Genomic DNA, 121896 nt, shown 5'->3' on the forward strand with positions numbered 1-121896 from the left:
CAATATTGTTGCGACAATTTAAGAGATTTGGGGGAAAGATCTTTGCCTGGGAATCTTATGGGATCCCTCTCTGCCATGCTTTTATGTGAACCAACATGCACCACTGTGCCTTACTCTGCCCTCAGCTCAGTCACAGATTCTCAAAGGCAGGTTCCAACTCCTAGAAACAAAACAACTTCTCTCTCATCAAGACCAGGTCACCCTTCAAGTGAAAACATTCAATCTAATTTGCTGAAGGTCATCGTAATATTTCCTGGGCAGGTGGGCTGGTGTTTCTGAGACTGACAGATTGATGCCAACTTACCTGGAGTGGATCTTCATTCAGGTTCGGTTGAGTTACAGCTTCACAGTGTAGTGTTTTCCTTATGTCATTGTTCATTTCTGCCACACAGGATTTTTAACATAGAAGTTGGATTTTCTATGATTCAGAAAGAAGAATCATATAGGAAAGAAACATTCATGTAATTTTCTTCCCTTAAAATAACTATTTCCCTTATTCAGTTAAGAATCATTTTGTTTTTAGAAATTAAAATTAAAAGCATACCAAATGCCTCCTCAGAGAAATCCCTCTTTCCTCTCTTCTCTGTTTCTCTTCAGGTAGAGATCTCAGGGAAAGTGAAAGGCAAGTGTAAAATGAAGTGCTAAAGTTAATTTCTAGCCATACTTCTCCTTAGGAACTTACAGGGATGTTTCCTTACTCACACCTGGGCCACACCCAGTGAATCAGAATCTTGAATGAGAGGCCAGGAAACCAGTGTGTTTTTATACCTCCCTAGGTGATTCTAATATGCATCCAAACTTGAGAAGACCTAGTGTTTCCAATCCTGAAGCAATATTGAATACCTCTCCTGTCCCCAGCTTGCACTTGCTACTACGTATTACCTATGTGACTTTTAATACTGTCTATCCTGTTTTCACATCTGTAAAGTGGATGCGGTGAGTGGTGATGGCTGCTCTATATTTCTTCATCATGAAAACCACAAGCAAACCATTTATCTTCCATATAGCAATTCATTCTGTTTGAGGATATTGTAAAATGCAGCAATGTGATTAGGATAATCAGTACATCATTTCCATCCCATTCACTCTGTTTAGAACTAAAGCTCCCAGAGTATTTAGTTAATGGCTATTATATTATTTTATTTTTAAATTTTTCATTCATTCATTTAACAAATATCTATTGGGTATACCTCATGATATACCCTTATGTAAAATGGCCCATCACAGAATCATGGATCCTAGGGCTGAAAGGGACCTAGTCCAATTTTTCCCAATTAGAAGATGGAAAAACTGAGATCTGGAGGGTATTGTATCTTATTCATGACTAGTTACATTAGACTAACACACCTACTTAGTGGCAGAGCTGGAACTAGACCCAAATACTCTTCCTCAATCTTTTTCCTGAGCCCTTAAGGCATATTTTATTACAGTTACCTGTTGTTGCATAAAATATTACCCCAACATTTAGTAGCTTAAAGCAATAATCATCATTTATTATCTCTGGCTGTTTCTGCATCAGGAATTTAGACAGAGCACGGGGAAACAATTTGACTTGTTCCTTGATGTCTGGGGCTTCAGCCTGAAGACTTATAGGTGGGGGACTATAATCATGTCAAGCCTCTTTCATCACATGCATGGCAGTTGATGCTTGGACTGTCAATCAGAACACCCGTACTTGGCCCTTCTATGTGTTATAAGCTGAACTTCCTTACAACATGGTGGCTGGGTTCCAAGGGCAAGTGTCTCAAGAAAAAGAGAGAGCCAAGGAGAAACCAATAGCCTTTTGTAGCTGAGCCTATGAAGTCATGAAGAATCATTTCTGCCATACTCTGAAGGTCAAGTCAATTACTAAGGTATCCCCAAATTGAAAAGGAATGAATGTAGACACAACCTCTTGAAGGAGGAGTGTCCACATCACATCATAAAATGATGCGGGATGAGATTTATATTGGAGCTGCCATTTGGGAGAATACAACCTTTCACAAGTCAGAGCTTATTTATGGGAGCCTGGTACAATTTAAAAACCACGTCCATCACTTTTTTTCTGTAAAAGGGCAAGACAACACAACTCCATCAAGAATACATCCCTGAAAAGCTGAAAGCCAATCATGCTTTAACAACATATCTCATACACACACACACACACACACACACACACACACGCACACACAGACACACACACACTATATTCGTATATCCCCTCCACATTTAATATTCTGAGTTTATACTACATCTTCATGCTTATTAATGCTACATGAATGTTAGTAGTAAGATCCTTGAAGAAATGAACAAGAACTCTTTATTATTTTCCACAGTGTTTGGAAAGTGGGAGGAACTTTAGTCCCATCATATGGACCCTCAAGAAATCAGAAAAAAATTATATCTGGAGATTTATTATATAAAGTCATATTAGAAAATCTCCCATTATTTTAGAATATATTTCTGAATGTTAAGAGACAGGAATCATTGACAAACTTTAAACCTAATAGGAATTATTTTCTGTTGTGATTAACACAAAATAACCAGAGTGGTTAAAACATTTAAAATCATTTAACTAATCTGGTTTCATGACAGAAAATCTTAGTTTTACTTTTTATTTTTAAAACTTACTACATTGACACCTTGTTTTGGAAAATATTTTGTTTTTGTCAGTTGAGCAAATATCAACATAATTTAGCAGATTTAAACTGCTTCAACTTGCAGTTACTAGTTCAGGGAGCCACTGTTATTATCTTATTTAGGGACCATCTATCATATTGCATGTAATAACTTAAGTGAATGCATAAAGATAGCATTAAAAGGTAAGATGAAAAAATCTCTCTAAGCCTTTCAATTTAATGTCAAAGTTAATTTGTTGTATACGTCCCAAAGGAAGGACATCCTTATTAATTCATCCTTTCTAACCACTGAACATGTAGATGGTCTAAGTCCTTGTTCTTCTAATTTTCAAAACTCTATCAATTTACTTGGGAATTATTTTCTAAATATTTTTAGAATTTTAAACATAGTCCTTGAATTAAAAATGTAGCTGGAACAGAGTCCTTGATTCAAGTATCATTAATTGAATAACCCTTCAGTCAAACCCCAACTGAAGAGTCCTTTAAAACTAACTTGAATTCTAAAATACATTCCTAAAGGAATACATGTATAAAATTTTCTTGATGTTATAGCACTACAAAGGCAATGTGGAAATATTTATACATTTCCCAATCATGACAATTATATATTATATCCTATAAAAATGAAAATCTTGGATCATGTTATATGTGTCTTACCACCAATTTTTCAGAGTGCTGTACTCCATAATTATGATGTACCTAAAGCTGAAAGACCTGTTTGGAAAAATATCTAGTATTGTTAGCCTACAAATGAAGGTCACAAGGCTTTTATAGATGGTTTATGAAAATTTTTCTTGTAGCATCAGTGTTTATGATCTGTTTGTCTATAATCACTGTCCACAATTTTATTCTTAGCATGAACTAATAACATTTTTTTCTGTCGAGTCCAAAACAGAATATGTATTTATTGAGTATACATTTGTGTACACATACATGCAGTAGAAGGCATAAATGGATGGGACAAGTGATTCTTGAATTCCTTTGCCACTCAAGTTACCCATTAACTGAAAGTGTGAGAACCACATATCTACACAATATCTAATTCCTTTTTGCCTGAAATTTTCACTTCATTAATTGATTCACTCTCTTCTGGCACCTGTTTTGGTATAATATAAGTGCAGTCTCTTTGAAATTATTTCCCAAAATATTCATGATTGCTGAGTGCATAGGTATGTTAGTCATTTTGTGAGTCATGAGAAGTAGGAAAGTCTTAGTTTTTTCTGTACTGAGTACTTAGTTTATTTAATTTTGAACAAGGGAGTAGGAAAGAGGAACCCAAATCCCCAATTTTTAAGCCAGCTCTATAGATATTAAAATCAGGAAGACATTACCGCATAGTCGCTAAGTACATGGACTACAAGACCTTCGAGATCTGATATTGAATCCCTGCTCTGCCACTTTCTCACCTGCAAACCTTCTCTCTTAGGATTGTTTTGAGAGAATTAATTTACGTGATGAGAATAAGGCCTCAAGCACCCACCATTCTAGGCACACAACTATTGTCATACAAATAGGTCTTCACGAAAGCAGTACTCTACCTGTGATGCCCTAAGACCTGGACTTTCATTTTAAACAGGGTTAAGTAAAAATATTTCAATGACCCAACTCAGTAGACCACTCAACTACTATTTACAGTCGTGGCTTTCGTTTTGTTTGACTTTCTAACTGTCACGTTAGAATACAGTGTCAACAGAAGCAGAATTTAGGTTTAAATTCAACTAAATTGTATTAAAAACAATTGCATTTATGCTTTAATTGGATTGTGTTGAAAAGCCCACCCTCCTTTCTGAGTCCACATGCCTTCTGACAGCCACACTTCTGAGATTGTAGTATATCCAACTGGAAAATATATTCCATTTTGCTTTAACTCATTACCCCCCCCCTTCTGCTGACTGAAAAAATTTCTTTGGGTATATTCCAAATGGCAATAGAAGTTTTCATTGTACTTATTAGCATCTATGCTTCCATAAGATTCTTTGAGGGTATCCAATGACATATTGTAGCTTTAATCCTGGAACTCTTAAGCTAATCAGAGATTCGAGGTTTTGTGAAATTTGGAGCATTGATTCTTACAGATAAAACTGGAGAAGAGGTAGTTGTCTTCATCTTGTCCATGCGAACAATTGCACGCGGGAATGCAAACGTCATCATCCTGATTCCAGTCCTGCACAAACAATGATGTAGGGGTGGTTTCTTGTGCTTGCTTTCTCGGTAATTCTTTCTTTCATTGGGACCTGATTCAACTTCCAGTCTGTCTCAAGAACCCCAACATTAAGAGCGTGTATAGGCCTGCCTTACCTGACCATTCACTCTGCCCCTTTCAATCCTAGCTCACTACCCTTCCTGCTTTTCATTGCTCTGCCAGCTGGTGGCCCTTCTGAAATGCTGCTGTTACACTAATGCTTTCTCAGTCAGGTGTTAACTGACATAACAGCTTCACGCATCCACTTTTTACCACTTCCTCACCCTATTGTATGTTAACTGTGTGTGTGCTCAACAAGGGAGTGTTCGGCTGCCTTCTAGTTACACTGCTTACTCTTCATTTTCACTAAACTAACCCTAATTTGGCTCTTTGGGACTTTATTCTTTTCTGATATTAGCCACTTTCTGGAGAAGTTCTTGCTTAGGAAAGTAAGTTAGAAAGCCAAGACCCTCCAGATCGTATACAGCCCTGAGTAAGAGATTAAACAAAGACTTAATACAGAAATCTTTAGTTGTGACCAAAATCTAATACCTGTCCCATAATGGTACACATTTCACCATTATTTGGTTCCCACACAGGCAGTACATCTGTAATAATTGTTAGTAGTTCATTCATGACCTCTGGCCATTTAACTTATTTCCATTGAAAATCTTATTATGTGTTTCTTTGTCTTAGGTTATGATTCAATTTTGTCTTATGCTTTTTCTTTTTGCCTTTCTATGATGATTTCAATACTCACCACACATGTGCTTACTACTGGGGCAAAATCACCATAGTGAAGCATTTTAATGACAGCACTCTGTTGTTGTTTTTTTTGCGGTACGCGGGCCTCTCACTGTTGTGGCCTCTCCCGTTGCGGAGCACAGGCTCCGGACGCGCAGGCTCAGCGGCCATGGCCCACGGGCCCAGCCACTCCGCGGCATGTGGGATCTTCCGGGACCGGGGCACGAACCCGTGTCCCCTGCAACGGCAGGCAGACTCTCAACCACTGCGCCTCCAGGGAAGCCCTAGGCACTCTGTTTTTGATGGTAGCGCAAGGCAGCTTGTTCTTGGTGCTCCTTCACAAGGAATTGTGCGATGTCCCAAGGAAAAGAGAAGAGCTATTAAATAGCTGATAGCCCTGATGCAATGTCTTCTATTTCTTGGCCACATTCTGGAGCTATCCAGGAATGGATGTCCTTAATGACTTCTTTCCAAGAAAATTCTCCAGAGAAATAAGGTATCTTCCCCTCTCTAAGCAGTATTATTAAATGGAGCTTTTGTCATTTGGCACACTGCCATTCAGAGGAGAGCTGTGATCTTGCCCCAGTGGGAGACGGAAGAGTACAAAATGTATCCTCTGGGTCCCAAGATCCTGACTACAGGTTAGAACACAGGAATGGTCTGTCAGCAGTTTTCTCCCACAGAAAAGTCCCTTCAGTTTCCTCCTTCTTTCATCCCTGAATACTGAGTGTTGCAGTGCCTAATACTCCATTCTGTTGTCACCATCCTCCGTCTTTATAGAATTGTAGAGTTACTGAAAGTTAGGGAGCTTATAGTAGTCTCTCATTTTCCACATCTCGCCAAATTTCCCACAAGTAGGTAATAACAGGGCTGGGACTTGAATCCGTATCTCCAGACTCCCGTTCAAGTTATTCCCCCTCAGACCCACCGCAGTCAGCTACTTTATCCTTTCCCACTGTGTCAGTGATGAGCTCTGAATGATGCCAGTCATTTAGAGCTTTTTTTGATGTCTTTATCATTTTTTATTTCTATTTTTAATTGTGGTAAGATACAAGGATCATAAAATTTTCCATCTTAACCATTTTTAAGTATATAATTCAGTGGCCTTAAGTACCTTCACATTGTTGCACAAGCATCTACCTCCAGAACATTTTTCATCTTGCAAAACTGAAAATCATACCCATTAAACAGTTAACACCCCTGGCCCCATGCCTTCCCACTGTGGTGGTATCTCATTGTGGTTTTTATTTATGTTTCCCTTATGATTAGTGATGTCGAGCATCTTTTCAAGTGCTTATTGGCCATTTGTGTATCTTCTTTGGAGACATTCTATTCAAGCTCTTTGCCCAAATTTTAATGTAGTTTTTTCTTGTTGAGGGTTTTGGTTTTTATTTATTTACTTATTTTTGGATAACTTATATAACACTTGTCTCTTCCTGAGAAATGTCATGCTAAAAAAAAGATATCATTTCAAGATATAACATGGGTGTAATTTACATAGAGTTGCCAATCTGGCATTTTTTTATCAAAGATAGATTACAAGCCTAGTCACTGAACAGTTTAAGCATTTATCTTTCTTACATCTTAAAATGTAAGGATTATGGTAGACATAGAGGCCTATCTTTTGTACAAGTACTATTTGAGTGTCTGCTCAAGATGGCAGATCACAGATTTCACATACAGTGGGAGAAAGAAAAAAAAATTACTGAACAGAGGAAATAATATGTGGTTAAAGAATTCTTTCTGGTGCTTCCCTGGTGGCGCAGTGGTTGAGAGTCCGCCTGCCGAGGCAGGGGACACGGACTCATGCCCCGGTCCGGGAAGATCCCACATGCAGCGGAGCGGCTGGGCCCGTGAGCCATGGCCGCTGAGCCTGCGCGTCCGGAGCCTGTGCTCCGCAACGGGAGAGGCCACAACAGTGAGAGGCCCGCGTACCAAAAAAAAAAAAAAAAAAAATTCTTTCTGACATTCTTTGCGTACCAGATATTGCTGAGGTTAAATATGGTAACTACCTTATAGTCTGTTATTTTGCCTTTATTTCAAACACAGATGTTGCAAAATTTAACTACTCAGCTACATTTAAATAATGTTACAATGATAGTGTATATTAGTAAAGGCAAATGTGAATGTAAGAATTTGTTGTTCTCTCCCCTGCTGGTGGGAATTTCCAAAAAGCAAAACGGTCATAAGAAGTAAAATGGAGAACTTGGGCCATATTCTATAACATCACTGAACCTGTTCTGCCTTTGTTTGTGTTTTGTTAGGAGTTGTTTTTATCAGTGTATTATGACTATTTTTTCACTAGTCATTGTGATTCATTTCCCTTTATAGTTTAGTAATTACATTTGTGAAATATATTTTTAACACCTAATCACCATCAGGGCACTCTTAAGAGATGAAATTAGAAAGACCATCAGACATTCTGTCTTAACTGTATTGCTAATTTAGTACTAACTCATTTTTTTTTATTGCAACTTGCTATTGGTATCATGAATGGAGCTTTAATTGTAGAGAATGGTCCTCGCTGAAATGGCACTCCCCTTGATTTAAGTGCCTTCTTTTAATTTATGGAGTATTCCTTTTGGGGGATTATTGTCAAACATTTTTTAATTATACTTCCAGTTACTGGAAGACAGATTGAAAGCAGGGCCAAACAATTAAGATGTGATGAGCATAACTTTCCCTCCTCTCTACAGCTTTCTTATTCTGTGCTCCAAAGCTCCACCCCAGGGAACGTTCCTATTAGCAAGACTAAATAAAACCCGGAACCTACATTCCTAAACCAAATCACATTCGTTAAGTTTACTTCTTTGGTGTTCCTAATTAAATTTATGATTAGATAAGTCTTGTTTTATGTACCATAACTTCTTTATATACTTAATTTTTTAAAAGTCATAGACTTTATGACTTGGCAAAGCAAGTCATAAACAAGTTCATCACAAAGACCAAACTTTCTTTAATAAAGCAGGTTGCAAAATGTTCTCTTCACCTGAAATATTAGATTGCCACATTGAAATTGACTTGGACACCATCTATTTAGATAAGTGTTCTTTAGATCAGAACCTTGAACATCAGCTGTTGGGGTCATGGTGGGAAACAACTGCTATGATGGAAACTATATCATCATGGCTGACAGTTAGGGATCCAGTTTGGCTGACCATCCCTGATGTCATTAATCCTGCTTAATCTCCCTGCTTTTTCAAGGGAATCCAGCTAATTTTACAGAACCTTTGGAACTGCTTACACAGTCATGCAAAAAGGATAATTTCCAAGGTGCTCAAATGTCAGGGAAATGGATCCTTAAATAATTGAATAAGAAAAGGAAAGCTTTGTAATGATTAAATTACATTTGGTGGCACTTTCCTCTATCAGTAAATATATGCTACTGGAATTGGAAATACAGGGGCAAGCTTGTCCCTTGTAAGGTGGTAGGTAAAATATCTTTGTATGGAATCTCAGGAATGTGGGTGCATAAGCTCTCACTCAGGCATTCTCTGTAGTGCATAATGGCTCATAAGAGCAAGAAATGCATCTGGCTTAGTAATATTTAATGAGTGAATTTATAAATACAAAAACTGCTCTCTTTACAACATGAGGAATATAGGCAATATTTTGTAATAACTATAAATGGAAAGTAACCTTTAAAATTGTATTAAAATTTTTAATTAAAAATAAATAACCGGGCTTCCCTGGTGGCACAGTGGTTGAGAGTCCGCCTGCCGATGCAGGGGACACGGGTTCGTGCCCCGGTCCGGGAAGATCCCACATGCCGCGGAGCGGCTGGGCCCGTGAGCCATGGCCGCTGGGCCTGCGCGTCCGGAGCCTGTGCTCCGCAAGGGGAGAGGCCACAACAGTGGGAGGCCCGCGTACCACAAAAAAAAAAATAAATAAATAAATAAATAAATAAATAAAAGAAAAATATTCTTAATCACTAGAATCAGAGAAATTAAAATTAAAAAAAAATTTTAATTAAAAAAATATAATGCTCTCTGCCTCATTCCACCCCACCTCCATTTTTGCAAACACAAATGTAGAGATACATGCACAATGAATAGCAAGGTTATGGAAGAGAGGAGGGACGTGGAGAACGCCAGGGCTGGTTTACAGCTGGTGAGCATCAGTATAACAGTGCCCGTGGTTAACAGCCAGCAATTGTTCTGACTGGTGGATGTTTAAGTAGCAACAGTTGTTAAATATGTTGAATAACAGCACAGGTTATTTCTTTATTTAACCCATTTTGTTCCAGGCTAAGCACCTTCTACCCTAAGATATCCTTGAGATCAGAACCAAACAGAATTCCTGAAGGTAATTAAGAGAAATTGAACTGGGCAGGAGAATGAACTGTGGTCATGGGTTACTTCTATCCCAACTAGACCAAGCCTCAGAGGCTTCACTGGCAGAAGGTTGAATCCAGCTAGGGAAAACCTTTGATAGGGGGCAGCGTAGTAAGTTAGAGTGTACACTAGTTTGGGAATCTATGGTTTAAGTTTAACCAGAGCTCTTTCACGAACTTTCTAACCAATTTAAGGGAAGTCATTTCAGTGGGTTTTCAGTGAAAAGTTTGGAAAATTTGAACTTTAGAATCCCTTGCAGTTCCATCATCTAATCAAATCAGGCATATCTTTTTCTAAAAGAGGATTTTTTTCAATAGTGTGTATAAGGACACAGTAATATGTATATAAGGACTAAAACCATAAACCTACCATTTTAAACTCCTGTTGGTATTTGTAGAATGGTTTGATATGTGTATGACATTGAATTCTACCTAAATATTTTAAAGTTTGACTTAAAGAGTTATTTGTGAAAGTGGACTTTCAAAACAAAGCACCAACTCAGTCATCTAATCGTCAGATTTTCAATAATCCAGACAAGTTATGGCAAAGTCCTGCAATTTCTATTCCAATATAACAAAGAAATGCTAATAAGTCTGCAACATTTGCCTATAACTACAGTCTTTTCTGCACATAAAGAGAAAGCAACACACCTTTCATTCCCTGAAATCAAAAGCCAACTATTAGCCAAGCTTGCCTGTTCATTCCTTGAGTATTGATTGCACATTATTATTGGTAGATATAATTAGTAACAACAGCTAATTTAAATGAATTTAAAGGACCCATTGTTGCAGGACTTCTCAGAACCTTTAATATCCTAACATAAACATAAAACTTTTCCAGAAAAGAGCACATGGTATTTCACATTTCTCAAACCTTTTCCCAGTGAACTATTCCTTCCTTTTATTTATGAGTTATTAAATAAGTGGTCACAGGGATCATATTTTAGAAAACACAATGTGGGAAATGCTGTTTCTATTAATTTTCTATTGAAGGGTCAAACAGACCCAATATTTATCTAATTGTTATGCTATCTCTGTCGGCAAAAAACATTTTTTATTTTATTGCAACTCAGAGCCAGTATTGGAGTAAGAAAAACTGTTAATTATGATCCAATTGTCTAATTTTATATTGATGTCCAGAAAGGTGCAGTAATGTGCTTAAGTGTCATGTAGTGAGTTTGAGGTGGGTCTAGGATTGGAGTATAGAGCCTTTATTCCTTAGCCCAGTATTTTTTTTCCATTACACTTCACTGACTCCTCTTCCCATATCTGTCGTCGCTGATCTCAACAGAAGTGCTTATAAAGAACATATGAAGACGCTAATAACAATCAGGTGCATTTTAGGGTCTCCAAATAGAAGACCCTGCTGACAATTCAAATTCCATTTGCCCAAAACTGAGTTTGCTTCTTTCTTGTTATACGGCAGTGTATATGTAAGGAATAAGAACGTGGAGTTTGGAAACAACTCACTTAGATCTTCTTCAATATATTCAGTGATTCCTGCATCCTCGTCTTTGTTCATACTGACCCTTTAGACTGAATTGTTTTTCTCCCAGCCTCTCACATATTGAAATTAAATATCTTGAGATGGCATTAAAGCACATGTAATAAGTTCATGATGTATTTTTAATTAAATTTAATTAAACCAAACAGTTTCTATCTCCCCTTTCCCTCTCACGGCTGCTACTGGAGATCCAGTACTAGAAAGTATCCACGAGATTCCGGTGCCCTTCCCTTAAATTAATTTTAATTGGCCTAATTTTATCTAATTATCCATTAATAATATCCATTTGAGTAGTGGCACACTTCCGAACTGCACAAGATTCGGAACCATTTCTCCAAGATCTCTCTATTTATTAATGTTGCCTAGCTGACTGCTTAGAGACTATTCTCTGTTTCAGTCAATAAATGTTTGTTGAGCACCTACTATGTCAGGTCATTGATGTGAGTGAAAGAAAAAGTCTTAATTTTTTTCAATATGGCATCATTTTTATTCTGCTTCACTTCTCATCTAGATTCTTCCTTTTACATTGTGTGCCAACCTATTTACCACAAAAAGCTTCCCTATTCAGAGGGAGCCAGTTTTTACCAGCTAGACTAGGAGCCTGGATTTAGATGGGGTTTTAAACTCATGATGAGCAGCAGGAAGGCACTCTGTTTTGCTTAATGGAGCCACATAAATTGGGTATGACCACATTATGCCTTGGCAAATTAGTTCCTGTACTAGTGAAGAATGATTTTCTAGTAGGTTATATAATCAAGGAGTTGTCCAAACAGAAGGCACTGGTGAGGCAGCAAACCATCATACCCTGTGGTTCCAGGGTTCCACAAAATTCACTTACCTACTCACTTGGATTGTATCTACAGGACCATATTAAATCGAGTTGTCTTCAAAAGAAATGCCAAATTTCAAATCTGAAACAGGCTCTAGGCCTTGGGGGACAGAATGCCACAGCTGTTTTTATTTTTTTTTATTTCCTTTTGTTTTTTGGTTTTTTTTGCGGTACGCGGGCCTCTCACTGTTGTGGCCTCTCCCGTTGTGGAGCACAGGCTCCGGACGCGCAGGCTCAGCGGCCATGGCTCACGGGACCCGCCGCTCCGCGGCATGTGGGATCTTCCCGGACCGGGGCACGAACCCGCGTCGCCTGCATCGGCAGGCGGACTCTCAACCACTGCGCAACCAGGGAAGCCCCCACAGCTGTTTTTAGATAAGCAATGCCTTCCTCCTCTTTTCTACTCTTTGCCCATACCCCTCCATCTAACTCCTTGTTCTCATAGCCAGAGAAGTAAAGCAGAGGCTCTTGACAAATAATGTTCCAGAGGAGCCATCGCCTCTGAGATGCCTTTTATAGCTTTGGGCTTTGTACCAAGGCTGGGGAATATTTAAGACCTCAGAAATTCCACTTTTGCTCCATGGAGAAGAAAAAAAGAAAATTTTAAGTAAAAGGGCAGTTCTTTCTCATGGCTTGCAGGCTTCATTCACTGTGGTGGGTTAGAAATTGCCATTGAGCCAAAAGAGCATTTTCCAAAGTATATTCTGTACATGGATCAATAATTGTTATTATTAAAAATGTTTTTCAGGGTCAAACAGGTTTGGAGAATGAAGAGTTAAAGTCAAACTAGTGTTTTCGGTACAGGAAAATTAGCTACTTTAAAGTGCTCATGTCTCTGGTACATCTCTAAGAGGAATATAGAAAACGCTTAGTTTCCTAAACTTCTTTGGCCATGGAAACTTTATTTTATGCTGCTTCTCATGGGATTCCCACTATTCTATGGAGTACACTTTTGGAAATGCTGATCTATGAGAATAGATACATTATTTTCGGACATTGACGTTCCATATTCTTCCCCCAAAATAAAAATAGTGTAACTTTACTTTCCAAGGAAACCTGTTCTCTTTAAATGAAGAGTAGTCTATTTAATCACCATCATTGTATTAGCGATTTAGATGCTATTTATTCACTGGAGGAGTGGTTTCCGCTAACCAGCACACCCCTGCAACACAGGGATACAATTTTCTAGAGATGAGATGAGTGATGGGTGCTCATTTGTGGATTCAGAGCAATGCATGTTCTGTTGTCCCACTCAGTGACTGAACCACTGTCCAAGGTTACCTTATTTCTGTATTCTAAACAAGGCTCCCCAATCAGGTGTTTAGATTCCACGTCCATCTGGCTTATATGTGGGCTTCCACAAGAGCTTTTGTTTAAAAAAAAAAAAATGGTTAAAAGACATTTTGGAAACCACTGCCCTAAGTAGCTAAACTACTGAGACAGATCCAGGGGGATCAATTTGCTTTACATATGGAAGTGTATTCTTCTCCTATTCAAGGAGGATATGGATACAGAATCGGTATGAAACTGGCATAGAAGTGAAGCTTTTTGCCCAAAACTAAAGAAATAATAAAAGCAGAAGCCAAAATAAGAATCTCTTGGCTCCATAATTAGGACTCTTTGGGTAAAGAATAATCCTCCCTGCCTTACCAAATTCTGACCCTAATTCATCCCTTAAACAAAGCAACCAATATTTACTGACCATTTACTATGTTCCAGACTCTTTTCTAGGTTCTAGGGTTACAAGACTAAACAATGTCCTTGTTGTAGAGAAGAAATAGGAGAAATAACAAGAAGCAAGTAAATAATCTGATGTCAAAGTTAAGCTCTGTTCTGGTTTTCTTGGAGTCATCTTCCAGGTGTACCGTATGACTGATCACAAGTTCTCTGTCTCACCTGTTCCCATTACAATTTGAAAGTTTCTAAGTTGCATTTTTATCTCCATTAGCTACTGTTTGCCTGATTTTGTCCTTTTCTACCTGGGTCCAGGTTCAACTTACTAAGCTTAGAAAGTTAGAAAATTTCTAGCTTCTAAAAAACTGAATTAGAAAATTCCTGCCTATCAAAAATTCCACATTAGTCTTTCTCTAGATTCCACCCTGAAACCTACCCATCCTTTAATCCTCTGTTCAGCTAATATTAGGGCTCATTTTGGGTTTTCCACAGCTGTTACTCTTATTAACTTTCTTCACTCTTTTTTCTCTTTTTTTGAAGAATCCTAGAGAAGGTGAATTACTTCATTCCTCATTCTGGTTCTACTCTTTTTTGCCTTGTTTATCTCCCTTAAATTCTTAAAGCCCTGTCTTTCTTCACAACTCTACCTATGCAGTCTTTCTCCTATCTTCACAAATCACCATGAAACACCACAACAAAAATCCCGTGTGCTGCAGCTAAGACCCAGCACAGCCAAAATAAATAAATAAATAATAAATAAATATTTTTTAAAAAAGATTTTTCTCAAAGAGAGGCATATCTGCAAGGTACTGTTTAACCCTGGACAATTACAGTTGAAATTTTCTGACTAGAGGCAGGTGCAGTACAGCCCAGATATACTATAAAGTTACACATGAGGACTTTGTTAAGAGTTCAAAATAATGCAAGACCATTTAAAATTACAGACCTCTTCAATTAGTAGGAAAAAAGAAAGGACTTTGTTTCTTGGCTAAACCTCTCTGTCATTTCCAAGTGTTCAGTCTCAGATCTATTTTCATTCACCTTAGTTGTTCATGGTACAAATGTAAACGCGGTATGTGGGGCTTTGAAAGCCTAGACCTCCCCTTTCCTAGGCCAAGATGACTACACAGCTCCACTCACCTTAAGGGTGACAAGTCTCCCCCCGTTTCTATTGCTCTGCATTGTAATGATACCGTTTAGTCAAAACCAAGCAACTGCTACTTTATAAAATATCAAGTGACATCACATATGTGACATAGATAGAATAAGCCAATTAACTGCCTAATCGCCCCATATTCACCGTCATAGAGAAGCTGGCTTCTCACTGTGCTTAGCTCTCACATTTGGAATTAATGAGCAGGACTTTCATGGGAAGAACAGATCTGGTTTTTAATTCTTAACACCTGTTAATGTTCCATACATCCTGCTTCTCTCAGGGACGAAATCCTAGGACTATCATACTCAACAGACCCTTAGAAATTCATTGTATGTCTATGATTTCCTTCTTAAAAAGTAGGGGGCTTCCCTGGTCGCGCACTGGTTGAGAGACCGCCTGCCGATGCAGGGGATGCAGGTTCGTGCCCCGGTCCGGGAAGATCCCACATGCTGCAGAGCGGCTGGGCCCGTGAGCCATGGCCGCTGAGCCTGCATGTCCAGAGCCTGTGCTCCGCAACGGGAGAGGCCACAACCCGCAAAAATAAATAAATAAATAAATAAAAAGTAGGATCTAACTAAGGAAAGCTGTACCAATTTCACAGGTATGTGAACACTTCAAAAGTCCTACCTTTCACATCAGGAAATAAGTCTCATCCAGTACGCAGGTAATAATATTCCCAGTTAAGGGAGAAGAGCTCCTCCTCTTCCCTACTTCCCCTTGCTGAATTCCTTCACTATCTGTCCTTGTACCGAAGCTAGCTATCTAGGAGACAACTTTAATTTCTCCCTTTTTATTCCCCTCCATGATCATATTGGTGCTTGTTGCTAAAGGGGGCCCTGTATTACTACATTCCTAGCCAAGGGTTTTATGCATTTACTTAAAGTTTGGAGGCAATCACTGAAGGAAGATACAATTACACTCATTTTGGTATAGGAAATGGGTTGGAGGGATGGCGACTTGAAGTAGGGAAACTGGTCATGAGGCTGTTGCTAGGGTCCTGATGAGAAAGATGGAGCTCTAAACTAAGGTGGTGGAGAAGGGTGAACACTTTAACAAGATGCCAAGGGCTGATAGAATGGGAGTCATAGAGACTAGATGTCAGGTATAAGGAAGTGGGTGGAATCAAGGACCATCCCTGGTTTCCTATTTGGACAGTTCATGGATAATTGTGGAAGTCACTGACATGGGAGTACAGGAATCAAAAAGGGAAAAATAATACATTCAAGAGAGTTCTGTGCTTCCTAGAATTCATCAGACCACAAACCACCATTATTATCAAAAATAACAATCACGTGTGAGTGATTGTGTGCCGCGCCAGAGATTTATAGATAGCTAAAACGTAATCCTTTTCTGAAAGAGGTTTCGCCTCAGGCCAGGTTGTTAAGTTGTGTACATACATAGATGAAAGTGTGCGGCAGGCACACAAAGTGCCAAAAGGTGGTTTGGGTAATAAATTTTCTAGGCACTCAAAACCTACTTTTCTACCCTTATTTTCACTTCCTGAGAAGCTCTCAGCTCCAGCTAAATTACAGTTTTGTATTCCTTATTCTTCGGCTACCCCTAAATTTTTCTATCTCCACATCTTGTTTTTAATCTGCTTTCTCTGCCTATGTAGGTCTTTGAACTGAACCCTATTCAGTTCTCAAATTTTAGGTCAAAATACAAATCCTTCTCTCGTTCCCCCAATCAGAAATGATCCTTTATGAAGCTCTGTATTTGTGCCATTTTATTGAACTTTTTACCCAGGCTGTATGATAGTTATTTTAGCACATGTCTTACATCATTCGTGTTGCTCCCTGCCCCCATCCCCCCCACCATGCTCAGTTTCTTGTACTGAAACCACATCTCATCTGTCTCACCCATATTTGCATCCCTTGTAATGCCTCGGCTGTCAATACATGTATGTGTTTTCAACTTACTAGTGGGCTTGAAGTGTCAGAAACAAGGGGTAATGATCAGCATATAAGATGACACTTGCAAGTTATACTTTCCCAATTTCCTGGCATGCTAATATGTGAATTGAATACAGTTTACTCTTGGGGACAAGTATATTAGGCACTGTATGGTCAGGCCACTCAAGATGGTTGTTTTCTTGCTCTGTACATCTCCTGATCCACCAAGTCCTGCTTCTCTCACATGAATATCCAATCCCCTTAATTATAGGGCCTAATTAGTAACTGCCTACGTGCTCACCCCCTGCCCCAGCTGCTGATTTCCCTGGTAACTGAGCCAACATGACGTCAGTTCCCCTATAAATGGTAGCCTCTTTCTGTGCCCGCCCCGCTTCGCCCCGCCCCACCCGGTAGTGAAGGACGCTACCATGGCTTGCCTGCCTGCTCGCCCTCTGCTGTAAACAGTGGGGTGTCGCTTCAGGACCTTTTGCTTAAGAGTCCCCGTCCAAAAAACCACTGAGTGTCTGTTGCTGTCTCCAGGCTCTTTGGTCCCAAGGCTGGGCAGCTATAAGGCTTGCAGGCCTGTGAAGTGCAGCCCAACCACTGGTGAGCCAACCAGGAGGCCGAAGAAACTCCCGTGAGTGCCGAGATGTCGGAAAATAAGGCTGGGGTATGGAAAGTTGCAGAGGTGATCCTGGGGAGGCCGTCCACTAGCATGTGGGGCTCTGTGGCAGCTGGCTACCATGGGAGATGTTTTTCTCTTCTGTCATACTGATGACATCCTGTTAACCTTAGAGCCTTCTTCCGGTGTGAAAGTAGCAGCCCCGTGCTCGTGGCTCATCTGACTGCATGGGGATGGCTGGTGAATACAAAGTGTAAGAACTTGGCTTATCTATCAAGTACTTGGATGTTAGCTGGTCGGGTAAGACGAGCGTACCCCCGACCCACCACCCCTAAACAACTACAGACACAGGCTTTAGGGGTGTTACCTCGGGACAGGCTTGTCAGTTGGAGGTGGCCAGTTCACCAGAGGGTTTGGCTGGGGCATGTGGCAACGGCAGAATGTCCTTGGCTTCTGGTTCAGCTGCGGAAGGGGGCAGAGCAACAGTATTGTTTCTTGGAACAGCTGTGTGCAGTCTACAGTGCGTTACAACAGGTGGAAGCCATTACTCGAGGTCTACAGAGTCATAGAGTAATGCAAAAAAACCCCACTTTAGGGGCTTCCCTGGTGACACAGTGGTTAAGAATTCACCTGCCAATGCAGGGGACACAGGTTCGAGCCCTGGTCCGGGAAGATCCCACATGCCGTGGAGCAACTAAGCCCGTGCGCCACAACTACTGAAGCCTGTGCACCTATAGCCGGTGCTCCGCAACAAGAGAAGGCACTGTGATGAGAAGCCTGCGCACCGCAATGAAGAGTAGCCCCCGCTCGCCACAACCAGAGAAAAGCCTGCATGCAGCAATGAAGGCCCAACGCGGCCAAAAAAACCCCTACTTTACTGGTCATGAAGTTCAGGAATGGGCCAATACAAATGCCGTACACTGACATTTCCCCCTGCCCTACAGCCCCTGTGCTGCTGGGCTAATTGAAAGGATGAAGGGACTATTCAGCAACTGACACAGAAAACTCTCTCTTCCAACATGAGGACATGTCCCAGGAGCAATCGTCCCAGTGCTGACGCCCTGTTAACCCAGAGGCAACTAGTCAACACAATCCAAGCTCAACTGTCGACCACTAACGACTGCTGCCAAATGGTCGATCAGGCCAATAACTTGCTTTTGCCCTTGACACAGGATCTACCCCCAGAGGAACACATCATAAATGACCCTAGGACTGGCAGGTAAGTCCCCAGTGGTTTGGGTTTGCTGCCTTGTGGGGAAGAGGATTAGAAAGGGATTTACAGATCTCACCTGTCTTCTACCCAGCCCCACCTAAAACTACTAAGGTAATTAATCCAGGCCCCCTACTGGAGAAAGGCACCATCATATTAACCCTGTGGTCCGTTGCTACAGGCCTCTCCAGTGTTGGGCACTGGCTGTGGGGACTGAGGATGGAGAGGTGGTGGGGTACTGCAGGCCAGGACGAAAACCACATGCAGGGGCAATGTGATCTCAGCGTGCTCTTACTGCTTGTATTTTGCTTAATAGTCATGATCTCCCCTGTGTTGTGCCTGTTAAACATCTTGCCTTCCCTCCTTAGTCTAAGTGGAGGGAATCTGTGGACTGGGTGACAGTGGTGGCCTCACTGTGAAATGAGTTTGATTGGGTCCCTGTCGCGAGAGGACATTTTCATCCTCATCTGGACTTCCATGAAAAATTGACCTGATAAGCGCCTGGCTCCAAAGTTTGCCCACCTCTTGGACTCGTGATACTCTTAAGCCTCTGGTGTCTGTATTGCATGTGTGGTATTTGGTTGGAGTGTGCCTCTGTGTTCCTGACCCCAGGGATATCACGGAAAAGGGGCGGATCAAGATTGTAAGGCTCCTGCAGGGTGTCTAGGAGTGGAGTGTATCGTCAGGCCATTCAAGATGGCTGCTCTCTTGCTCTCTGTACATCCCCTGCTCGAGCAGGCTCTGCTTCTCTCAGGTGACTCTCCAATCCTCTTAATTATAGAGCTTAAGTAGTACCTGCCTATGTGTTTGCTCCCTGCCCCAGCTGCTGGTTCCCCTGGTAACTGAGCCAACCTGATATCAATTCCCCTTATAAATGGTAGCCTCCTTCTCCTCCAAGTTGCAAAGCTTGCTGTCATGTCCTGCCTGCCATCTGCTGTAAAACATGGGATATTGCTCCAGGACCTTTTGCTTAAGATACCCTCTCCAGTAAACCATGGATGTTTCCACCGCTGTCTCCAGGCCATTCCTTTGGTCTCAAGGCTCGCAGGCCTGCAGGGTGCAGCCCAACAGGCATACAGTGTAGATACTAACTGAAACCTAGCAGAATATGTAAAACCTAAAAGTGGTGCAATGAGTAGAGTGTTAGATGCAATGATAACCATTCACCCCTAGTTGAAATCGTTTTCACACAAATCCCGCTGATGAAATGTATATATTTAAAATTTCACTCCTTTATTTTTCCTTGTGTAAAATTACCTGCAGAGTAACAAAGAACTCTTATTTGTGACAAAGCAGCCTGTTTCTGACTGTTGTGCTCTTGAGTAGGACTGGTGACCTCTTAGGGAACAAACAAGCCTTACTATGGAATAAATTTATTTTTAATAGCAACTTGACGCTTGAAGAATTTGTAGGAAAGAAAAATACTCAAGGCTGCAAGTAAGACTGATTAAATAAAAGTTGGCTTTTGATTACCTGGAAGGCATAGCTATTAATCCTTTACAAAGCACAGATTTTATTCATGTCCATTGAGGTGACTTTTGTGGATGTTTCCATTGAAAATTTTCAGCAGTTCTTCTGATGCCATGTGTTAACTAAAGTCCACACTGATTGCTCTTGATTTCTCAGAATCTTTTATGTCCTGATACGTAAAGGGGGCTCCAGAATTTCTTAATGGGAGAACTTTAGACAACAACCAGACAAGTCTTCCTGGCTGAGAGGAAGGGCAATGGAACATGCTGCTGCATTTGCCTCACAAGCTTACTGTACTTACATGGGTTGTATTTAGGGTGTCTTTGGGCATTGATCTTCTTCAAGTCAAATAGACAAGAAAAAAAGGCCACAGTCAATATTAGAGCTGTATTAATTTAAACGTCTTTGTTACTTTTATATTTTTCTAGGTCTTAGAAGACCGTCTTCAAAAGCCGAAGATGAGGTTCACACTTACACGCTGGTGCTTGACCCTCTTCTTCTTTCTGAATGTAAGTGAAACAAAGTTATTTTAAGCTATGTTAATCAAGAATGCTGAGGTAGTATGATTATGATTGGGCATTTGCAAGGGTAGACATTGTTCTCCAAAAACCAAACTATAATTTTCTTTAATGTTTTGTTAACAAATCTCCTCTTAATATTATTCAAGGAAAACTATTACTAACATTTCATACATGTTAACTTAATTTTAAGGGAATTTACATTTTGTAATGTTATACGTCAAGGTTTATGGGAATGATTGCTAATGTAGCCCTTCTGTACCTGTTTGAATGAGGATAGTTCATTTTATTATCTAAGACTGTCATGTTATTTTAATCTTCAGATAAAGTACAGTATAATTTGCTAAAAGTAATCCAGTACTTGGAAATGTAGGTACCTTCATGCTCTTTGAAATAAATTTTAAACAAGAATATTTAGAAACTACTGGAATATTTTATTTCATCTGTAAATGTCTAAGCCTTATGTCATATTCTATAGATGCAGAAATATTGGTATATTCTATTCATACTGATATTATTCATCTCAAATGAAATCCTATGTGATCAACTATGTAAATATTTTTAAATTTCATAAAGCATATAACTAGACATAGATAGAAGAAATCATAAAGTAACTACTAGATAATAAGAAAGTTTGAGTATTATCCAGTCACCGTTTTTTGTTTTTTGTTTCTTTTACAAAGAGTATATAACTTTTGGTATGTTTTAAAAAAAAAGTCACTTTTCTCAAAACTCTTACCTAATACATTTTAAAATTCAAAGACTGAAAGAATTTCATATAGTTGCATGAGCACGACAGGTGTCTTATGGTTTGTGGGCATTTTTTTTTTTACTAGCAAACATTGCATAGGGTACTTAAATGGCTTTGTGCTCTCTTCACTGTAACATAAATTTTGCTTCTGTGTGTTTGGATTACCTATTGGATTTGGAGGATTTGTCCATAAAAAATTTCATACATCAGTTTCCTTCTAAAACACTCGTTATGTTCCACATTGATGCTCTCTAGAGAAAAGGAAATTTTTAAACGACGTTGACCTTAATTATTCTAAAATGTCACTTCTTGGATACATTACTAACCACTACCAATATATTTTTGAATTCTACTGGCCTGATTTCCAAATGGCCTTTAAAAACTATCAGTTTGTGTCACCGCATTCCATTAGCCTCATCTACTTTTACCAAAACTACCCACTCACTTTCTCTTCTTACCTGCAGTAATACAATAGGCTTAGAACAATGCTTGGCACTTAGTGCTAAAAAGATGGTAGTGATGACAATGACAACAATGATGAAGACATAATGCTTCTCAGAAGAACCTACTTTATGTTGTTGTTGTTCACTTAGCTGTATTCCCCTATTTGTGTTGAGTTTATGATAATATATGGCAGTTTTGTTTATATAATGCTCAGGTAGAAAGTACATAGGACACCAACCAGGCATCTGATCCTACCTGGAAAAAGCAGGGCTAACACTTTACAAAGCTCTATTTTATCCTTTGTTATTTTGAAAGGTATGAGTAACTGAAAGCTACAAGTAATCTGAACGTAGACATTATCATTTTTAAGAATGGTGACATGGAAAGTTGTTTACATCAGCTTGTGGATTCTGGATTCATAGTCCTGTTAGAGCAGTTCTGTCTGTGGCAATCAATAGGAATGTCTCCCTTCAACCCGGTAGCATGGATCCCACATTCAGTAGGTTTGGACCATTCCTCAAAGTTCTACACAGAACAGCTCTCTACTTGTTCTGTCTCTGTACTTCTAGAAACCACCTGTAACACACAAGGAGGCTGATTGTCTTAATCAAAGTAGGAATTGCTTAAACACACGGCCATTCAAATAGATTGCTTTACCTCTGGACCCCATGATTAGTGTGGATGAAACTTTCTAGAATGTGAGCTCCATGAGGGCAGGGACCTTGCCAGTTTTGTTCATTGCTGAATCTTCAGAACCTAGAACAGTGCCTGGCATGTGGGAGGCACTCAAAATATTAACTGAAAGAACAGTGATGTTTCGGCTGCGGACTACAGCTGTCAGTGGCAGCTTGGTGGTCGTATGTGTGGCGCCATCTACTGGAACCTTTAGGAGTGACATCACATATACGGTGGCTAAACTGCTACGTAGGACAACAATTAAGAGGTGGTTTTTGTTTGATTTTGGAAGAATCATGCAAGATGGCTTGAATGCAAAACTTTGCATTTCAGTCTTTATTCAGAAAAGCAACATGCCCTTAATGTCTCATTTCTATCTTCATGGGAGCATAAAATTATATATTTACATTCCACAAATACATAGAATAAACATAACACTTAAGATAAGCTGAATATTGTTTTTCACATTGCTTGGTGGTTTAATCACTACTGCTTCTGTTTTACCCCTTTACTGCTGAAAATTATACCACCTCACTAGCTATTTTTAACTGTATGAAATAATTAGCATAAAGTTAATCAATGAACTTTATGAAATTTACATGTTAAGCAGTAGTAATTCCATGATCAGAATTATATAGATGTAATGGCTATATATTTATATCTACATATATCTGTATGTTATATGCATAACAGAATGCCTCAGTGTATATGTTATTTTCCGAAGAAAATCACTGAAACATTCAGCTACCACTGGAAAAATTGCATCGTCAATGCTCAGACATGAACCAGACCAGGAGTGGCCTCAGATTATTATGGTTCTTCTAAGGGCAGGAGTTCTGATTCCTCGTTCCCTCAGTGTTGAAACAATCTCTGCTGAACCAGGTTACAGGAAGTTCACTGGAGTTGTTTCAACATTGGAGGAACGATAAGATCGATGCTACTGTCGTCTACGTGAACTACACCTACTTTTTGAGATGGTCATATCTCCGCTATTACTGGTGTTAAAACTGCATTAAACCAAATAATGTTGTCATTGAAAATACAGGTATAGGGTTTCCAGTTGGCTATTCTTGCACATACTGCCTCCCCATGGCCTCCATGAATTTCCAACTAACAAAGGAACATTTAATTGGTTGCTTAGTCCGTTTAAAAGTAGAATTCAGAATGTTACTTCTGGAAAGAGTGTCAAGCAAAGTAGTTCCTAATGTCTAAAATATCTAATAAGTGACAGAAAAGATTTATATATAACATCATAATACATCTTCTAATTTGATTTGAAGATGGTGGGGAAATGAGCCAGAAATAATATCAAATGATGATTTTCATATCAACTCAAGATTCTAAGAATAGAGCCACAAAGAATCAAATAGATGCATAAGCTGAACCAATCATTTGTATCTTATTGTGAGGACACTGTAATCAATTAAAGATCATGGTTACATGATCTGTAGTCAAATTATTAAAACACACATTCATACAAATGTAGGCTAATAAAATCCAAAAAGAAGCCTTTACATGAAATGTCTTCAAAACACTTTTCCTTACTCCCAAACCATCTCTCAATTCCTAACGGAATATCTGAGCATTTAACGATTAATAATTCTTTACCTTTCACAGTTTCTGGTGTCTGGAAATATTTATAGTGTTGGTCTTTCTTGCTGGACTGTAAGTTCCACGAGGGCAGGATCTGTGCTTGTTTTACTCAGCACCGTATCCTCAGCCTCTAGCTCGATACTTGGCTCATCAAGTTCAATGACTATTTGCTGACTGACTGATCTTAAAACCAGTGGGAAAGGGGTCATATTACAACATAATGTTGTTCAGCTACATTGGTAAAGGATTTGTACACCTTTAATAACCTTTGTCCGTTCATTAATTTCTTGTCACAAATTCTAGAGGCATTAAAATTAGAAATAATCCTAACACTTAGTGTCAAATATATTCACAATAAGTATTCATCTACAGTTATAACAGTAATGTTATAACAATAAGTATTCACCCTCTTCTGTTTGCAAGTGATTTCTACTCAGATGACTTGCTGGCACCCCCAGATCTAGTCCAAAAGAGAACTTACCTTCTCCTCCGAGTAAGGTTTTCCTTTCTTAATGTCTTCTCTTTCTCAAGATGCTACCTTTTTTTTTTTTCTAGCTGTATAGGCTAAAATATCTGGGGTATTTGACTCTTACTGTTCTCCATTCCTTATATTCAAATATATCTCGGTGCTTTTATTACTTGAGAAAGTGCTGAGTTGCTCTCTCTTGTTCCATCTTAAGGTGATCTAGTCCATGCCTTCGGCTGCCTGGCTGGCCTCCCCAGCACTAATCTGTGGACATCTGATGCCTACCACATGAATTTTATTAACATTCTCCTTTCGCAACCTTCACTGATCAAAAAACTGCAAGACAGCTTTATTTCATCATGTTTTTAAAATATTTGCTAAAATATATTGAGCCTTTCATGTCCCAGACGTTTTGTATTCGTTCTCACAGGGCCCTGTATTATCTGATTTTCCTTGATTTCATATCTTACCCTCAGTATGGTTTCAGTACAGTGTTTCACACATACCATTTCCTTCCTCTGGACTTACCTGCATACCTTTCCTACCATCCACAAAGCCTTCCCTCTCCTCTCTGCCTATGTGATGGTACATATACTCAAGATCCAACTCAAATTCTACCTTGTATCTGTAGTCATTCCCAACTATTCTTCCCCCATGCTCTCTCTCTACTCTGAATTTTTATTGTTTAGTACTCTGTACAGTTTAGCCTTTAGTGATAGGCTGTCTCATAGGACAGGATGCTCTGTCTACACAATGAGATACACTGGAAAACAGTGAGGCTCTACCAGGAATATCCTGGGGTATACAGGTCAACTTAATAAAAGATGTTTATTTTAGAGACTGTGGAGAATAGAGAAAGGTACATAACACTATTTCTGCTATCAGTACATTGGGGAAACTTCAGTCTTAGAATAATTTAAACAGAATAAGGCCAATTAAAAGTGTTTCAACAGGTGTAATAGAAAGCAAGGAGAATTTCTAACTTCAGAAAAAGTCAATGCAGGCTGAAGCTTGCAAGTCTTCTCCAAAGAACTCTATACAGAACATGGATATAAAAAATCAGATTCAAGCACTACTAAAAACATCAGAGCCACAAAAGAAATTGAAATCTATCTAAACACAACTTAGGACAATTTGTCAGACATTCATCTTTTCAGATACATACACACACAACTTAGATTAATGGGACCTATGATGGTAGTGAAAACTAACAGACTGGCAAACCTAATGTCAGTCTGTACTGAAAATTCAAAAGCTCTAAGAGAAATATTTAAGATTTACATTGATTTTCAGCAGTGAAAATGATACCTTGTATAGGTCATCGGCTGATGAAACCAATTTAAAGAGATTAAGGCCAATTACCTACAGCAGGCTATTTCAGAAGAACAGATTTTATTTGTTCTATGGAATAAATGGGGTAAATTTTTGGCAGTGTGTGCAATCTAAGTACAAACAAATCAGCTGAAAGGATCCAATTAAAACGTATTTATTGCACTAATATAGCTACTTTAAATGACATGATTCGTGATTCTTAGGAGTTCCAAACAAAGCAAAGTTGATTTAATATATTTTGGAAATCAGGTTATTTGCTTTGTTTACTTCTAAACTTTGCACTGATAAAATTGAAACAATCTTGTAAAGAGGTGCATGAGTTTGGGTGCTATACATTTTCAAGAGTGAACAGAATGAAGGCAAATAGGAAAATTTTAGGTAGAATTTATAGATGAAATGTAAATACACTTTCTAATTATAAAGCAAAAATATTCCACATGGAGACCATGCATAATTGTTGCTTACAGAAGGAAAAATAAACGTTTTCATATTTTTTGATTGTTTCATTATGTATTCACCCATCTCTACTCCCCATAAGTAACTCAGTTTCCTTTCTAATACAGCGCCCAATTCCGGTTCTTCCTGCCACTTCAGAGGTGACCCACCCTCCAACAATAGAGCCGGAGCCATTTCTCTACCTTTTAGGAAAGCAGAGACTGTTGGAGGCACAGCACAGATGCTATGACCGAATGCAAAAGTTACCCCCATACCAAGGAGAAGGTAAAAAGAAAGATGTATGTGAATGTGCGTTTCAAACAGCAGGAAAGGCTTATTTTCTTCTGTGGGTAAATATGTGTTGACTAATTTTAATTTAATATGCCAATAGTTTTAACAGTGGCTTTCATACCGTGGTATGTTTGAGTATTTCATACAGCAGACATGCCTAGTTTCTTTGCTCAAGTTCACCTGACTGCTTTTTGGCGAATATCTGCATTTACGACAAAATTACTACACATAGCCCAGTATTCACCCATGGCGAGCAGGAACAATATAGGACTATGTGAGGGAAGGAAGTAGAGAATAACAGGAGAGTTGGAAAGTAGTGGGCAGAGAATTAGCCTGAGGCAGAGCCTATCAAAACTGTCTTGCTTGGGTTCATTAGGTAGTATCTTCCCTTACCTGTCAATTGGGTGGCAACTCATGCTAATCCTTCTCCTTTTCTACCCCCAGTTCCCAGAGGAATTAGAAAAAGATATCTCCTGGGCAGACGTTGTTTATCTATCACCTTCTCTAGAATGCTCTGTGTGACTGCCCAACTATTCTTAGTGCCAAGCATATTCTATTAGCTACAGAGGGCCCGGGGAAAACAAAAGAGAGGATGTGATGACCAAGCATTGCTACATTCATTTAAATTCTCTCCCCTGACCCCTAAAGCACTTGAAAAGACCCAACAAGATCTTTTACACCCTACTGTATTCTAAGACAACACACTGCTTCCTAGGGGGAAAATCAGTTGAATATTCTCTATTTACTACACATGGTTTGCCATCAGACAGTTAAGGTTTTAATTTGTAGTCCCTATTTTTAGCATTTTCCTTCAAACAAAAAAGTGAGTCAATTGAAAGACACATGTCATTCTTCTGTCTGCAGCGGCTTCAGTGTTTAAGAACCTGAAAAGGCATTATATGTAACTGCCCGAACAAACCCTTTCTCTGAAGCTAAGTGAAACAACAGAAACACAAAACTGATACTTTTAGAAACCGAGTGAATGCAGTCTCCTTTGCTTTGGTCTTAGTCATCTTGGGAGGATGAACTTTTGTGCTACGATCATTATTTAAAACTTTTTTTATTTTGAGAACTGCCTTCAAAGCCTGAAGCTCATTCTTTTGAATAGCTTTACGTTTTAGGGTAGATTTAATTTTTTTCAAAGAAAAAATATTCCTTTATTTGAAATTGAGAATTTACACCAGGCTTCTATGCAATGAAACACCTTAAATGCAGTTATTCTTTCACCTAATCCTCTCGGTCCATCTCCCATACATTTACTACACATTTCCACTTGGCCATTTTGCAGGTACAATATTTTCAAATCCCACCATTACCTTACTCATAAACTCATCCCTCCCGGATACTCACTTTGGTATGTGACACCGCCACTGAGCCATTTACTCAGGATTAATATTTATTTAATTTTTTTACATCTTTATTGGAGTATAACTGCTTTACAATAGTGTGCTAGTTTCTGCTTTATAACAAAGTGAATCAGTTATACATATACATATGTTCCCATCTCTCTTCCCTCTTGAGTCTCCCTCCCTCCCACCCTCCCTATCCCACCCCTCTAGGTGGTCACAGAACACCAAGCTGATCTCCCTGTGCTATGCAGCTGCTTCCCACTAGCTATCTATTTTACGTTTGGTAGTACATATAAGTCCATGCCACTCTCTCGCTTTGTCACAGCTTACCCTTCCCCCTCCCCATATCCGCAAGTCCATTCTCTAGTAGGTCTGTGTCTTTATTCCTGTCTTAGCCCTAGGTTCTTCATGACATATTTTTTTTCTTAAATTCCATATATATGTGTTAGCATACGGTATTTGTCTTTCTCTTTCTGACTTCACTCTGTATGACAGACTCTAGGTCTATCCACCTCATTACAAATAGCTCAATTTCATTTTTTTTAATGGCTGAGTAATATTCCATTGTATATATGTGCCACATCTTCTTTATCCATTCATCTGATGATGGGCACTTAGGTTGTTTCCATCTCAGGGCTATTGTAAATAGAGCTGCAATGAACATTTTGGTACATGACTCTTTTTGAATTATGGTTTTCTCAGGGTATATGCCCAGTAGTGGGATCTTTTTTCTTTTGCCCTACCCAGGTACGTGGGGGGTTTCTTGCCTTTTGGGAGGTGTGAGGTCTTCTGCCAGTGTTCAGTAGGTGTTCTGTAGGAGTTGTTCCACGTGTAGATGTATTTCTGGTGTATCTGCTAGTGTTGGAGGGTCTCCTGCAGATCTGGGGGGAGGCTGTGGCTCACCACGGGGACAGGGGCAGTGGAAGTTCTGCGAAGTACTCCTTGGCTTGAGCCCTCCTGGAGTCGGCCATTATCCCCACCCTCAGGATTAATATTTATGAGTCATCCTTGTATTTTCCTGTTTTACATCCACACCTCGCTAATTACATTTCATTAATATTCCTAAATACACTAATAGTGCCTTATTTTAGACATTTAATATCTCTTACCTGGACTGTTACAATAGTCACCTAGTTTGTCTCTCTTTTTAATCTTATCCTTAAAAGCCTTCTTATTCTCACTAAAATCTAGATTTGTTCATGTCATTCCCAATGGTTCCACCTTGCCTACAGGAAAAAAAAACCCAGACTCCTTAGGATGGCATTTAAGACACCTCATGATCTGACCCCAGCCTCACACTAGTATCAATAAGAAGGTGTATGAAAAAATAGATACTTTTACAATTGTACTAAAAGTTACCCCCTTCAAGAGTAGATTTAATTTTTGAAAGCAGTGAGAAACCACTTGGAGCCAATGTTGAAGAATACATAAAGTGATCAAACTAAGCATTATTTTAGTCAGTAATGGTGTGATTCTAAACTAATAAGACTGTTTTTATATGTAGCCCATTACCTGGCTGCAAATGCATCTCCTAAACAAGTGCATCACCCTTGGATTAACAATAGAACTACCTAAGGCAACCCCTTTGAAGGTTAATGGTTAGTAGGCTACAAATGTTCCAAAGCCTTTTATCCAGGGGTAATATTGCATATACTTTCACAGGACTTTTTTATAGCATTTCTGGAGATATTTTAAAGGAAAGATTTTGGAGGAAATATTCCATACAGATGACAAATATGCCTTTTGAGGAACAAATGGAGAATGTCCTACAAAAGAAAAAAAAGGAAATTCCTTAGTACTTGGAAAAGTTAATACCTTTATTTTGTTGCTGCTGCTGCTACTGTTGTTTTAATATTTCCATGTCCAAGTGGAGGGTCCCAGAATAACTGCCTATGCACTGTTAAATCCTGCTGAGGATTCTATAGTTTTTGACAAGTGTAATATTTCTTTCTAAATGGCCAGGTTTGTACTGCAACCGTACCTGGGATGGATGGTCCTGCTGGGATGACACACCGGCTGGAGTGCTCGCCGAACAGCACTGCCCAGATTATTTTCCGGACTTTGATGTAGCAGGTAGAGTATTTATTTTTATTGTATATTTTGCTATGAATCTTTTAGTGTTTTTCTAGTTCTGAAAAGAAAATCAGATACAAAATATACTACCAAGTCATATTCTATGCAGTTTAGCACATTCTGAAGAATTTCCATAAATGAAATATTACCCGGTTGTCTAAGATTGCAAGCTGCCCTTATTTTTTAAGTCACATTGCTGATCAGTTATGCCCCTTAGTCATAAATTATATTAAATGTTAGATAAAAATGAAAATTTTATATATTAAATATTTAATATTAAATTTTAATAAAATAATATTTCTAAAACTGACCAGTTTTATTTAAATGTGTAGTTTTTAAAATTTTTCAGTTGTCTCACATTTGATGACTTATGCAAATGCTTGATGTAGAGTTTGTGCGTACTGGGCTGGTAGAACAAGCATAATGGAAATTTGATGTAACCTTGAAAATTGTATAAAACTGTCATGTGTAGGGAAGATAAATTAGAAAGTGGTAACTCTAGACATTTACCAGATTTCTGCTCCAACAGTAGATTATTAAAATATGCTCAGTAAATAAGACCAGTTAAATTAAAATGGATTGTAGTAACCCAGCTGTGTGCCCAGCCCAACATGAACAGCCAACAGATGTGTGTTAAGTGAATTTGGTGTTACTTTTATAACTAAAGTTAATTAGTAACATGGGAATATTTTCATTGACTATCATTTTTTAACTTTCCAAAACATTTTCATATATAGTATCTCATTTTATACTCACATAATATTTGACATAAAACCACAAGTGAACCTAAGTCTCCTGAGCTCTTACCTATCCCTTTCTTTCTAAGTAAGGGCAACAGTCTTGGAAAAGCATTTGAGAAATAATATTTCTAAATCACCGTACAAACTTATGCAGGTTGAAGTACTTTCAGAACTTTCAAGGGGGAACATCGTTTTCCTTCAGGCCTCAGTCTAGCCTCACTGTTCTGGTTAGAAGTTTGGCGGCGATGCTTAGGCAGGGGTACCAGGTGCCAAGTGAAGTGAGAAGCTAGGGGCCGAAGTTATGCGTCTTAGTATTGTCATCTATCCAAATAGAATGGAAGTCTGGAATCCAAGATGCTCAGTGGTGAGTGGTCGGGAGCCAAGGCAAAGGGATGTGTGAAAAGTAGGTATGAGGTTGTTCAACAGCCTCAACCCAGAGATTAGGCACTTGGGGCTGGGAAATGGGATTGGATAGCTGCTAGTAGTAAGTGATTCTCAACTTGGCTGGGAAGCTGGGGAGCTTTAAAAAATAATCCTCATCCCTGGTGCCATCCCAGATATTCTGATTTAGTTAGTTTGGAGTGCAACCTGGACATCAAGATGTTTAAATGTTCTTGTGACTAAATTGTGCAGCCAAGATGAAACTGTGTTAAACAATAAAGTCCAGATAAGCAAGTGGCTGGTACCAGCAAAGCCCAGCCAGTGCACTCAATAGCTCTTCCAGTAAGAGGCAGAGCACATTATCCAATGAGACTGATACAGGCCATAGAGGAAAGAGGGTCCCCGAGGAATAAAAGGTAGTAGCTGCCCAGCTCCAGGAACTGTAGGTATCAGGGCCAGAAAAGTTCCGTTCTAGGAGACTGGATAGAAAATCTGTCCCATTGAAATAAACCTGGGATTAAGATACTTAAAAAGGAATACAATCTTCATTACAAAGGAGACCCTGATGCTGGAACTAAGTGGGTCCAGCTACAGACACACTGCATAAGTCCCTGTTAAGGGGTGAGATTTGTTCCTGAGAGTACAGCAAGCCTGAGCCTGTAGGAAGCGTTCAGGTGGCTCTAGATGTTGAAACTAGAGCCACTAGTTGACTGGTGTGGGGACTGAGCTCCCAGAACACAGGTCATTCCACTTCAAGCTCCGTATCTCTTCTAATAAGATGTGGAATAACAGAGCACAGTAACCCCGCCGCACCTCATGGTGCTCATCTTCTTCCTCCTTCCTTCAGTGACCTCTAGGGAATAGGGCCGAGGAGAGAGTTAGAACACCCAATTACAGGAAGGGGACGCCAGGGTCCTGACAAGAGAGGATCTTCTTTGAATTATCTGGTCTGGACTAGAGGTAGCATTTTGAAGAGAAGACTCAGTGTTTGTTTTTTGCTTAAGAGGTTATGGAAAAATCAACCTTCTCTTTCAGATTTTTCCAAGACTTGTTGGGTCAGACCTTCTACCACATTTCAGGGTTAACCAGCCCATCTGGTTACCCACACTTATTGTCTGTGAATGACGAGAGGTTATTTCCCGCAGACTGAAAGTGAGGACATAAGTTAAAATGGAAAACAGCAGTCATACAATAAAATTTATGCAAGAAAGTTTCTGGAATCCAGATTAGAGCAATGAGTCTATCCCTGAGACAATGTTTGGGAGATGCTTTTTGTGCTTCCTTCAAGAATGAGATACAAAGTGCGACCCCAGTGAGAAGAGATAATGGAAATGGGATTGCAGTGGGGCACTTTTAAAACCAGCTCAGGCCAGCCACTTCTAGGAATCCTCATTTTGTTGGAAGAGTTGGGATGTGAAGAGAGAAAGGGCTTAGTGCTATGCCCTGCTCAGCACTACCTTCCTGTAAACTCTAACTAAATACTGTTTGATAGTAGTCCCCCAGGTCTTTATCGACTGTTCCCAATAAATGATGCTTCATTAATCTTGATCTGACAGCCACATTAGAGGTAACATGAGTGGCACAAAGAGCTGTCTTGCAGTCAAGGCTGCAAGGCCCGTTCCAAAGCAGCAATGGGCCCTTGCCAAAGTAGCTGTAATTATTAACTAAAAGGCAAGTTTGGGGTCACAAAACAGAGATTTCCAGGCATAGATCCATCTTTTCAGCCTGATTTTTAGATTCCTCTCAGCTGGGGGACAAATCCACTTTAAAAGAAATGCAAACCTTAAAAATACCTATATTCAACAAATTTAAATTCTTTAGTATTTTACCATTGACCCAAGTTGTACCTTGATGATACATACAACAGTTGAATGAAATGACAGATTTCATTTTAAACAAAGGGCTTGGTAAAAGACAGGTAGGTAATGAAAGAGTGTATAACAGTATTGAAATTCCAAAGAGGCTGAGGGTCTGAAGGAATATGCTAGAGTATAAAAAGCAAATCCTTATTAGGAGGGATTTAAGGGCAGGAGTCAAACACTCAATCAGCAGTAATGGGACAGAGCCAAGGTGGCCAACATATGGCTGAGGACAGTGATTCTCAACTCTGATACCCTTTGGAATCAATGAGCTTCTTAAAGATACTGGTGTCTAGCACCTCTTCAGATTAATGGAACACAAATCTCTGGGGACTGGGTTTTGAGCATCTGGAAGAAGCTCCTCCGTGTGAATCTAGACCGAAGGAAGCATGCTGCCTCATCACCGGGCAGTTCAAACTTAGACTATTGTAGAGGGAAGTGCCAATCTCAGAGCACATGTAGAGAGGCTTCAGGCTGTGAGGGGACAGCATGTGTGGTGAGAGTGAATAGGGGTGTTTGGTTTAGAGAAGGAAGTCAGAGTAGACGTAGCCTTCCGTCAAATATTGAAAGATTTGCCAGGTGGAGGATGACAGATTCTTGATAGCTGCAACAGTTAGAACCAGGAAATGCCTAGATCCAGACCTGAGTTAAATCCAAACAAAACATATTTCCTACAGTGCCGTCCGTGATTGGAAAGGACTTCCTCAGGAGGAACACCCTCTTCCTTAGAACACGTTACCCTATATAGCTGCATAACTTTGTAAAAACCAAATTATAGTCATTTCAATAAAACAAAACTACTTTCTAACAATATGTTAAAGATAAAATGCTGCATTACAAACCACTTTTTTTTAATTGCAAGTAAGCTTAGAATGGTTGTTGACAAAGCATTAACTAAATCATTGACCAGTTTTCAACATCAATTTTTCCCTGCTGATTGGTGCTAACCCTTTTGGAAACATTGTTGGTGTCCAGTGGTGATTCTTTAAATAGTTTTTGTCCAATGGCAGTCACAGTAAATTCGCAATTTAAAAGTTTTCTACTTAACATTGAAACAGATTTACATTAAGCAATGATGATTCTAATAGGCGCTTTAAAACCCCTTTTGTTTGAAAAATGTGTTTTTTCATCCATTTTAAATCATTGTTGGAGTAGATATATTACAAACAAGTCTACAATTTTCAGTTTAAATCTTGTGCTGAGTTTGGTAGTATCTGTTTCATTCATACAATGAAAAATTATGAATTTCACCCTAAAAACTGGCAAAGTTAAAATAATTTTCATACTAGCTCTTAGCATGTTGATTTGACTAACCGCAACTTCTGATAGAAAATTATTTTAAATGTTATCAGATCTAAGTAATATTTCAGCAAAATAAATTTTTTAACATTGTTTCTTAGCCTTTAAAACAATGACAAATATTAGTATATGATTCTGATTTCCATATCCTCGTGCTAAAAGAAAAACACCAGAAACCATATATAAAAGGGTTTTCCATAGGTGTGATAGCTCTTTGCCTTTGCCAATGAAGAACAATCCTTCAAAAACATTATCCCTATGAAACTATCAAAAATAAAAACTGTGTGAGGATTGCAAACACACTGGTAAAATCTCTTTTCATATTTTACCAGTTCAGGATTGTTATATGATCTCTAAGCAATAAACGCATTGGAGAGGTACTTTGGAGAACTAGAAAAAGTCTGAATAACTCAGAATAAGTTTGTCAAAGCAAAATGGAGATAGCAATGCTTCACATGACTTTGCTGAAGCCAAATTGAAGCAATGTATATTAAAGCATCCTGTATAATGCAGGATTCGAGGTAGTCTCTATTGACGTTCAAGTTCTATAAAGTGATTAACACTTTGGAATGGCTTTTAAGCTTTAATTTATTGTTTTTCCTTCTTGTTATTTTGAGATAGTAAGTTTTGTTTCATTAACAGAAAAAGTTACAAAGTACTGTGAGGAAGACGGGCTTTGGTACACGCACCCTGGCAGCAACATATCCTGGTCCAACTATACTATGTGTAACGCTTTCACTCCTGAGAAGATGCAGGTAGGTTCTATTTCAAATTTCAGTATTGGGTGAGAATGCCATCATCTGTGCATGGAAATTTATGCCTAATTGTAAAACACCTGCTACCAAGACGCCAACTATTTTGTAGAAGGAAATCAGATAATGACCTGTCAATTCTAGGGACTCTGTGAAGTGGCACTAGAGAAAATGATGTTTTACTTCTTCGTTGGCATTCTGTCAGTGAGAGTTCTGTGAGCATGTGGAATCAGGCCATTTGTGGCAAGGGGAACGTGTCCATGGAGCAAATGATGGGATTCCCTGCAGTGCCAGACATTAGGCAGCATTTCCAGGAACTGCCTTAACATCTCTTCTCCTGAAAGAGTTCCAAAAGTACAGATTTCTCCACAAGTCACCAGCTAACGGTTGTCCACATCCCTGTCCTGAGATGTCTATGACAGTTTTACTATCAAGCCTTGAAAGAACTCTAAGAATGGGGCTTCTCATCAGCCCACTGATAAGCGTGTGGCTGTTTAGATTATTTTCAGTGGAAGTCCATTCTAACTTGCTACTTCTTGTGTCTTACTGGCTGTTAAATATTTTTACTATCTTAGCTTAGAAACATTTAAGCCAGTGGGGCAGGGCGGGGGAGTGGGGGGCAGATAGCTACTGCCTTCTTCAGATGCTTCAGAAATCTGAAAAGATCATTAAGTCTACCACCAGCCTCCTCTCCCTACAGAGCTGGGAGAAACCGTTGGTCAGCATTTAGCACACAGGGCATCTCTGCACAGCCCTGGTGGCTGCAAGAGAAACCTATTGTTTCCTTCAAAGATAGGCCTGTATGCTCAGTTATTGCGAAGTTGGAAGCTATACGCACATCAGTGCTTTTGTTTCCTATAGAGAAGCTTTATGAGTATAGAAAATTTTCCTTCCATTAAAAACAAAATAAACAACAATTAAAAACAAAGAAGATGAATAGATAGCTTAGAGACCAGTTGACTAGAGGGACATCTCTTCACAGGCACAGGCTGAGGGCACCAAAGCCAGTTACCGCTTCCACAAATTGCTAAGTCACCCCTGAGAGTCAAGACACATGCCTACATCCTAGAGCTATTTATTTAACAAGGTCTGATTGAAATGACGTGTCAATGAGTAAGGAATTTCCTGAATGAATGCTGATTACTTTACAGCAAAAAAATTTATTTTAACTGAATTGTTAGAAAGAGTGCACATCAAAATAAACAATTCTCAGTGCTGCCACATTTGACCTCTTCACACACTCTGGCCACATCTGAGAAGGAAATAAAGTATTTTAAGAATAAATACTCCCCTCTAGGCACCTAACATAATGATTGAAATTCTATGCACAAATCTTCCATCTATATACAGGCAAAAAAAAAAAAAATCAACCTAGAATTTATTTAAATAAAAAAACAAACACTTCTCAGTCTTAAGAATGATACAAAAATGGCAAATAAATTATGAGCTGTTGATTTAACCTTACACATTTAGACAATTCTATTTCAGAAGCATAAATATTTTTTAAAGTATTCTAGAGGCAACTGAAAGAAAATGAATTAAATTATATAAAATTTCCTTACAAATAAAATATACAGAGATAAAAATAAAATCCTGGCATGCCTATATATCCAAATTAAAAACAGTACTTTAAATGGCAAGGGGACTCAATATGGTAAACTATTTAAAAGGGAAAACTGTTAGAAAATGCTACACCTGTTTTTGTCTAGTGGTAAAGTTAGAAAAAGCCAGAAAATGAATTCCTGGGGAAAAAAGACAGGAGCTGAGTGTTTTCTTGCAAAGATTCCTAAATACCTCCTAAGAAGGAACCTACAAGCTATACTGAAGTTTTTATCAGTTCTAGGTATAAACCAACTATTCCAGATTTACTATCATTACCTGCAAAGATAAAAAGCACTGTTAACAGAGCAGTATCAACAATGAAACTGATGAACAATATGTAAATGCCTAGTGAAATGATGCAACCACAATTCAGGATAAGTTGACACGTTCATTTTGAAACTCTAAGGCCTACAAGGCAATACCTGTTTCTGTCTAGCAATAATGCACATAACCAAACAAAGGGCTCTGTTTTGTGAGCCTTTTAAGCAGAATTAGTGTTTCAATCTCAGACCCTTCACAAGGAAATTGATAAGAATCAAAATGTTCAAGGGTAATGATTTGTACATAAATGGTGCCTTTCTCCCAGGAATTCAAAGAACTCCATAGAAATTTTCCAGCTTATCTACACTGCATTCACATTCATACCAGGACCCAATAAGTTACTGAAAATACCTTAAGTTCCTCCCACAACCCAATAACCTGTTGTGGGAGGGAACTTAACACCAGAAGCCCAGAGATTATGTTGTCCTCCTTTCAAACCATTGCCCTCTCTGAGTCTCTGGTTTTTTTCACCCGCAAAATGGATATTACAGTCTCTTTTTCTCCCAGACAAAATAGAATACAGGGTGCCCAGCTCTGAAAACAAGTTAGGTGCGTAGAGAGTTCTACCTATCAGTAAATAAAGAAGGAAATGATCCACTATTGTCAGAGAAGTGTCATAGGTCCACCTGCCCCTAAATGTCTCTCCCATTGGCATCATAAACATAAAAGGCAACGTTGGAAAATATAACAATGTGGAATAACATAAGTAAAGAACTTAGATTTAAATGCTGAGCTATGTCTACTGCTGGTCAAAGATTATACCTAAGAGGTGCTATTTCTTTTCAATTTGGAACACACATTTTAGTTTGTTGAAAATTAGAGTTAGGGATTCATTGTATTTTTTTCCATATCACTGTTCAACTGACCCAGCAACATTTATTGAAAAGACCATCCTTTCCCTACTGCCCTATAGCATCACCTTATCATATATCAAGTGACCATACATGTCACTACATGCTTCTGGACTGCGTTGCACAGGTCTATTTGTCTCTCCTTGCACCAGTATCACACTGCTGGATTCCAGTGGCTTTATAACAAATCATGATGCTCCATAGAGTAGGTCTTACCACTGTGTTCTTCTTCAAGATTGTCCTGGCTATATTTTTTCTTTGTATTTTCAGTGCAAATTTTAGAAGCAGTCTGTCAAATTTTACATGCAAAGAAACCTTGTGATCAGTTTGAAAATTTTGAGATCTTTATCTTCCAAACATTGAATAGAATATATCCCTCTATTCATCTCTGTCTTTAATATCGCTCAATAATGTTTTATAGATTTCTGTGTAGAGCTCACACGCATCCTTCTGCAGATTTTTTTTTAAGTTATTTATTTATTTTTGGCTGCGTTGGGTCTTCGTTGGTGCGTGCGGGCTTTCTGTAGTTGTGGCGAGCGGGGGCTACTCTTCCTTGTGGTGCACAGGCTTCTCATGGTGGCTTCTCTTGTTGTGGAGCATGGGTTCTAGGCATGCGGGCTTCAGTAGTTGTGGCTCGCGGGCTCTAGAGCGCAGGCTCAGTAGTTGTGGTGCACAGGCTTAGTTGCTCCACAGCATGTGGGATCTTCCCGGACCAGGGCTCAAACCCATGTCCCCTGCATTGGCAGGCGGATTCTTAACCACTGCGCCACCAGGGAAGTCCCCCTTCTGCAGATTTATTCTCAAGCATTTGTTTTTTTAATGCAATTGTAAATGCCACATTTGAAATTTTATTATTTGTTGTTTATGTATTAAAACTGTTCTCATTTTTATATCCAACAATTTTTATAAAACTCACTTATTAATTTTAGTAATTTATAAATTTTATATTTTATATGTATTGTATTATATCAGCTGCAAATAATAACAGATGGATTTCTAGGTAGCCATTAAATTCATCTACTTTCTGTCTCTAAGAGATTTGCCTTTTCTGGACATTTCATATTAATAGGATTATACAATATGTGGGTTTTTGTGACTGGCTTCTTTCAGTTAGCTTGATGTTTTCAATGTTCGTCCATGTTATAGCATGTGTAAGTACTTCATTCCTTTCTATGGCTGAATAGTATTCCATTCTGTGGACAAACCACATATACCAGTTGATGGACATTTATGTTATTTCCACTTTTTTTTTTTTTTTTTTGCGGTACGCGGGCCTCTCACTGTTGTGGCCTCTCCCGTTGCGGAGCACAGGCTCTGGACGCGCAGGCTCAGCGGCCCTGGCTCACGGGCCCAGCCGCTCCGCGGCATGTGGGATCTTCCCGGACCGGGGCACGAACCCATGTCCCCTGCATCGGCAGGCAGACTCTCAACCACTGCGCCACCAGGGAAGCCCCTAAACATTTTGTGTACAAGTTTTTGTGTGCACATATGTTTTCATTTATCTTGGGTCGTCTTTTTCTTGATCAGTCTTGTTAAGGGGTATTGAAATTATTTTTTTTAAGAACTAGGTTTTGTCTTTGATCCACTCAATATATATTCAAGTTCTCTTTATCATTTCTATTTCCTTTCTTTTACATTCTTAAAGTTTAATTTTCTTTAGATGGAAATTTAGGTCATTGATTTTCAATCTTCTTTTCTCACATATGCATTTTAGTCTTTAAACTTCCCTCCATGCACAGCTTCATCTACATCCAAAAAGTTTTGGTGTGTCGTTGTGAGTTCTTCTTTGATCCGGTGTTTATTTAGAAATATATTGTTTGCTTTTCGACAGTATGAAGGTGTTTTTTAAGTTATCTTTTTATTAATGATTTCTAGAGTATTATGGTCAGTGAAGATGCTATTTAAGATTTTAATTATTTGAAATATATTCATTTGCTTTACTGACTAGTGTATGTCAATTTGGATATTCTTTGTGCATTTGAAAAGAATGGGTATTCTGCAGATGTTGTGTGCAATGCTTATTATATGTGAATTAGTGAAGTTTGTTGAGCATGTTGTTCAAATCTTCTATAGCTAGATTTTTCCTCCCTGTGTTCATTCTGTTGATTACTAGGAGCTGTCAGTTTTTGCTTTATGCTCTGTGTGGTTTGAGTTTATATTATTAGGTGCATAGACATTTAGCATTGCTGTATCATCCTGACTTAACATCTGGACTCGTATGATATCACACCAGTTTTCTTATGGTTAGTGTTTACCTGGGCCATCTTTTCTCATTCTTTCACATCCAATATTTCTGTATCCCTGTGTTAAATAATGTTCCTTACAACATGCAATTGCTTTAAAAATCATCTATTCCAACCTCATGATTTTACAGATGAGGACTACTGCAGTCTGGAAAATTGAAGTGACTGGACCTATGAGTGTCACACAAACACTTAACAATAATACTCTGAGTAAAGAACGCTCTGATGAATCCCATCTTCTATTCTTCCCACCATGTCATGCATATTCCAGTAAAACTGATATTCTTAGGAAAGTTAATCTATTAATCTAATTTATAATTCAATATAATTTAATTCTCTGAAATATTTGTTATCATTTTAGTCATTTTTTTAAAGGAGAAAAACATTTGTTGATTTACACTATTTAAAAATAAACGTTTTCGGGCAGAAATTGAGACACAGATGTAGAGAACAAACGTGTGGACACCAAGGGGGGAAAGCGGTGGGGGGGGGGTGGTGTGATGAATTGGGCGATTGGGATTGACATGTATACACTGATGAAAAAAATAATAATAAAAATAAACTGTTTTCCCTCTTCTATAATAATTTATTCACCTATCTGCTTTAGTAACTGGTTTTGTTGTTGTTGTTGCAGAATGCATACATTCTGTACTACTTGGCTATTGTGGGTCATTCTATGTCGATGTTCACCCTGGTGATTTCCCTGGCGATTTTCATGCTTGTTAGGTAAGTACACCTATAGCATCTGCCTTTTATTTTCTTCTCTTAGGTACTAAAATAAATGGTATACTCTGCAAGAGTGTTGGGCAGGGAGAAGTCTGCTGATTACAAGACATGTAACACTGGGAGTCATGAAGTAGCAAGAAAAATGAAATTAATTAAAATATGTTTTTTAACCCTATCTTTGAGGAAAATAGGATGGATACATATAATTTTCAAAGGCGATATGCCTCCTTCCCAAAATGAAATAATCCTGTGAGCCCGTAAATACACTGCATTAACATGGTAAAGTTCCACTTACCATGGCTAAGCTTCCATGAAGTATTGAGGAAATAATCCTCCTCCTTCTTTTACCCTCACTCTAAAATATGGAGGTGGCCACAAGTTCAAACACACCCTGCTTAATTGTGAGCTGTACTGTAAGTGGATTGGGCCAGAAGAGAAGTGGGGCTGGTAAGGCCATGATCATGTTCAGCCAGAAAAGGAAGTTTCTTTTGGCCTTAACTAACTCAGCCAGAGTCGAGGAGAACCTCTAGAAGAAGATGGCCTGTTGTCAAGTGTCAGTTTTTTGCCCTTGCACACCTACCATTGTTAACTGAAAGTGTCTTCTAAGAACTGTAAGAAACAAAATTCCAATGAGGGTTTCTATTCTGAGGCTGTGTCCGTACAAATGATTGCATTACCTATTGCAAAATGATTAAGTTGATATAGATACTGATTTTACAATAATGGAGAATTTAAAATATTCTATAGTTTTAGGAATGACCACAAAGTATGTGAGATAGTAACATGTTAAATTTGATCCTAAAAACATGTCCTAAATTTCATGGCATTTTTTTAAATCAAAGGCAGGAGGCATGCTACAGTGCTATTTCCTTCCACTGATACTCTTTTTAGTGATATTACACAAATGATTAAAAAAAGTTCATAGGCACAGACTACAAATAATTCTCCACACTTAAAAGATGTGATATGTAATTAAATGTATAGTGATTCATATATAAAATAACAATCTTAATTTGACTTTTGTTAAAATATTGCCATGATAATACTAGAAAAAATTAAACCAAGGGGAGAATCACACTTACCACACCCTTAATACAACTACAATTATTCTTTCCCTTGACCCTATTTTTTATTTTTTTTTTTTGCAATACTCAGGCCTCTCACTGTTGTGGCCTCTCCCGTTGCGGAGCACAGGCTCCGGACGCGCAGGCTCAGCGGCCATGGCTCACGGGCCTAGCCGCTCCGCGGCATGTGGGATCTTCCCGGACCGGGGCACGAACCCGTGTCCCCTGCATCGGCAGGCGGACTCTCAACCGCTGTGCCACCAGGGAAGTCCTCCTTGACCCTATTTTTAATCTTTGCGTATAACTTACATCATAATTACATATTGTATTATGTCAACATCATCAATTTATGTTGATTAAGCAATATAACTGAATAGCAAGTTTTTAACTGAATAGCAAATAATAACAAATAAGCAGAGAGTGAGCTTCTTCCATATTTGGTTTAACAGGAGAAAGACTGATAAAGCAACAAGACATGAAGGATTAATTATTAGAATAATTTTTTCAATTATAATCAGAATACAGCAGAGTAAACACATAGCATGATTAATCTTTGAATGTCTATTCATTTTTCAACTACACTTGACCACAGAGCAAAAATACATCATCATGGCTCTCATATAACTTTGATTAAAAAGTCTGTCACTAAAAGTCTATTCTTTAAATTTGTAACTCTGCAATTAATAAATGTACACAGGACTTTAAAGATTAAAAAATGTCGAGGGAGATCTCTTAGTTCTTCTCCAGTCACTTAAATAAGTGATGAGGTCTGAGAGCCAAATCAGCAAAGAAAGTAAGAATGTTCTTTAAATAATTTCTCTATTAAGCCACTAAAGATGGGTGTTTAAAAGTGTAGCACGTAAGCAAAGTGAAATATTTCTCAATTCCAGTTAGTCCCCAAACAAAATTAATCTGGTAAAATCCTTGGGAGTGGGGGCATACTATCTAGGAAGCACAGATTTTGCCCTTACTGTCTCTCTGTTTCAAGAACCTTCCAAACAGTAACTTAAGTCTTGGGTGGAAAAACATGTCTTATTGAGGTAGAATCTGAATATAACAATGGGAAGACACAAAGTGAAACAGTTGGTTCTCTAGGGTACACATAGTAAAAGGTGACTAGGATACAAAAAACACACATGCTGAGATGCTAAATATTCAAATCCAGAAGCAGTCATGTCTGATTTTTATACCTGTTCTTAATCTTACCTTAAATCTGCCCAAACTAAAACTATCAATGCCATCTGTTTTCCTTAAAGTATGTTTCTAATTCGTCACATTTTTTCTTACATTTGGATTTCAGAAATATTCAAAGTGACTATGAAAATAAAAATAAAATAACTGATTTATGACTGCATTTATCTTTTAATTAGAAATATTTTCCCAGGTGTTTTTCAAACACTCAACATCACCCTTGTGATATTTACTGCACATTACAAGGGGAGGTTTTACAATTTATGTACTTAAATGGCATCATCTGTGTGAAACCTGAGCAAGCAATAATCATCACTCCCTTGCTTAATTCTGCACGCCCAGGGTTGAGTTATTTTGCAAAATCCAAATAATCAATTTCATAAAACGTTCATGAAACCAAAATAAGAAGTTACACTCAGCTCTGCTTCTGAGACCTAATGCCTCATTCATAATCATCCCATTGAAATCTCACTCTAAAATCCTAACATGTGCCTTCTAGGGTCTATGAAAAGGAGTAACCCTGCAGGTGTCCTTCTCAAACCAGCAGGCCAGGAAGGCCTGCAGAGGAGTTACTGAATATATGGGAGGCTGTAGAACTGCCAATACTTTGCTAAAAATCCTGGGGTATTACTCAGAATGAGATCATTACGGCATGCCGCTAATCTTAATGTTATTTTACTGTGAGCATTCAGGAGAAGATAAAAGGCAGGACTGTGTAACCTGAAACAAATAAGAATCACGCTCCCTGTGCTATTGGAAAATGATTGTAGAAATATATATAAAGTCTTCGTTATTTTAAAAGAACAAAATTGAACTTCTAGGCCCTCTTCAAGATAAAGGAAAATTTTTTCAGTGATTTAAATCATAGAAAAGGCAATACTGAAGATCTTAACTGTACAAAGTGGCAGAGTTAAAATAATATTCAGGATGATATACAGGTTACTTCTGATCCACCAATTAAAGGTTGAAAACAGCCTTTTTAGGATATTTGGTTTAGGACCTATACTGGGAAAAATAGTTAGGAGTAGTACCATGGAGAGGAATTAAATAGAACCATCAAATTACTTAAGACTCCTCACGGCTAGATGCCAAGAGTTAAATGTCAATAAGAGGGTTAAAATGAAAATACCTTTACAGAAGACTGGCTTGAGAAAGTCACATAAGTGGACATTTGGGTTTGTTTCCTGCCATTTTAAGCAAGTTTGCAATAAATTCACTTATCTCATCAGTTCCATGTACAATTTATCAATTTACATTTCTGCATAATAATTCTAAATACTAAAATATCTCACTGTTTTTTCTTAAGGAAGGTCCAATTATAGAACATTCATTAACATCCATTTTGACTACTTGGTACCAAAGTACTACTTGCTGATTAAATATTGTGAATATCAATTACTCTTGCCTGAAAGTTAACAGAGATATATGCTGAAAGAGAAGTGTGTTCATTGCATTACATTTTCTACATTACATTACACTGACCACGTTGGCCAAAAAAAAAAAAAGTTTTCCACTGGGACCTCTAAAAGGAAGATTGATTCCTCTATTACTCAGTATTCCCTATTATTCTATTTCACATCTTTATAGAGGATGGATAGATAACTATCTTATATAGTATCCTATTCTACATCTCTGGCTGCCTTCCTGTTCCTCCAGAGAAACCATTAAATCAACGGCAGCAAAAACAGCCTCCTTTCTCCCAACTCACCCTTGACATGGCAGGACACCAAAGGTAACTGTTGGTCATCGCTTGGCACATGTTCACTCATAGAACAGTAGTAATAGGAAAAGAAGCAAGAGTTATGATTGAAAGGGAGTTCCTTAAGGATAAAGATTTTGTGCTAAATCCAAAGATATAAAGTCCTTGTCAGATAGGAAAGATGTATAACATACTGTTCTGAATTTTTCTAGGAGTTTTAATGCAATCCATTTCACATTCCCTCCCTCCCTCACTCCTCTTGTCCATCATGAACAAGGTATGATACCTAAGTAAAGGAAAACTTAAAGTTGTGTTTTGTCCTGTGATATCAAACTGATCTATACAATCTGCAAGACTCAAGGCAAATATTAAGCACCTTCTCATACAACTTCAAGATCCCGCAAGCACACATATACACGCATGGGATACCAATAACTTGAAACAAAGTTTTCAATGTGAAAGATTTATACCAGGTAAATTAAAATCATAAATATGACATTTAGCTTTAACTTTAAAGTGTGACATCTTGAGATTCATATGAAAGTAAATCATTATCCTCACATGTGAATGACACCTTGATGGGGCCAAGACAGGAGTAGATTATATTGTCTTATCCTCCCACTCTTGGAGAATCTATAGTACTTATAGTTCCCTGTCACTCAGAGTAAGCAACATCCTCTCCATCTAAATACCTGTGGTTTTTTTGTTTTTTGTTTTTATCAAGAGGAATAAAGTAGAGCTATTTCTATTTCATGCCATTTCTACTAAAGACATTTCAGGTCTGACAGGAAAATGTCCGCTTCTCTCATGTTCATTCAGGCAACAGTATATTTGTATTGAGAACAATTAAACACATAATTTCTTAAGTTCAGTTAGTCCTCTTCAGCATCCTGTACCTCTTTCAGAACATTTATTATAATAGTAAATAATTATGTAATGTATAAGGTCCCAGAAAGCAGAAGCTGTCTGTTTTGTTTACCCATATATCCCTAGCATCTAAAAGAGGGTTTGAATCAGAGTTGGATACACAGTAATATGTGTTGGATTATTGAAAGAATTTTAATAAAGTACCTTTAACTCGCTTCAAAAAGCTGAGTGTAAATGTCATCAAGTAAGTGTAGTAAAAATTTTAAAACTCAATAAGGGGAAATTATATTGAAATCTTCAAGAAGCAGACTCATATATTAGTCATATTCTTCCTTTGGAACCTGACAGTTTATCCAGCTTTAAACCATCACTTTCTCATTGTGTACATAACACAGTACTGTATATAGGTTTTACGTAATGTTGAACAACAGAGTAATGTCCAATATTAGTTAAGAATCTGGCAAATGTTCAGTATGATACAAAGTATGAAATACGAGATCATCTAGCATTTAATGTAATTCTCTGTACTGGAAAAACTGTTTAGTGGTCACGGCTCAAAGAAAATTGCTATTATATAAAGATTTTTAATGCAAAAAAAGAGTATTAAGCCCTACTGTGTGTCAGAAGCTGTGCTAGGTACACAAAACAAATTCCTTTAGCATTTCCATTCTAGTAAGAGAAAATAACAGGCAGTAAACAAATATACGATATGTCAGGAGGCAGTAAGTTGTTAAGAAGAAAAAAAAAACAGGGATACAAGGACCCAAGAGTAAGCTGGAGGTGGAGGAAGTATATTTTATTTAGGGCAGTTCTGGTTTACACAGGAGACTGAACATTAACCAGTTCTGTAAGCTAATATCCATTGACAGATTATTGAACGCTACCCAATCCAAAGAAAATCAGGCATGAGAATAACAATGCTGAATGATGCATTCATCCATACTCCTTAGTTATGCATAATGTCAACTGTCGTTGGTTTAAGCCAGGCTGAATCCAATAATGAGAACACAGATATTTGCCTCCCAGTGAGAAGAATTATAAAATGCTATTACGACTGTATGAAAAAGGGCAGGTCAGATGTTTAACAGTTACTTTATGGGAAGAATTTATGCAGTATAAATGGGCGTGATGTTTTACATAAATATTTTTTTCTTTTTAAAGCCTTAAATTTGCATCCTACTTTTTTTTTTTCCCAGTACGCAAGCCTCTCACTATTGTAGCCTCTTCCGTTGCGGAGCACAGGCTCCGGACGCGCAGGCTCAACGGCCGTGGTTCACGGGCCCAGCCGCTCCGCGGCATGTGGGACCCTCCTGGACTGGGGCACGAACCCGTGTCCCCTGCATCGGCAGGTGGACTCTCAACCACTGCGCCACCAGGGAAGCCCCCTGCATCCTACTTTCTACAGTACTGTTAAAAAACCAACTAGGTTCAGTTTATTTAACAAAATTTTCTGCTGCTACATAAAGTAGCACATGGTAGTGTGTGTGAGAAAAAGAGAGAGAGGGAGAGAAAGTTCTCCTCTAAACCCCATCTTTACCATTGGCTGCCTCCTGCATTCTACTCCTGCTCAACAAGTTGAGGATTTTAAAATATTCTGTATTAACTATTTACTAATACTTGTGCTTCCTGAAGAGTTGAAAAAGGTAGCTACAATAATCAAAATATGCTCTAATAGTTGCCCTTATTGCTTAAAGTTACTTTTTACTACAGATAATTGACAACTCATTTTTCCTTTGATTTGAAAATATAGGAAGGCATTTTCATGACCCATTTTTCCCCAGAATTTTCTTGTCAAAATGCCTGGGATTCTAGCTTTATTCCATGAAGATTTTTTAGGAGTAGTTACTATGATCACTCGTTGGCATCATTAACTGAATGTTAACGTTAAATTTCTCACATTATGCTAAATATTTTTTGACTGGATCAAATATGGTAAACACGAGATTTTAATTCATCTAGGATAATCACTCCAATTTTGTTATAGCCGTCCTGCAGGCTGTCTACATTTGCATCAAAAAGTGAAATAGGAGGGGCTTCCCTGGTGGCGCAGTGGTTAAGAGTCCGCCTGCCGTTGCAGGGGACACGGGTTCGTGCCCCGGTCTGGGAAGATCCCACATGCCGCAGAGCGGCTGGGCCCGTGAGCCATGGCTGCTGAGCCTGCGCGTCCGGAGCCTGTGTTCCGCAACGGGAGAGGCCACAGCAGTGAGAGGCCTGCGTACCGCAAAAAAAAAAAAAAAAAAAAAAAAAAAAGTGAAGTAGGATATTCAAACTAATGTTTATTTAGATGAACATTCACACAAGTACACAAGTACAGATTTATGAAGTGGAGGAGAAAGGAATGAAAAATGCAGCAAACCGTTTAGTACGCCAGAGGTGGGGCATGGCTGTTCCAACAAGCAGTGCATTTGGATAGGTCCCAGGTCCAAACCACACTGTGCCTCAGCACGAGATCAGATTTGAGACCAGTTAGAATTCTCTGCCTGTGTCTGAGCTCCACCATCAGGAGGACATGGAAAGAAGGAGCCATAGGGTTGATTTCCAGTTAGAATACAAGAAATAAGAAGGTATTAAAAGAAATGGTGAAAGAAAAGGATGACAGGAGAATTAATAAAATCTGTGTATGTGATGGGCCAAGGACATGGATTCAGTCAGGCTGTCAGGCAGCCTTGTTTCTGACTTCAGGCTCTGTTATCCCATTTGCCACTCAATTTCTGCCGGGTTACATCAATAGAGAGTCGACATTTCATCTGAAGCACAATTCCAAACCCTAATAGTTTCTCTTGTAAAAGTCCTTCTCTTAATTAATTTTATGACATTTGTTATCATTGAAAGTGATTTTTATCACTCACTCTTCTAGTTATTGTAGGAAGTCACCCTGAGGACTGAAAACTATGAGCTACCAGAAAACTGTCTGTAAAAATCAGGCAGAAAGGTAGTAATGAGTCTTAAAGATGAAAACAGCTTCACTTATTTCTATATGTTCTTTCCTCTGTTGCTAAAGAAAATATTAAAAATATTTACAAAGTGGGTTTTTTTTTTCCAGGTACGTCAACATTTTGGCACTGGTTAATGCTTTCTGTTACTTTTTCCTTCCAGGAGCCTTAAGTGCCAAAGGGTGACTCTGCACAAGAACATGTTTCTGACTTACGTTCTGAATTCTATCATTATCATCATCCACCTGGTTGAAGTTGTGCCCAACGGAGAGCTCGTGAAAAGGGATCCGGTAAGCACTACATGATTTGTTTTTAATTTTATTTTCAAGGATATAATAAGTATAAATAGTGAATATGGTGTCATTGTCTTACTTAAGCAGCTGTTTATATATGTAATAATACTTTACAATTGAGTTTTGCATTTAACAAGGCACATCATTTCTGTGTAATTATTGGAAGTAATGGTTATATGCTATAGTAAAGGGCTGGGAATGATAAAGTTATAGCCCAATAAGAATCATACCGTAAATAATGAATTTTCATGACTAATCAATAATTTATTAACATCTATGGGAAGTTCACTGAGCACATATACTAGGTGTACTAAAGCAGTGCTTTGCAGTGGCCCCAGTGTGTCACTAATGGGTTACAGGTGTGCATAAGTATTAATCCCTCAGCATTCTGGTGCCGAGCTGGTCTTGGGCCAGTCACTTCAGCTGCAAGTAGCTATGCATTTACTCTAGTGATTCATATAAATTTTATCATGTTCTATGTTTGCATGACTTAGAAAAAAGATTTAAATGTCCCTAGTTCAGGCACTGTCATCTCCCAGTCTCTGCTAATGGCCCCCATTAACTGAGCTCAACCAGAAACCAGAGGGCGAGGAAGCCCTGAAGGAGATGTGCAGAGCAACTTCTCCAGGCCCAGGAGCTGGGTAGAGAGTGCATTTGAAAGCACAAACAGAAGTTATCCAGCACACAATGAATGGCCAAGGGATATTTTCATTTTTGTTTCTCTGCTTAACTGTGTTATGCAAGCATCTGTAGATAGCCTCATCTTTCAAAACTGGCATTTGACAGCTCTGCCAACCCAATGACAAAAATGCGTGAAATCTGCCCAGGGCGTGCATCCTGCGTGACAGTGGCATGGCATGGGAAAGCAGCTTAATTTGGCTTCTAATGGATCCACAGTGCTAATAATTTTTGCAGTGTGAATACATCCAGAAAGGCATTGTGATCCATCTTTTAAAACCATGGCATCTGTTATTGAGACAGATCCCTGTCTTAGGTGCAGAATGGGTTTACCTTGATGAGTTTTCGTCTTTCATGTCAACTGATTTTAATAAAAGTAATCTCATTTCACTTAATCCTCACAAGACCCCAGCGAAGGATGGATATTCTCCCCATTATTTTTTTAACATCTTTATTGGAGTATAATTGCTTTACAATGGTGTGTTAGTTTCTGCTTTATAACAAAGTGAATCAGCTACACATATACATATATCCCCATATCCCCTCCCTCTTGCGTCTCCCTCACACCCTCCCTATCCCACCCCTCTAGGTGGTCACAAAGCACCGAGCTGATCTCCCTGTGCTATGCGGCTGCTTCCCACTAGCTATCTATCTTACATTTGGTAGTGTATATATGTCCCTGCCACTCTCTCACTTCGTCCCAGCTTACCCTTCCCCCTCCCCGTGTCCCAAGTACATTCTCTGCATCTGCATCTTTATTCGTGTCCTGCCATCTCCCCATTATTATTATTTTTTTATCTTCTATTTTCTTTTTTTTAACATCTTTATTGGGGTATAATTGCTTTACAATGGTGTGTTAGTTTCTGCTTTATAACAAAGTGAATCAGTTATACATATACATATGTTCCCATCTCTCTTCCCTCTTGAGTCTCCCTCCCTCCCACCCTCCCTATCCCACCCCTCCGGGCGGTCACAAAGCACCAAGCTGAACTCCCTGTGCTATGCGGCTGCTTCCCACTAGCTATCTACCTTACGTTTGGTAGTGTATATATGTCCATGCCTCTCTCTCGCTTTGTCACAGCTCACCCTTCCCCCTCCCCATATCCTCAAGTCCGTTCTCCAGTAGGTCTGTGTCTTTATTCCTGTCTTACCCCTAGGATCTTCATGACATTTTTTCCCCTTAAATTCCATATATATGTGTTAGCATACGGTATTTGTCTTTCTCTTTCTGACTTACTTCACTCTGTATGACAGACTCTAGGTCTATCCACCTCATTACAAATAGCTCAATTTCGTTTCTTTTTATGGCTGAGTAATATTCCATTGTATGTATGTGCCACATCTTCTTTATCCATTTATCCGAAGATGGACACTTAGGTTGTTTCCATCTCCAGGCTATTGTAAATAGAGCTGCAATGAACATTTTGGTACATGACTCTTTTTGAATTATGGTTTTCTCAGGGTATATGCCCAGTAGCTGCATCATATGGAAGTTCTATTTGTAGTTTTTTAAGGAATCTCCATACTGTTCTCCATAGTGGCTGTACCAATCAATTCACATTCCCACCAGCAGTGCAAGAGGGTTCCCTTTTCTCCACACCCTCTCCAGCATTTATTGTTTCAAGATTTTTTGATGATGGCAATTCTGACTGGTGTGAGATGATATCTCATTGTAGTTTTGATTTGCATTTCTCTAATAATTAACGATGTTGAGCATTCTTTCATGTGTTTGTTGGCAGTCTGTATATCTTCTTTGGAGAAATGTCTATTTAGGTCTTCTGCCCATTTTTGGATTGGGTTGTTTGTTTTTTTGTTATTGAGCTGCATGAGCTGCTTGTAAATTTTGGAAATTAATCCTTTGTCAGTTGCTTCATTTGCAAATATTTTCTCCCATTCTGAGGGTTGTCTTTTGGTCTTGTTTATGGTTTCCTTTGCTGTGCAAAAGCTTTGAAGTTTCATTAGGTCCCATTTGTTTATTTTTGTTTTTATTTCCATTTCTCTAGGAGGTGGGTCAAAAAGGATCTTGCTGTGATTTATGTCATAGAGTGTTCTGCCTATGTTTTCCTCTAAAAGTTTGATAGTTTCTGGCCTTACATTTAGGTCTTTAATCCATTTTGAGTTTACTTTTGTGTATGGTGTTAGGGAGTGATCTAATCTCATACTTTTACATGTACCTGTCCAGTTTTCCCAGCACCACTTGTTGAAGAGGCTGTCCCTTCTCCACTGTACATTCTTGCCTCCTTTATCAAAGATAAGGTGACCATATGTGCGTGGGTTTATCTCTGGGCTTTCTATCCTGTTCCATTGATCCATCTTTCTGTTTTTGTGCCAGTACCATACTGTCTTGATTACTGTAGCTTTGTAGTATAGTCTGAAGTCAGGGAGCCTGATTCCTCCAGCTCCGTTTTTCATTCTCAAGATTGCTTTGGCTATTCGGGGTCTTTTGTGTTTCCATACAATCTGTGAAATTTTTTGTTCTAGTTCTGTGAAAAATGCCAGTGGTAGTTTGATAGAGATTGCATTGAATCTGTAGATTGCTTTGGGTAGTAGAGTCATTTTCACAATGTTGATTCTTCCAATCCAAGAACATGGTATATCTCTCCATCTATTAGTATCATCTGTAATTTCTTTCATCAGTGTCTTATAATTTTCTGCATACAGGTCTTTTGTCTCCTTAGGTAGGTATATTCCTAGATATTTTATTCTTTTTGTTGCAGTGGTAAATGGGAGTGTTTTCTTGATTTCACTTTCAGATTTTTCATCATTAGTGTATAGGAGTGCCAGAGGTTTCTGCGCATTAATTTTGTATCCTGCTACTTTACCAAATTCATTGATGAGCTCTAGTAGCTTTCTGGTAGCATCTTTAGGATTCTCTATGTATAGTATCATGTCATCTGCAAACAGTGGCAGCTTTACTTCTTCTTTTCCGATTTGGATTCCTTTTATTTCCTTTTCTTCTCTGATTGCTGTGGCTAAAACTTCCAAAACTATATTGAATAAGAGCGGTGAGAGTGGGTAACCTTGTCTTGTTCCTGATCTTAGTGGAAATGGTTTCAGTTTTTCACCATTGAGGATGATGTTGGCTGTGGGTTTGTCATATATGGCCTTTATTATGTTGCAGAAAGTTCCCTCTATGCCTACTTTCTGCAGAGTTTTTATCATAAATGGGTGTTGAATTTTGTCAAAAGCTTTCTCTGCATCTATTGAGATGATCATATGTTTTTTCTCCTTCAATTTGTTAATATGGTCTGTCACACTGATTGATTTGCATATATTGAAGAATCCTTGCATTCCTGGAATAAACCCCACTTGATCATGGTGTATGATCCTTTTAATGTGCTGTTGGATTCTGTTTGCTAGTATTTTGTTGAGGATTTTTGCATCTATGTTCATCAGTGATATTGGCCTGTAGTTTTCTTTCTTTTGACATCCTTGTCCTGTTTTGGTATCAAGGTGATGGTGGCCTCGTAGAAGGAATTTGGGAGTGTTCCTCCCTCTGCTATGTTTTGGAAGAGTTTGAGAAGGATAGGTGTTAGCTCTTCTCTAAATGTTCGATAGAATTCGCCTGTGAAGCCATCTGGTCCTGGGCTTTTGTTTGTTGGAAGATTTTTAATGACAGTTTCAGTTTCAGTGCTTGTGATTGGTCTGTTCATATTTTCGATTTCTTCCTGATTCAGTCTTGGTAGGTTGTGCATTTCTAAGAATTTGTCCATTTCTTCCAGATTGTCCATTTTATTGGCATACAGTTGCCTGTAGTAATCTCTCATGATCTTTTGTATTTCTGCAGTGTCAGTTGTTACTTCTCCTTTTTCATTTCTAATTCTATTGATTTGAGTCTTCTCCCTTGTTTTTTTTTGATGAGTCTGGCTAATGGTTTATCTATTTTGTTTATCTTCTCAAAGAACCACCTTTTAGTTTTATTGATCTTTGCTATCATTTCCTTCATTTCTTTTTCATTTATTTCTGATCTGATTTTTATGATTTCTTTCCTTTTGCTAATTTTGGGGTTTTTTTGTTCTTTCTCTAATTGCTTTAGGTGCAAGGTTAGGTTGTTTGTTTGAGATGTTTCCTGTTTCTTAAGGTGGGCTTGTATTGCTATAAACTTCCCTCTTAGAACTACTTTTGCTGCATCCCATAGGTTTTTGGTCGTCGTGTCTCCATTGTCATTTGTTTCTAGGTATTTTTTGATTTCCTCAGTGATCACTTTGTTATTAAGTAGTGTATTGTTTAGCCTCCATGTGTTTGTACTTTTTACAGATCTTTTCCTGTAATTGATATCTAGTCTCATAGCATTGTGGTCGGAAAAGATACTTGATACAATTTCAATTTTCTTAAATTTACCAAGGCTTGATTTGTGACCCAAGACATGATCTATCCTGGCGAATGTTCCATGAGCACTTGAGAAAAATGTGTATTTTGTTGTTTTTGGATGGAGTGTCCTATAAATATCAATTAAGTCCATCTTATTTAATGTATCATTTAAAGCTTGTGTTTCCTTATTTATTTTCATTTTGGATGATCTGTCCATTGGTGAAAGTGGGGTGTTAAAGTCCCCTACTGTGAATGTGTTACTGTCGATTTCCCCTTTTATGGCTGTTAGTATTTGCCTTATGTATTGAGGTGCTCCTATGTTGGGTGCATAAATATTTACAATTGTTATATCTTCTTCTTGGATCGATCCCTTGATCATTATGTAGTGTCCTTCTTTGTCTCTTCTAATAGTCTTTATTTTAAAGTCTATTTTGTCTGATATGAGAATTGCTACTCCAGCTTTCTTTTGGTTTCTGTTTGCATGGAATATCTTATTTCATCCCCTTACTTTCAGTCTGTATGTGTTCTAGGTGTGAAGTGCGTCTGTCGTAGACAGCATATATATGGGTCTTGTTTTCGTATCCATTCAGCCAATCTGTGTCTTTTGGTGGGAGCATTTAGTCCATTTACATTTAATGGTAATTATCGATATGTATGTTCATATTCCCATTTTCTAAATTGTTTTGGGTTCGTTATTGTAGGTCTTTTCCTTCTCTTGTGTTTCTTCCCTAGAGAAGTTCCTTTAGCATTTGTTGTAAAGCTGGTTTGGTGGTGCTGAAGTCTCTCAACTTTTGCTTGTCTGTAAAGGTTTTAATTTCTCCATCAAATCTGAATGAGATCCTTGCTGGGTAGAGTAATCTTGGTTGCAGGTTTTTCTCCTTCATCACTTTAAATATGTCCTGCCAGTCCCTTCTGGCTTGCAGAGTTTCTGCTGAGAGATCAGCTGTTAACCTTATGGGGATTCCCTTGTGTGTTATTTGTTGTTTTTCCCTTGCTGCTTTTAATATGTTTTCTTTGTATTTAATTTTTGACAGTTTGATTAATATGTGTCTTGCCATGTTTCTCCTTGGATTTATCCTGTATGGGACTCTCTGTGCTTCCTGGACTTGATTAACTATTTCCTTTCCCATATTTGGGAAGTTTTCAACTATAATCTCTTCAAATATTTTCTCAGTCCCTTTTTCTCTTCTTCTTCTGGAACCCCTATAATTCGAATGTTGGTGCATTTAATGTTGTCCCAGAGGTCTCTGAGACTGTTCTCAGTTCTTTTCATTCTTTTTTCTTTATTCTGCTGTGCAGTAGTTATTTCCACTATTTTATCTTCCAGGTCACTTATCCGTTCTTCTGTCTCTGTTATTCTGCCATTGATCCCATCTAGAGTATTTTTCATTTCATTTATTGTGTTGTTTGTCGTTGTTTGTTTCATCTTTAGTTCTTCTAGGTCCTTGTTAAATATTTCTTGCATTTTGTCTATTCTATTTCCAAGATTTTGGATCATCTTTACTATCATTATTCTGAATCCTTTGTCAGGTAGACTGCCTATTTCCTCTTCATTTGTTAGGTAGGTTTTTATCTTGCTCCTTCATCTGCTGTGTGTTTTTCTGTCTTCTCATTTTGCTTATCTTACTGTGTTTGGGGTCTCCTTTTTGCACACTGCAGGTTCATAGTTCCCGTTGATTTTGGTGTCTGTCCCCAGTGGCTAAGGTTGGTTCAGTGGGTTGTGTAGGCTTCCTGGTGGAGGGGACTAGTGCCTGTGTTCTGGTGGATGAGGCTGGATCTTTTCTCTCTGGGAGGCAGGTCCACATCTGGTGGTGTGTTTTGGGGTGTCTGTGGACTTATTACGATTTTGGGCAGCCTCTCTGCTAATGGGTGGGGTTGTGTTCCTGTCTTGCTAGTTGTTTGGCATAGGATGTCCAGCACTGTAGCTTTCTGGTCCTTGTGTGAAGCTGGGTGCTGGTGTTGAGATGGAGATCTCTGGGAGATCTTTGCCGTTTGATATTATGTGGAGCTGGGAGGTCTGTTGTTGACCTGTGTCTTGAAGTTGGTTCTCCCACCTCAAAGGCACAGCATTGACACCTGGCTGCAGCACCAAGAGCCTTTCCTCCACACGGCTCAGAATAAAAGGGAGAAAAAGTAGAGAGAAAGAATTAGTAGAAGTAGGAAGAAAGAAAGGAAGGAAGAAAGAAAGAAAGAAGGAAAGAAAGAAAGGAGGGAGGGAGGGAGGGATGGTGGGAGGAAGGAAGGAAGGAAGAAAGGAGGGAAGGAAGGGAAAAAGAAAGAAGGAAGATAAAGTAAAATAGAAAAGTAAAATATAATAAAGTTATTAAATTAAAAATAATTATTAAGAAAAAATAAAAAAAACAAAAACAAAAAAACGGACAGATAGAACCTTAGGACAAATGGTGGAAGCAAAGCTATACAGACAAAATCTCACACAGAAGCATACACATACACACTCACAAAAAGAGGAAAAAATCATAAATCTTGCTCTCAAAGTCCACCTCCTCGATTTGGGATGATTCGTTGTCTAAAGGAGGGAATAAAGGAAAGAAAGAAAAAGAAAGAAAGAAAGAAAGAATATAAAGTAAAATAAAATAGTTATTAAAATTAATTATTAAGAAAAAAATTAAAAACAAAAAAACGGACGGATAGAACCCTAGGACAAATGGAGACAGCAAAGCTATACAGACAAAATCTCACACAGAAGCATACACATACACACAAAAAGAGGAAAAGAGGAAAAAATCGTAAATCTTGCTCTCAAAGTCCACCTCCTCAATTTGGGATGATTCGTTGTCTATTCAGGTATTCCACAGATGCAGGTACATCAAATTGATTGTGGAGCTTTAATCCGCTGCTTCTGAGGCTGCTGGGAGAGATTTCCCTTTCTCTTTGTTCTCACAGCTCCCAGGGGCTCAGCTTTGGATTTGGCCCCGCCCCTGCGTGTAGGTCACCTGAGGGCGTCTGTTCTTCGCTCAGACAGGACAGGGTTAAAGGAGCCGCTGATTCGGGGGTTCTGGCTCACTCAGGCTGGGGGGAGGGAGGGGCACGGAGTGCGGGTTGAGCCTGCGGCGGCAGAGGCCGGCGTGACGTTGCACCAGCCTGAGGCGCGCCGTGCGTTCTCCTGGGGAAGTTGTCCCTGGATCCCGGGACCCTGGCAGTGGCGGGCTGCACTGGCTCCCGGGAGGGAAGGTGTGGATAGTGACCTGTGCTCGCACACAGTCTTCTTGGCGGCGGCAGCAGCAGCCTTAGCGTCTCATGCCCGTCTCTGGGGTCCGTGCTTTTAGCCGCAGCTCGCGCCCATCTTTGGAGCTCCTTTAAGCAGTGGTCTTAATCCCCTCTCCTCGCGCACCAGGAAACAAAGAGGGAAGAAAAAGTCTCTTGCCTCTTCTGCAGGTCCAGACTTTTCCCCGGACTCCCTTCCGGCTAGCCGTGGTGCACTAACCCCCTGCAGGCTGTGTTCACGCCGCCAACCCCAGTCCTCTCCCTGCGCTCCGACCAAAGCCTGAGCCTCAGCTTGCAGCCCCGCCCACCCCGGCGGGTGAGCAGACAAGCCTCTCGGGCTGGTGTGTGCCGGTTGGCACCCATCCTCTGTGCGGGACTCTCCCCGCTTTGCCCTCCGCACCCCTGTTGCTGCACTCTCTTCCGCGGCCCCGAAGCTGCCCCCCTCCGCCACCTGCAGTGTCCGCCCGTGAAGGGGCTTCTAGTGTGTGGAAACCTTTCCTCCTTCACAGCTCCCTCCCACTGGTGCAGGTCCCATCCCTATTCTTTTGTCTCTGTTTATTCTTTTTTCTTTTGCCCTACCCAGGTACTTGGGGACTTTCTTGCCTTTTGGGAGGTCTGAGGTCTTCTGCCAGCGTTCAGTAGGTGTTCTGTAGGAGTTGTTCCACGTGTAGATGTATTTCTGTTGTATCTGTGGGGAGGAAGGTGATCTCCGCGTCTTACTCTATCGCCATCTTCCCCTCCTCCCCCCATTATTAACTGAGTAAATGGAGGCTCAGTGAAGGCACGTGTCCTACACACCATGGATAGTTAGACGTAGATAGTTGTCCTACACACCGTGGATCGTTAGATAGATAGATTCACACCCAGACCTGTCCCATGCAGAAGCCCATCCTCTCTCCTCTGTACCACATGGTGCTCTTGATTATCTTGATTTCTTTCCTTAGGAAGATTGTTCTTAAAGATATTGGCTCAGCCATTTCAAAGTAATGGTTCTTCATAATTAGACAAGCACACTCCATTTCATTAGGGAAGCTGACTCCCACTAAGATTAAAACAGGTGTAGAAGCCATTAACCAAGAATATCTCAGCAAAACTCAAATTTGGAGCATCCCATTTCCCATTAAATATGAAAACCCTGAGAAAGTTACTATCTGTACAAAGTAGGCCAGGAAATGGCACTTTAGTTATTGAATAATCAGCCCACCAACCTGGGAGCAGAGGTCTTGTAATTCTTGAATAGACTCTCTCCCATCTCTCTTGTGCGGGGTCTCACACCCACATGTTATGCCTCCAGCCCACCCTCTGGATGTAGGGTAATGGGCGCTTTTCATCCATTATGAGATCATACTAAACCTGTTATCCTCCTGAAATAGTATACATTCAGGACTTTTTCTGAGTTCACTATTAAATTGTAGAAGCCATTTAACCTTATCCATCAAATGAGAGTAATAGAAACTGCTCTTACTTCCAAGGGGTTGTCCCAGAGTCCCAAAGAAGCATAAAGCTTTTAAAAATTCCCAAGAGCGTGATATTGCAAACGATTGCTCACAAGGTTACTGCTAACCCTTGCCCTGTGGCTAGCTCCCTAGGTCTCTGCACATGACTTTCCCAACCAATCTGTTACTCTGTTCGTTTTCTTAGACAGGTAAGTTATCATTGGCGGATGTTTTCACTTTCATAGGTACTTTAGGGACAGACATTCCTAGGTACTCGGGCAGTCACAGCACACAGGCTGCCTCCTAGCCACCAAGCAGCCAGCTCGGCTCTGCCTTCCAGCTCCCCTATTGCCTCGAAACCTTTAATAAAGCCTGTAAGCAGGTATCTAGGGGCCTGGCTTAGCCACAAAGCAGCTGATTCCCTGGGAGAATGTGAGCATAGGGGAGTCAGAGAAATTAATAGGAAGCTTTCTTCTGGATATGGAGATGGGAGGGTGGCTGTCTCACATTAGGCATTCTCAAAGTGACAGAAGTTTGAAAAACTGAAAAGAAGTTTATCTTTATGGCATGACTAACCCCGGGTTCTCCTAATCAATATCTTTTTAACCTAACAGACTTGGGTTTTTTTTTTTTTTTTTTTTTTAGCTATGCAAGAGTAAACTTCCTAGGAAAAAACTATAAAACTCTTGAAAGGTAGAACTTCATCCAATCAATCAAGTGTTTATTGAGCACCCCAAACTCAAATTTTAGTCTTCAGGCAGAACTAAATTCTTATCATTTGCGGGAAATATCTATTTATGACATTCTCTTCACAATCCCTAGGAATATGCCCAGCCTCACATGGAAACAGCTGCCTATGTCTTGCAACTATATATGTGAGACTCAGTCATTTATCTACCTATTTCAAAGTGTGTGTATGTCTCTTTTTTAGTGGAAAACAGAGGAGCAAAAAGTCTGATTTTGCTCTGTGTGCCTGAATGAGAAGTCTCCTTTCCTCTAAGATTCAAATGAGAATAAGCCACCAATCACAGCCCACTTACAGTGGAAAACGGAACCTGTGTGAGCACACTTCGCCCTCTTCCACATTTCCAAATGTCTGTTTTCTTCCACAGGACAAAATCTGGAAACATGTGCCTTTCACCAAATACATATAAATAGCATAGGCTAAAAACCAAAGACCACAACGACAGAAATTAATTGATGTTTGTAAATTGTGAAGCATACAACTGGCCCAAAGGAAAAAAACTAGGACATTTGTTGTTAGTACTTTCTCTATTTGAACAGTCTTTGTTTTACAGTGAGATTTTGGTACATCTCTTATCTAATCCTCCACATACAACACAGGACTGCTTTCTCTAGGCAGGCAAAATTAGTTCAAGAAAAGGGTAGGAAAGCACTCTCAAGTAGATGTATCTTGTATGTTATTCATTATTGAAAATGCTTATTTACTATTTCCAAGAGAGATATAGGTCTTAAACTTTGTATTGTACCTTATCTTGAAAATGCATATTCTGTCATAAATGCTATCATAGAAGTCTAATTTCTTGAGGATCTTTTCCTATCCAAAAGACTATTAAAGTAAATTGCAGTTGGAACTACAAATGCAGGCATTAAGAATAAAGGAATTTTCCCTGTTGTAATATATTTGAATACCCAGGGGATAAACAAGAACTAGGAAAGGTTCAACCAGGTTTAACTAGAAAAGCCCCATCTTTCCGAGCAATAAAATTCCCCACCTTTAAAAAGACAGAAAATAACAGCCAAATATTGAGAGTCATGTCATCAACGTATTACTAAGTCATGTGCAACATCAGATATTTTAAATTACTCTAAATAAATTATATGAAATACTGCATTTTTCTTAAAAAACTGACATTCCAGAAAACACTAGATTAAGGTCCTCCCTAGCCAAGAAAAGTGGAGATAATAAAGAAAAACCCAAGATAGAAGAGACAGACAAAAAAAATTAGAAGAAATTTTTGAAAAAGGGAAGATATTAGACATTTTCAGTCTACAAATATTTATTGAAATTGCAATTAACATGAAAAACATAACCAAAGTCATAAACTAAAGCACATCCGTCAGCACTTCATCTCTGTGATTCAAGCATATGTCTCTTTTCTATAAAAAAGAATACATAATTTTCTATATAAAAAAGAATATATAATTTTTAAAGACTCTTTCTTAAGCAAACTAAAGACAGAATTGTGGGTTGTTTTTTTTTCATTTTGACCCAGTTCTCAGGTCAGTGAATCAGTAGTTAAGAGGCAAAAATATTTTCCTTCCCAGTGCCCAAGGGGATATATTAAAAAGAAAGTTATTTCTTGTAAAAGGAGGCTGCATTATCCCAGTGCTTTCACACTACTTCTGTAAGGGTTTATTTTGTTGGGGGCAAAAGAAAACAGTGTTCTCACTTCTCAGCAGGGAATCTCAGTGGGTTTATGGTCCCTTTCCCATCGAAGTAGTCAGTCTCTTCCCTTGAAAGTTTTTTGGTTGGGTAGATTCTCTCCTGTAAAACCAAGGGTGAGAATCTTACTCCTTCACACAACTTTTTTTTTTTTTTTAAGTTAAACTCAAAATAACTCATCGAATAAATAAGGGCTGAATAAATCCTCAGTTTATTGAGTGATGTGAAAATTGCCCATTGTCATTTGTGTCATTTGAACATTTCATTTCCATAATATCTAAAATTTCATTTTCTTCTGTCTGCTTATTCGATGATCTTCATGTAGAGAGTTAGGAGGCAGAATTAAAAGCATTGTTCTTGCTGCATCTAAAGGAAGCTGGCAGCAGACTAGTCATTTTCTAGAAAGAAATGTTTCTCTGAACTTTTTATCTGAGTCTGAAAGGGACAATACAGTGAGATTAGTTTTTACTGGGAACCTGAGCATTTACCTCAAAACCCAAAACAATTGGGTCACATTTTCTACAGCCTCTTATATAAGTAAAGTCAAATGAGTCCCAAGTTCTGAAAACCAAAGTGAATTTCTTCTAAGTCTCACTTGTTCAGGACAGTTGAGCCAATAGGCTATGTCAGAACGTCAGCCTAGTCACAGGAAGATCAGCTTGGAATGGATGCTCAGAAGTGAGGCACTAGAAACTGATGAAACCACGGGTGGAAACTTGACTCCTCCCACCTAGCCCAGAGGAGGCTGGTGGGAGGGAGACCATGTAAATGTGAGGGAGGTGACAGCGATAGCAGAGTTTTTGAGATGAGAGATCAAATGGCAGATAAAACTATATTGGAATTATCCATTTTGGTAGCCTATGAAAGACATTAGATTGAGAATGAAAAAGTATGATGGATTTGAGGGACAGTGCAGAGAGAATAATGCCAAGGCGCAGTAATGAATTGAGGTATCTTACCCTGGTCATTTATGCTATTTCACTTTACTTACATTTCAAAGCCAATAAATGGTCTTTTAACCAAGATCATATGGTACAGAAAAGTATAGAGGATTTCTTTATTCCTTTAAAAATTTCTTATTTATAATCAACCATGTTTCCATATGGATTTGAAGAATTTATTCCTAAATTGGCTATAAACATCAACCCAATCTCCAGTTTCTCTCACCTGACCAATCTGGGTGATACCTCTGCACGAGAAATTAGTCACCTACAAATGGTATCTTGTGGTGTGGTTTATGTAGTGAGTCTTCATCTCAACATTTGCAGCTTGTTTCCCTTGCTTTGAGAAGGCTGTTATGAATGTCATGCAGCACTTCTTATAGATTTGTTTTCATTCTCAAAATTTCAGTTGAGTTACTAGAAGTTTGCACACTTCCTTGGGGTATGTTGGTTAATTGCTAGAAAGCTGTGGAGCAATAATCAATTTGATATTAGCTGTGTTCAGGTGGATCGCTCCAAATACTACAGCATTGTTCTCGCTGAGCCGCAGGATCTCAGATCCCAGCTCTTCTACTTACAGATTAATGTTGAGCAAGTTACTTAACCTCACTGGGCTTCACTTTCTTGATAGAGATATCAATAATAATAGTACCTTTCTCAAAGAGTTGCTTGTGAGGATTAAATGAACCAATACACCTAAGATCCATAAATCCATTTAAGAGTCAGAACTCTCAAATGTTAGCTATTATTATTTATACTAGAGTTGTTACCATTGTTGGCGACTTAAGCACTCATCATTTTCTAACTGTGGTACTCAGTTCCATTTCTGTGTCAACACACCATGGGAGGTGTGGAAACTCAGAGCATGTGTAAAATACTGCTTAAATCTAAAAGGACTAAGTGTGAAAGCAGAATGCACATACTCAGAGGTTTTAAATCACAAATAACCAAAAAGGGCTGTGGCCTAAGCCTGAGCATATAAAACTCATTCAGTCATGGCTTGAAAATCCCCAGTGAAGAGTGATAATATCCTCATTACAGCATGTAGGCAAAGACCTGTGAGTATAGCAAGCTGTTAATTTTTATTCCCCTGCCACATTTCTAACAGGCTTCCCCCCCCCCCCCCCCCCCCCCCCCGCCCCATCATGTTTTCTGTTTTCTCTGGCTTTGTTTCCTGAACACTTCTGGAGTATTTCCTTTGCCAATTTCTGGATCATTTTCCAGTGTATTTATCTCAAATGGGACTTTTTTCTCCAGTGTTTTGTTTTTCGTTTTTTTTCTAAACACACCCAATCGTGACTACAGTTGCACAGATTCAAGCTTATTTTCTCTGAAGCTTTGTCAGAAATCAGCCCAGGATTGCATGACAGACTCACATTTAATTGAAAACGTTATATCTTTAAATTTCTCTAGAGAAGGACTGCAGTAGTTTCCTACAAAGTTAATGCTGACTTTCTGACTGGGGGATTTTTCTCCTTCATTCAACTAGCTTTAAAGACTGTACAAGTTGACAGCTTTCAAGTTGAAATGAAAGACTTTTGCCCTTTGGTTTATCAACTGCACTGGCATCTTGACAAAAATTTCTGTAATTCCTCCTCATGAAGTTTTAGTATACATGTGCATCAAAGTCAGGACGTTTCTCATTGCATTGTGAGTCTACTGGAACAAGAAGCTTGTGCTCTTTGATGGTTAGAGTTATCAGTACTGGAAGGCCAGGAAGTAACCAAAACAGGAGTCAGGTACTGAGTAAACTCCCTCTGTACCCTAAACCCATTCAAAGTGTGCTCCATCGTCCAATAGCATTAGCATCACTCGGTACTTAACTTAGAAATGCAGAATTTACCACTCCATCCTAGATCTTCTGAATCAGAATCTCTACTAATGGGACCCAAAATCTGTGTTTTAACAAGCTCTCCCAGTGATTCTGATGCATGCTAAACTTTGAAAAAGCACTACTATAAACTTTTTCATTATTTATATTTGAACTGGATATTTTTGGAGGGATTCATTATTACATCACTGCTTTCAAGAACTCCTTTCAATAAGCCATGCCCACACCCTTTAGAGTGTAATTTCAAGTGGTAGATGAAAGGGCATTTCAAGCTTGTAAGATGTATGAAGGAATGGAGAGGAAAAAGGTAAGCCGTATGTCCTTTCCAGTTCCCTGTGTATCAAAATCACTCTCACACTTCAGAAGAGAGTTGGGAAAAATTACTGACCTAATCAAATATCAGTCTCATTTGATCCATTCACTTTTATAGACAAACAAAAGTAGTTTCCTTCCACAGTATTTCCCACTCTAGTTCTAAGCAGTTCAGGGAAGATAATAGAGTTGCAACCTCCATTCCCCAAAAGTGTATGCCCACGTGAGGCAGAATGATATACACACCACTGAAACAGAGGCAGAGCAACCTATAGACACAGTGCTGGAGATCACCAGAACCTACACCAAAGTTTATTTCTGCTTTAAAACAAGATTTATCAGAAATAAACTTGGCAGCTTTGATTCGGTACAAAGTATTATGGAGTTAGTACTCTTTAGACCATTTCAAACTAATTTTTCACTATTTTTAGTTATTTATTAATATATTTGTATAGTGGAGGATGTGGTTTTAACTGTTTGCCGTAAGTTTTCAAACACGCTCTGATAGCCCCCAGTAACCAAAGAGAGACCATCCTAGCATACTCTTCATTTTGCTACAATATTGTTCATGCAAATTCGAGAAGTAAATTTATAGTTAGCCACCTCTTTTACTATAAGTTAGTCTGTATAGCAGCCCCCAAATAATGCAAAAATTGGAGGAAGGGCAGAATGCTTGACAACGCTTAATAATTTGTTCGACTTTGGCAGAATCTACTAATTCATTCCTTGTTAATTTTCTCACAAATTGAATGGATTATTTAATGTTAATAACACAAACCCCATTAGTTTGATTCATTTATTTGCTATGATCTAGGTGCCAGGCTTTATGTACCTGAGAAAAGAATTTTTAATGGTATTAATGTTGATTACAGAAATCACCTTTTTTAGAAGTCATTGTGCATGGCTGCATTTATGTATTTCTGTATTCATCTCCCCTCCAGAAGATGACTTTCTCAATTGCAAGCACTGAACTTTGTCTTCGCAATTCTAGGACCTAGTCCAGGATTGAACACACAAAAAAATAAGCATAGTTTCTTCATGAAATTTAGCCACCATTTTGAAAAATCGAAGGATCTTAAATAATGTGTTTAACCAAACTCTAGCAGAATGTCCTTTAAGAAATAGTTGGTTGTTATTTTGAATTCTCCCTTGCCAAATTTTTTAAAGCCAAACAAGAACAAAACATCTCACAATTTTTTCCTTAGTATGCTACTGTATCTAGCCATATAGAACATAACTACAGGGAATAATGAGGATTGGCTGCATATAAAATGTGAAGTCAAAGCCATCATCTTTGCCCTCTTCTTATCCCTTCCTCTGCAAATGGCAGCCACCAAAGCTTCTGCTCTGGACCTCTTGATCCAGAAGGAATAGGGTTTTCAAGTAAGAGTAGTCTTTAAAATGAATCCAGAGTATCAGCTGAATTTCTTATTTTACTTGTTTGTCATGTGCACATAGCAAGTATTTGCTTAGCAAATGCAAACTAATAATATTTACTAATGCCAATTAGGAAGGTAATCAGATAAAGTCAGTGCCTTTATAAGCCAATATAAATTACTTTCAGATTACCTGATGTTTTGAATTATCTGCACTACTGTTCCACTTTGGTCAGAATCAGAGGTTGATTCTGTCTCTGAAAATACACTATCTGCCTTCTCATGGACACAGTTGGCTGCTTCTTAACGTTCAATGAGTTCTGAAAGGACTCAGTGCATCAGATTCCCAATAAGTGAATTACTATTGCTATGCATTGAATAGAAATGAGTGGTCCTGCAAAGGTTACTGCAATACTGAAAGTCACTTTCAGGCTAATTTGCTTTGTAAAAAAGAAGGCCTGAAATCCAGTCAGATTCAAACTGTAAAGCAGAGCATTTGATAAAATAATAATGCAAATAATCATCCCTAATATGTAAAGTCTTGCTAAATTGTTCTTATTTTTGTTGTTGTTAGAGGGAGTCAAGCACAGCTAAATACCTTAGGGTAGTGTTCCTCAACCAGGGACATTTTCCTCTCCAGGGGACATCTGGTAACGTCTGGAAATATATATATATATATATATATATATATATATATATATATATATATATTTTTTTTTTTTTTTTTTTTTTTTTTTTTTTTTTGCGGTACGCAGGCCACTCACTGCTGTGGCCTCTCCTGCTGCGGAGCACAGGCTCCAGAAGCGCAGGCTCAGCGGCAACGGCTCACGGGCCCAGCCGCTCCACAGCATGTGTGATCTTCCCGTACCGAGGCACGAACCCGCATCCCCTGCATCGGCAGGCGGACTCCCAACCACTGCGCCACCAGGGAAGCCGTGGAAATACTTTTGATTGTTATGACTGGGTAGGGGATGCTACTGGCGTCTAGGGGATAGAGGTCAGGAATATTGCTAAACACCCATCAACACACAGGACAGCCCCACGACAAAAAGTATCCAGTCCAAAACATCGATAGTGCCAAGATGACAAGCCCTACTCTAGAGGTGACTAGGAAACTATTTAGGGTGTTTTGTTATGTAGTTTAAGCAATAATTATTTCTGTACAGACAACAATATGTAGTTAAGCTTGATTGCTCCAGAAATGTGGATCCCACATCAGTACTGAGCACCAGGCGAGGTTTCCATCCTTCTTTCTGTGTCCCAAACACATGGACCCCCATATAGAAACTAAGGCTCCCTTATGAAAGCAAAATCACATCAGTTGGGCTCAGCATAGCTCCTGGCTCATATATGAGAAATTAACCACCTGGTTCTCTCCTCTTTTACTGCTAAGTAAACATCACTAACAGATCAGTGAACTTCAGGAGAGCATTAACAATTTCTGTGTTATTCTCCTCACTGGCCATAGAAAAGGGGCCCTAAAAGTTATGTGACGAATCCTTGGATGCTATCAGAAATTATGGGTCTCAGACACACTACAGGAAAAATAAACCTGTCTAGTTTATATCAGTAACCAGGATGTAATGCGAAAAGAACATTTGGGAGACTAGGCTTCCATTGCCCTAGTTGGCTGTTTGTGTACATGTAATACTAAGAACCTATGAACTATTACTCTGGTTTCCAATTCTAGAGGGTGACACGTTGATAGATGTTTGGGGAAACTGCCTTTCAGACTGAATGCAGATACTTTGGTTCATTCTCACGTTCACCCTCTGTTCTCGGCCAAATTGTTACAGATGTCTTCCACTGAGTATCTCCATTTCTTTCCAACAGCCGATCTGCAAGATTTTGCACTTTTTTCACCAGTACATGATGTCGTGCAACTACTTCTGGATGCTCTGTGAAGGGGTCTATCTTCACACACTCATCGTGGTGTCTGTGTTCGCTGAGAGACAACGCATGTGGTGGTATTATGTCCTGGGCTGGGGTATGTATTTTCTGCAGCTGAGTTTTGAGCCACCTTTACCTCTGTCTGTATATTCACAGTCTTCTTCTAGTCTTGGTCAGAGAGCAGGCAGGGGCTGAGGTCCTTTGAGGAGAGACGGGACACAGGTGCTGGCAGGAGTTCAGTCTCCAGGAGAACTTGGTAGAAGCTTTTTAACAAGTTCACATGGACTGTGATAGCAGGAGAGTGAGTGCAGCGAAGGAGGGGTATGACTATGAGAATGTCTTCAGGAAACAAACTCAGTTAACAGATGGACTGAAAACATGTGCTGATTGAGAGATCTGATTAGACCCCCTTCAGTTTTATTGATCACCTGTTTGTAGAGCAAAGGAGAATTTCACATTTTGTATTCTGTACTCCCCTACCCTGGACCCACTTCCCTTCCTCAAGAGTGTTCCTTCCTGTCAATCCATCAGCAGGACTCCTCTAGTGAAGGTTCAGGAAGTGGAGTCCAGCTAAGCAACAGACATAACCACATGGGCCTCCAAGTAGAACCTACCTGACCTCACAGTGCATGGCAATGGCTTTGAAAAGCTTATGGTGGGACTGTTTGAGGTGTGGCTGCTGCTGCTTCTTTTTTTTTCAAGGTTCATGGATAAGGTTTATTTTCCAATTGACAGTTTATGTTAGGTGAAACAGTCTCCATACCAGATGAGAAACAGTCAGTTATTCATGTGGTTGAAAGAGTGAATTAAGTTAATTGTAGTCTTTAAACGTTTAAAAACAGTCTGGGGGAAAAAAAACTATGTAGTGCTCAAACTGTACTTTTAAAAATACTATTTTATTTATACTCAAGTATGAAAAAAAGGGCTATACTACCATGTATACATACATACCAATATTGGAAACAATTCAATAATGAATCACATCTACATTTTATAAAGAATACACAAACATTAAAAAACACCGATTGGTTATAGAAGGCAGAATAGAAGAAAAAACGATCAGCTATCATTTTCATTTCCATTAAAGAGCAGCACCCTCTGAGAAGAATCAAATCAGTTAGTAATACTCACCTATACTGCGAAGTAATATATACAAAGGAAAGTTAGTGATTGTACTGATTCTAGTACTTCTACGAAGCCATTTTAATCTTCCTCACACTCAATGCAAAGAAAATAATATGAAGAAAAATATGTTCTCACCATTCACAATAAAAAGAGTCTGCTTCCTTCTGCAGGCCTGGCATATTGTACAGTAGAGAGCACTTCATGGCTCAGGTGGATCAAAGTATCATTTTGATTCTGAGCCACCGAATAGAATCTCATGCATATTTGGTGACTGGACTAACTCCATAGGAGCTGTGATAGATTGAACCATTTCTGTGGAATCCCCAGATCTCCCAAATAAGAAAAGGCCCTACACAAGCAAAAATGACAATCAGTCTGTCCATAAATTCTATCTATAGGCTCTTTCTCTAGTGTAAAGTGGAAAAAGGGGCCCTTTCTTGAGTACATGGATACAAGTGTTGCTGTAGTCTACAGATTGCTGGATTGACACTATGTCTATCATAATGAAGATAAGGTATACCTAGAAACCACTGCCAGATTAAGAAACTTCCACAACTTGTCTCAACTCTTCAAATAATGGAGCAAGTTCCTTTTCTAGGCTGACAATTAGTCCTGTATTAGCATTGCTGCTGGCTATGAAACTCACCACCAAAGGTAAACGACTGAATTGAACCAATCTGGTAGGTGTTATAGTAACAGGTGATACTTTTATTTTTTGAAATCCAAGTTTGCTCCCTTGGTCTGTTGCAAGGGCAAAAGTAGACAAGAAACCCGGTCTCAAAGCATGCTCTGGGGCATTATCACTGGCCACTTTAATGAAAGGCACTCCGCCTGTATCCGATACAGCAATACCATGGAGCCCCTCAACACGTGGTGATTTTTTCTACAGGAATCGTTGTAGGTAATCCGCCATCATGAACCCCTTTCTCTGGCAGGATCAATCTCCACGCCTGGGTTTCTGGGCTGCCTGCTTCTCTGAGCTGTCACTTCAGAGGACAGCTTCTGAGACAGCTTCCTCTAAAAGCCGCTGTCACGTGATTTGTGAGGTGTGGCTACTTCTGTACAAATTGACTAAGGGTGCTGAGGTCCCTGGGGACTCTCTAGAATTGTTCCCTTTCCCCGAGGGCTGCTAAAAGAACAGCTCCACTGGTGGAAGGGAAGCAGACAGATAGTAAGGCAGTGAGAGGGACAAAGCTCTGGGACAAAAACACATGCAGTGAAACTTCCAGAGTGGAGGAGGATCCCGAGGGCCATTCCACACTGTCTGTAGAGCCAAGAGCTGCCCTTACTCTCCACTGACAGGGTGACTATGACTCTTGGAGCAGAAGCTGTGGATTGCCTTCAGCTAAGCCTGACTTTTAATACAGCATTTGGGGGAGCCCCTAAAAATATCCATAAGAGAGGCAAAATTTCATGAGGAGGGAGGATAATTCGAAGGATTTCTGAAAACAACACACTTTGTAGTTAAACCCCTGCCCAACAATTATTGTTACCAACTGTAAAGAAATGCCTCAGGGAAGCCATGTAAGCAGCCCAAAGTCTTCTCCACAATTTACTCCAGGGATGGCCCTATGCAATATTCATTTACTGGTCAACCCTCCCTCATAGGAACACATGGATTTTAACCAAGTATCAATACATTACCCGAACCCAATGGGATAATCCTTTAATGGTGGGTCAATAGGGCAGATATTTGGGTTGCCTCAAAGTTGAACTGATGATGCTACAGCTCTTTGGTTGTAAGTAACAGATAATAAGATATTCTAATTTAGTCAGAAAGAGAAATTCTCACACTCTAGAGTATCTCATGGAAGTCAAGAGCCAGAATGCAGCAGGGCTACTAAAAGGGCTGTATCCTGGCAGCAGCCCAGCATCCTGGATTTTTTAACCATCCAGTAAGGTTAGAAATCAAGCTTGTGACTATCCTGCCCATCCCCCTCAGGTGCTAGGTCCTCCTGTTTCTCCCTGTCCTCAAAACAGGCCAGCATACAATCAAACTTGTTTTTTGTTGTTTTTTCTTTTAGTCCCAGCCTTTCCTTCCCCTGCCCTTCTCAGCTTCATACATACCCTCCCAGTGATCTCTAGTCTTCTGAAACTGGTCATGCCAGGAATCAACTAGCTACAATTTAATTCCCCCCAATAGCAATTCTGATTATCACAATAATAATGATTGGTACTGGTCAGATGCCTTCAAACTGAAAACCTGAAAATAACATCCCCCCGCCCCCCGCCCCCAGACACCATTCCTGTCTGATCTAGTTTACTTATTTCCTTTGAAGTAAAATGTATGGCATACTTCTTGTCCCAATTTTGACTATTTAAAAACATCTGTCTGCCACACTCAGAAAATTTCTCATGGAAGCAAAAGGCTGCAAATTTATTCTTGCTTGTGACATTCAGCAGAGATGAGAGCACCCTGGAAGGAGCAATTTCTACTGCTCTTTCCATACTGATGCACTGTGAATTCGTTATAAAACTTTTAGCATCATCGCAGTCAGCTCTTTGAAGACATCTGCTTAACACCCATGTTCATGTGTGTTACAATTCAAAGAAAAAAAGAACAAGCTGTTGTATCAAAAAGAAGGTAATGAAAATAAGTAAAATATTTATGGGATATCTTAATCAGAGAATACTTAAAACTTTATCAGAATGATTCAAGTAGAATCCTAAGGAACATCACATTCAGTAAGGTAAGCACAGAATCGTCCATTTAAAAGAATGAGAAGGATTTAAATTCCCATAGATGGTTAGAAAGATAGTCAACAAGTATAGTTCTAAAATGTAATTATTATTTTTTTAAACATGCCTGGGCTAAATCTATCTTTCTCCACTCCTGCACACACTAAAATTCCACCAGACTCTTTACCATTCAAAAATCACAGTACCAAATCTCACTTCTGAGAACAAAATTGTAAGACAGCTATGATGACTTCTTTTAAAGCAATAGCCTTCTCTTAGAACTTCAGGCAAGCATTATCTTTGGATGGGAGGAAAACAAGTAAAATTACAACCAAAATAAATTCTCAACAAAAATAGTTTCACAGAAACTTTAAAGAATTTAATAGAGCAGAGAAGAAATTTCTAGTGGATATTTTTATTGTCCTTTTGAAATTATTTTCACACCAAAACAGTACGATGGCTCCTAAAATTTAGGTCCAATGCCATGAAATAAGGTGTAACCTATGTTTTGAAAAGAGTCTGAAAGTGGGACAGCAGAAAATTTGACCCAAGAAAGCTACGTCCTAAGACCTAACTTTGTTTGCAGGTGATGTACATCTCATCCATTCATTTCTGCTGTAATATTCCCCACTCCATCTCAAAGAATTGTAAGAGACAGTATGAACATCACCCTCTGGGTGAAAAGTATCTGGTGGTGAACTTCCCCCCAACAGAAAATGAAAAAAGGCTTCTTTCAGTAGTTACTTCCTTACAAGTCTGCACTGGATGGCTTACTGGTCAATTTCTCTCAGATCGAAGCAACTTCAAACACTGAAGTTTAGTTCTCAGAAAAATCATTTATTTTACAACCCTCTTCAGATTGATTCTTCGCCTTGCTGTTTCTCCCATTGTTATAAATCAAAGAAGGAACTCCCCCACCCATGGGCTTTTATAATGAACAAGTAGAATTTATCCAGCACTCCTGAAGAAGAATCCTGGGGAGAGAGGATTATTCTTACTCTGACCATCTTTAGTGGGCGGGAAAGGTTGTTATGACGCTTGAAGCCTGGAAGAAGAGGAAAAGGAAAGAAAAAATAAACTGTAAAAAGTGACATCATGGCTAGAGGCAGGTGAAGAGCCCTAGGAATTAACAGATATGGGTCTATACTCTTCTCTGTATTAAGTAAGAATCACATTTTCCTTTCTACAAAATGACAAGGTGGAAGTGAAGTCTCCATATTGCCTCTCTTGCTGTCTAATTCTAAAATGTGTATTTCAAAGTAAAGTCAGAGAGTGAATTTCTGATTCTAAACCTGAGTGGGATGTTAGAACTGCTGTGAATAAAACACAATCATGTTTTGTGTTAAATAGACTCAAAATTCTTCGAAGTCAACATTTGACGGTCCTATTTTGAATTATATGCTTCATGGGTTAAGAAGCTAAGATGGTTCTTTGGTGAAAACTCAATGTTCTGAGTCTCTTTTTGCATATAATTCACAGAAAATAAAAGTGTGGAGGTCTGATTCACTTCTGAGACACATTTCTTAACTGATAGTAGTTTTAAAACTCTGTCTACAAATGTGTCAACCAAATCAAAAAGTTTTCTATTGTGCATGGGTATATTTGAGAAAAAGAATTTTTTTTTTTTTTTTACAAAAGTTACAACTTTACTCTAGATTACTTTTATAGAATAAAGGTTGATTTTTAAAAGACTCAGACTGACAGGACGCATCGCCAGCAGCTATCTCCATCGTTCCATTTATAAACTCAAAGCTGTTTTTGACTCGTACTTCAAGTTTACTCAGGGAAGTAGATTCTGAGCTGCTTTAATAAAAGGTCCTGGAGCCAGAACTTACAGAGGGTAGGGTATGTACTAGCTACTCTGAAGTGTTCTTGTTGAAAGAAAATAGGATCAATGCACATGATATAAACAGAAAAACAAAAAGCCCGGAAGAAATACTGAGAGCACAAAGAAGTCTTTGGAGCAATCAGACTATGGCTTTCATATGCCATCTCCAGTTCCTTCCCCTCAGGACAACCCACCTCCATTGTGTAAGAGAGCCCAGTTCACACACAATGAAAAGCATTCTGGTCTCAATTAATAGTCATCATCATCATCATAGACATAACAATGGTATTATGGTCATAGTGAGAGTAATAATGTACCTACCACACTGGATAATTTGTGAAAGGCTTTTAATTATCTGGATGCTGTTAACCAAACTCTCTGACAGCACATGATGTTCTAACTAAGAGCATTTTTACCTGAAAGATAATCTGCACAAAAACATCAGGGCAATATGTTGACAAGACATTAAATTTGCCACTATTCTTGAAAGTAAACTACAATTTCTATAAAACTGTAGTTACAGCTTTTGTACTTTTTCACATTTTAGGGCTCCCGCTGGTGCCAACCACTGCCCATGCTATCGCAAGGGCACTGCTATTCAATGACAAGTAAGTATTGTGGTTCTTAGTTAACATATTTGAAAATAAAATGCAATTGTATTGATGTATTCCCTCCTCTTTTTTTTAGCTGCTGGCTGAGTGTGGACACCAACCTGCTTTACATCATCCATGGTCCTGTCATGGGGGCATTAGTGGTGAGAATTGCTTTTTAAATCCATTATTAACAGTTAATTCAATGATAATCTATAATAAGAACAATTTGAGTCTTTTTAAAAATGATTTTTATTTACTACAATTGGGTGGAGGGGCATAAGCTCATTTCTATACAAGCCATAGCAACAATATAGGTGTTCTTTTTTTTTCCCAACAATTCTATAAATTCTCCTAGTTAAAGACCAAAGGTCAGGATGTTGCTGATAAGAAAGCGAAAGACCACAAAGTCCCCCTGCAGCATTTTTCCCTGGGCTTTGCCAAACTAAACCATCTTCCATTTCACCTTTGGTCCATGAGCCATCATCATAACTACTACTGAACATGCACTTAAAGCATTTCAGGCACTTCACATACCTTGCCATGCTGTTACTAATAGCAGACCTTCCAAGTGGATACATTGAGACATTTTACTCATTAGGAAAACTAGACCCAAAGACTCAAGTAAACTCACTTAAGATCACATGACTAAGTAAGAAGTTGGGCCAGGAGAAAATATGACTGTCTGAATCTATATGCAAGCTCTTTATTTCCACCCATGGTTTACTGTATGTTGGCCATCATCAGAACCATCAAATTTAAAATTTAGACATTATTTTCCCCATTAACCTCAAAGATAGTGCTTTCTTCAGGTAAGAGTAAGAAAAATAAAAACAGAGTCATAGACCATATTCTGCTCCTGCACTGAAGCAGCATCCTTTAGTAACTGATCAAATTGGGTTATCACCCGGGCTGTCTCCTAACTTTCCTGGCCTTTCCAATGCAAATTCAATTTCTTTTGCCATTTTTCAGAGTAGTGGTGTACTTACTAGTTCAACTGCGCTCACAAGGACCTACTAACGTGGGTCTTGAATATTGACACAGCACCCCATAAGAATTCAATTTTTATTAAAGGTCTCTTTCCTTTCTTGAATTTTTGGGGTAATAACATTTATTTCTATTCCAGGTAGAAGAATTATTCTAATTATTTTAAAATAAATGATCAATTAAATTTTAAAAACAACCTTGGTTTTAAAACTAATCTTCACAGCCAAAAGTAATTTGTGATCCACTAGAATGGCTGATATTAAAAAGTGACCGTACCAAGTGTTGGCAAGGGTGAAGAGCAACTGGAATTCTCATATAATGCTGGAGGGAATGTAACATGAAGCCACCTCTTTGGAAAACAGCGTGGCAGTTTCTCAAAGTTAAACATACACTTACCATATGAACAGGCCATTCCACTCCTAGATACTTATTCAAGTGAAATGAAAACATGCCCACACAAAGACTTGTATACAAGTATTCACAGTATGTTTATTCATAATAGTCAAATTTTGGAAACCATTCCAATTTCCATAAACAGGAGAATGAATAAACAAATTATGTATATGTATTATTTATATAATGCAGTACTACTCAGCAGTAAAAATGAATGACATGCCAATACACACAACACAAATGAATCCCACAGATAGTATGTTAAACCAAAGAAACCAGACACAAAAGAATACACACCATATATTACTCCATTTCTGTGATGATAGGAATCAGCAGTTGCTGGAGGTGGGGTCCGGGAGTTGTTGACTGCAAAGGGGCGAGAGGGGACTTTCTGGGGTGGTGGAAATGCTCTTCTCTTGCTTGGAGTGGTTGTTACACAGGTACATACATTTGTCTAAACTTCCCAAATGTAAACTTAAAATCTCCATTTTATTGAACATACATTACACCTCAATGAAGTGATTTCTTTTGAAAAGTGTTATTAGAAAAAAAGCCTGGGTTAGCTTTCTCCACTGCATAAGCTTTACAGATAAATTTTTCAGCCCTCATTTTACTTTTAGTTAAGTAGTCCTGCCTAAGGGAAAAATCTTCGTAATGAAAAGATAAGAAAGAGAAATCTAGAAGTGTCATTTATGACTTCCTTTGTAAAAATTATAAAAACCTAAATAAAGAATAAAATACCTTCCTTAGAGTTGAACCTTATATACTTACATATACAGGAAATTATTTTCTCATATAGTGAAAAAGGGGGGGAAATGTTAATTCACGTCTGTAAGAGTATTTGGCTCTACTGATGCTCCGTGTTCTCGTAACACGGAGCCGATTATATTACCTCTCAGGCAGTCACTTGTGTCCCGTGTAGGTGCTATCTGCTCCCCACACTGGATAAACGAGAACTGAGGGAAGTGGTGTCCTTCAGGGGCGCTGACCTGGAGAATTTGCTCAGAACGATCATATCTTTGCAGATCAACTTCTTCTTTTTGCTCAACATCGTCCGGGTGCTTGTGAAGAAAATGAAGGAATCCCAGGAGGAGGAATCGCACATGTACCTGAAGGCGGTGAGGGCCACTCTGATCCTGGTGCCCCTGCTGGGGGTCCAGTTCGTCGTCCTTCCCTGGAGACCTTCCCACCCAGTGCTTGGAAGGATCTACGACTACGTGATGCACTCTCTGATTCACTTCCAGGTAGGGAAAGCACTTATTCAACCACTCACTCAGCTAGTTGGTGCAGGGCCCACAGTTTTCTGGGGCTCCTCTGAGATGAGAATGACCCTTTAGAACACGTGTTACCCGGAAGGTAACACGTTACCTTCTCTGTCTCTCTCACTGTCTGCTTTCCCACGTTTTGAATCTTAAAATTGGGCAAGGAGACAGGAAACAGGAGGTATGAGCTTTGAGAATACATCTTTCGAGAACAAATATATTTGTCCAGAGACTGACCCACTGCAGAGCTACTCCCACAGTGCTTTTTTTATTCATTCATTCATTCACTCATTCATTCACTTATTTATTTATGGCTGCGTTGGGTCTTCATTGCTGCGCGCAGGCTTTCTCTACTTGCGGTGAGCGGAGGCTACTCTTCATTGAGATGTGCACGCTTCTCATTGCGGTGGCTTCTCTTGTTGCAGAGCACGGGCTCTAGGCGCATGGGATTCAGTAATTGTGGTACTCAGGCTCAGTAGTTGTGGCTCATGGGCTCTAGAGCGCAGGCTCAGCAGTTGTGGCACAAGGGCTCAGTTGCTCTATGGCATGTGGGATCTTCCAGGACCAGGGCTTGAACCCGTGTCCCCCTGCGTTGGCAGGCGGATTCTTAACCACTGCGCCACCAGGGAAGTCCCTCCCACAGTGCTTTTGACCTTTCCTTCCCCTCCCCAGCATCCGAGGGCCACATTTGGTTTTGCTTTATTGAGGGGACTGTTGAAGACTAATGTAACCAGTGCCAATTGGCTTTCCAACCTGGATTATTATCAGTATAGTCGCTAATGCCATGAAAACACAGGGCAGAGAAGCAGATGTTTCTATCAGTGTGAAATGCCAACACTGGACCCCGAGCTGGCATCTATATCCCTCTTAAACTGGAAGCCAGTTTCCAGTCACTTCACTTCATTGCCTTGGCTCTCATTAGAGAGGTCAGAACCTTGGAATACCTATATTTTAGCCATCCCTACAATGTCAGGCAGACCACAGAGAACGGGTATGGCTGACACTCTCACGTTGTCCAATCAGAAATCATCATAATTATAGCTACCATTCACTAATATGTAGCACTTCATGTGTGAGGTAAGTATTCTTATGCCTATTAAGAATAAGGAAATGGGCTTTTCTGGTTAGTGGCAAAGTCAGGAGATATAACTCTAAAGCTGACCTAAAATCTCGTAACTTACAGCCTCCAAGCCAACAGCCCAAACTGTGAAAGAAACCAGGTTTTGTGAGCACTTTATTGCTTCTGCTTTCCCATTACTCCCAGGACCCTCAGCTGGTCCCACCCACGCATATACTCTGTCTCCCATACAGTAACTTTCAGACCCTCTTTTCATAAATACACATTGAATTGTTTTTCCAGGAGCTGTAATGAATTTGCACAGAGCATCCACGTCTCCTGCTCTGTCACCCTCCGTCGGTCAGAGGGATGTCAGGAATCCATCTTTGACAGTTTAGTGACTACATAGGGAAATGTATCCAGGTCTCTTCTCATGTGGGAGAGAATGGAGCAGCCTCTTGGGGGTCGTCCCAGGTGGTCCCATGTCTGCCACACAGGGGTGGAGAGTGGCTACCTTGTTTCCGTTCACTTTGCTTCAAAGCCTCGTTGAAGGCACAGTGTGAGGTACTTTGAAAGCAAGGGTGGGACATGGCGTGTCCTAAGGCAGAAGTGGGTCTGCTACAGGCTCTTAGGCCAGAGTTCTGCTGTCTCAATTATTCATGTCCAATTAGTTTTATTTTCTACTGCTGAGGCTTAATGTGAAGAAAGAGGTCAAGATTAATAGGGCTTAAAATTAAGTTTAGGAATTATTTTAATAATCTGATCTATTATTTTGGCCATTTCTATAGGCAGTTAAAGCCTGGACACAAGGAATCTTCTGAGTAGTGACCCGAACCTCAGAAGTTACTTAGTCCACGTCCTTATTGGAGAGATGGACTTAGCTGTGGGAACAGTACTGCACTAGTTCACCATGAGGACACAGGGCAGAGTCGCCCACAGCCATGCACTGACTGTGACACTTGTGCTTGCAAAAGTTTTCTCTACTAAACGCTACAAGATCTCAGTTTTTAAGTGTTTTAGGTACAGAGATTCTTTTCAAATCCCCTGTAACCAGCATATTCTGCTATAAATCTCCACGTTAAAGGCCGTAATATGTTAACCAGATTGACGAGAGTAGTCTTTTTAGCCAAGCAATAGAATCCTAACGAGAAAAAGGCATTTCTAATGGAATATTCTTGTAGTGAAGCACTGAACATGAGTGGTAGTAACTTTCATCGAGCCCTGACTTGCTATTGCCGTAGTGAAATGTTCCTCTCCAGGTCGTCTGTTTATATGGATTACTGACAACACAATGCACACAAAAATAATTTCAACTCTCTTTTTCCTCCTCTTTTTAGGGACTCTTTGTTGCCGTCATTTACTGCTTCTGCAACCACGAGGTAAGCGTGTGTTACATGTAATACCGTCACTCGTGTATATAAAGCCAGCACTTTACAGTCTCCAAAGGGCCTCTGTGCACTTTTCATTTGCTCTCACTTCTATAGGTGACCTTTCAGGGTTTCATGACTAGCTGGATCATATTTTTTTCCACTACTGCAAGTTGAATCTTACCTGTGCTTTTGTGTGGTACAACTGAAGATATTATCCAGACAGGTAGCTAAATTCTCATTTCCTTGGATGGTACCTTAAGCTGGTCGGCACCCTGAGCAGCAACAGTGAAAGCTATTCTGGATTCCCGTAGAATCGAAGTCACATCCCCATTCCCTTTGGAAGACCCACCTCCTCACTAGGGCAGAACCAATATCCAGCCAGTTTGTCCTGGTTCACTGCCCTCTTTTCCAGTTGCTTGATGCCAGTGTCATACCACTTATTCAACACTTTGAAAATCACCCTGGAGTTAAGACTCAAAAGGGAATAAGTAATTTGTTATCTGAATATTTAGATCAGTAAAATCTAAAGATCCACATGGCCAGTGTTTTAAGGGTTTTTTTAGCCAGAGTTCCCTTTCTTCCAATGATATCTTGCCTGGGAGCCCAATTTGTAAAACAAAAGTGGAGCTGCTTAAATTTGTACCAAAGAACTTCCAGGGCTTCAAAGAACATGATTTGAAAGCTCCCTCATTTTTCAGGTGAGAAATCTAAACTCCGGAAAGATCACGTGACTTGCCCAATGTCACAATCATAGTTTATAACCAGGACTAGAACCCAGATTTCCTGATTTCCAATTAAATGGACTAAATCTTCCACTGCACGGCATTATGTCTATGACTCCTTCCTGAAGTTTTGTTAGTATGCTTTCTTGAGTTATACATCTCATAACTTTTAATGTAAAAGTATGTGATAATTTTAAATTAATTCCTATAAAGAATAATTTTATAACAAGGCAAATCACATTTTGTTAAAAGATCAATGGGGCTTCCCTGGTGGCGCAGTGGTTGAGAGTTCGCCTGCCAATGCAGGGGACACGGGTTCGTGCCCCGGTCTGGGAAGATCCCACATGCTGCGGAGCAACTAGGCCCGTGTGCCGTGGCCGCTGAGCCTGCGCATCCGGAGCCTGTGCTCCGCAGAGGGAGAGGCCACAACGGTGAGAGACCCGCGTACCGCAAAAAAAAAAAAAAAAAAAAAAAAAAAAGGTTCCAATCCTGTGTGGTCATTTTAAGGCCTGCGTGTGTGATGTGCTGCCAGGGATCTTCCGAGGAAGATCAACAGCTGTTGCTGTTGATTGATTTTTTTTTTTTTTTTTTTTGCGGTACGCGGGCCTCTCACTGCTGTGGCCTCTCCCGTTGCGGAGCACAGGCTCCAGACGCGCAGGCTCAGTGGCCATGGCTCACGGGCCCAGCCGCCCCGCGGCATGTGGGATCTTCCCAGACTGGGGCACGAACCCGTGTCCCCTGCATCAGCAGGCGGACTCTCAACCACTGCGCCACCAGGGAGGCCCTAAAGTGTCTTTTAAGAACAGTAAAAACTAATAAATAGATAGGGCTTAGGTCACCCCATCTTTATATCAATTTCTGTGAATGAATATCTCTGCCTTTTGAGTTGGCTCAGGTGGCATACAAAATAAATGTTTTCATCTAAAATAATATCGATACAGGGCTAATATAAAAATCAGGTTCAGGATGGGCATACCTTGAAAACACGAAAGGCTTGCATGCATTTGTAAAAATACTTCAATACTGATTGTGTCTTATCCATGATGCCGTCTTTGAAGTGGCAGGCGTAGAAAGCAAGGCCAGAGGTGCTCCTAACAATTGAAAGTCTCTAATTCAAGTATGTTACCTCTGCTTTTGGAAGAAACCATCCCCATTTTAGTTAGTATCATGTTACTGGGGGAATGTACCAGTGTGACATTTCTAATAACACTGAGTACTCTGCCAAATGTCGTATCAGCTCAGCCCCATGGATTGCAGGCATCTGGGCCTCCTGTGAGCTTACTGTCTTACAACACTGAACATGGGCAGGGCGCTTACACATGCAGAAGGTGATTTCCAGCCGCATGGTTGTGATCAGGCTTTGCCTGGCTGAATGTTACATTTTAGCAGAGATCTAGGGAGCTAATATGTCAGTTCTACAAAGAAGATACAGGTTTTAATTTTTGTTTATTATCCATGTGTTATCAGTGACTCCTACTATGGAAATGGATCAGATAGTCAATGGGTAGGTTAAAAGCAGGAAAGGAATTTTGAGGATTACAGTACGAGGAATCAGGAGATGAGCATGAGAGCACGCTTATGTAACAGACATTTCCCACAACTTTTCCAAGAGTGTGGACATTGACCACCCAATCATTTCAGTAAATTGTTAATTAAGTATCTAAGAGACCACAAAAAGATGATTACACCTATGGAGAGGCCCAGTTTTTCTAAGCAGTAGCTTAAAAATTGGGAGTACTAACAGCACAGTGCAGGTTTTCCATTTTTCTTGCCCATGTACTGTGGATAAAATAGTTTGTGGATCAAAGCAGCAAGGTCTAGAAGGATCTCAATTTAATAGTCACAAATTGAAATGTGTGAAACCTAAAATTTTGTTTATTTGCTGTAACTTAGCTTGCTTTGAAGAGCTCATTCCACCAGCCTCTAATAGTTTACAACAGTCTCTTTCTAGAAAATACTTAGTTCAAAAGCCTTTGAACAAATGGGCAGCTGGTTTCCAAGTATTATGCTGGTACCCCCTGTTGAAGTTCATGGTGGCTCCCCTCACTTCTGAGGACCCTAGAGATCCTTTCACTCTGCAGGCCCCAGCCCTATCCTGAGACACCAGTCCTCCCTTCCAGGCCACCTGAGGAGCCTGGAAACTCAGGCCCCTTTCTTCACCTTTGTGAAGGGCCTGTGAACCTGTCTTTAGTATGTGCCATAGTCACTGCCACTCCACTGCTCAAGCACCATGTTGGACCTGGTACCAGGCCAAGAGTGGGACTTCTTTACAAGGCTATCAATTTTCAGGACTGTGCTCTCAAGCAAAGAGAAAGACCTGCTGTACAGGAATGTTTCTGTTATTCCTTCCTTTCTTCTCTCCATTTTTTCAAGTATTCCCTCCATGAAGTGGAAATGCAAAGTCATTTGTGTTTCTTTATAACTCTCTCTCCTCTTCCTCTGGTGGGGGGGGGGACTGGAAGGGCTCTGTACTTACCACTTCCCCTTCCTGTCTATAAGGGACTCTCCCTATGTCATATCCTGCATGTTCGCTATAGTATTGCTTTTATTTCTTTAACATCTTTATTGGAGTATAATGGCTTTACAATGGTGTGTTAGTTTCTGCTTTAAAACAAAGTGAATCAGCTACACATATATATATATATATCCCCATATCTCCTCCCTCTTGCGTCTCCCTCCCACCCTCCCTATCCCACCCCTTTAGGTGGTCACAAAGCACTGAGCTGATCTCCCTGTGCTATGCGGCTGCTTCCCACTAGCTATCGATTTTACATTTGGTACTGTACGTATGTCCATGCCACTCTCTCACTTCGTCCCAACTTACCCTTCCCCCTCCCCGTGTCCCCAAGTCCATTCTCTAGTAGGTCTGCGTCTTTATTCCTGTCCTGCCCCTAGGTTCTTCAGAACCGTTTTTTTTTTTTAGATTCCATATACATGCATTAGCATACGGTATTTGTCTTTTTCTGACTTACTTCACTCTGTATGACAGACTCTAGGTCTATCCACCTCACTACAAATAACTCAATTTCGTTTCTTTTTATGGCTGAGTACTATTCCATTGTATATATGTGCCACATCTTCTTTATCCATTCATCCGATGATGGACACTTAGGTTGTTTCCATCTCCTGGCTATTGTAAATAGAGCTGCAATGAACATTGTGGTACATGACTCTTTTTGAATTATGGTTTTCTCTGGGTAAATGCCCAGTAGTGGGATTGCTGGGTCGTATGGTAGTTCTATTTTTAGTTTTTTAAGGAACTTCCATACTGTTCTCCATAGTGGCTGTACACTATTGCTTTTAGTAAAGTTCTATTTTCAGACCACTTCATATGCAAAAATAAGTTTTTCTATTTAGAAATTTTTTCTCTCAATAAAACTTAGTTTTCAAAAATATTGTCTTTCTAGAGACTCAAGAAAGCTTTGGGACTCAAAGCTAAACAAGGCTTTCTTTGTCCTAGACAAAGGAAAAAAAAATCAGAACTCCTGGGATAAATCCCACTTTCCATTCAGCAGCACATAACTGCAAGTGCTTATAATGAACTTAACGGGAAAACAAAGGCCAAAGATAAAAACATCCAAATTCAACCACGAACGTTCCAACCTGAGTTTCTTTTTTACAAATATAGAAATGGAGGCCCCAAATGTTACCAACCTTATACAGTTAGTTAATAGTAGAGCCAGATGTAATAATTATGTCTTCAAGCCATCAGACCAAGGCTCTATTTTTTAAAGTTGGCAATAAATTGACATAATCGAGGAAATGTGAAGTGATCTGTGTTAATTATAACGAGCAATGAATTTATGTAATTCAAAACTTTGTATATTAGACTTACCCCATGGGCAACTCCTTCCATTTCTGATGCTTTTCAGGAGCAACCAGAGTCTCCCCTGTATTTTTCAGATTCAATGCCCACATTCTTGTGATCAAAGCAGCGTTAGGCTCAACCTGTGGTATTGCAGGAGATAATTGCCCTTATTAAACTGTATTAAACTGAAGTGTCTTTCACATGCTGCTAAGGGCCTATTCTTACATGTGTGGTTTACAAATGGAAGCAGACTGCCATCTCCACACAAAAGGATAGGTTATAACTTTGGAATACAATTATAGGAGGCTATGAACATTTCTGTAACAATTTTAAAAAACTGAAATAGACTTCAAACTTTTTGGCCTCATGCTGGGTACTTCAGTAGTATGCATGGATAATCCAATGGAGATTGTTTTAAAAGGACAGATGAGGCAAAACAAAGACTTCCTTTTTTTTCCTGCTGGGCACTGTCTGCCTCGGATACCTCTAAATATCTGTGTTGCATTTTAGCTATAAAGACAATGTTGGTATTTAAGAGATGCTGAATCCACAGAAACTATCAGTTCCCTTTGTCTGGGGACATTGCTTCTCCAAAATTATGCTGAGCCAGTATATTTCCTAATTCCTCAACAGGGCACTTGATAGTTCCTGGATTATAAACCTGGCATTTAAGGACCTGTTTAATAGACGGTACAACCCAAATAAAGCATCACTATCTATCTCTTTGTTAGTCTCAACAGGAAAATACATTGTAAAGAAATCCAAAGTTCAAAAGAGAATTGGAAAGCAATTTAAATATTTACTAGATTCATGAAGAGGTACTAAAAGAGAAATTTCATTGCATGGCAAAAAGTAAAATTTACTCACGTTTTTTATCTGAAAGTATAACTCAGTAGGGATGCTCTTTCCCAGATATATTCAGCTGTGGTTTCATATCAGTCCTTTCTGATATAATCAGTCTAGTCTCTCTTCACTTGTGTAGCTCTCCCTACTACACAGATTGCAAAGCAAAAGCCCAGAAACTGATAGGGAAACATAGTTGTCTTCTTGGGGAGTGAAGTGAAGGACAAAGTGAGTGATGGAAGGGGAGAGTCTGAACTATTTATTCATTAATACCTTTAGTAAACACCTTTGTATTTGAAAATATATTCCTAGGGTGATCTTCCCACCAAGAGTATTTTCTTTCCTTTTCCCAAAAGATCCAACAACACCCTTTTGCCAGTGCAAATCACAATGTGAAGAAAACTTTCATTTGCATTAGCATCAGATATTTTACCAGGCTGTAGAGTACTCTTTGTGGAGACCTAGCTTGGAATATATGAGAGAGAACTGAACATGAGATCAGAAACTATGTAATTAAGAGCTCTTTTTTATTTTCTTAACACTACCACCCTCCAAATATATATATATATATATATATATATATATATATATATGTATATGTGTGTGTGTGTGTATATATATATATATATGTGTGTGTGTGTGTATATATATATATATATATATATCTCCACACATATGACGTAAGAGTTTCCTTTAGTCTAAAGACCTGAGGCCACCATCCTGCCATAATAAGAGTATAATAATAGGAATAATAGCCTCCTTGTATGGTACTTACCTCTTAGAAGCCACTTTGATTCATAGTGCAACAATTTAATCCTTCAAACAGCTAGGTGAGGTAGAAGAGTTGTACTGAAGAAAGGAGTCTCAGAGGGGTTAACTATCCTACCCAAGATTTCATGGCTAATGTGGGCAGAATCAGTTTCTTGACCCAAAGTTCAATACTTTTTCATGGCATCAAATGAGACCCAGTGAAATGGCCTTATCAGTGGAAAAGGAAAGGAAAGGTGATGTGATGTTACCCAGTGACAACCATTCCCTCCCACACAGCTTGTTGCTGGTACAATATTACAAGTGGTTGCTTCTGATAATTTCCAAAATTGCAACCCATGGGAGCTCAAGAGTAATTCCCCAAAGCATACACCACAGCGTGAGAGAGAAGACCTAATCACAACTGTAGATGACCTAGTGGTTTACAGTTCACCTCAGGGAGGAATTCAAGTCTCTTCCTCAAATTCACTCTAGCCAGTTTTAGCATCCCACCCTAATACCACCAGACGCTAAGGCACTAATTACAATACGGTCATGGATGATCATTTTCTTGGCTTAAAGAGGGAGAAAATCATTCTAGAATGGATGTTGACAACCATTCAACAAACATTTGTTGAATAACTGCTCTATGCCAAACACCACGACATCTGGTAATACAAAAATGAATAAGACATGGTTAGTTAACCACTAACCAGCTTTAGCGGGCACACCCCATCTCAAGCCACGTTGGATAAAGGAAAATCAACAGTATGAGGCCATTATCATAAAATCCAGAACTGTGCAATGGTTTCCATATATTTTTTTCATGACCAATAATGTATAGATTTAGATAAAAGCTTCTGCTGTATCAGAGGTTGTAGCAGATAAAAAGGTTTCAAATTCTGTCTCCCTAATATGGCGTGGATGCCATATTGAATGTGAAACCAAGTCAAATTTTCATTCATTGACTGTAAGAGCTAATGAAGAAACCTTTGCTCAAAACAGCAAATAACCTTGGCAGTGGTAGTTGAGGCAAGTAACTCAGTTCTCCAGTTCGCAAATTCTTCTTCCAAGGTGGTATATTCCACAGGCAGAGCATTTACCACACGGCCCTTTAGATGAGAATTACAATTCAACCTCCCCTAACCTCTGAGAAGCTCCAAGACCTGTGCTCATGAACTTGGCTCAGATCATTTCCGACCATTGTATGAACACAAGGTTCTCTCTTCTCTTCCAGGTCCAAGCTGCTCTGAAGCGTCAATGGAACCAATACCAAGCCCAGCGCTGGAGTGGCCGCCGCCGCGCCAACCGTGCCGCCAACGCTGCCGCCGCCACTGCTGCTGCCGCCGCCGCCCTGGCTGAGGCTCCTCAGATGCCTGTCTACATCTGCCATCAGGAGCCAAGGAACGAGCCCACCAACAACCTAGGCGAGGAGGCGGCTGAGGTCACCGCTATGGAGGGGGCTGAGGTCATCGCTATGGAGGGTGATGAGGTCATCGTTACGGAGGGGGCTGAGGTCATCGCCATGGAAATCATCGAGCAAGAGTCATCCGCTTGAATCTGACGCAAATACAGCATCGTGATCACTGAGCCCTCATTTCCTGGGAGAAAGACCAACCATGCTTTTACAGTGATTTCCATCCTCCCAGGAGCAAACATCTCATTTGTGAGAATTATTAAGTGCATTTGTCCATAGTGAACCTGAAGAAAGTTTTACTTGGTACTGTTGCTTCCGGGAGACAGTCTCAGAATGGAGTCTCCCTCTGTAACACTTGTGAACTCCTGTGAATTCCATCTTTCATCCAGGACTGAGATAAAAACGTCACAGTAATGCAAGCAAAGTGTCCGAGTAAAACACAGTTAAATTGACCTAGTTCAGATACAGGGTGCTCCTAGTTAATCTTGAGCCATTTATACCTTTGAAAAATTAAAATCACTGTCAATGTTTTTCTTTTTAACTCTAAACCTTTAATTAGGACACTTCTGTATTTGGCTATGGATCTCATTTTTAATTTTTTTTTAATTTCTATCAATTCTGATGTTACTCAGATGTTTTACCATCCACACAATGTAAACTGCACAAATTACAATGTGACCTCCACAAGACCATGTGGCTTTCCAATATAGAGATGAGATGACCAAGTGCGTGTGGGGGAAAAGATTTGCATTTGGCAGGAAAATGTAATGCTTTAAATGAAAAAGAAATTTAGAGTCAGTTTGCTCTAAACCTTAGATGGGTCAATTTGTTAATTGGTTTACTAATACTGACGCTCATCTTGGTTTTGGATAATCCTATCTGTTGCGCAGGCCCTAACTGCTGTGAGGAATTGGCCTTCATGTTGCTAACATTTATAAATTGGGAGGTCACAAAGAATCCATCACTAAATTTTTCACAAAACTGCCAAAAATATAATTCCTAGTGGAAGAGAATACTCTCTTTAAAGAGAGTTTTCCCCTTTCCTAAACTCCAGGATTTATAAAGCAAATCATTCCAAGGTTTATAAAGCAGATTACCTCTTGCCCTTGGGTGCTATCTAGCAGTAAAAGATAAATTTGTTTAACACTGGTAATTAAAAGACTCCATACAAGTCCATTAACTGCTTTACACCCAGCTTCTAAACTTAACAAGATCTCAGCCTTTTCCAGGAAGATTCAGTAGGACTAATTAGATATCAGTTTGTAGTTGACCTCTTGTTTGCTGCTATTAGTGAAACAGGAGGGGGAAAAAAATTACTGCTACAAGTTTAACTATATAACAACTCATTTAAAATAAAAATAGACTTTCTCATTAAAATCCAATATTATACTCCCATACCTCTCTTTACTTCCTGCAATATAAAATCTTCAAAAATCCCTGAGTAAACCAGTATCATTACTAGCACCTGAAATTAATTTGTGAATTTGCAACAGTAACCAGTTGTTAGTTAATGTGTATGCTAAATGAAGGGATACATTGAAGCCTTCCAAATCTCCTCTCATGTACATCATCTTATGCCACTGCCTTTCAGAAATGATATAGTTTTGGAAAGACAAAAAGTTGATTTGTTCTGGTTGCATATTTAATGCACCCAAAGAAAATTATATTCTTTCACAGAAAATGTATTTTGGATACTAAAGTAGCTTAAGTCTCCTTTACTTTTGAATGTAAGGGAGGATTTGAAAAGAGGGTATTTTTCCAATCACAGTGTTTATGTAATAGCGTTCCTATTTTTGTTTACAAACATGGAAAACAGAGTATTTCTGGCAGCTCTAGAACAAATGTGATAATATCTTGCTGAAATATTCTAGATGCTATTGTGCTAATATAGTAGTGGCTGAAGAAAATCAAACAGCTTACTATAGAAATGTGCACAGTGCCAAAATTACGTGAAATGCTTATGCTACATCCATGTATGAATTAATACAGAGTATGTGATAAGCAAAAAGTTGTATATGTGCATATTTTTCTAAAGAAACATATTCTTCATCTTTTCATTCATTCATCTCATCTCTTAAACTCATTCCATATTCTGTTTCATTTCAGCCGTGGGATGCTGACATCACATCCTGCTTGTATTACAGGAGAAGGCAAGATAATCCAAAAATATAGGTTAGAAAACCATATGCGAAACATCAGGGTTATTATCTTTGTTAGTGCAACCATCTTCAGTCTTCAATTTGACTAGACCCTCCAAAGCACAGTTCTCATACCCTTGGCTAAAGCAAAACCACACGCAAGTGGCAATCTATATTGTATAAGTTTGGGCAACACAGCAAAGAAAGCTAGGGCAAGAAAATATCACATTCTTTTATCATTCTTGGGGTTTTTGTTTGTTTGGGGTTTTTTTTTTCACTATTGTGGGACCAGACATGAACTGTTCAACATCACATCAGATCATTAGAATCGTTACAATCACTGATTTTTAAGATAGTTTTGGCTGGATTAAAGGCAACTAATTAAATATCATTAGAATGCATAAAGGCCACTACTGGAAAGATTTTCAGGTCTGGAAATGAGGAATAAATGAGAACTATGATGAATTAATACAGGGGGACAGGAGCAATTTGTAGGGTCTTCACACTACGTGACAGCAACCAGAATTGTTGGCCTCAGGAGATCTGGGGAACTTTTTCAGAAAGGATACATCAGGGCTACATTTTTCCCTTTGTGTTCCACTGGGAGAAACAAATATCCTTACCCTCGTGATACTGAAGAACAAAAATAATTTCCCGTCATACCGTAAAATCTGATTCTTCCACAGGGTAACTGGAACTCAGAGGGTCAGCTGCCCACCTGCTTTGATCCAAAACTGGCCTTTGGATACATGTGGATATCATGGTTCCTGGAGGAGGGAAAGATGTTGGAAAAGAAATGATAGAAATGCTGTCATCATGGATCTCCAACCCTTCTCATTCATTCCTGCATTCATTGTCATTGATGCAACAGATGTTTCATACACCTTTCATTCGGCTATCCAACAAGTCATCATGACAGAGTTCTTTGTGTCAAACCTGCCAAGTGAACCCATACCCTTAAACCATAACCACTGATATCTTTGGGGCGGAAGCACACACACGTGGGGTTGGAGGTGGTAGCTGCGTGTGACCTTTTCTCCACATTAGTGCTGGGTGGGACAGCTAAGTTATAAGAAGTATTCTCAGAACAAGATCTCTGCATAAAGGCTTAGCAAGGACTCATTTTCTTGATGATAAGGTCTAAAGTAGTAATTCTTTCATTGGCTAGGTTACAGTTCAACATCTTATGGTTGGAGTTAACACTTAGAGTTTAAAATAAGGTTATTCATGAGGAGGATGGATCAGAAGACATATTTAGAAAAGCATATTTAGAAAGCTCAGAAAGAAATGGTCATTTGTTATTTTGAGAGTGGAAACAGGTGCCTCGCTCCTAACTTAAGCTTAGGAAAATTAATTTTACTGAACCAATCCATAGATAATTTGTATGAGGTGGGGAGGGAGGTTGGGGAATTAGCTGGAAGCATAAAGAAAAAGGATAATAATACGTGCGTGTGAAGACTAAGAAAAAAACCACATTTGAAAATTTAAAACAGTATTTCTAATGGTTTTTGTTCTTCTGGACATAGAATTAACATGTTTAATATCTGTGAAAAATAAGCACTGAAGGAGGGAAAACACGGCCATTGAAACTAAGCTAACTTAGGTCAGGAAGAGATTCTAATATCATATCTTCCTTCATTTGGATTAGCAAACACCTCTGAAAGATTTCAGAGATTTTCCATTATCTTCAGCATTGACCAGCCAGTCTCTTAGGTCACTGATCTATGTCCATTTTCCATTCACAGACATCCAATGCATTCTACCTAGAAACCCTTCCACTGACACTCAAAACCGTCTCACTCTTCACCGATTGACCAGCAATGCCACTGCATGTCACTGCAGTCTCCTTTACTTGAGAGACTTAATATCTCATTTTAATTTGGAGAAATCATCTCCAAATAAAATCTCAGAGTGTTACTGGTGAAGTGCTAAGTACATATTCAATAAAAACCAACGGAGATGTCTCTAATGAAAAAAAAAAAACATTTAGAATAGGTCAGGACATCTGTTTCCATCCAACCCTGCCAGACTGGCTAATCAAAACTAGGACACTGGTCTCTCAGGCTGAAACAGACATCCACCTGCAAGCCCTCGAAATCTTCACCCAGCAGGATAGGTGGTTAATTCTCAGGGCAGCAAGCATTTCTCTGGATATAGCACTTCTCCACTGCACGCAGCATTATAGCTTCTGTATGCTGTCGTCACAAGGGGAATATTGTGAGGCTTAATATGAAGTTACAGAGAACTTATGAAGAACATCCCACAAATGGAGATGATTTGAGAAGAAAACAAGAACACCAATCATTGAAACACCATAGTCAATATAAACCTATGGACATTAGCTTACCTCTTCTTATAACAACCAAACCTGATTTTACCCCCATTTTAGGGATGAGAAAACTAAGTGGAAGCCAAGTCGAATAACATGCCCACCACAGTCACACAGCTAGTAAGTGGCTGAGCTAGGGTTGAATCAAGAGTGCCCAATGCCTCTGGCTTTTTAAATTGCCACCTTGCGGGACTGGCAAAAGCTCTTATTCAGTACTTTTTGTTTCCTACTAAGAGTGTTGCCACATTTTGTAGGATGCCCTTCCCTGGTGGAGATGCAAACAGGGCTAACCAGATTGGTTTAGATCCTGGCCGCAGTGCACCAGAGGGGCCCCAAGAGCACTTGTACCTGGAATAGTAGGTGCAATGAGGCCTAGGTGAACTACAGAGTCAGGAGGATAGTACTCCAAGCCACAGAAGCTGGTATCAAAGGGGCTTGGGAATAAGGAGGGTCAAAGTAGGCATCAGAGCCCAGGTCAAATGTGTCAAGTTCATTCTTGATTACTGTTTCTGGCTCAAGCAAATGAGTCAGAGCTGAGGAGACTGGCCAGATAGGGGTCATCTAACTGGAAGCAGAGATAAGAGACTTCACCCTGCAGCTGAGCTTTCACTCAGGTGCCTAGTGAAAGGGTGTGCAGGGCTGGGAGGCTGGTCCCACTGAAAGGGATAGAGGTGACTCATTTTTAAAAAACTAAGTCTGAAAACCAGGAATAATTTTCTACTGCAAAATGCTAAATAAGACCTGTCCTCAATGGTGGACATTCTATACCCAGAGTAAGACAGCTGTCAGTTCCTTCTCTTCATCCAGAGCCACATAAGCCAGTATTTTTTTTTTCCCAATAGGCTCGGTTGGAATCTTCAACAGCTTTTTGTAAATCAAAACAGGCTATAGCCACCATTACTCTATTAGTCAAGCAAAGATTTCCCCTGACATGTTGCTGCATGACTTGTAAAACCTAGTTAGTAGTTCTCAAAAAAAAGCATGGGCATTATTTAGAATGGCCCAAAGGGGAAATCAAAGCCAGTAAGATGAATCTGTAGGCTCATAATTCTACAAAGTGGCTATGAAAGTGTCTCTATCCAACACCTGGACAAAAGGAGTCCCAAAAGGAGACCAAAAAATGAAAATAGAGAGGGGGAATATTTGAAAAAATACTGTTTAAATCCTCCAGGATTAAAGAAAGATTAAAAGACCTCAAATAAGAAAAACTCAAAGATTGCCAAATGAATACCCCAAACTAAAATCTTATTAATATTGACAAGACTGGGGCAAGATCAACATGACAAGAGAGCAGCCTAAAGCTTTCTCTTTTAGGGGAAGAAACAGAGATCTGATAGCTAAGAAAGCAATATGGGTGAGTAAACATGAGTATGGGCCATAAAATGTGTGAAATATCTTAATATAAGATTAATTATAATAGAGTGGCCTTGGTCACCAATTAAAAACAGATAGTCCCATATTGGAGTGAAAAACTAAAGCCCCACAATGTACAGGCAACAAGAGACACACCTAAGACAAAAAGAAAATTAAATATTAAACATGGATGGGAAAGTTATGCTAGGGAAACATGAACCAAAAGAAATGTGAGATCCTCTCAATATCTGACTAACGGAATCCCCTGGCATTCCACAGTGGTTAGGACTGCACGCTTCCACTGCAGGGGTCACAGGTTCCATCCCTGATCAGGGAACTAAGATACCACATGCTGCACAGTGCGGCTCAAAAAAAAAAAAAAAAAAAACATCACAGAAGGTTAAAGAGCCTAATATGAAAGGAACTAAAATATAAATATTAAATGATAAATATATATATATGATGAAATAGAATTTAATAAGGCAAAAAAAGCATAAAGAACAGAAAGAAAATTATGTATTAGAAAAAGGGATAATTGAACAAGAAGATTATAACCATTATAAACTCATATGCACCTTAAAATACAGCTGCAAAATACACCAAACAACACTAAGACAACTTCAGGAAGAAATAGATGACTTATCAATTGTAGCTGAATATTTTAAATTCCTTGTTTCAGAATCTAATAGATCATGCAAATAAAATATTAGAAGTGTTATAAAATATCTGGAAAATACAATCACCAAACTCAAACTATTAAAGATATCAAACTATACGCTCAGCAAACAGGAAACATGCATTCTTTTTTGAGTACACACAGAATGCTTACAAAAACAGCCATATTTAAGACTACAAAGGAAACCTCTATTAATTCCAAAGGATTAACATCACTCAGAGGTCTCTGACCATAATGCAATAAAATTAAAAATTAATAACAAAATTGTAAGTTAAACAATCTGATGTTGAAACAATAAATATTTATGTACAATCTTGACTTTCAAAAGGATATTAAAGATTATAGAGAGTTCCCTGCTGGCCTAGTGGTTAGGATTCCGGGCTTTCACTTTCATGGCCCGGGTTCAGTCCCTGGTTGGGGAACTGAGATCCCACAAGCCATACGGTGTGGCCAAAATAAATAAATAAAGATTATAGAATGTTGACTGTCTTATATTAGTGTCATGTTAGTTTTTAACTATTAATGCTAATTAGATAAGGAAAGCATTACATCTCTAATTTTATGGGACATACCTAAAGCTGTTCCTTGAAGGATACTTAAACTTTAGATATATTTATTCTAGAAGAAACAGAAGGTGAGCAATGGAGTAAAAGCAAGCACACACAGACACACACACGCACACACACGAAGAAAAATGTTGTGTGAGAAATTACCTTGACAATGTTGGAAAAACTGGCTCACAACATGGAGGAAAATAAAACTGGATCTCTTACTAATCCTACATAAAAAGGTAGATTCCAGGGAGATCAAGAACTAATTGTGAAAGATGAATACATGCATTTACAAAAACAATGTACAAACAAATAGCTTGAGGGCAGAAAAGATTTCTTAAACAAATAACATAAACCAAAAAACCAAAAAAAAAAAACTTGTTTACATCAAAATAAAGACACCTGATCAATAAGGAATAGTGTCCCTTGTTAAACAGACAACTGTTAGAATGAAAGATACAACTAATAGTGAGTTAATGTCTAGAACATAGAAAGAACTCCAGTAAATCAATAAGAAAAATATTGACATGGGCTATGCAAAGGCAGGTTATAGAAGAAGTCATCCAAAAAGTTAAAAAGCATATGAAGATATCCACAGACTCTTTAGTTAGCAGAGAAGTAGTTACTAGAACAATGACACTCTTAGACACGGGAATAAGACTGTTTCCAGGGAGAACCATCAGGATCCACACCTCATCTCGTGAGAGGGGAACCTGAAAAGTGGGTGTTAGGTTTGTCTGATTCAAAAGTCTCACAGATAATATATATTTTAGGAGCAAGCAGGTACCCCTATTTGGGAGAAGGCAACCCTCTTCCAGTTCACTGGAAGACTAGAAAGAAGAAAATAATTCTGAAAGTTCAGAATGGAAGCAAAGACAAAGTTTAGAACTTAGTGACTAGAAAAACACACATAGAAAAGGTAACTCTTGATCTGATTTGTGTGATAGCCATGTGGTCAGGGAGGGTGAAACTGAAGCATTTAATCAGCAATGACAACAACCTAAAAACACACAAATCTACAAGTCAATTAATAACAAGAAATAACCTGCCTATCTCTGCCCTTAGTATATGTGTTAAAATAATTGAATCAAGGAAGACACTTCATGCATTTAAAAAGTGGGTAAGTGTCTCTACATTCCAGAACAGTGAATATGTTGATCTACTGATAAACCAATCACTACATCTACACTACCATCTAAGAGAATCTGTCTTCTATGTTTAGACCAGATGATCTCACTGTCTTTGCCACAGCACACTCTGTGAGAATGGCTGTCATCAAAAAGAACACAAATAACAAATGTTGGCAAGGATGTGGAGAAAAGGGAACCCTCCTACACTGTTGGTGGGAATGTAAATTGGTGCAGTCACTGTGGAAAACAGTATGGAGGTTTCTCAAACAACTAAAAATAGAACTACCATATGACCCAGCAATTCCACTCCTGGGTATATATCCAAAAAAAAAAAAAAACAAACCCCAAAACATGAATATGAAAAGATATATGCACCCCAATGTTCATAGCAGCACTATTTACAACTGTCAAGATATGGAAGCAACCTAAGTGTCCACGAACAGATGAATGGATAAAGATGTGGTATATATGTATACAATGGAATACTACTCAGCCGTAAAAAGGAATGAAATTTGGCCATTTGCAGCAACAAACTTGGAGGGCATAATGCTAAGTGAAATAAGTAAGACAAAGTCTTTCTGTCTGACATATGTGGAATATAAGTCACATATCACTTATATGTGGAATCTAAAAAAATACAACAAACTAGTGAATACAACAAAAAAGAAGCAGACTCACAGATATAGAGAACAAACTAGTGGTTACCAGTGGGAAGAGGGAAAAGGGGAGGGTCATTATAGGGGTTTAAGAAGTACAAACTATCAATATTAGGTATAAAATAAGCTATAAGGATATATTGTACAACACAAGGAATATAACCAATATTATATAATAACTATAAATGGAGTATAACCTTTAAAAATTGTGAATCACTATATTGTACACCTGTAACATATAATATTGTACAGCAACTATACTTCAATTAAAACTTTTAATTACAAAATAAAATAAAGAAACGCAGGCAGACACCTAAACTAAGCAGCCATTTTTAGCCATATATGCACTGATAAATAAGAAAGAAAATCAGGAGAATAGAGATGCTGAGAGAATGGAGACAGGGGACCATGATGAGAGAGAGTAAGACAGAGATGGAAAAAGTAGCCACCTGGTTACTTTCTATCTTCCAAGTGACCTGGCTGTTTTTCCAATTGGATTCTATAATACTGCCTTGTATTCTTACAATTAATCCCTCCTTTCCTTGAAATAGTTGCAGTAGATTTCTTTCCTGACATCGCAATGTGCCCTAAGATAATTGGCTTCTTAGAGCATATGTCTAAGCCCTGAAGAAAATCTTGCCAAGGCTCATTAAATGCATCAGACATACTCATACTCCCATAGGAATGAATACTAATGTCATAAAAAAATGTTCCCTGTCAGAAGGTTTTAGGTAAGAGGCTGAGGGTCATGGAAGCACTGGTGATTTTCATTTCTTCTTCCAAATGATGGTAGTAGCTTTCTCAGAGAAAGAAGGTAGAATGAGAAGAGTTCAATCTGAGGATATCCATGAAAAATAGAATTTGGTTTTCTGAATCTTATTATCAATGCATCAGTACACTGGGTCCCTACTGAGGGCCTGCCTGCCCATCCTAAAGGCTGAGAGGATTCTATTGGGCAGAAAACCTACTGGCAAAACCAAGAAATCTTTGAACTGAAAAATGAGGAAGAGAGGGATAATAGTGCCCAGATACAGCTCCAAAACTTTCTCCAGAGGACCCCAGGCTGACAGATAAAGCAAGACCATAAGAGAAGAAGAGGACACGTTTCCCATGTTTCATGGGAAATTATCTGGGAAGAAAGGAACAATTCTTATATCCTACAAGGATGTGAAGTGTAAGAGTAACAAAGTGAATCGAAATATTAACACAAATAGAGAAGTACTGTCACGTGGATGTTACAGAAAGTTGGAGAGACCAGAGCAATAGAAAGATGTGATGCCTCATATATATTTTTTAAAAAGCTCAACTACTGAAGCAGTGGAAGACCAGAATTGTATGTTGAGAATGTATGAAAAAATCACTGATCTGCCTGTAAAACCAATAATGGACCTGATGAGGAAGGGAAAAAAGAGCATCTAAAGAAATCAGCCTGGTATCCATGAAGCTCTCTGAGCAAGATGCTGCACATTTTGAAGAAATATGCACAGCTGGAATTCTTACTTCTGTTAATAGTTGATTAGATAATTCAGATTAAGTCTATCTCAGAAAACAGATAAAAATCTTGATAAAATATTAAAATTATCTGTTAAAAACATAAAAGTGAAAACAAGAAAGAAACAAAACACAAAATCAAAAGCAAAGAGAAAATAATAACCCAGAAAGATAAGAAGGCACTTGCACACTGAGGGCATTTGTCAACGTGCACCGCAATTCTGACATACAAAGAAGAAAGATTACTAATAATTAGGAAAAAACCCCTCCCCACAATGATCTGACATCCCCAAAAGGCTACACCATCAGGATTCAGGATGAGGGTGAATTAAAGTAACTCTTATGGAATTATATCCCATTCCACTCATCAGGATAAACTAGGGAATTTCAACTCCTGAACCTAGTTTAAGTTCTCCAGAAATATTTGAGTTCCTTACTTATGCACATGTGCCTGGCAAAAGCAATCTCAAGTGTTCTATTTTTAAAAAGTGTAAGTGCAAACTTTGTCAGTAGTCAAAAAAAAAAATTAAATATGCTGTACAGCACATAGTCAAAGATGACTAGGCACATAGGGACTAGACTTCATGAAGAGCTGGGAAAAAAATAGACTTGCCAAGACATTAGATGTTGAACTTGCTACGTAGATTATAAAACAACTTCGCTGACATCGTTTAAACGTATATAAAAGGTTGAAGATATCTGCAAGGAATAAAAATTATTAAAAGCGTACTCCTTAAAATTATAGTGCTGTATGTCAATTATATCTCAATAAAACTGGAAGAAAAATAAAGGTAAGCCTTTATCTCTACCTCTTAAAAAAGAATCAAATATAATTTCTATGATAAAAAAGATAATAATATCTGAGAGACAGTAGATGAGTTTGATAGATTAGGCATAGATATAGAGGATTCATGGACTGAAAGAAAAGTGAGAAGAAAATATCCAGAGTTCACACATAGACAGAAGAAACAGGTAGAAGAGAAGCTAAGCAATGTGAGAAGGTCTAATATATATTTAACCAGAGCTCCACCAAACAAAATGGAGAAAGAGAATGGGTTGCAAGTAATATCTCAAGAGATAATGGCTTAGAATTTTCCATCAACTTGAAACACATCAATCCAGACACAAGGAGCCCAACAAAGCCAAGAAGAGTAAATAAAAAGAAATTCGCACAGAGTCACATAGACTTAGCAACTTTCAAGTACATAATATAGTTGGTTAACTATAGCCACCATGCTGTACACTAAAATTTATTCATCTTATAGGTGGAAGTTTGTACCCTTTGACCAACATCTCCCCATTTCCTTCATCCCCCAGTCCCCAGCAATCACCATTCTACTGTTTCTATGAGTTTGACTTGTCAACTCTTTTTGCTCTAAAAAAGAAATGCAACTCAAATATCTCTAACAAACTATGCAAGTACAGATATCTGATGGGCAAGGATTTCTTCTTCTTCAAAATAGATATAGGGAACCCAGTGATAAAGCTTTCTATTGTAGCTATTATGACAGTCCCAATTATTATTTAATTATTCCCCAGGAACCTTCAAGTATACATGGATACTACAGAATGAAAAAAAAAAAAGAATCAATTTCCACATCTTCACTATTCTTTGGAGTAGAATCCTTTTAATGTATTGTTAGATTCAGTTTGTCAATATTTTGTTGAGGATTTTTTCATCTATATTCATCAAAGATATTGGTCTGTAATTTTCTTTTCTTACAGCATCCTTGTCTGATTTTGGTATCAGGGTAATGCTGGCCTTGTAAAATAGTTTGGAAGTGTTTCCTCCTCTTCTATTTTTGGAAGAGTTTGAGAAAGACTGGTATTAATTCTTCTTTAAATGTTTGGTAGAATTCACCAGTGAAGCCTTCTGGTCCTGGACTTTGTTTCCTTTTTGTTTGTTTGCTTTGTTTTGAAGGTTTTTGAAAGTGATTCAGTCTTCTTACTAGTAATTAGTCTATTCAGATTTTCTGTTTCTTGATTCAGTCTTGGTACATTGTATGTTTCTAGCAATTTATCCATTTTTCCCAGGTTGTCCAATTTGTTGGCATATAATTGTTCATACTAGTCTCTTATGATCCTTTGTATTTCTGTAGTATCAATTGTAATAACTCCACTTTTATTTCTGATTCTGTTTAAATCCTCTCTCTTTTTTACTTAATGGGTCTACCAAAAGTTTTGTCAATTTCCTTTATCTTTTCAAAACAGCTCCTAGTTTCATTGATCTTTTCTATTGTCTTTTTAGTCTCTATCTCATTTAATTCTGCTCTGATCTTTGTTATTTCCTTCCTTTTACTAATTTTGGGCTCCATTTGTTCTTATTTTTCTAGCTCCATAAAGTGTAAAGTTAGGCTCCTTGAGATCTTTGTTTCTTGAGGCAGGCATTTATCACTATGAAATTCCCTCTTAGAACTGCTTTTGCTGCACCTCATAAGTTTTGGTATGCTGTATTTCCATTTTCATTTGTCTCAAAGTAATTTTTATTTCTCTTTTGATCCTTTGATCAGTAATATGTTCGTAATACATTGTTTAACCTCCATATATTTGTGAATTTTCTAGTTTTCTTTTTCTAATGGATTTCTATTTTCATACCATTGTGTTCAGAACAGATATTTGATATGATTTCAGTCTTCTTAAATTTATTAAGACTTGTTTTGTGGCCTAACATATGATCTATCCTGGGGAATGTTCCATGTGCACTGAGAAGAATGTGTCCTGTTGCTTTTGGATGGAATGGTCTGTATATGCCTGTTAAATCTATCTCTCATTTAAGTCCAATGTTTCCTTATTGATTTTCTGTCTGGATGGTCTATCCATCAGTTAAGTGAGGTATCAAAGTCCCACACTACTATTATATTGCTGTCTGTTTCTCCCTTGAGGTGTGTTAATATTTGCTTTACATATTTAGGTGCTCCTATTGATAAGTTTCTATTTTTCACTTTATCAAAAATATTTATAAGCACCAAAAGATGTTGGTAATAAAAATATTGAGCTGTTTGTGATTCAAAGAGATTGCAAGAGAAAAACCCAATCCTCATCCCCATTTTATTCATATCACATTTCCATTCAGCCCCTAATTTCTTGTCTCATGTCTCTCTATGACACTTTCAAAGGACAATAGTGTTTAGTCATTGTAACTGAAGCAGTAGGAGTTTGTTTTACAGAAAGTTTCTTCCTTAGAAAAATAAATAAGATCCACATTTTTAAAGTTTTGATATGAAGCCATTCATTGTGAGACTATATCATTTGTTAAAATAAATGCATTCTTCCTTCTGGGAGGCAATTTGGTTATCAGAATACTGGGCCTATTTTTGGCTGGAAAACCTCCATTCCAAATAAGATATAACACCTGTCAACAAAACGTCTCACCACAGGACTTCCTTTTGCCAGATCAGCACTACAGACTGCTCTAATAGATTGCTCTAGTATGTGGCTGCAATATGTCTTTTGCAGCAATTTCTTCAGCAGGAATGAACTTATACACAGCACACAGAAACCTTCTAAAGAGATATTTTGACTTCACCATTCAGCAACCATTCTCCGTTGTGGCCTTGCAATTGACAGAGATCATTTCTCAGTTTTGACAGGAAAACAAACTTTAGATAGGAGAACAAAAGTTAAAGTGAGTTTCCACTTCTGGATGTGGTAACAATTACTATGTCATCATATTAATTTCTCCTCTCTGTTATGGATACATTGGAAGATTTCCCAGTACTCTTGTAGGAAAGTGGGACCATGTGCTAATTCTGGCCAATGCCCTAAGAGTGGAAAATGACAATGTGTCACTTTCAGTTCAAGAGAGTTAAATGACAGTGTGCCTTCTCCATTGCTCTCTTCCTCTGCTGCAGCAACTCTAGAAGTAGCATGTTGAGATGGCAGCAACTTAATATGGTGGAACCTCTGACAACCTGGTGTCCCCACAGCACAGCCCCCACCTAGCCCACATCATCCCTGTAGCACATACAAGAAATAAAACTTTGTTAAGTCCAAGTTTTGGAGGCTTATTACCTACCTGGACTTATAACTGAGTTTTCTGAAGCAGCTTACCCCAGAGGGGAGAAGCAACAAGAGGGCCATTGTCTGATAGAAGGTCTCAGTTCTGTCCCTGACTAGTTATCTGACCTTGTCACTTCACCTCTCTGAACATCCCTTTCTGAATCTGTAAAACGAGGATCTTGGACTACATTCAATTCAACAAGTGTTTATTGAATATTTGATATTTGTAAGATGCCAGGCGCTGGGCTAGGTCTTATACACTGGGTCATCATAAACATTCTTTCCAGGTCTCTAATTTCACACCAGGAAATCTCAATCAGCTGGCCTTTACATCACCCAAACATGCTGAATAGGAATGAGGAATGGCACCAAGTCCACTTTCATTTAGACCACTATTATTATATAGAGATCTATATTATATAGTCCACTATTATTTAGATAATAATAAAGCCTGTATGTGAATGAACTGCCCTCTGTAGGGAAAAATCACAAGCACTTTCACTCCTTGTCATTTCCTTTAAACTCATTCTGTAAACTGGTTCTTCCCCACTGCTGGATGATGCTTTAGGAAAGTACCTTTTCATTCACAAGAATAATCACATTTAAGGAATTAAAATGTTCAGGACAGTGTAATAATCACAGTCCCTCGGTCCTGGAATCTGGCAGAGCAGATTACAGCAAAGGCATGGCAGGAGGTGTTGATCAGTATCTCTCCCCCACCATCACACTAGCTGATGTCTGTGAGTCCAGGGAGGGCAGAGTTTGGTGAAAAGAGGTTTTCATGGTAGGCACATCTGTGATCTGTCTTTATTGCCTCTGGATGTGTGGGGCCTACAGTTTTCTGGTTATTTCTAGTGCAGATTCCTCAGAGGTCCTACCCTGTATTGGAGGTTCCCTTTACTGGACCAGGGGGTTGAGGAAGGCTTGGAGGATTCATTCTCTTACTGGTTGACATTCTCTCAGCTTATGGACATTCTCCCATCATCCACTCCTTCTGGTAGGGTCAATTCTTCACCCCAGGCTGGTTCCCTTCCATATAGATCCATATTGGTTTCTGGAGAACACACACCACTAAAAGTGAAAGCACAGGGCTTCCCTGGTGGCGCAATGGTTGAGAGTCCGCCTGCCGATGCAGGGGACATGGGTTCGTGCCCTGGTCTGGGAAGATCCCACATGCCGCGGAGCGGCTGGGCCCGTGAGCCATGGCCACTGGGCCTGTGCATCCGGAGCCTGTGCTCCACAACAGGAGAGGCCACAACAGTGAGAGGCCTGCATACCGCAAAAAAAAAAAAAGTGAAAGCACAGAAACCTCTTTGCCTCCATCAGGCAGGGCAGCTTCAAGCAGTCACGCAATGATAGGTTTTTTGGTGAAGGTCAGACTTCAGTCTTCTTTCCTTAAGCTTCTTTAAGCATACCAAGTTTTCTTCTCTGAGTGGTTCTCCTTTCAGCATTTCTAATTTGGTTTTCATGGGGAGGAAACAACCATCTTCCTTCTGCCATTGGTGGGGGCAGGCAGGGGGAAGCTGGGGGTCTTGAATATTTACAACTCTCCAAATAAATCCTTTCTCCCAAGGTCTCTCTACCACAACTCTTTTATACTCTCAAAGTAAGTGATAGAAACTATCTTGTTGGAAAACTAATTTATAATCTCTTGGGACCTCCAGTGTGAGCTAACCTTGTGCTTTCGGATATTCTGTAGGGTTACTGGACACCTATCATATTGTTCTTGTCTCAAAACTGAGACATAAAGAGTGTTATTTTGACATTCAATTTATAATACTAACATATATGTACATGAATTTCACAAACTTATTTGGAGGCAGGCTGGTATAAAGAAAAGAACACACCTTCTAGTATTGGAGAGAATCTGGTTCAAATTTGACCTCTGCCACTTAGCAACTCTGTGTCATATTCCTCTTCTATTAAATGTAGATATCTAACTTCACAGCATTTCAAGAATTAAACCAGATGATAAGTAAATGTAATAACATTACTGACTCACTGTAGGGAGTCAACAAATCCACTTCCTTAATCCCTCCCAAGTTTCTGTGAGGTAGACGTTGTGACCATCAATCCCCAATGACATTAAGTCAGGAACTGAATGACAGAGGCCATTCTCCAACACAGGCCTTCTCACTTCGAGTATCACTCTTTTTTACCACATCAGTTTGCCTTTATGTAAGAAAGCTTGAGACTGTGATAGATGCTACAGAGAAACACCCTTCTCCATTGGCTATTTGTGGTCTGTAAAACATACTAGAGATGATGGAAGACGAATTCCTAAAGCCGCTCGGGTATTTCCTTGGTGGTTTAGATATGCATCATGCATCCTGACCGAGCCAATTTGTGTTCAGAATTTTGATTAGCTAGCAAATTCACAATAATTTGAAAATCAGTCAAGAGTCACTTCACAGCTCTGGGGACGACTGTTGACTATATTTATAGACTGGTGTGCATAGAGCACGATTATTTGTCAAGTTTCAAATGCCATCATTAAAGTGTATAAATTTTTGCACTTGGGATGTTCGAAGTCTTCACATTTGTAGGTGTCTTCATTCAACAAAGTAGCTAAGAAATTGGTCTCGTAGGCTTATTTATTTATACCATGCAAGTATTCATAGGTCTGCATTTTTAAGAAACAGATGGAGATGCTGGCAGACATCGTGAGTGCCCCTTGATTCTCCCCTGTAAGAAAGGACTGGCTGCCCAGATGTGCAGTTAGCTGGCAGCTGTTAATTCCAGGTCCCCCTCATCTTTTGGGCTGAGCACACACTCTTTTCTGGGTGGCCCCAGCCACTGACTAAGTGGTATTAAACTTCTTTACAGTGAAATCTAGAAACTAAAACATGCAAGAGAAGAACTCAGAGCTCACAATCTTACAGATCTTTACCATTTTTCCAATCTTTATGATTGCCTCACCCACACTTACTTCACTATTATTGTTCTAAAGCATTTAACTTAGTTTTCTTAAAAACAACAACTCTCCCTTTTCACACTCTTATTTAGCTTTATGTGATAGTTAAATTATGTAATTACAAAAGCAAGAGCAACTGGTATCAAATGGTTTTGGAGCAAACACTTGTTAAGCAGGTGTACTTGTCACAGTGCTGTTTAAACTCTACTGTGTTTACGAATCACCTGGGGATCACTGAAACACAGACTCCTATTCAGTAGGTCTGGGGTTGAGACCTAAAAATCTGCATTTCTACCAAGGTGATACCAGGTGATCACCCAGGTGATGCCAATGCTGTTGGTCCTCGACCACACCTTCTTGAGTAGCTTCTAGCCCTGAGCATTCAGCATTCCATGGGCATCTGCCAGAATGCTTTAGGGAGGGAAAGAGGAACATGGCTTCATCTGGAGATTTTTCTTCAGTAATGATAAATGAGGTTTTACTTTGGTCATACACTATGCTAAGTACTTTACATACACTATTTCTTCTAATCCCCTTAAACACCGTATCAAGGAAGATATTATTCCCACTTTATGGATCACAAAAGTAAGGCTCAGTCAGCTAACTTGCCGAGTGTCACACAACTAGTAGGTGGCAAAAGGCATTCCGACTAGGAGAAGGCAGCTATTCTTATTTCCAGTTAAGATTTTAGAAATCAACTAAATAGAAGGAAATGTACTAGTCTGAAGAGAAGACCAGTCCACCTCTCACCTTCTCTAGATCACAGTTCAAGGAATTTTCCCAAAAGGAACACAGAGCAAAAGAGAGAATGCACAAAGTGTTCAAATTCTGAGACTTCTGAACAGATGCTGGGGGAAGTAAACCCATGCCATACTTCATCTGCTGAAAGCAAAATTCTTATCCTTATTAATGGAAACATTTTTCGTGCTTGATATTCTTATTTATTCATTTATAATGGTTGTGGATTTCTGAGTGCTCATAAATCAACACATTATGTTAGCCCTAAAATGGATGCGATGTCAAAAATTACAGATGTAAGTAAACAGCCAAACCCAAACTGAGTTGTACTGAATCCTAAACATTTACAAAGTTGCTGATAATCCAGCCCTTTAAATATCTCCAAGAGATACCCCTCTCTACTAGTAAGGACCTAAAAAGGAGAGTCACATTTATATTTTATCTTAGTCTTTGAATCACTGTTTTACCACCTACAGGAGAATAAAAGCAACACAATAAACTAGGACGATGAGCTAAGAACACAGAATCCAGATGTTCTTAAATTGTTCTTCCTGAACAATAGTACAACTAAAAGCAATTTTCCATTCCACAAAAATTTTCTACTTTAGTTACATTAATTACTAGTTGACAGAATTTCACAGAATAAATTTAACTTCATAATGCACTCTCACAGGAAAACATTTTGCAGATGGTAATTTCAGTCTGTTAGGTATTTATGGCAAGTCTAAGCTTGGCGAATATCTGAGTGCTTACTAGGGGTTAAAGGGTGGTACTGCACCTCTTATCTGTTGAGAGAGATGGAGGGTCCTGCATGCTCCCTTCTGCAATAGCCAACCGAATCTCTTACTCACTTTCTTCAAAAACATGAAACCATCTGGGGGAAACAGAGAGGAAAAATAAAGTTTTGTATCTATTATTCTTAAAATTACAATTGACAAGTAACATTTTCACTTTCTTGAAAAACAAGGGTATCTTTCAACAAAAAACAATGACAGGTAAACCTGAGGTGAGGTGTAGCCTGCTTTAATGATCATGAATTTGGAGTCTGAATCCTATCTCTGTCACATGCCATGTCTTGATTAACACATCTGAAATGAAGCTCTTTCTGGCTTTATAATTCTAAGACCATATGAAGAATTTTCTTAGCAATGACGAAACTTCAAAAACTATAAATACAATGACTGCATTACACTTAACCTTCCAGAGGTTATGAATCAAAGAAAACAATCTACAATTATCCAAAAGAGTTACTAAAACACTCTTCCATGTTCTAGTACATATCTGTGAGACTAGATTTTCTTTACATACTTCAATCAAAAGCAATATATTTCAACAGACTGAAGGCAGAGGCAGATATAAGAATCCAGTTGCCTTCATTAAGCCAGTCACTAAAGAGATATGCAAACATGTAAAATAATGCCATCCTTCTCACTAAATGTTTTGTTTGGAAAATCACTCAAATTTGTACCTCAGCAAACCACACATTTTTGATCCTTTGGGTTGCTTGTGAGTGGTCCAAATGGCACATTTTAAAATCTAACATGTCAAGAGTCAATTGTATTTCTAAAAATTGTTCATAAGAGATCAGACAATAAATGTGACTGGATCTGCACATCTGCAAGAATGTTCCAAAGTCTGCAATTTTCTGCATACTCTGTAAGAAGAATTTTACCCCCAGGAGGTTCCACTTCCTAGGTGGGTAAGTTTCCAGCTAATCAGTGAACAGATTTCCCCCAAATAAAGTGTCACACCTTCCCCAAACCACTGACTTTTGACTCCTCACACTTTCATCCCGTTTTAATCTTAGAGGGAGAGAGCAAAGAAACTACAGTAAGACAAATTATGTTGCTTAAAAAGACCTCTAGGGCTTCCCTGGTGATGCAGTGGTTAAGAATCCGCCTGCCAATGCAGGGGACACGGGTTCGAGCCCTGGTCTGGGAAGATCCCACATGCTGCGGAGCAACTAAGCCCGTGCACCACAACTGAGCCTGCGCTCTAAAACCCGCAAGCCACAACTGAGCCCGCGTGCCACAACTACTGAAGCCCATGTGCCTAGAGCCCGAGCTCTGCAACAAGAGAAACCACCACAATGAGAAGCCCATGCACCGCAACGAAGAGTAGCCCCTGCTCGCCTCAACTAGAGAAAGCTGTGCGCAGCAATGAAGACCCAGTGCAGCCATAAATAAATTTATTTAAAAAAAAGACCTCTAATTTAACATTCCTTAGAGAGTTCCTTAAAGACTTCAATCAGTCAGAAATCCCTCTAAGATAATGATCAAAATACTAAGCTTTTTGTCCATATAGTCAACTTTTAGTTGTGACATGATATTGTAACTAAAGTCATAGATACCAGACAGATATAATTTCTCCCTCTAGGTAAGGGTAAGAATGCAATATATCTTGAGCATTTCCTAACAGATCCAGTAATCAATAAGGAAAAGAAATTGCATCAAGCCCAGAGTCTCTTATTAGTTGGTATATACTTCTGGTGAATGAAGTTATTTTCTGAAATCTCCTAAATTCCAAGGAGTATAAAAGGAGGATAACTGGGTTTTTATTGTCTACTGTGTCCCATACTTATCTGGACCAATTTATAGAGAATTAAGAGTACTAGTGTCTTTCTCCACTTTGATCACTTTATTTTTTTTAACATCTTTATTGGAGTATAATTGCTTTACAACGGTGTGTTAGTTTCTGCTGTATAACGAAGTGAATCAGCTATACATAAACACATATCCCCATATCTCCTCCCTCTTACCCTCCCTATCCCACCCCTCTAGGTGGACACAAAGCACCGACTTTGATCACTTTAAATCAGAGCAAGTACCTGAATGAAGTAGAAATAAACTTTCCCAGCTCCCCTGTTGACTACATGTGCTGCAAGCAATCACAACTGTTGAGCTCTTTGTCACACAGAAGTTTCAGGTTTACCATATCTCTTCACTTTCTGAAGTTACTGGAAAGAGTTGTTTGGCGTGAGGAGAGAAGGGGATGATATTAAAGATTGTAGGTCTGTCTGGAAACAATTTTAGATGTGTGAATTTTGCAGAGTTTCATGGCTCTACTGTCTTTATAATAGAGTTGGCTTTTGCTATGCATCAGCAGTGGTTCTGGATGGCCCTAAAGGAAATGCAGTCTTTTCAGGGGGTGGAGGATGAAGCGCTATTGCTGGGGCAACACATCGGGGTCTAATTATAGGGGATGATTTATTTCCTGGAACCCAGTGGAGGACTGAAAGGGAAATGTGATGGCCTCTGGTCTAGTACCAGCCAGTTTTTTAGCCTCTAAGAGGAAGTTACTCTCAAGCAGAAAATCAAAGGACTGTTTTCACAAATGACTTAGTAAGACTCAGAGCACAAGAAAAAAGGGTCCAGATCCAAAGTGAAGTTCAAAATAGGAAAAAGACAACCAACTCCACACAGACTACAATGTGGCCCCTGGGTAGACTGAGGACTGAAGGGGACACAGGATTGTTTCGTACCGTAGGGTTTTGTCATTTTAGCAATTGAAGGTGGTGACAGTTGGGCTGTTTCAGAAGACAACTGCCAGGAGGATCCCCCATGAGGACACGACCCAACTTAGGGCTGTCCCTAAGGCCAGGCTGATGGCCAGAAGACAAAGCGCCTGGCTCAGTGATGAGACAGCGCCTGGCAGAGGGTGTGGGTCACTCCTTGGGGACAACTGTGCCGGGCGCTGGTGCTTTACGGTTACACGCTAGAAGGCTACCAAATAGTGAGTCTTGGAAATTAACGTCAATTGTCTTCATATAACCACAAACTGATAGAAAGTAGATGCTTTCTGATTACACATACTTACCACATATTTGAGTTCACATTAAATGCCTCTGAATTGAAGTTACCAAACGTTTGATTTACAAAACATTTTCAATGTGAGACCACTGTTCTTGAGGTGCCTAGTTAAAATGTCTTTAATTCAGTCTTCTTACCTTTGTGATTTTCTAACATCACCAAACTAAGTCTCTAGGCAGAAACCATTCTCCTTTGCAACGACTGAAACCAAACATCTTAAGTTTTTCTGTGCAAACCCTTACCCTGACTTCTTTACTGTCACATTTCAGGCCAGGATGCTTCTGAAATTAAAAATAAAAATGTTTCCTACATTACAAGAAACCATATCTGAATAGAAACTTACATAAAGTTAAGCACAAATAGTCTCTATTTCTATACTCATTAAAAGAAATCAGCAAATGTAGGAAGAAAGATCTCTGAAGAAACATTTCAGGTCTCCTGCAGCACTTTGTGTTTAGATGAATTGCCCACTTGCTCCCATCAGTGCTAGCTGTTCTACTGGGTTGAGCTGTATGCATTTTGATGGCAAGATCTAAAACTGAATCACTGTTGCATGAATGTGGCATGCGACCAGCAGCTGGACTATTACAATGGAAACTCTTTGGGCTTGTGGGACGTGATCACCTTTAAAATTTTACCTTTAAGATCATGTCTTACTTATTTCTCAGCAAAAAATTATCCTCAGATTTCCCACTGCTTTCAAAGGAGAGACTGACAGGTAAAATTTTAGCAGTTTTAATAATTCATGAAAGCAAATAAGGTTACTGGGTAGGTTCTATTTGGATTTCAGCTGTCCAGAGGAAATGGTTAAACGTTTTGGCAAAGGTACGAAACTCAGCTAAATTTGACAGTCCATCAATGGAAGCCAAGTCTTTCTCCACAGAACTGACATGCAGGCTGGAAAAAGAGAACAGGAAATTGTTCTTGACAGTGGACTGAGGGCAGACCTCTGCTAGGATTTGGCAAAGAAAGCATTCTGACAAATTCCTGTGTCCTTGAAGTGCTCATGTTTTCTTCTTCTTGGGACATAACCCTACCACCGTCCAGAATGACTGCTGCATTTTCTTTATTTCTGCCTTGCTGGGCTCAGTGTTCCACTGACCTCACTCGCCCTGTCGGATGCGCAGAACTTCGTCCAGAGTTCAGAGAAGCAGGTGTCAGAGCAGGGGGAATGTGGCTCTGGGAGAATGTGAGGGCAATGCAGAGATAAAGCAAGAAACTCAAGCCTGAGAACAGGTGATTTAAGTGCCACCCCATATCAAAACTAGTCCAGGTCAAAGAACACATCCCTGTGGTCTCTTAGGAAATTCGTCAAACCTCAGAGACATAAGGACATCTCTGTCCCAGAGAGGATGACATCTAAGTCACCCCTGTCGGAGAAAAACCAAATCCCTTATTTTTTTTTAACATCTTTATTCGAGTATAATTGCTTTACAATGGTGTGTTAGTTTCTGCTGTATAACAAAGTGAATCAGCTATACATAAACATATATCCCCATATCTCTTCCCTCTTGCGTCTCCCTCTCACCTCTCAGAAAGCAGGTGCACATCCATCCCAAGGACCAACCCCACCCCCTGCCATTCCAGTACCCAGGAAACACACTACTCCCTGTCAGCTGGGATGGTACCCCTGAGTATCTCCTCAGGTTTTCTAGCCAAACCACTCTTAAGGTCACCAAATCTCATTCTCACTTAACCATTGCTGACACTTCCCGGGCCTGCCAAACACTGGAAAATTTCAAGTTTGAGAATGCTCCTCTCCAGGAGCAAGCAGACCATGGGCTGCTCACATGTACAATCAGCACTTTCCAAAAATCTATCAGCTGCTTCCCTTTGTTTGGACTGGTAATGGGCTACACTTCTTTTTCTTTCTCAAAAAATTAGAGAATAAAACACATTTTCATAAAATGACAGAGACTGCTTATAACTTTCAATTTTTTAATGGAACTATTACCTCAACTCTAAGATTCTATTACCAGTTGCCATTGGAATTGTATCTTCTTTTTGTAATTATACATGTCTCTCATGTTAGAGACATCAGTTGGAGATGCTATATTTTTTAAGAAATGTTTCCACAGCACCATTTCCACACACTCAGCGAAGTTAACAGTCACATTCCATTACCTGTAGCCAGAGGGAGAAAATAATGACGAGGATTACAAATTAGTTCATCCGTCTTCATTTTTCAAGATTCGGTGTTAACAAATTTTCATCCCAAACTGGTTGTGTGCCTTGATGCAGTCACCGAAAAATCCCTTCTGGACTAGCCTCGCTTTAACATGTCATGAAGGGAATGACAGGCTCTATGCTCTACTTGCTCTTTATTTCAGAATTTTCATAATGGTCTTCTCTGAACGTGTGCCTGTCCCAGCACTCAGATATCCTTTCCTTAAATCCCACCTTCCTGCTCTCAGAGAAGATGAAAAAGTTCAAAATAACTGAAGATGAAGAAAAGAACTCAGTTCACAATGCATTGTTAAATCCCTAGTCATTGATGCCACGGATGTGGATGATAGCTCGAGACTACTTCCATCCAACATTCTATTAAGATGCACACATTTACACTCCAATAAGAACCTAGAGCAATATCTAAATAATTTTATCATAGTTTAAACCGACTTTGTATTAAATCTAAGGGGGGTTATTATTTTGAAGGTCTGCCAATGCAGGAACTGAAGAAATATACACAAAGAAATTAAACTTCGAGTTATTTCACCAGAACTAAGGAAAAAAGTTTAGGTAAACTACACTATCATTCCAAAGAAAATGTTAAGATTTAAAGGATGAATGATTTATCTGCCTTTAGTTGTTGCTAATCTATGGAAAGAAAACTTACATTGCCATACTTTCTAGCCCCATTTCTGTTCTCACAAGGTTCTAACTTCCACCACTTGATCTGCTGCCCTTTATCCCCAGTGGGCAATCAAGTACTACCAAGATCTACTTCCATTCCTTTGGCAGATGTCCATTTGGCTACTTCTCTGGCTCTTATTCCAATTAAAATGTGTCCAGATTGGCTTTGCAGTGGTTCACAGCTGGCCACTTAATATTTACAGGCTATGACTTCTCATTTTGGAAAAGCTTCTCCCCTCTAGCAAATGTACAGGTGTGAGTAGAGTGGGGCCGCTCCATGATCCACAAGCTTTATCATGACCAGTTTGCTTTTTACCTGTGGCCTGAATGTGTTTCCCAATGTAGGACTCTGGTGCTAATTCCTAATAACTGAGAAACTTATTCACCCCTCTAGTTCAGTGATCCAATTGTCTCCATTTCAGCCTAGAGTTCAGGCCACAACTTCCTCTCAACAAGGACTGTCTGTCTGCTCTCAGCTAGCAGGGCTAGAATACATCAAACAGCAGCCTGTGAGCCGGTTGAGGGCTGTCTGTCTCCTCTTTGCATGGGAGAAGCGGCTACATCATAGGCAGTGGGGGAGAATCTGTGACACGCTCTCCCTTTCTCCCCTCATTCCTACTACACACAGCCGGAGAGAAGGTGTGGGCAGAAGAGAGCACCAGGAGTGTACTTCAAAAGCACGTCCATATCACACTCAAACAGGTCCGCTTACCTTAACTTCTGTGCTGCTTCTGCTCTATTATAACCATTTCAATCAGACACTTTTGCTGTGATAAGAAATATACCATCAAGCAGAAACATGGCTGTTTGGGTTTTTTTTTGTTTTTTTTTTTAATTCACCATCACGTTTTTATACAGGAGAGGACTGAGGTGCAAATGGAACTGTCCCTAAGTTTGGAAAAGTGGTCATCAACGAAGTCGGATTAAGTAAATAATTGGGCTGAGTTAACACCAAGTCCTTGGTTCTCTGTGTTCCCCAAGGAATGCCTCAGACCCTGTGTCCATGCGAAGTGCATGCTTTTTGAAGTTTAGCTTTTCCCCTTTTCTTCAGCTCTCAGCTGGACCCTCCCAATAAGCCACGCCCCTGGTCAGGAAGCAGAGCATGCAGCAGCATTCAGAGCATATTGAAGGGAAAGAAGGAAGGCACTGGATGCATGGAGAGGCTGAAGAAGCTAAAAGGAGGGTACGTTTCTAGTCCTATTACAGTCTTCCTTCTCTCTCTATCAAATGAACCTTCCCTGTCTCCTAGCTCAGAAGGATACAGATTACATGGAAAGCGTCAAAGGTTGCTTCTGATTTGGACCTAAGGGTTGAGACCTATTTTGCCATTTCTAGCATAAACCAAGCAGAAATCTGAAAATGACTTTCTTGGGGAAATAGTGGGCCACTGTAGTTGAACTAGAGGGTCAATACAAGAGACTCAAATACAATGCAAAGACTTTCATAGCATTTAAGAGGGGCAGTGGCATACTGGATGGGAGGTGGCAAATATTTGAAACCTATACTCAAGTTGAATTGAGTATAGTACTTATTCAAGCAAGAAATACCAAGAACCTGCAATCAGCCAATGCTTGTGTTAAACAACAACAAAAAGGCACATATGAAAGGAACTCTTTAGACAGAACCAACTAGAACTGGTATTTCACAGAATGTAGAAGATGAAGGAAAATGAGGAGGTGAAATGGTCTCAAGATTTCCAGCCAGTGACTAGAAGGATGTTTATGGCATTATCTAAGAGAGAATTCTGGGAAAGGAAGAGGTTTGGAGAAAGGATGTAGGTGAAGAAAATCTTGGGTTGGGTTAATAATGAGTTTCAAACATAAATGACAGCATGAATAACATGATCCAAGTTGGTCAAGAATTGTAAAGACTGACATTTTAATCTTTTTCCTGCTGTAATTTATATAGTCTTACCAAAATTCAGTTCTTATTGGTAGATTGTTGACTAAAGATGTATTAAACCTGCTCTCTCCAAGACTCTGTTCCCCCCTGAAGGAGATAACAACCAACCAATTATGACTATGAATCAAGATGTCTAGAATCAAGGCAGACTATATATTCACACTTCTCTGATAGCCTCTAATTATAAGTAAATAAGTGAGCATATGAAATTTCCTATGTTATTAAGTGAACTCATAATGATAAACCATTAGAATAAGCATGGTCACCATTTTCACAACAACCAAAAAAATTTCACCTTTTTTTTTTCTGAAGACTAGGGTAGACACAGTTGGGGAATGAGGAATATTACTTACATTATGTTCATGTTTAGAATTCCTTTACAAACTTACCATATTATATCACTTATATGTGGAATCTAAAATATGATACAAATGAAATTATTTACAAAACAGAAACAGATTCAGAGACATAGAAAACAAATTTATGGTTACCAAAGGGGAAAGGGGATGGGGGAAGGATAAATTACAAGTTTGGGATTAGCAGATACAAACTACTATATATAAAGTAAACAATAAGGTCCTACTGTATAGAACAGGGAACTATATTCAATATCCTGTAATAAACCATAATGGAAAATAATATGAAATTACATATATACATATATATATGTGTGTGTATATATATATACATATATATATGTGTGTGTGTGTGTATATATATATATATATATATATATATCTGAATCACTTTGTTGTACACCAGAAACTAACACAACGTTGTAAATCAACTACAGTTCAATTTAAAAAAAAAAAAAGAAAAAGGAATGGGATTCTAAACAAAGGAATTTGGCAGGAAAGAAGAAGAGCCAAGATCCTGTAAACTCTATAAAGGGCTGGGCCCAATGGAGTACCACCACAGGGGGTCACCAGACACTAGTTTCTTGGCAAGTTTGTGGCTGCATGTAGAAGAAGAGAGTAGCCCTCAAGAGAAAAGGAAAAGAGGCCTAACTCATGATTTACGCTTACGTTAACTCGTCTTCTACTTCCCAGGGAGGTAGAGGAAAACAATGTTGATATTTAGATCTCCCCAAACTGGAAAGAAACCAACCCATGGAGAAGAGCCAAGAGATAAGTGTGGGCTTCAATTTCTGTTTCCAAATGAGAAGGCGCTCAAAAAGCCACTGAACCGTCAAGAAGAGTTTTGAAGTTAGAATGTTTAATCATGTTAACACACACTAATCAAATGTACTAAGTTGTCTCCAAACTGGCTGAGAAGACAGGACACTGACACTTACTTAGCCCACATATGTTGGAAATCAAGCAGCAGGTAGTCTTGCCTATAACAAAGACACTGTGGAGGATCTGGGGTTCTTTTTGTTTGTTCGTTTGTTTTGTTTTGTTTGTTTTAAAAGCATGCTATGAGCTTCCACTTCCAGGAAAATGGAATACATGTGAATTTCTCACAGTGGCTCTAATGCCATTGTAAGCAAACCAAAACCCGAGCCTGCAAATGCCTCAAAGTTACAAAATTAAAACACTAAGGACAACCAATCACAAACAGCCAACGATAGTCAAGCTATAGCCAATCAAGTAATTTTTTCCTTTGGTCCCCACTTTTTCTATTTAAGTCTTCCCCCAGGCTCCTTTCCTAACCACTTCTGGTTTGGGCTGCTGCCCAGTTAGAACTGATTTTTGCTCAAGTCAACTCTTAAAGTTTTTAATATGCCTCAGTTTATTTTTGAAAATCCTTAACATGTGCTTGTGAGTTTATTTACCTAGTTTTAATTGCTGTCTTGTCCTTTCCACAATCCCAGTGAGTCCCCCTTCTGAGACTGCTAATGAAGCCGGCTGCATGTACTACACTCTGTTTCCTCCACTGTGCTGCTTCCTCCCATGACCCTGATTATTCCCCCAGTGTTGGCTCAGCTTGTGTACTATTTCCAAGCAGGCTGTGTTTCACTGAATCTTCCCCCGTGGATTAGATTTTCAAGGCCTTTGGTCATGTCTGCTACTTATCTCTGGAACTCCTTCCACTTTGCCTACATTTCTTAGGTAATGAGATGGTCAGGACTGAATACATTACTCACCAAAGTAGGACAGAAGGAACATTCTGCCTCCCAAAATTATGATGAAATTCCTTGAGCTATGCTTTTTAATAATTTTTTTAAAATATCCATCTCCCATTTAAGATTTGAATATAATTTTCTGTCTACTGATAACTTCGGTTGCATTTCTGTTCCCTGGATTTATCCTACTAGTTCAAAAGATACTTGTGAAAATATTTCTCTGGATGGATTAGCTTTAGTTTTTAGACAGTATCATATTAATTGGATCCTTTCTATATTCTTAATTTTCCAATTTTCAATTTTAAAAAAGTGTTTTTCAATCTGAATATAACCAAAGTTTTGCATAAGGAGAAATTAAAAAGTACTTTTAAAAACGTAACATCTTTTAGGAATACCCTATTCGAAATCATCATGTTTAGAGAGTGCCAAACTAAATCTATTTACACAACATATTCCTACAGATTGTTTAGAACTAGGATTAAAAGGTATTATAATTAAGCTTTGGCTTTGACACAGCATCAAAATTAACAAAGTACTTTGCAGTTTACATAGTCTTCAATTTCTTTGTGAGTGGAAAGATATTCTCCAGTGTATCAGATCTAAGAGGGATTATTCTATTCCCAACAATTTGAATTATGAAAGTTCATATAACTTTAGAATCTTTAGACAATGTGAAGTAATCAATAAAATAATTTTCAAAGAATATTATTAATTCAAAAGGCATATGCTCTTAGTGATTCTTTAAAAATAAGAAAGCCCTCTATATGTAGTAGTAAACATGAAAAAAACCCCAATGGTTTTATCAAAAAAACAAAACCCCAAATAAAGAAACACCTCTTATCCATCCAGGCAGCAGAGGAGGCAGGGTAAAGTCAATCCACCCAAGATCAAATGTGTTACCAAAAGTAAGAAAACATGTAGTCATTAAGAAAGGTCTTATAACCACAAGAAGAACTATCAAAAGCAAGAAATAGTGATGCGACAAGGAAAAACTGTAACTGCTGAGGCTTAAAACATTTGTAAATTGTGCCTTTTGGATACTGAACATGATATTTATCAACAGTGAATGAGGACAAAGAAATTATCCATAAAGGAAAGACTGTATAAGACAAATGTTTGTCTAAATACACCAGGCAGGAAATGTTTTTCCTCTCTTTTTTTAAACATATAAAGCACAGGTCAGTCCCTGCCAAAGAGCAACACAGATTCACTTAACTGAAGCACTGACTTACTTTTTACCTAAAAGATTTCAGAATATCCTAATGTTCATTACAAGTGGTAGATCGAGTATAACAAAGGTGGATTAATACCAACCATCCTCCTAGGAAAGACTTGAGTAGAAAGTAACATAACTCTTATGCCTTTGACACAAAAATATACACAGCAATTATTCTTCCCATGGATAACGTAAATACTGCCATCTGATTTTAAGTGGCTTATGGTTGGCACTCTTTCTAAGGAAGTTTGAAAGTATTTCTGAATAAGTACTGATCTGATAAAATACTGATTGATGGAAAACATCAATAAATAATACTCCAATGTTGATAGACTACAATCTATTTACATCTGGTTTTCTACCTTTTGGTGACTTGTCTTGACTGGAGACCTAATCAGCATAAGAAAATTCCTAAATTTGTGTAGGGAGGAAAGATGCTCTGGGGCTTCCCTCCCAATTCTCAATACTCAATGTAAGGCCAACTTCAGACATTGTTATCAAACAAGGTTCTTAGCTGCAAGTGACAGAAAGCCAACTCAAACCCGTATAACAAGGAAAAAAGGAATGCAATGGCTCATGTAGCTGAAAAAGCCGAGGTTGAACTGGGTTTAGGCATACTAAGATCCAGAAGTTGAAGGTATCAAGTGGACTCAGTCTCTCTTTCTCCTCTCTGAGTTCTACTTTCTTCTGTATTAGCTTTGTTCATTGGCAGGCCCTCTCCATTTAATAATCCCTGGCATTTCCAGCTTCTTTTTCCCCCTGATTCCAATTAAACCCCAGAAAATAAGTCTCATTGGCTATGCCTGAGTCACATTTCCATGCTTGCAGTCACAAGGGGGTGTAAGAGTCAATGTGACCCATCTACAAGGACCAAGAATGAGAAAGGCGGTTCCCAAAAGGAAAATCAAAGTGCTGTTGGGAAAAAGAGGAGAAAGATGCTGGGCAAGCGAAACCTAAAAGGTGCTATCAAAAGTAGTCAGGACCCGCTGGCTACATGTAGCAACCCCAAACTAACTTATACAGTGAAGATGAGAGATTCAATTCCCAAAAGAAGAGAGAGAGAAGGCAGGGCAAATGGAACAGTAGATGTCCAGATTTGCAACATGCCACACTACAGGCATACCTTAGAAATATTGCAGTTTTGGTTCCAGACCACCACGATAAAGCAAACATCACAATAAAGTGAGTCACACGAAATTCTGGTTTCCCGCTACGTATAAAAGTTACATTTAAATGGATAAATGTAGTGTATAGCACAGGGAACTATATTCAACATCCAGTGATAAACCATAGCGGAAAAGAATACGAAAAACAATGTATATAAATAAACTGAATCACTTTGCTGTACAGCAGAAATTAACACAACATTGTAAATCAACTATACTTCAATAAATTTTTTAAAAGCTATGTTTACACTATACTATAGTCTATTAAGTGTTCAATAGCATTATGTCTAAAAAACACAACCTACATACCTTAATTTAAAAAAAAATACTTTATTGCTAGAAAGTGCTATCATCTGACAACTCAGCCTTGCTGCAAATCTTCAATTTGTAAAAAATACGTTATCTGTGAAGCACAATAAAGTGAAGTACAATAAAACGAGGTTTGCCTGTATAAGGTTCTATTTCTATTATGGCCCCTATAAATATACCTTCCATATCTCTGAAAGCAGATATAGAAAATAAATAAATAGATAAGTAAACATCACTCTGATAACTATATTCTAATGAGGGAACTCTTACGGCTTCCCCAGGTCCTGTCTTCTGTGCACTACCTGCAAGTAGGGTTATCTTCCAATACAAACCTGTCTCGTAAAAAAAGTTTCCTTAGAAGGTACAAGCATCAGTTCGATTCTAGTGCCTATAAGTGCACTTGTAATAGCCTGAAAGTAGACTTGGTATCTATGGAACATCCTATTTTCCTTTTTTCTTTGACTGCCAGAAAGGTGACATAAATTCTGTATTATTTCAGTAATAAGTGAGTAAGTGAAACTGTACAGCTCTTTTCCCTCCACACATGACATCTGATTTTTTTATATGTACGTATGCTTTATATGTATAGACGTATTCAAATTACTTTTGGAAGTACAATGGGGCATATTTTAGAAAAAAATAAATAAGATATTTATAAGTGTCAATCCAGAAAATCTTTCTCTGTACACTACATCTGATTCCTCATGGTCATTCCCATTACAGCACAAGTTAGAAGACCTTTCAGGAGTTGGTCTATATCAAGGAAAATTAGAAATAAGTCCATGGTTCAGTAAAAGCTATTTTACCTCTAGAATATGTACATCAAATTTTGACAGAAAAAACTCTATGACCAGACTCTGCTAAACAAAAGAGCCATTTTTTACCTAATAAGAACCTTAAATTTATAATGCTCTTCACAATTTGCAAAGTTACCTGGCGAGGTGGCCAGCGTCAGAGCTATTATCATTAGTATCTCTGGTTTTCACATGCAAAATCCAAGTGTAGAGCAGCCCAGTGATTCATCCTAGGCCTCAAACCTTGGTTTTGAACCCATGGGCTGTCCAGCCCCAGAGCTCCTTCTATTACAACATTCAGGTTTCCTCTAACAGGCTTCCAGGGGCTACTGCAGCCCTCTGGGAAGACTATAATCTGTCTCAGATTTATCAGCACCTTCACGAAGAGATTCTGGTAAATCATGACTTCTCAAGGCTAAATATCCTCTGCCAAGTAAACAACAGCACCCACTGCAACAGTAAAATCTTCAAAATGTCGGCGCTAAGACCACGAAATAGGGATCTCTCAACTAAGCTCTCTTTACTATTCATTTAAATACAGACGGTAAACAAGCAGCTGGAGAATCACATTTCAACATGGAAAGTCACCTAGAAAAGTGTCTTTGAAAGACTGTTCTCTCAAGATGCTCCTTGAACAAGAGTTCTCTGGTATTAGTTTCCTAGGGCTGCCATAACAAATTACCACAAACTGGGTGACTGCTATGGTCTGAATATTTGTGTTCCCCCAAAATTCACATGTGGAATCCTAACGCCCAATATGCCAGTACTAGGAGGTAGGGTCTTTGGGAGGTGCTTAGGTCATGAAGGCAGAGCCCTCATGAACGGGATTAGTGCACTTATAAAAAAGACCCCACAGAGCTCCCTCGTCCCCTTCTGCCACATAAGGACACAGTGAGAAGTCTGCAACCCAGAAGAGGGCACTTAACCAACCATGCTGGCACCCTGGTCTCTGACTTCCATTTTCCAAAACTGTGAGAAATTTTTGTTGTTTACGAGCTATCCTGTGATATTTTGTTCTAGCAAACCTAATGGACTAAAACAGTGACTTAACACAATAGAAATGTACTCTCTCAGGGTTCTGGAGGCCAGAAGTCTGAAATCAAGGTGCTGGCAAGAATGGTTCTTTCTGAGGCCTTTGAGTAGGAATCTGTTCCATTCTTCTCCCCTGGCTTCTGGTGACAATCAGCAATCCTTGGCATCCCATGACATGTAGATGTATCACTCTAATCTCTGCCCCCTTCACATGGCCTTCCTCTCTCTGTATGTGTCTCTCTGTTCTTCTTATAAGCATACCAGTTATACTGGATTAAAGGCCCACCCTATACAAGTATGACTTCTTAGCTAATTACAGTGACCCCATTTCCAAATAAGTTCACATTCTGAGGTGCTGGTGGTTAGGACATCAACATAAATATATATATTTTTTACATAATAAAGAATATTTATTATCATTATCTTTATTAATAGGAGGAATTGTATTTTTTTAAATAGATCTTTACTGGAGTATAATTACTTCACAATACTGTGTTAGTTTCTATTGCACAACAAAGCGAATCAGCCATATGCATATACATGCCCCCATATCCCCTCCCTCTTGAGCCTCCCTCCCATCCTCCCTATCCCAGCCCTCTAGGTCATCGCAAAGCACCGAGTCGATCTCCCTGTGCTATGCCGCTGCTTCCCACCAGCCAACTACTTAACATTTGGTAGTGTGTATATGTCGACGCTACTCTCACTTCACCCCAGCTTCACCCTCCCACCCCGTGTCCTCAAGTCCATTCTCTACATCTACCTCTTTATTCCTGCCCTGCAACTAGGTTCATCAGTACCAATTTTTTTCTTTTAGATTCCATATATATGTGTTAGCATACGGTATTTTTTTTTCTCTTTCTGACTTACTTCACTCTGTATGACAGACCCTAGGTCCAACCACCTCACTACAAATAACTCAATTTCATTTCTTTTTATGGCTGAGTAATATTCCATTGTATATATGTGCCACATCTTCTTTATCCATTCATCTGTCGATGGTCATTTAGGTTGGTTCCAAGGACATCAACATATATTTTTGAGGGGACACAATTCAACTCATAACACTGGTCAAACAATGTTGAGAATCAGTCCATACTATGTTACCTTCTTTGTAAATCTGTATTAGCATATTAAGAATTTTGAAGTAAAGGAATCTGTTTATGCTTCTTATAAGTCAGCATTTCCAAGGTACCCACACATCATTTTATTTACTTAACATCTATTAACATCCTGAGACTCAGTGTTCTGAGAAGCACACCATGGGAAACGTTGATCAGGAAACCCTTCGACATCTCCATATGCCAGCGATACCGTCCCACTTCCTAGCTGTTAATGAGGATTTCCATGGCTGCTGTGCTCAGCTAATTGCTCAATGATGACAATAAGGTTAAGGTTGCAGCAAAACTCTTTCATGATGCTGTGTTACCCGTGCCTGTGCTTCTCCCCATTGACTCACTTAGCAATGTGGTGGGGTAGTCCCCAGAGTGAAGTGGGTAAGAACTTATGCTTAGTAAGTGTTAAGCCCTCTTCACTGCTGGGGGAAAACTAAAAACTGTTAGAGCATATCCTGTGGCTCCTGGCTAAGAAGCATTACGAGACTGATTTTCATTAGAAAATTCATTGTGTGTGCATGTGTGTATGCTCATCGAGGGCCAGAATTACTCCTTATTCATATTTGTGTATTCTAATTGCCCACTACAGGGTCTGGAATTCATTAATGTATTCAATATTTAGTTTTGAATGTCCACTCTAATTCACTCACAATGTATTTATTGAATACTAAGTACTAGGGGTTCAGCAATGAATAAGCACAGATCCCGTGCTCTCAAGAACCTTGTATTCAAGTGGAGTGAAACAAACAATAGACAAGACTAGCAATAAGTAAAATGTTTTCAATAGTGATAAATGCTACGAAAAAGAACACAAAACAAGGTGATTTAATAGGGAAGTAGGTGGTTTCAGGGGGGATGATACTTTAGATGGGGTTGCCAGGGAAGGCATCACTGAGGAAGTGACATTTGCACTGGGCCGTGAGTGATGCAAAAGAGCCCGCTATGGAAGATTTAGAAGAACAGCATGTGCAGAGGCCCTGAAGGGATGAGAGGTTGATATGTTCGGGTGGTAACAGAAAGAACAGTGTGGCTGAACCAGGCTGAGCAAAGGCAGAGCATCAGCTGAGGCCAGAGAAGTACACAGGGTGTGCTCAATAAATGGCATTAGAAAATCAAGTTAGACCACGCTTTCTGAAAACAGTATCAAGGCAATAGTCTACAAAGGATATTTTTTCAGATGTTAGAATTCACTGATATAAAAAAACTTATATGAAAGTTATTATTACCCTGATATCAAAACTTCAAAATCTCTATAAACACTTGGAAACTAAGCAACACACTTCTAAGTATTCTAAAGGTCAAAGAGGAAGCCTCAAGGAAAATCAAAAGATAAGGTGAACCAATAAAAATACATTATAGCAAAACTTGTGGAAAAGAGCTAAATCAGTGCTGAGTAAAATCTGTAATACTAAACGCTTACATTAGAAAAGAGGAAAAGTCTCAAAG

General features: G+C 39.0%; 1 protein-coding gene, 1 long non-coding RNA gene and 1 pseudogene across 3 annotated transcripts; 1 reads left to right on the plus strand and 2 right to left on the minus strand.

Moving 5' to 3' along the window:
* The first annotated feature begins 20668 nt into the window (after positions 1 to 20668).
* CALCR (calcitonin receptor) lies at positions 20669 to 88160 on the plus strand. Its single transcript, XM_079931067.1, has 12 exons — positions 20669 to 20743; positions 26577 to 26733; positions 30051 to 30161; positions 35083 to 35195; positions 40844 to 40935; positions 48853 to 48979; positions 67333 to 67486; positions 73569 to 73629; positions 73709 to 73775; positions 76017 to 76235; positions 78648 to 78689; positions 86038 to 88160. The coding sequence occupies exons 1-12, from the start codon at positions 20693 to 20695 to the stop codon at positions 86356 to 86358; spliced, it is 1515 nt and encodes a 504-aa protein (XP_079787193.1). The 5' UTR covers positions 20669 to 20692; the 3' UTR covers positions 86359 to 88160.
* Positions 69053 to 69427, minus strand: LOC307191213 (ragulator complex protein LAMTOR3-like; annotated as a pseudogene). Its single transcript has one exon. The product of its transcript is annotated as a ragulator complex protein LAMTOR3-like (transcript).
* A 614-nt stretch (positions 88161 to 88774) lies between the features above and the next one.
* LOC307191547 lies at positions 88775 to 107155 on the minus strand. Its single transcript, XR_013829797.1, has 3 exons — positions 107020 to 107155; positions 104971 to 105066; positions 88775 to 89122 (listed from the first exon to the last, which is right to left on the minus strand). It is a non-coding gene; the product is annotated as an uncharacterized lncRNA (long non-coding RNA).
* Positions 107156 to 121896: the final 14741 nt, after the last annotated feature.

This window comes from Stenella coeruleoalba (assembly GCF_951394435.1).
Source record: "Stenella coeruleoalba genome assembly, chromosome: 9".
NCBI classification, from domain to species: Eukaryota; Metazoa; Chordata; class Mammalia; order Artiodactyla; family Delphinidae; genus Stenella; species Stenella coeruleoalba.

Coding starts and splice junctions, on each gene's coding strand:
- CALCR (XM_079931067.1), top strand. CDS start 20,693: ATGAGGTTCACACTTACACGCTGGTGCTTGACCCTCTTCTTCTTTCTG. Junction 35,196..40,843: donor TCACTCCTGAGAAGATGCAG/GTAGGTTCTATT, acceptor TTGTTGTTGCAG/AATGCATACATTCTGTACTA. Junction 73,630..73,708: donor GCACTGCTATTCAATGACAA/GTAAGTATTGTG, acceptor TCTTTTTTTTAG/CTGCTGGCTGAGTGTGGACA.